Raw genomic sequence first — 144,179 nt, forward strand, 5'->3', positions numbered from 1 at the left:
TAATAAGAGTCGTCCTGAAGGTTCTATTGCTGAAGCATATTTAGTGGATGAGTGCTTGTTCTTCTGTTCGATGTATCTTCGAGATGTCGAGTCTCATCGCACCCGTAGAGGCCGAAATGAAGACGGTATGGGATGTGGAGTAACTAGTGGGTTATCAATTTTTGACTCCAATGGATGTTATATGGGTTCAGGAGAAAATGTGGTACTCGATCTAAATGTTCTTGATTAGTGCCATAGATACATTCTAAATAATTGTGATAAAGTTAACCCATTTAGAAGGCAATAACATTTAATCATACATCTTTTGGTTTTCTTAACTTTGAAAAATTAATTATCTAAATTTGGACAAAATTGCCCAGGCAACATGAGGAATTCTTGAAAACTAGATGTGGAGCCAAAAATAATCAAGAGGCAAAACGTGGATTTTGGGTGAAAATGACAAAATTACCCTCGAGGCACATCGGAATTCCTACACGCAAGCAGTGGACAATCATCCCATAATCAAGTAAAAATGCCCAAATAGGTATTTATTTTTAAACCTATTTCATCCATCCTCATCAAATCCTCTTCACAAGGTAACCCCAAAATCATTTCTTTTTAATTATATTAATTAGCTAATTAATTGATTTATTATTCAATTATTCCTAATTAGCTACAAATCATGAACCTCACCCAAAATACCAATCATGTGGCCGGTCCTCCTCATCCTAAAGGGGCCGACCACACCACACCCCAATAAATACTACCTTATTCTCTCTAAAACTCAATTTCCATTCATCAAGGGCACGTAAGGCTCTTGATCTTGACCTAAGGTGTTATTTGTTTTGTAGGTGCAATTTTGTCCAACAGCAAGGATGAAGAAATTTTCATCCACAAATTGGTGCTTTCATTGAGAGTTGAGTCCCACACTCGTAGAAGACTCTCGCATCTAAGGTTTTCTATTTTCTTGTCCATTTGTAGATTTTTCGTATGCTCTTATTTTTAGAATTTTTTATTTGTAAAATTCTTTGGTAAAAAGTAAAATAAAAGTACAATGACAAGAAATTTAGAAACTTCAACGAATGAAAATTCCAATGTTCAAGAGATGGGACCACAACAATCCACGAGGCTAAACATGACAATAAGTGGAGCGGCACCACCACCACAAGGCTCCACTATGGCAACTGAAGGGAAAACTATGAGATTCATGTGGGATTTCTAGTGACTAGCATGCATATACAATTCAAAATTTATATACGATAGCAGCGGAAGCATGTTATCAAATAATATCAAAGCAATAGTCATGTAAATCCCCTTCAAGATGCATAGGTTTATGTAAGATGCATCAAAAACAAATTTATATAAGAACAAAGTTTAGGAGTAGTTTTATACCTCTTGATCTAGATCTTAGACCAAGGATGGACCACCTCCAAGCCCTTTGCTCCTTGAACTCCTTGAGCTTAGCCTCCTTCCTTGCCTCCTCCACTTTGTTTAGTATGAGTGCTCCTAGGTTCTCTTCAAGTTTCCAAAATTGAAAACCTCTAAAGATCCTCACCCACTAGTGTAGTGAGAAGGATGAAGGAATAACCAAAGGGGTGAAAAGATGATTAGCTAAATCCCCCTATGGTGGCCTGCCCTTTGAGTGTTAGAGAGATATTTTTCTTTTTCTCTTTTGTTCTTTTAACACTTCAAAAACCCCTAATGAAACATTTGCTATAAAGTTCCTTTTATAGCCAAAAATAAACAAGTCAACATTTGACCTTTCTCTCCCTCCTTTGGCCGGCCCCTTTGTGTTGTTTGGGCTTTGGGCTTTTATTTATTTCAAGTCATCCAATGCTTGAATAAAAGCCCAATGGGTCTAGGCCCAATGGGCCCAATTAAACCCGAACGTTTCTTTAAGCCCAAAACGATCTTATATCGCTTTTATGATTTCTTTAGACTTTCTAATTAATCATAACACTTAATTAATCCAATTAATTATTTCCATCATCCATTAATTACTCACTATAAGAGTGTATTGGTGAACAATCGTTTTAGGTTCTAATTAGCAAGGCAGTGAGGTGATTGGCACCAATCCAATTGATTATATTTAATCCAATCACTTAGTGAATTAAAACTTACTTTTAATTCACCTTCTTCTTTGACGACTACATTTAATCATCTAGAAGAACTCACAAGCCATGAGTGACATCTAACCATATATCATGGCTACCCAAGCTAATGTAGAAGTTGTTCGGAGAACCTATTCAGTTGGAATTACAATGTAATTCGATCATTCTCTAAAACAATACTCTCAATCACATCACTAGGGTATGGATCTATTATGTCAAACCCCTAATGTGATTATTCCTTCTTATATGATTCAATTGAGTCGTATAGGAACGCTTTCCTTTATTACGCTCGATACTTGGGCCGAAGATTCCAGAATCATATCTTAGAGTATTCATCATCTCTTAACGAGGATTAGAGATTCCTTGTTGCGCATTCACTTGCCTTCATGACTAAGTGGCTTAACCCTGACTATGCCGTGGACACCCGCGGATGGAGTGACTTTGACATAATCAAAGATCAAGTACTTAACCATAAGACAACGATGATGCCTCAGGTCAAAGGACTACTTACATTATTCCAACCATTAGAGTTACTTGCTTGACATGTGAGTAGACCTCCATACAAGTACTCTCGTTCAATTGTGTTCAGTGAACTCATTCCCTTAATGAGCACCTACATACTTGTCTTAGTGTCACCACACGAATGGCATGAGACTTTCCATCCTTCTAATTGAAGCGGACATAGTATGTACCGGTCTATGCATTGTCAGTATCCCTCCGACAATCCTATGACCAGGAACCTTTTGGACATGATGGTTATGTGAAGAAGGTCTCTGTAGTCTAACTTCATTAGATTACTTCTTCAATCGATCCATTGTCCATGGATTCACTATTTAGGACATATATCGTTTATAGAGATAGTACTAAATAGTATCTTTGCCATTTGATGTATAAGAGTCATCTATACATCTATTTATTGTCCTGAAAGGTTTCTTCCAAAGATTGACTTTCAGGGCATATTTCCAACAGCAACCATCGCGGTGACCACCACTGTAGCCACCCACGGCGAGGTCTATGGCTCCACGACCACTGCTTAAGCCGTGCCATCCAAAGCCCACGGCCTAAGCAATGTCATTCCAAGCCTAAGGAAAACCGACCCTGGCCACCTAAACCTGACGCGAACCCAACTCGTTGCCAAGCCTAGCCCTAGCCTCGCACCTATGTGTGTCACACACTGAGCAGCTTACTTTCGTGGCCCAGTTTGTTCCCGCCGAGCAGCCCACTTTCGTGGCCCAACCTGCTCCTACCAAGCAGCCCACTCCCGTGGCCCAGCCTACTCCTGTGGCTTTCTAAGCATCCCAAATCGGTCCAAGATTAGTTCAACTGTCGTGGCTCTAAATTTATGAACCGATGATCAAACCGGAAGCATTTTCACCATATTTTTCTGTAGATTTGACATTTTCCAACTCAAATCTCGAGCCCGGAGTCCACCACACTTCTATTGCTCAAGGAGATACATTCCTTCCAAGCTCTTCTAACCCAAATGGAGAAGAACACTTGTCTCGAAAAGTCATAGAGTTGACGAGCGCTCTCGCACAACAGACGACCTTGGTGAACCAGCTCTTGCAGTGAACCGAGATGCAACGTGCCCCAAATGAAGTGTCCCGAAGTAAGACAAGGGCAGACAAAGAACCTCTTTAGCAGCGTCCCAGCAAGCAGCCAATCGATTAGCCATGAACTGAGAGTTCAGGCAGTGTATATTCCCGACTTGGCTATCAAGATCTCATATACTTCTGTCTTAGCCTACGAATGAGCGTGCACTCTCGATTAGGCCCACGGACGAACATACATTCACAATTGGGGTCACAGTCCGATAGTCAACATGAGCAACATTTCAGATGAAGTGTTCATTCGAGGCTAAGCCCGTAAAAAGCATCATCCACCTCACATCAGAGTAGGCAGCACGACGGATGGAGAGAATCAATCACTCAATCAGACTCAAGTTCAACCAGCAGTTTACGAATAACTCGCTCGCCTGCTAGGAATGCACCACATCCGTGACATCGACAAGCTAAACACATAGAAGAGCAGCCTAGACCAGCAAATCACAACTGAAGGTAGCAAAGTGCTCTGTTACCCTCAATAAAGGCAAATTCAGGAAGAAGTAGAGAGACTCTTGACTAAGCGATTGGTGGATTTCCAACGCAACGAAGTCACCGACGAGGCATTACGACGGAACATGACCAAGCAAGTTTAGCATGCCATATTTTCACATCTTTCAAAAGGGATCAAGACCCAGAGAGACACCTAAAGCATTACCAAAGTGCAATGATCCTCTATCGAAACAACGACGATCTCATGTGCAAGATATTTGCCACCATTCTACAAGGCGAGGCGAAAGATTAGTTCAACACCCTACCGCCACAATCCATCTAGAGTTTTGACGAACTTTCTTTGGTTTTGTTCAACATCAAGAAGAAACTAAATGAGTCGTTTCGAAACTATGTGAAGAGGTTCAAAGCAGAGAAGGCAATGATAGTCGGATGCAATGACTTAATAGTTAGAGCAGCCTTCCAAAAAGGACTTCCAGTAGATTACCCGCTGTTCGAAAAATTGATCATGAAAGAAGATCTAACTCTGGCAGACTCTTTGGGATGAGGTTCGCTGATGCACATTCAAGGACTTGAAGAAGTACCCGACATCACCTTTCTATTATCCAAACCGGAAGCAGTGGAGAACCTATTCACATGTTTGACGGTGTCTGAAGCAGCAATAAGCTCTACCATTACACGAGAAGAGCTGGGGGCTCGACTACTTGTATTCCACAGTTCAAAAGCTCTCATTGATGCTACCAGAAATTCAAAAGCTAACTTTGGCGATAGTTGTTGCAACCTGGAAACTCAAGTTTTACCTTTAGACATATGCAGTCATCCTCATGACGCACTATTCCGCCCAATCAAGACTCGCGACATTAAAGGCGTAGACACTGGCGGATGCAAAATTTTCTGACGAACGCAATAATTCTACCCAAATGAGCGCCAAGGGCAGACGAACACTAGAAGGACACACTCAGAAGTAAGTTTTGTCCTTGTCGCCCCAAAAGATTCTACATAGGAGCAACATGTATCGGCAGTCGAACACCACTTCCTGCTACGTGTCACACGACCCTAGCCAACCCTTGCTCTATAATTCAACTCTAAGGTGGTCCAATACAAGTAGTTAAGCATCTCTAGCTACGTGTAGAATGACCCCAGCTCCACGGCTCCTTACCATGCATTCACGATGCAACAGAATGGCCCAACAACATCCCGCAAGTAGCCAAGCATGCCCTAGCCACGACTGCTCCACCCGATGGAAACTTTTGGCATTTGCATGTCGACATCCAACTACAAAGGTTCAAGAGCAGACGTAGTCCTTGTCACCCTACACGGTTTGATGTTGGAGCAAGCGATCATTATAGGTTTCAAAGCATCTAACAATGAAGCAGAGTACGAGACCCTACTAGCAGACCTCCGAATGGCAAAAGACTTGGCGGTGAAAAAGCTCGCAATTCATTCTAATTCCCAGCTAATCACTGGCCAGACTACTTGAGGCGTTTCAGACTTACACCTTCACGCAAGTTCCATAGGCAGATAATGCTCACACAGACGCACGACTCTGCCTTCGACCACCAACTCAAACGCTATATTTTGGTAGAGTATCTAGACAAGCCAAGCATAGAGGCGGAGCCAGCAGCCGATGTGTCATAAGTTAGTACAACTCCAAATTGGCAAGATTCCACTATAGACTACCTAGTCCATGGCACACTCTCCATGGAAAGATTAGAGTCTAGAAAGCTCCAAATAAAGGTAGCACGCTACTACATGAGGAACGGCACTCTCGTCCGAAGATCCTACGCTAGACCACACTTCGTTGCCTAGTGTATCCCTGACAACCTAAGGGTTCTAAGCTTAATCCATGAAGGTGCTTATGGAAATCACTCAGAAGGCCGATCCTTAGCACAAAAGGCTTTTAACGCAAGCTACTACTGGCCTACCATGTATCAAGACGCTAAGGAGTTAGTGCAAAAATGCGACCACTGCCAACGCTACAAGCCGGTACCAGCACTATCTACCAACAAACTACACTCACAGACGAGTATTTGGCCGTTCATGCAGTGGGCAATCGACTTGGTAAGGCCAATGTCGCCCGTTACTGGGGGCAAAGGCATGATGATCATGGCAACCGATTACTTCACCAAATAGGTAGAAACATAGCATATGACAACCACGACTCAGACGGACATATAATTCTTCATATGGAGGAACATTATTTGCCGATTTGGCATCCCTCAATCCATCGTCATTGACAACGGCCCGTAATTTATGGGCAAAGATTTGGTGAAGTTCTTCAAAAAATATGGCATCAAACAGCACATGTCTACACCAAGATATCCTCAAGGAAATGGACGAGCTGAAGCATCCAACAAGATGATTCTTAACTGCCTCAAGAAATCCCTCACCAACAATAAGGAAAAATAGCTAAACGAACTCCCCGGATGTTTATGGGCATATCGCACCACCAAAAGATGAACAACCGATGAGACTCCTTTCTCTTTGGCATTTGTCTTAGAAGCAATCATTCATCCCAATGTCATTAAGCCAAGTATCATCACTCTACTGCTAAGCATTGAGCAGAATAATAAGGAGATGGCCACAAGTTTAGATCTGGCAGAGGAGAAGCGCAAGCAGACCATCACCCGCATCGCAGCCTACTAGCAGTAGCTCACCTTCAGCTACAACAAAAGGGCCAAGATCCATTAATTCCAGCCCGAAGATTTAGTCCTAAGAAAAGCCTTCATTACTGCCCACAAAGAAGGCTCCAAAAAGATAGATCCCATATAGGAAGGCCCGTACAAAATCAGTAAAGTAAGCGGTAAAAGTAATTACACCTTCGCCACCATGAAACGACAAAAATCGAAAAGCAATGGAACGCCTACAATCTGAGGACGTACCATGTGTGACCTCCCGCTACATCAAAGCCCGAAGACTCAAGTAGTTCGACAGACATCACCTCATAAGCTGATGACTATCCAGTTATTATACAGTTCCTACCTTACAGTTAAGTTCTCGTTCGTTTCACTTATTTTTCAATGAGAAATTCAGAAGTAATCTATAACTTTGCTTAGCTGCATACTGCCCTTCTTAGGGACTAATCGAAGGAATTGCGCCTTCTGAGGGAGGGACCAACCATGCTCTCCAATGCGATAGGGTAAACTAATTGCTCTCTAGTGCGAGAGGGTAAACCAATTCCCTGACACTCATATGGGTTAGCTCTCCAAGACGGAAAGATAAACTCTACACTCTAAATATCCAGATGTAGATGAGCTGAGCTACCCTAGTATAACTAGATGCATGATGGCTTGCACCAGGATTCCTAGAAGTAGCCACAATGATCTTTTTCAAGGCTTAGCTAATTGAAGGATTTTGGGTCTCTTAGGCTAATTCGTGGGGAACCGGGCCCTAGAGACGGATGGGGCACATTACGCAGTACATCCGATGGACGACTGCCCTAGAACCCTAAAGCTGCTACCGAGTGAACTAAGGTAGCCTACGGTTTCTAGAAGACAGCCTACGGTTTACCTTTCGAGCAGTAAAGCCACGCTAAACTTATACAACCGCACATTTTTGGGAAAGGTTAAACAAGCTAGCATGCATATACGAAGCTTTATCCACTGCCGACATGCTACGTAGTAAATAAGCTTCACCTCTGCCAAGCGCAGAGTGACCTACACCAAGTCCTAAAGTATTGTGGTACTTTCTACGTAACCTACAGAATTGGAGAAAGCCAAGGTTAGCAGCCTAGTGGTCACACAGACTTGTCTGCTTCCGTAAATAAGGCGTCCGGCTGCCGACCCTATAGCTAACAACTTTGCAAAGTTCTATACCAACACATACGGCTTCATAGGTTATGCGGCTTGTTTGCTTATAGAAAAGTAGCACATCTGCCATTGGTTTATAAAGTCTAAGGTTAAGGCATGAACTAAAAAAGCGAAGATGGAGAAAAACGGAGGAAGCAAGTTTATTAAATTTTCTAGCAAAATTGATAAATGATTAGCAAAGGCCAAAGGAGTTTAAGGAAAATAAAGAAAATCCTAAAGGCTACCTAGAAGACTACCCTTCAACAGCTTGGACATCCCACAACTATTTGGCCGTCACGCCTTCAGCAACCGCAACACTTCCAACAACAGCATCATCAAGCGATTTGCCTATCTGACTACTTCACCAATGGAAGCCTAAAAAATAAAGGCAAGCAAGCCTTCTGGAGAAATAGAAAAGGTTTCAAAGTCTTCAAAGCAAACTCGAAGTCAGAAGGCCTACCAAATAGATAATCTACATAACCCAACTTGTAGAAATTAGCCCGACTCTGAACAAACGAAGCCTCAAGCCTACCTTTCTCACATTTCAGCTGCTCGTTCTCCTCGAGTAAACCAACACGAACGTGCTACAACTCATCCACTTCTTTCTTCAAACTTTCGTTGATCTTCAACGCACCTTGGAGTTCCAACAGTTACGTTCAAGCCTATCAACGACTTTCTTGAAGTGGATCACTTGGTTATAAGCAGCAGTCAACTCTTCATCATTTTCATAAGCAGTGGAATGAAGCTCAGAAACGACATGTTCAAGATCTTGAATCTGAGGTATGTAAAATCCGATCTCATTCTTTGCACTTTTATACTTAACTTGGATCGCGTCAAGCCTAGTCTTCAAGTCAACGATCTCTTGGGGAGCGGTTTCAAGCTGCAGAGAAGTGAAATGAGAGATATTAGACCCCTTCAAAATGATGAGCTCAGATTCTAACCTCTTGATCTTCTCGGCTGAAGAATAAGCTTTAGCTGCCATAACCCTTGCCACCTATTTGGCAACCTTGGTATCCTTTTGGTCAAAGAGTATAGACTCGACTGCCAGAATAGTCGTCTTCTGCATCATGGAAAGTAGGGCAGTCTTTTTATACTCGGTTGTATGCTTCACAAAGGAACTTAGTAGATTTCTCACAGCTGCCCAAGCAAACAGTCTCCTCATTTCCAGCAAGAGAATCAATCTCAGCAGCAGAGGGAGTGGGCCTTGGCGCCACTTTAGCAGTAGAGTCCACCTTATCAATCTTCATAATAGCAAGCATCTCCAAAGGTGAACCGAACTTAGCTTCCAACGGACATCTTGGTACAGACTTTAGCATTGGGGGTATGACAGGACCTCTATGTTGAGCAATCCTATCAGCAGTTGTACTAGCCATTCTCGACATGGCAGGTGCCATAGGCTCAGTTCTAGCAGCCTCATTTTTCTTCCTATTAGAAGAACTCAAATCAATTACAGGCCTCTCGGCAGTAGGCGGACCCTCATGAGCAACGGATGAAGTCTTCAGTTTTTTCTCAACCGACATCTTTTGAGCAAGCAGGGAATATCTCTTCTTTCCACCTTCATTCATAGTAGGTTCCACTACAGCGATCATACAAGCTAATGCATCCGCCTTGATCCGCTTTACCTTCTCTCTCGAGAGTAACCCACATTTCTCCCGACGAAGAGAACTAAGCATCCAACATCATTCATGGTACTCAATAAGGAAGCTCAGCCCATACTGGTTTTTCCCTCATTTTTTCTCTCAGACCAACAAGCAGGAAGTCTGCATGCCCAGCATTCCAGCAGTTTATGAAGCCCACGACCTTTTCATCTCTTTCAATCGTCAGCCTGGACCCAATCAGGTCCAAAAGCCCAAATGACATGAGCCATGTGGCTCGCCTAGCACTACGCCCCTTCAATCCGCGGCCCCAACCGCGCAAGCTGCCCTTGGCTCTAACCAAGCCAAGCAGCCCAAGCAGTGGTCCCTGCCACAACACCTTATCTGCCCATGCCGAGTCGACTCCTAGCCCCTCCCAACCGACGTGTCACACCACCCCGACGGCTGCCCTACGACAGCATTATCCAAGAAGAAGACAAGGAAAATTAAATTTTTCTTACCTCGGTGTGGTGCGGAGAAGACGAAGAAAGCAACGAAATATAGTGCTTTGCACGGGCAAGATGTAGAAGATTGCTAGAGGAAGAGGGAACAAATATCCTCTAAGCTTTCTCTCTCTTGTAGGGTAGAATAAATTGCTTTCCAAAGTTGATTTAATAACCCACTTAAGGTGGACTTAAATAGGCTTTGAGAGAAATTTATTTCCCTTTCCTAGAATGATCTAATTTCCTATTAAAGAGGGAATCAACATCAAAATAGGAAACAATCCTACATTTCCTACAACAAGAAGATCTCTACACCTGCTACCCTTTCCTACAAGCAGCCCAACAGTTGTAGGGGTATTTGTGGAGCCAAAAATAATCAAGAGGCGACCCGTGGATTTTTGGGTGAAAAAGGATAAAATTACCCTTGAGGCATACCGGAATTCCTACGCGCGAGTAATGACAATCATCCTACAATCAAGTCAAAAATGCCCAAATAGGTATTTATTTTTAAACCTATTTCATCCATCCTCATCAAATCCTCTCCACAAGGTAACCCCCAAATCATTCCCTTTTAGTTATATTAATTAGCTAATTAATTGATTTATTATTTAATTAATCCTAATTAGTTACAAACCATGAACCTCACCCAAAATACCAACTAAGTGGCCGGTCCTCCTCCTCCTCCTAAATGGGCCGGCCACACCCCTATAAATACTAATTTATTCTCTCCAAAACTCAATTTCCAATTCTCTTGCTAAACTCTCTAAATTCTCCAAACATGTTTCCCTCAAAATTTTAACTTTGGCATCGGAGGTTCTTTAGCCAAAGCCCCTCCCAATTCATCATGGGAGCGTGAGACTCTTAGCCTTGACCTAAGGTGTTATTTGTTTTCTAGATACAATTTTGTCCAAAAGCAAAGAGAAAGAAATTTGCATCCACACTAAACATCGTCGAGAAAGGTTAACTATGTGACAAATCAATGAGCTAAGCAAGAAAGAATTTCCATAATGGTTCAAGCAACATGTGAGTTGATATAACAATCACATTATTTATTTATATTTTTACATTTTAATTATAACATGTTTATAGATATCATGTCAACTTTTATCTTCATTCTTATTACAGATGAATTCAAGATGTCATCCTAATGACACATTGATATCTCAAGACTTGCATTGGCTAGCTAGGGTTGTGAATAGATATAAAAGCCACATTGTTCATAGGTTCAAATTTCGTATAAAATCTGTGGATGATAAGCATAAGAATCAAAATTGTGGTTAAGACCGACAATATGTTTGATATTTTAATTGTTAAATTGTTACTTGATGTTGGTTAGGACTGCCATCATGTCAGAATTTAATGTCGCTTCTAACTGAAGTAAAGTTCAATGTCACTTTTAATCAACACTATTGCTTTTATTTTATTTTATATTACTTTACTTCTTGGTGGCGGATTAAAGGGACTAACCGACGTCAATACCCTTTTCGTGACACTAACAGTGATGTCGGTTCTTCTATCCGACATTGCATTATTTGATGTCTGATTTTTACCAAAAATCTAACAGTCATTGGTGTTTCTTGTTGGTTTTACACCGCCAATGATAGCCTTTTTTGTAGTAGTGTTAGTGGTACATTTTCACACAATAATACACACTTTACGGTAGTCATGTAATAAGTCATTTTTGTTTTTGATTTTCTGAACCTAGTGGGAGGCTGAGCGAACACATTTGTAATTTATGTAGGGCGTCCAATATATGAGCTAGGCAATATCTCTTTTTATCCCACATTATTGGCACCATTATCTCCCCTTGAAAGTGTATCATATATACTTTTATAAACTTCACTTCTCAATTTTTTTTTTTATCTTTTTTCTAATGTAATCCAATTGATCTTCTCAAAGTGTTGCTTAAGAATCTATCAAAAATTGTTGGAACAACCTTCCTCCTAGCAATGTGTCTAAGCTATGAAGGCTCTCATAAGTACTTTTCCTCCTATATTATATTCATAACATTTAGAATCATTGTTCCATTTTAAATCAGATTTGTAACCCCAAGACTTTCCAGCTCTATCATCCTCTTCGTAGAAGCAAGCAGCTCCATCTCTTTTCATGAATCCGACTTCGATTCTTCCATTTGGAATGGAGTCGAACGAATTCACCTTTGATTTCCAACCTTTGCTTTGAACCCAGATATGCCCAAGGCAAGCCTCGAGCACTCAGACTCAAAACTTCTTAGCCAATAGGGCATTGGCAATGCGATCTTGTTCAACAGTAAGGGAGGAATTCTTTTTCTCAAGCTTAGCGATAGTTTGTTTCAACTCACGAATCTTGCTCTATAGTTCCTCATTTTTTGCTTTAGTGAACAAATTTCCCTGCAAAATTAAGACAAGCCAAGGCACTCTGATTCTAGGAACTTTCACAAGAAAGTTGTCAGACACTCTTACCAAGTAACAGCCCATGTAGCCCAAGAAGGGTAGGTCCTCTAATCTCTTGCCAACACTAGATCTCCAGGAAGGTAGGCTACCTTAATCACCGTAGAGGCAATGCAAAGTTGTCCAGCCCACTCGCATCCTCTGCAAACAGGTTCTTTCCGAAAATGGGCTCCAAGACCAAATTTGGAGCCCTTCCAAGTGTAGCGTGACAATAATGAACTCCGTCGTCAAACACGTTGGTTGGGTGTGAAGCGGATACCTCCATAATACTCTATGATGCATTCACAAATTTGGGATTCTCTTGTTGGTTCCTCCAAAAGTTCGCCCTCTTCGACCACTTATATCCATTCATGCTCTGACAGAGTGGCATTATCCTTAACCATTCCACTGACGCCACCCTCAACATTATCCACAACATCCTTCTTAGCAACATCTACATCAACATTCTTAGCATCATTTAGAACATCTTTAATATTACCCTTGGTTGCATCTCTAGAAGTATCTTCGACAACTTCTGCGGAGTCCTCCACATCCAAAAATTCTTATGAAGGCGTATGGAACCACACTCGAGTCCCTTCGTCTCTGTTGTAGAGGGCTTCTTAGTCTCGGGCTCAACTTTCTAAGTCATCACTCAACTAGCCCTTCGAAGACAAATCCTCTTCTTTATGATGGGTCTTTCCTTCTCTATAGGCTCCTTCTGAGTCTTCATTTCATTAGCTGTAGAAACCATATGCTTAAGTCTTTCAACGTCCTTAATTGACTCTGACTCCATTGATATCTCAAAAACATTAGCAACTTTGAAAATTTCAACCATCTTCAATATGGCCTTCTTTATCTCTACCCTACATTTCACTGGCATAAACTCAGGGTTTTCCTTTTGCCTGTCTTGGGCTCATAAGGTTTTATTTTTTTTTCACTCGAAAGTAGTCCCTGATCATCTCCAGCATTCCTACCTCAAAATACTTCTTAGTCACCTCCACCAAATCGCCAAGCCTATCCTTATTAGGGTGGACCATACATTGCCAATCATTGTGCACTTTTGGATCACTAAATATGCCATATCAATAAGGTGTGGCCTAATTACTCTAACTTTATATACCGGATCTTCAGTGGTTACTGACTTAGTCAAGGTCAACTTGACTCGATGGCCTGGGATATCTTTTTCCCATGCCTTAAAAACCACCAAGATATTCAAATCATAATGCTTGTCCTTAGTGGGAAGATTCTTGATCCAATAACGATTCCATTTTCCCACAGTACGACTCTGGAAGAAATACCTAGAGCTCGCAAGGATTGGCTTAAAGAATTACAAAGCTCGAAATTATAAGAGACCTATGCTAATTTCGTAAAGTTGATTTGAGTCTCTTAAACCCATTCAGAACCCTAGCGGGGCAAGGTTGTAATGAATCAAAGCCTTATTCACAAACCCGCTTATTGGGAACTTCAACCCAAGGCTCAAGTACCATTGGTGAATCCTAATGTAAGTGTTTGGGTTAATATTTGAACATTGGACTTAGATGAAGGAAATCCCAAGGGTGCAAACTAAAAAGGGATTTTTTGAAGCCCAACACAAGCCCAAAGGCAAATTAAAGCCTTCTCAGCCAAATACAAGCCACGTGCTTACTATTGAACTGACAAGTGATGGAAACTAACCTACTACCAGCAAAAGAACACTTTTTAGTGGTATTCCAAGTAAAAAGCTGATGACTTACTACCCTCCAAGTGCTTTCGAGTAAGAACAAAGTTGTAGCAGTCGGGCTAATTTGCCTATAAAAAGAGGAAGAGGCCCCAAAGACAAAGACATTCAACCAATCAAACAAACAAACATACAAACTTTACTCTCAAGCCAAATTTGCACCTAAAAGCTGAAATCAACCCAGATTCAGTATTTTTTAACAACAAGTTATCCCTTGTCCAGTTTAAAGCTCTGGTATTTCCCTTAAGTGACGTAGTATCGAATCCCTTGTGTAAACTTGTTTTCCATTCATCCTTTTTTAGCATATAAACCCCTGTTAACACAAAGAGAAATGACTGTAAGAAGTTCAACCTTGATAGACAAGGTGAAATCTTGCCTGAAGCTATTTGTTTGTTTTCTGAATTTGTAGATCTATTACTTAATGCATTCTCTAGTATGTATTTAAGTTATATCCACCTGTTTTCCTACTTTAAGGGTCTTATTTGCATATGGATCTGGTTAGTTTAATGAATATGTCTTTATAAAAGCAATCTAGAACCAAACAAATGACTTAAGGGGATCTGAACTCCCTTCATTCGAATATATAAGACTATGAACTAAAAGTCATTGTCTACAAGGCAAGAAAAAGAACTTAATGTGGACTTAACCCATCCACGACAATCATTTGATAACATGAAGTCCGAGTAACTTGGGGCGTAAGTAATCGACTAAACATACTTGTTCTACATCTGCTATACTTAGATAGCAGTGGCATGCCTAGCACTAAGTTAGTTTTGATTGCAAGCCTCAAGGTTTATATCTAAGGCCCCACAAAGACACATTTCAGGATTAACTCCGTCCTCTTCTTGTAGCACATCAATAAGCAAGAGCTCGACTATACATCCAAAGTGTCAATCCCTTAGGGAGTTGTGCTGAGGTCTGATGACCCTTCTCCAGAGAAATCTTCACCCAAAAAGTAAGACTGCTCAGAAATTTCTGATTCTGGCAGTTCGTCGTGAATACTAGAGCCCCAAAGCTCTAATCGAAGGCGTCAACCACCCAGAACTTCCTTATGCGCCTCCACGAACCTTTGAAGTACCGCTTTATCCCCCATCATATGTGTCATGAAAGAGCTGCACTTAAAGTTACCTGAGACGACGACGACAGTTTTGGGTGGAGATTTGGAAATAGTCAAGGTTTTGGAGTTTGGAGATTTTAGGAAGAAAAATTGGATGAATAAAGAAAAATTCTAGGAATTTTAGGAAGACAATCGAGAAAGAAAAAATAGCAAAAGTTCTAGTTAGAGACTAAGAACAGAAAGAGAAAGATAAAGAAAGGAAAGGGTTTTTTATGTGATTTCAAAAAAGACCTGTTCATGAGCCAAGTGTTGTTTGAGGAACACGGATAGTGGGGCACATGTCGTTTTCCAAACCACGATCGATGGATTGGATTAGGCGCACGCTACACCACTTCGAGCTAGCGTGTTACCAAGACTAATCATGGCGAGCACATGAAACGAAGCGACCTAACATGCCTATTGGAAATGGCAGCTATCAAGTCCGTGCACACCTCAATATTGATGTCAGGAGTTAACTACTGACTCCACTTGTCTGGGTCGCTTAACAATTACCTCAACCATTCTTGTTTACAACACCAAGTGTTTTTCACTCTGAATTAACGCTTAGAGTTGTCACGACCTGTACTCTGCGCCAAGCACTTAATGTTAAAAAGAAAACTCTTCAACTATGACCAGGTCATCTAGGGTAGGAAAAATATCCGCTAAATGACCCAACCAACCTTAATAATGCTTATTTCGCTCAGGACGACATAATGTGGTCTTCTCTAACTACACATCTAAGGCATTCTGAAGGCATAGTTAGGGCAATTGTGAGATCATATTTTCTACTTCTCTGGAACATTGAATATGCCAACTCATTTTGTCGATCCGTTCTGGAGTAAGTAAGGTACTCTGTATGTCAAAACGATGACATATCCATACTTACAAGAAAGATCAGACACTCATCTAATCCTGATAATTTCGTGAAGCAAATTACCGAGGTGCCAAAAGATGGAGTTCTGGCTTCCATGTGTCGAAGTTTGATTCTGGCAGAGATAACCATAAGATTAGATCTAAAATAACTTGCTGAGCATAAGGAGATTTGCAGTGGTCTTAAGTTGTCTATGTGTTCATCCATGCAGAAGTTGTGGAGCCAAAAATAATCAAGAGACGACACATGGATTTTTGGGCAGAAATGACAAAATTACCCTTGAGGAGCACCGAAATTCCCACGCTCAAGCAGTGGGCAATCATCCCACAATCAAGTCAAAAGTGCCCAAAATAGGTATTTATTCAAAACCTATTTCATCCATCTTCTCCACAAGGTAACCCCCAAAACATTCCTTTTAAATTATGTTAATTAGCTAATTAATAGATTTATTTCCTAATTAATCTATTAATGGCTAATTAAATTACCAAATAAATACAAAATACACTAAAAAACACCACAAAGAGCTAGCCACCTTCTCCCTCAAGGAGGCCTGCCATGCCCTATATATACTACCCCATTTTCTCTAAAAACCTAGGTCTACACTCTTGCTAAATACTCAAAATTTTCCAAACTCTTTTCCCTCCCCAAACACTTTTCCCTCAAAATTCTAATTTTGGCATCGGCGGTTCTTCTGCCAAAGCCCTCATCAATCATTGTGGGCGTGTGAGGCTATTGGCCTTGACCTAAGGTGTTATTTGTTTTGTATGTGCAATTTTGTCTAAGAACAGGGAGGAAGAAATTTGTTGGAAGTATGCCCACAAAGCCACTCATTTGATGTAATAGCTTTTTGGAATACTTATTGTGTTAAACTATTATATGTTTAATGGAGGGCAATCCTATTGTTAATCACTATTTATTTGTATCATGTGTTTAAGCAATAAGGGAATCCAAGGAATGTATTTGTTCTAAGAGAAAAGTGATCTAATGAGTTAGATTATCGAGACATTTCTCTTATGTTCATTCCTAAAACGTTCCTAGCCATAGGATTGCTAATTGGGCATTGACAATCTGCTAAGGCTAGTATGTGTTATGTTGACTCAATCGTGAGTATAACTAGTCTCAAGTCATTTGGTGTTGGACACTAAGACAAACACATAGGTGCTCGAAAGAGTACTCGAGTACACTGAACTACGATCAAAAGAGAGTTCGAACATACATGTCATGTATGAACTCTAAGGTTGCAATATGCAAAGTAGTCCTTTGACCTGAGGCATCATCGATGTCTAATGGTTAGGTCCTTGATCTTTGATCCTGTCAACGGCATTCCTTTGGAGTGTCCACGGCATTGTTGGGGTCAAGCTATCTAGTCATGTAGGCATATGAATGTACAACAAGGGATCTCTAACCTTCCATGGTGGAGGGAGAATACTCTAAGATATGATTCTAAAGTCTTTGGCCAAAGCAAATGAATATGACTTAGGAAGTTTGTTCCAAATCATATTCAAGGGAATCATATAGGAAAGTATCACATTGGATAGTAGACATGAAACCAACTATCACTTAAACAATGTGATTAAGAGTATTGTATTAGAGAAGGACCGTATTGCATTGTAATTGTAACTGGATAGGTTCTCCAACAAATTCTACTTAGCTTGGGTAACCATGATATGCTGCTAGGCGTCACTCATGGTTTGTGGAAGCCCTAATGGTTAGCAAACACTAATCAACAAAAAGGGAGAATTGAAATGTGGTTTCAATTCACAATCGATCGTTAAGAGTAACATCGCCCACTGCCTCGCTAATTGGAACCTAATGGATCGTACACCGAGTAAGGATGTATGTGAAGAAATTATATGAAATGGATTAGCAATTAAATGGTTTAATTGAAGAATGGTCAAGATTAATTAATTAGTTAATTAATTATACGAAAGGTTCGTATTGGGCTTATATGTTGGTTTTGGGTTACGGGGCCCAAAAGCGTTTTGGTCCAAAAGGCCCATTATGTTTAAGTTGTATGACAACTAAAACAAAATGGGCAAATAGCCCAATAACAATAAGGAGGGCCGGCCATTAGGGTGAATTGCAAGTTTGCTTAATTGCAAGCTTGCCACTCACCAAAGAAATGAAGTATAAAAGGAATTTTATAGCTTTATTTTCATTAAGGTGTTTTCTAATTGAAATTGGGTGAAACGTTCTCTCCATTTTCTTCCAAGAGGGCAGCCACTAAAGGAAGGGACATCTAGCAATCTCTTCTTCCTTAAGTCATCCATATCATCTTCATAAAATACATCCTTGGTGTAGAGAATTAGAGACATCAAGCTTTTGGTGTTTTGGAGAACAAATCCTTATTTCTCAAATCTTCAAAGGAGCACCAAAGGGAGGATAACACAAGGAGGATTCAAGGAGCTTGGAGGTGACTTGAAGGCCCTCCACTTGGGTGAATCCCTTGTGTAAACAAGGATGATCTTCAAGGGTAAAGAAACTCTAAATCTTTACTTCTCTTTAATGTTGTTAAAGAGTTTATTTTGGTTCACCATATACTAGGCTTTGAAAGTCATGGGTTTTATGAATTGTTTTTTGGATGCATGCCTACTTTAAAGTGTTAATTGCTAGCATATGTATTCAAATGTTCATACTTGTTCTTAGCTAGGACAAAATTTTTCCTTCAAGTGGTATCAGAGCCTAGGCCTAGTTTATGGTGAATCCTTTTGGGTTTTGTGATGTTCATGTTTTGTGATTTAAATGTTGTAAATGTTACAAGCTTTGTTCTTGCTTTTGAATATATAAATTTTGCTAGAAAATTTAGCATCTCAAATGTTGTAGATGTATTTCATTTAAGCATGAATATTGGAACTAAAATTTGGTGCCATGTGTTTTGGGAAATTCGGCAAAATCCAAAGGGTGATTTTTAGGGTTCATGTTTGGCTTGTTAAAATGGTTTTAAAGTGACTTATGGAACCCCTAAGTACCCTAGGATATAAGCCCTCTTTTGAGTGGTGAAAAATTGAGTTTTGATGAGTGAAAACATTCATGGGGCTATTATGAGTTTTCATGAGTGTTCTTCAATGTTCTTGAAGTTCTTGCCAAGAACATAAAGTTTTGAAGTTTTGATTCAAAAGTTTTATGTTTTTCATAAAGTTTTGGTTTATATTTGATGGGTGATGATTATTGATGAAGGATAATAAATATATTAATTGTTAGACAAAATTTCATTATTGTTTGACAAAAATTTCTTACAAACTTATCCTTATCACATTTACATCACCTAATAAAATCAACTTGCAAAACTTTTAGAAAATTTTCATTTATCTTATCTCCTTGGCCGGCCACCCCATCAAGTGGGGTATTTTTGGGTCTTTTGTGCAATTACATAAAGTTTTGATACTTTTGTGTATTTGCATTTTGGCCCAAAAGTTTACGTTTTTACGTTAAGGCCCAAAAACTCTAAAGGACAAATTGTTTTGATCCTTTAATGATGGTTTTGCATTATTAAAATTTTGGGATCTAGTTGTAATTACATGAAGTTGTGGACTATTGTGTTTTTACAAAGTGACCCCAAAAGTTTTTGTATTTGCATTATGGCCCAATTGTTGTGGTCATAGTTTCCTATTGGCCCAAAAGGATGAGAACAAAATTGTTTTGTCTCTTTAATGAGAATTGGATTTTCATTTCATATTAGTTCCATTTAAATCAATTCAATGGATCCAAAAACCAATTGTTTAAAGTAGTTTTCTTAGTTAATATGATTGATTAAGAAAAGGGTGATTATGAACCAAAGGCCACGATAATTGAGCTATGTGATTGGCCGATAAACATTATGAATGTTTGGGTTTTAGTAGTGTAGATTTGAATGTAATTTGATTAATTCAAGTTGTTGTAAATGGACATAAGTCCATTATTTGATTTGTGTTGTAAAAGGGCATAAGCCCTTATTATTATTTCATGTATTCCTTTTGTTTATTTGTATGCAAAATGGAATAGTTGGGTCCAACGCCCAATAGGAAATAACGGTTTAATTGGATTAAACGCGTAACTAAAATCAACAACTATCTACCTTAAACCCAAGGTCCAACACAAGGCTCGTGTTGGATCAAATCGAACGGTTCATAATCATCCTAAAAACCTAATATGACTATATAGTCCATATGAGGATGCAATGCGTTCGTTAGTAGTTCCATATAGTCTCGCTTGTTTCAACGAAACAGTGGGAGTATTATATGCTACTAATTCATATTAACTTGGACCAATGGTTGTGATAGGCCCAAGTTCTTTTAATGTGATTAAAATGTTTTGATGTAGCCCAAAACTATTCCCTCAAAATGAAGATTTAAGTTGATAAGCGAGAGATGTTTAGAACATCTCTTCGTAGGCCTTCCACCGTGGTGGGCTCCAAGCGTTTGTGACTCATACACCGGCTTCACCCTATCATGGGGGAGTACAAAGTATGCGCTTACATCCAGGAGGAGTCCATAAACATACGATGAGGTGAGTGTAGGCAACGAGGATAGCCGATATCATATCATTGTGAGGCTATTCTTGAACCCCTTCACACACTAAGCATGGTGGGAATAACTTAAACTAAGTGCAATGGTGCCGATATCGTATCATCGTGAGGCAACATTCTCTAGAGGCCAAACGGATGGGTAATTACAAAAGTTGTAAATGAATAATGCGTTATTCTCTCATCATTATTTTTGCTAACCAATATCGTATCATCGTGAGGTGGGCTTGGTAATGGTGAGTCTCCCATAACCCGCTAAGAGTTCAATATAACTCTCGAATTCTATTGAGGGATGTGGAATTTGCCAAAAATAGTGGGTGGTACTATTTGATTTAAAGCCCCAATCAAATAGTTTTAAACAAACAATCTAATACGATTTCTGTTATGTTATGTAGTGAACGACATGCCTAAAATTATACCCACCATTATACTTGACAAAAGGGGCCTTAAGGGCCAACGTTTCCTTGCTTGGTATCGCCATATTGAGAATGTCTCAAAAGTGAAAGACATATTGTATGTGCTTAAGCAATCCCCTCCTCATGTACCTCCTACGAAACTAGCTTCAAAGGAGGAGTGTCAAAATTATATTAGACACTATGAGGATGACTTACAAGCCAAATGCTTAATCCTTACTTCACTTAGTGAGGAGCTTATGAAGCTACATAAGCACATGGACACTTCTTGTGCCATGGTTGAAAGTTTGCATAAGATGCATGACATTGAGACTAGTAATGTACGATTCTCAAATGTTTGTAGTCTAATGAATGCCAAGATGGCAAAGGGGGCATCGGTTCATAAACATGGACAAAAGATGGAAAAGATATTTAAAGATCTTAAAAGTTTAGGAACTTCCATCGATGGGAAAATGGCCCAAGACTTTTTCCTTGCATCTCTCTCGGATGATTTCACTAAGTTTATTGTAAACTATAAAGTGAATAGATTCGATCATTCTTTGAAAGAGATGATTGACATGTGCTGTAGATTTGAAAAAGGTTTCAAAATGGACAGTGGGAGTGAGAATGCAAACATAAGGAAAAGGTTGCATAAGAAGAAGGCAAAGAAATCCAAAGGAACATGCTTTCATTGTGGAAAGGATGAACGTTGGAAGAAGAAATACAGGGTGCGCATTGCGAGCCTTATGACACGAACTTTTGAAGAGACTATTTCTGTCATAGAGAGTTCTTTTACAGTGGGCTCCAATTCCTGGATATTTGATTCAGGCGCTAGTCAACATATCTGTAATACGATGCAGGGACTAGTAGGGAGCAAGTCACTGAGCAATGGGGAGATGATTGTGCGAGTTGGGAACGGCACTAAAATCTCAGTAAAAGCAATAGGCACCTATATGCTTAACCTACCCTCTGGGGAAGTCCTGGAACTTAAAAATTGTTTATATTTTCCTTCATGTATAAAGAATTTGATTTCCATCTCTAAGCTTTTACGAGATGGGCACTCAGTATTGTTTGACAAAATGAGTTGCACTTTATACTTGAATGGTCGTATTATCTCTCAAGGTAATATGATAGAGGGACTTTTTCACCTAGAGACGAATAGTGGGTTGCACTGTATTGAAAGCGGGAATACCTCAAAACCCAAAAGGGCTAGAGAAGGTGTTAACCAAGAAAAGATGTGGCATCTTAAACTTGGACATGTGAACCTTGATAAGATTCGCAAGATGTCGAAAGACGGATATTTCCGCCCATTAGGTAATGACCAGATGGGTACTTGTGAATGTTGCTTGAAAGGGAAAATGACCAAATCTCCATTTACTGGAAAAGGAGAGCGTGCCACTGAAATTCTAGGGTTAATCCACACTGACGTTTGTGGACCTATGTCTACTACGTCGAGAGGAGGCTTCTCCTACTATATCACATTCACCGACGATCACTCTCGGTTTGGCTATGTGTATCTTATGAAGTGCAAGTCAGAATCCTTTGAAAGGTTCAAAGAATTCAAGAATGAAGTTGAGAAGCAAACTGGGAAACAGATAAAGACCCTAAGATCAGATCGAGGGGGTGAATATCTGAGTAATGAGTTCCTAGATTATCTCAAAGAGTGTGGAATAATATCACAGTGGACTCCTCCAGGAACTCCTCAACTTAATGGAGTTTCTGAAAGGAGAAATCGAACCTTGATGAACATGGTTCGTTCTATGATGAGTTCCGCTGATCTACCAGTAACATTCTGGGGATATGCTCTATATACAGCAGCTTACTTGCTTAATAGAGTACCTTCCAAGTCAGTTCCACAAACGCCCTATGAGATATGGCATGGAAGAAAGCCAAGTCTTAAACATGTTAAGATTTGGGGTTGTGAAGCATATGTCAAGAAGCTTGAAGCTACTAAGCTTGAAGCGAGATCAGTAAGATGTTATTTTGTGGGATATCCTAAAGAAACTATGGGATACGAGTTCTACCATCCTGACGACCAGAAAGTCTTTGTCGCCAGAAATGCTATGTTTCTTGAAGAACAATTTGTTCTCAAAGGAACTATAAGCAAACAGATGGAAATTAATGAGATTAATAATGAACCACAAATGAGCACTCGACATATTGACAATCCTGTTCCTAAACCCCTAGCTCCACGTAGATCTGAACGGGTTAGTAAGCCACCTGAAAGGTATGGCTTAGACAATGACTTTGATGAATTGTGCCTTCTAGGTGACAATGAAACAAAGGAGGACCCTAGAGACTACACTGAAGCAATGTCCGACATTGATTCAAAGAGATGGCAAGAGGCCATGAAATCCGAGATGGATTCCATGTATCAAAATCAGGTCTGGACTCTTGTAGACCCTCCAGAAGGTATTGTACCTGTTGGAAACAAATGGGTCTTCAAGAGGAAGATAGGCGTTGATGGGAACGTGGAGACTTATAAGGCTAGACTAGTAGCCAAGGGTTATAGGCAAAGAGAAGGGATTGACTATGAAGAAACCTTCTCTCCTGTAGCCATGATTAAGTCCATTCGGATTTTGCTTGCGATAGCTGCGTACCATGATTATGAGATATGGCAAATGGACGTGAAGACGGCCTTTCTGAACGGCTACCTAGAGGAAGAGCTCTATATGACTCAACCCGAAGGTTTCGTGTCCAAGTCTGAAAAGACTAAGGTATGCAAGCTCCAAAGGTCCATTTATGGACTTAAGCAAGCTTCCAGGAGCTGGAACATTCGTTTCGACACTGAAATCAAAACGTTTGGTTTTACTCAAAACGAAGACGACAATTGTGTTTATCAAAAGGTCGTTGGGGATGCAGTAGTATTCCTAGTGTTATATGTAGATGACATATTACTATTCGGGAATGACACTGCAATACTTTCTTCTGTAAAAGTGTGGTTGTCCAAAACCTTCCACATGAAAGATTTGGGAGATGCATCTTATGTACTTGGGATAAAGCTCTATCGTGATAGATCCAGAAAATTAATTGGATTATCCCAATCTATGTACATTGATAAGGTGCTAAGTAGGTTCCAGATGGAACAATCTAAGAAAGGTTTTCTTCCTGTTGGACATGGAATTCACCTTTCTAAATCCATGGAACCTAAAACTCCTGAAGAGATACGGCAAATGAGTTGTGTTCCTTATGCTTCAGCCATAGGAAGTCTTATGTATGCCATGATATGCACAAGGCCAGATATTGCATATGCTGTGAGCATTACTAGTCGATATCAATCTAACCCAGGATCAGAACACTGGGGAGCTGTCAAGACGGTCCTTAAGTACTTAAGAAGAACTAAGGACATGTTCCTCGTGTATGGAGGAGCATCAGAGTTGCGAGTGGAAGGCTATACAGACGCAGATTTCCAATCTGACGTCGATGATAGAAGTTCCAACTCCGGATATGTATTCACTCTGAATGGTGGGGCTGTCAGTTGGAAAAGCAAGAAGCAAAGTGTAATTGCTGATTCCACGACAGAGGCTGAATATGTCGCTGCAGCTGAAGCCGGCAAAGAAGCGTTCTGGATGAAGAAGTTCATCGCTGAACTTGGGGTGGTTCCAACCATTACATCACAAGTAACTTTGTACTGTGATAATAGTGGGGGGATAGCTCAAGCCAAGGAACCCAGGGCACATCAAAAGAACAAGCATATTGACAGACGCTTTAATATCATTAGAAGATATGCTGCCGAGGGGAAAATCAATATCCTCAAAGTTGCTTCAGCCGATAACGTAGCAGATCCACTGACAAAGCCAATGTCTCAGATCCAGCTTGACCGTCATATGGAAAAGATGGGTATTAGATACATGGGAAGGTGGCTTTGAGTGCAAGTGGGAGATTGTTGGAAGTATGCCCACAAAGCCACTCATTTGATGTAATAGCTTTTTGGAATACTTATTGTGTTAAACTATTATATGTTTAATGGAGGGCAATCCTATTGTTAATCACTATTTATTTGTATCATGTGTTTAAGCAATAAGGGAATCCAAGGAATGTATTTGTTCTAAGAGAAAAGTGATCTAATGAGTTAGATTATCGAGACATTTCTCTTATGTTCATTCCTAAAACGTTCCTAGCCATAGGATTGCTAATTGGGCATTGACAATCTGCTAAGGCTAGTATGTGTTATGTTGACTCAATCGTGAGTATAACTAGTCTCAAGTCATTTGGTGTTGGACACTAAGACAAACACATAGGTGCTCGAAAGAGTACTCGAGTACACTGAACTACGATCAAAAGAGAGTTCGAACATACATGTCATGTATGAACTCTAAGGTTGCAATATGCAAAGTAGTCCTTTGACCTGAGGCATCATCGATGTCTAATGGTTAGGTCCTTGATCTTTGATCCTGTCAACGGCATTCCTTTGGAGTGTCCACGGCATTGTTGGGGTCAAGCTATCTAGTCATGTAGGCATATGAATGTACAACAAGGGATCTCTAACCTTCCATGGTGGAGGGAGAATACTCTAAGATATGATTCTAAAGTCTTTGGCCAAAGCAAATGAATATGACTTAGGAAGTTTGTTCCAAATCATATTCAAGGGAATCATATAGGAAAGTATCACATTGGATAGTAGACATGAAACCAACTATCACTTAAACAATGTGATTAAGAGTATTGTATTAGAGAAGGACCGTATTGCATTGTAATTGTAACTGGATAGGTTCTCCAACAAATTCTACTTAGCTTGGGTAACCATGATATGCTGCTAGGCGTCACTCATGGTTTGTGGAAGCCCTAATGGTTAGCAAACACTAATCAACAAAAAGGGAGAATTGAAATGTGGTTTCAATTCACAATCGATCGTTAAGAGTAACATCGCCCACTGCCTCGCTAATTGGAACCTAATGGATCGTACACCGAGTAAGGATGTATGTGAAGAAATTATATGAAATGGATTAGCAATTAAATGGTTTAATTGAAGAATGGTCAAGATTAATTAATTAGTTAATTAATTATACGAAAGGTTCGTATTGGGCTTATATGTTGGTTTTGGGTTACGGGGCCCAAAAGCGTTTTGGTCCAAAGGGCCCATTATGTTTAAGTTGTATGACAACTAAAACAAAATGGGCAAATAGCCCAATAACAATAAGGAGGGCCGGCCATTAGGGTGAATTGCAAGTTTGCTTAATTGCAAGCTTGCCACTCACCAAAGAAATGAAGTATAAAAGGAATTTTATAGCTTTATTTTCATTAAGGTGTTTTCTAATTGAAATTGGGTGAAACGTTCTCTCCATTTTCTTCCAAGAGGGCAGCCACTAAAGGAAGGGACATCTAGCAATCTCTTCTTCCTTAAGTCATCCATATCATCTTCATAAAATACATCCTTGGTGTAGAGAATTAGAGACATCAAGCTTTTGGTGTTTTGGAGAACAAATCCTTATTTCTCAAATCTTCAAAGGAGCACCAAAGGGAGGATAACACAAGGAGGATTCAAGGAGCTTGGAGGTGACTTGAAGGCCCTCCACTTGGGTGAATCCCTTGTGTAAACAAGGATGATCTTCAAGGGTAAAGAAACTCTAAATCTTTACTTCTCTTTAATGTTGTTAAAGAGTTTATTTTGGTTCACCATATACTAGGCTTTGAAAGTCATGGGTTTTATGAATTGTTTTTTGGATGCATGCCTACTTTAAAGTGTTAATTGCTAGCATATGTATTCAAATGTTCATACTTGTTCTTAGCTAGGACAAAATTTTTCCTTCAAGTGGTATCAGAGCCTAGGCCTAGTTTATGGTGAATCCTTTTGGGTTTTGTGATGTTCATGTTTTGTGATTTAAATGTTGTAAATGTTACAAGCTTTGTTCTTGCTTTTGAATATATAAATTTTGCTAGAAAATTTAGCATCTCAAATGTTGTAGATGTATTTCATTTAAGCATGAATATTGGAACTAAAATTTGGTGCCATGTGTTTTGGGAAATTCGGCAAAATCCAAAGGGTGATTTTTAGGGTTCATGTTTGGCTTGTTAAAATGGTTTTAAAGTGACTTATGGAACCCCTAAGTACCCTAGGATATAAGCCCTCTTTTGAGTGGTGAAAAATTGAGTTTTGATGAGTGAAAACATTCATGGGGCTATTATGAGTTTTCATGAGTGTTCTTCAATGTTCTTGAAGTTCTTGCCAAGAACATAAAGTTTTGAAGTTTTGATTCAAAAGTTTTATGTTTTTCATAAAGTTTTGGTTTATATTTGATGGGTGATGATTATTGATGAAGGATAATAAATATATTAATTGTTAGACAAAATTTCATTATTGTTTGACAAAAATTTCTTACAAACTTATCCTTATCACATTTACATCACCTAATAAAATCAACTTGCAAAACTTTTAGAAAATTTTCATTTATCTTATCTCCTTGGCCGGCCACCCCATCAAGTGGGGTATTTTTGGGTCTTTTGTGCAATTACATAAAGTTTTGATACTTTTGTGTATTTGCATTTTGGCCCAAAAGTTTACGTTTTTACGTTAAGGCCCAAAAACTCTAAAGGACAAATTGTTTTGATCCTTTAATGATGGTTTTGCATTATTAAAATTTTGGGATCTAGTTGTAATTACATGAAGTTGTGGACTATTGTGTTTTTACAAAGTGACCCCAAAAGTTTTTGTATTTGCATTATGGCCCAATTGTTGTGGTCATAGTTTCCTATTGGCCCAAAAGGATGAGAACAAAATTGTTTTGTCTCTTTAATGAGAATTGGATTTTCATTTCATATTAGTTCCATTTAAATCAATTCAATGGATCCAAAAACCAATTGTTTAAAGTAGTTTTCTTAGTTAATATGATTGATTAAGAAAAGGGTGATTATGAACCAAAGGCCACGATAATTGAGCTATGTGATTGGCCGATAAACATTATGAATGTTTGGGTTTTAGTAGTGTAGATTTGAATGTAATTTGATTAATTCAAGTTGTTGTAAATGGACATAAGTCCATTATTTGATTTGTGTTGTAAAAGGGCATAAGCCCTTATTATTATTTCATGTATTCCTTTTGTTTATTTGTATGCAAAATGGAATAGTTGGGTCCAACGCCCAATAGGAAATAACGGTTTAATTGGATTAAACGCGTAACTAAAATCAACAACTATCTACCTTAAACCCAAGGTCCAACACAAGGCTCGTGTTGGATCAAATCGAACGGTTCATAATCATCCTAAAAACCTAATATGACTATATAGTCCATATGAGGATGCAATGCGTTCGTTAGTAGTTCCATATAGTCTCGCTTGTTTCAACGAAACAGTGGGAGTATTATATGCTACTAATTCATATTAACTTGGACCAATGGTTGTGATAGGCCCAAGTTCTTTTAATGTGATTAAAATGTTTTGATGTAGCCCAAAACTATTCCCTCAAAATGAAGATTTAAGTTGATAAGCGAGAGATGTTTAGAACATCTCTTCGTAGGCCTTCCACCGTGGTGGGCTCCAAGCGTTTGTGACTCATACACCGGCTTCACCCTATCATGGGGGAGTACAAAGTATGCGCTTACATCCAGGAGGAGTCCATAAACATACGATGAGGTGAGTGTAGGCAACGAGGATAGCCGATATCATATCATTGTGAGGCTATTCTTGAACCCCTTCACACACTAAGCATGGTGGGAATAACTTAAACTAAGTGCAATGGTGCCGATATCGTATCATCGTGAGGCAACATTCTCTAGAGGCCAAACGGATGGGTAATTACAAAAGTTGTAAATGAATAATGCGTTATTCTCTCATCATTATTTTTGCTAACCAATATCGTATCATCGTGAGGTGGGCTTGGTAATGGTGAGTCTCCCATAACCCGCTAAGAGTTCAATATAACTCTCGAATTCTATTGAGGGATGTGGAATTTGCCAAAAATAGTGGGTGGTACTATTTGATTTAAAGACCCAATCAAATAGTTTTAAACAAACAATCTAATACGATTTCTGTTATGTTATGTAGTGAACGACATGCCTAAAATTATACCCACCATTATACTTGACAAAAGGGGCCTTAAGGGCCAACGTTTCCTTGCTTGGTATCGCCATATTGAGAATGTCTCAAAAGTGAAAGACATATTGTATGTGCTTAAGCAATCCCCTCCTCATGTACCTCCTACGAAACTAGCTTCAAAGGAGGAGTGTCAAAATTATATTAGACACTATGAGGATGACTTACAAGCCAAATGCTTAATCCTTACTTCACTTAGTGAGGAGCTTATGAAGCTACATAAGCACATGGACACTTCTTGTGCCATGGTTGAAAGTTTGCATAAGATGCATGACATTGAGACTAGTAATGTACGATTCTCAAATGTTTGTAGTCTAATGAATGCCAAGATGGCAAAGGGGGCATCGGTTCATAAACATGGACAAAAGATGGAAAAGATATTTAAAGATCTTAAAAGTTTAGGAACTTCCATCGATGGGAAAATGGCCCAAGACTTTTTCCTTGCATCTCTCTCGGATGATTTCACTAAGTTTATTGTAAACTATAAAGTGAATAGATTCGATCATTCTTTGAAAGAGATGATTGACATGTGCTGTAGATTTGAAAAAGGTTTCAAAATGGACAGTGGGAGTGAGAATGCAAACATAAGGAAAAGGTTGCATAAGAAGAAGGCAAAGAAATCCAAAGGAACATGCTTTCATTGTGGAAAGGATGAACGTTGGAAGAAGAAATACAGGGTGCGCATTGCGAGCCTTATGACACGAACTTTTGAAGAGACTATTTCTGTCATAGAGAGTTCTTTTACAGTGGGCTCCAATTCCTGGATATTTGATTCAGGCGCTAGTCAACATATCTGTAATACGATGCAGGGACTAGTAGGGAGCAAGTCACTGAGCAATGGGGAGATGATTGTGCGAGTTGGGAACGGCACTAAAATCTCAGTAAAAGCAATAGGCACCTATATGCTTAACCTACCCTCTGGGGAAGTCCTGGAACTTAAAAATTGTTTATATTTTCCTTCATGTATAAAGAATTTGATTTCCATCTCTAAGCTTTTACGAGATGGGCACTCAGTATTGTTTGACAAAATGAGTTGCACTTTATACTTGAATGGTCGTATTATCTCTCAAGGTAATATGATAGAGGGACTTTTTCACCTAGAGACGAATAGTGGGTTGCACTGTATTGAAAGCGGGAATACCTCAAAACCCAAAAGGGCTAGAGAAGGTGTTAACCAAGAAAAGATGTGGCATCTTAAACTTGGACATGTGAACCTTGATAAGATTCGCAAGATGTCGAAAGACGGATATTTCCGCCCATTAGGTAATGACCAGATGGGTACTTGTGAATGTTGCTTGAAAGGGAAAATGACCAAATCTCCATTTACTGGAAAAGGAGAGCGTGCCACTGAAATTCTAGGGTTAATCCACACTGACGTTTGTGGACCTATGTCTACTACGTCGAGAGGAGGCTTCTCCTACTATATCACATTCACCGACGATCACTCTCGGTTTGGCTATGTGTATCTTATGAAGTGCAAGTCAGAATCCTTTGAAAGGTTCAAAGAATTCAAGAATGAAGTTGAGAAGCAAACTGGGAAACAGATAAAGACCCTAAGATCAGATCGAGGGGGTGAATATCTGAGTAATGAGTTCCTAGATTATCTCAAAGAGTGTGGAATAATATCACAGTGGACTCCTCCAGGAACTCCTCAACTTAATGGAGTTTCTGAAAGGAGAAATCGAACCTTGATGAACATGGTTCGTTCTATGATGAGTTCTGCTGATCTACCAGTAACATTCTGGGGATATGCTCTATATACAGCAGCTTACTTGCTTAATAGAGTACCTTCCAAGTCAGTTCCACAAACGCCCTATGAGATATGGCATGGAAGAAAGCCAAGTCTTAAACATGTTAAGATTTGGGGTTGTGAAGCATATGTCAAGAAGCTTGAAGCTACTAAGCTTGAAGCGAGATCAGTAAGATGTTATTTTGTGGGATATCCTAAAGAAACTATGGGATACGAGTTCTACCATCCTAACGACCAGAAAGTCTTTGTCGCCAGAAATGCTATGTTTCTTGAAGAACAATTTGTTCTCAAAGGAACTATAAGCAAACAGATGGAAATTAATGAGATTAATAATGAACCACAAATGAGCACTCGACATATTGACAATCCTGTTCCTAAACCCCTAGCTCCACGTAGATCTGAACGGGTTAGTAAGCCACCTGAAAGGTATGGCTTAGACAATGACTTTGATGAATTGTGCCTTCTAGGTGACAATGAAACAAAGGAGGACCCTAGAGACTACACTGAAGCAATGTCCGACATTGATTCAAAGAGATGGCAAGAGGCCATGAAATCCGAGATGGATTCCATGTATCAAAATCAGGTCTGGACTCTTGTAGACCCTCCAGAAGGTATTGTACCTGTTGGAAACAAATGGGTCTTCAAGAGGAAGATAGGCGTTGATGGGAACGTGGAGACTTATAAGGCTAGACTAGTAGCCAAGGGTTATAGGCAAAGAGAAGGGATTGACTATGAAGAAACCTTCTCTCCTGTAGCCATGATTAAGTCCATTCGGATTTTGCTTGCGATAGCTGCGTACCATGATTATGAGATATGGCAAATGGACGTGAAGACGGCCTTTCTGAACGGCTACCTAGAGGAAGAGCTCTATATGACTCAACCCGAAGGTTTCGTGTCCAAGTCTGAAAAGACTAAGGTATGCAAGCTCCAAAGGTCCATTTATGGACTTAAGCAAGCCTCCAGGAGCTGGAACATTCGTTTCGACACTGAAATCAAAACGTTTGGTTTTACTCAAAACGAAGACGACAATTGTGTTTATCAAAAGGTCGTTGGGGATGCAGTAGTATTCCTAGTGTTATATGTAGATGACATATTACTATTCGGGAATGACACTGCAATACTTTCTTCTGTAAAAGTGTGGTTGTCCAAAACCTTCCACATGAAAGATTTGGGAGATGCATCTTATGTACTTGGGATAAAGCTCTATCGTGATAGATCCAGAAAATTAATTGGATTATCCCAATCTATGTACATTGATAAGGTGCTAAGTAGGTTCCAGATGGAACAATCTAAGAAAGGTTTTCTTCCTGTTGGACATGGAATTCACCTTTCTAAATCCATGGAACCTAAAACTCCTGAAGAGATACGGCAAATGAGTTGTGTTCCTTATGCTTCAGCCATAGGAAGTCTTATGTATGCCATGATATGCACAAGGCCAGATATTGCATATGCTGTGAGCATTACTAGTCGATATCAATCTAACCCAGGATCAGAACACTGGGGAGCTGTCAAGACGGTCCTTAAGTACTTAAGAAGAACTAAGGACATGTTCCTCGTGTATGGAGGAGCATCAGAGTTGCGAGTGGAAGGCTATACAGACGCAGATTTCCAATCTGACGTCGATGATAGAAGTTCCAACTCCGGATATGTATTCACTCTGAATGGTGGGGCTGTCAGTTGGAAAAGCAAGAAGCAAAGTGTAATTGCTGATTCCACGACAGAGGCTGAATATGTCGCTGCAGCTGAAGCCGGCAAAGAAGCGTTCTGGATGAAGAAGTTCATCGCTGAACTTGGGGTGGTTCCAACCATTACATCACCAGTAACTTTGTACTGTGATAATAGTGGGGCGATAGCTCAAGCTAAGGAACCCAGGGCACATCAAAAGAACAAGCATATTGACAGACGCTTTAATATCATTAGAAGATATGCTGCCGAGGGGAAAATCAATATCCTCAAAGTTGCTTCAGCCGATAACGTAGCAGATCCACTGACAAAGCCAATGTCTCAGATCCAGCTTGACCGTCATATGGAAAAGATGGGTATTAGATACATGGGAAGGTGGCTTTGAGTGCAAGTGGGAGATTGTTGGAAGTATGCCCACAAAGCCACTCATTTGATGTAATAGCTTTTTGGAATACTTATTGTGTTAAACTATTATATGTTTAATGGAGGGCAATCCTATTGTTAATCACTATTTATTTGTATCATGTGTTTAAGCAATAAGGGAATCCAAGGAATGTATTTGTTCTAAGAGAAAAGTGATCTAATGAGTTAGATTATCGAGACATTTCTCTTATGTTCATTCCTAAAACGTTCCTAGCCATAGGATTGTTAATTGGGCATTGACAATCTGCTAAGGCTAGTATGTGTTATGTTGACTCAATCGTGAGTATAACTAGTCTCAAGTCATTTGGTGTTGGACACTAAGACAAACACATAGGTGCTCGAAAGAGTACTCGAGTACACTGAACTACGATCAAAAGAGAGTTCGAACATACATGTCATGTATGAACTCTAAGGTTGCAATATGCAAAGTAGTCCTTTGACCTGAGGCATCATCGATGTCTAATGGTTAGGTCCTTGATCTTTGATCCTGTCAACGGCATTCCTTTGGAGTGTCCACGGCATTGTTGGGGTCAAGCTATCTAGTCATGTAGGCATATGAATGTACAACAAGGGATCTCTAACCTTCCATGGTGGAGGGAGAATACTCTAAGATATGATTCTAAAGTCTTTGGCCAAAGCAAATGAATATGACTTAGGAAGTTTGTTCCAAATCATATTCAAGGGAATCATATAGGAAAGTATCACATTGGATAGTAGACATGAAACCAACTATCACTTAAACAATGTGATTAAGAGTATTGTATTAGAGAAGGACCGTATTGCATTGTAATTGTAACTGGATAGGTTCTCCAACAAATTCTACTTAGCTTGGGTAACCATGATATGCTGCTAGGCGTCACTCATGGTTTGTGGAAGCCCTAATGGTTAGCAAACACTAATCAACAAAAAGGGAGAATTGAAATGTGGTTTCAATTCACAATCGATCGTTAAGAGTAACATCGCCCACTGCCTCGCTAATTGGAACCTAATGGATCGTACACCGAGTAAGGATGTATGTGAAGAAATTATATGAAATGGATTAGCAATTAAATGGTTTAATTGAAGAATGGTCAAGATTAATTAATTAGTTAATTAATTATACGAAAGGTTCGTATTGGGCTTATATGTTGGTTTTGGGTTACGGGGCCCAAAAGCGTTTTGGTCCAAAAGGCCCATTATGTTTAAGTTGTATGACAACTAAAACAAAATGGGCAAATAGCCCAATAACAATAAGGAGGGCCGGCCATTAGGGTGAATTGCAAGTTTGCTTAATTGCAAGCTTGCCACTCACCAAAGAAATGAAGTATAAAAGGAATTTTATAGCTTTATTTTCATTAAGGTGTTTTCTAATTGAAATTGGGTGAAACGTTCTCTCCATTTTCTTCCAAGAGGGCAGCCACTAAAGGAAGGGACATCTAGCAATCTCTTCTTCCTTAAGTCATCCATATCATCTTCATAAAATACATCCTTGGTGTAGAGAATTAGAGACATCAAGCTTTTGGTGTTTTGGAGAACAAATCCTTATTTCTCAAATCTTCAAAGGAGCACCAAAGGGAGGATAACACAAGGAGGATTCAAGGAGCTTGGAGGTGACTTGAAGGCCCTCCACTTGGGTGAATCCCTTGTGTAAACAAGGATGATCTTCAAGGGTAAAGAAACTCTAAATCTTTACTTCTCTTTAATGTTGTTAAAGAGTTTATTTTGGTTCACCATATACTAGGCTTTGAAAGTCATGGGTTTTATGAATTGTTTTTTGGATGCATGCCTACTTTAAAGTGTTAATTGCTAGCATATGTATTCAAATGTTCATACTTGTTCTTAGCTAGGACAAAATTTTTCCTTCAAAATTTACATCCATAAATTAGTGTTTTCATTGAGAGTTGAGTCCCACACTCATAGAAGATTCTCGCATCCAAGGTTTTTCTATTTTTCTTGTCCATTTGTAGATTTTTCATACGTTTTTATTATTAGAATTTTTTTATTTGCAAAAATTCTTTGATAAAACGTTAAAAATAAGTACAATGGCTAGAAATTTAGAAAATTCAAAAAGTGAAAATTCCAATATTCAAGAGATGGGATCGCGACGATCCACGAGGCTAAATGTGACAATAAGTGGAGCAGCACCACCACCACGAGTTTCCACCACATGAACCATCGCAGTGGCTACCACGGTAGCCACCTGCAACGAGGTCCATGGTGTCACCACCACGGCCCGAGCCGTGCCATCCAAGGCCCATGGCACTAAGGTCACGACCTAAGCCAAGTCACTCCACACCTAACGTGAGTCCAACACATTGCCAAGTCAAGCCCAAGCCTCCCACCTACGTGTACCACACACCGAGCAGCCCGTTCCTGCGGCCCAGCCTGCTCCCGTCGAGCAACCCATTCCCTTTGCCAAGCCTGCTCATGTGGCCCAGCCTACTCCCGCCGAGTAGCCCACTCTTACAACCCAGCCTGCTCCCGCCGAGCAACCCACTCCCGTTGCCCAGCCTGCTCCCATGGCTTTCCAAGCAACCTAAATCGGTCTAAGATTAGTTCAACCATCCTGACTTCAAATTTTCAGACCGACGATCGAACCGAGAGCATTTTCACCAAATTTTTCAGAGGATTTGACATTTCCCAACTCAAATCTCGCGCCCGGAGTCTACCACACTTCCATTACTCAATGAGATACATTTCTTCCAAGTTCTTCGAACCTAAATGGAGAACAATACTTATCTCGACAAGTTATAGAGTTGACGAGTGCCCTCGCATAACAGATGACCTAGGTGACTCAGCTCTTGCAGCGCACCGAGCTACAATGTGCCCCTGACGAAGTGTCCCGAAGTATGACAAGGGCAGATGAAGAATCTCTCTAGCAGTGTCCCAACAAGCAGCCACTTGGCCAATCATAAATCGAGCGTTCTAACGGAGTACACCCCCTACTGAGCCCCCGAGATAGCGTATACTCCCATTTTAGCTCATGGAGGAGTGTGCATTCTAAGTTAGGCCCATGGACAAACATACACTCACGGTTGGGGCCACACTACTATAATCAACATGAGCAACCTTCCAAGCGAAGTGTTCATTCGCGGCAAGGCCCGCAAAGACCATCATTCACCTCATATCAAATTAGGCAACACAGCAGACAAAGAGAAGTAGTCACTCAATCCGGCTTAAGTTCAACCAGCAGCCTACGAGTTACTTGCTCACCTACTAGGAATATACCACATGCACTGCAACCGCGCCGTAGACGAGCCAAACACATAGATGAGCAACCTAAACCAGTAGGTCACGATCGGGGGTAGCCAAGAGCTCTGCCACCCCCAACAAAGGAAAATTCAAGAAGAAGTATAAAGGCTTTTGACATAGTAATTGCACGATTTCCTGCACAACGAAGCTATTGACAAGATGTTCTGATGAGACATGACCAACATAAACGAGTCATCTTTTAATGACAAGATCGAGTAGACGAAACTACCCCACATAGATTGCTGGATATAAAGACAACTTCTGTTCTGACAAACGCAGTAGCTCAGCCTAATGGCGCGCCAGGGGCAGACGAGTATCAGAAGAACACACCAGCCCAACTACCAAGAACCGGGGGCATGCCTTGTTCTTAACACTCTAGACGATTCAATACTGAAATAGCACATCATCAGTAGCTAAGCATCATAAACCTAATGGTCCAATTCCTCTTATTGTGCACAACCTGGCCCAAAACCTACTTTCACAGCCGTGACTACCTACTCCACGACTCCTGGCAGCCATTGACTTATCACCATACCTCATAACTATGCCAATCTTGCACCACAGCTCCCAGCCATGCCGCTTTTTCCATGTTGCTCGCGCTCAAAAGGGCACACGACGAACAACCTAATAATGGCACAATAATTCTAGGAGTAGCTCACTGCGCTTACACCCTTACGTGGGTTCCACAAGCAGTTTGAAGTCTCAAGCAATTCATCAAACAATACCTCACAAGCTAATGATTATTTTAGTTGTCCAGCTTTCTTCAACTGCTGTCCATAACAACTGCTCAAAACCCTTTCTGGGTCTGCTTTCCAGTGTGAGATGATAAACTAATTGCTCTCTAGTGCGAGAAGGTAAACCAATTCCCCAACACCCATATGGGTCTGCTTTCTAGTGCAAGAGGATAAACTAATTGCTTTCCAATGCAATAAGGTAAACCAATTCCCCGACACCCATATGGGTTTGCTCTCCAGTTTGAGAGGATAAACTAATTGCTCTCTAGTGCGAGAGGGTAAACCAATTCCCCGACACCCATATGGGTTTGCTCTCCAGTGCGAAAAGATAAACTAATTGCTCTTCAATGCAAGAGGGTAAACCAATTCCCCAACACCTATATGGGTTTGCTCTCTAGTGCGAGATGATAAACTAATTGCTCTTTAGTGCAAGAGGGTAAACCAATTCCCCGACACCCATATCTGTCTGTTCTTCAGTTCGAAAGGATAAACTAATTACTCTCTAGTGCGATAGGGTAAACTAATTCCACGACACCCATATGGGTTTGCTCTTCAGTGCGAGAGGATAAACTAATTGTTATCCAATGGGAGAGGGTAAACTAATTCACCGACACCCATCTAGGTAAACTTTCTAGTGCGAGAAGGCCACATAGCTCAAAAGATCGAATGCTTGAAGATCAACTAGGCAGCAAATGGTTAGAGGTAGCAGCCACTTTTGCACTTAACAGTTCGCTCATTCGACACTTCATCTTTAGCAACTCCGATCTTGGCAGCTCCATCCTTAACTGCTCCATCTACGACAACTGAGATATCAAACTCAAGCAGTTTCCTCATTTTTGACAAGCAGCCTTGACATGGCAGCCCAAACTGTTGCCCATGCCACGCCACCTCCTCGGCCCATGCCGAGCCAATCCTGGCTCGTGCCAACCGACATGCCGCACCACCCCGACGGTTGCCCCGTGGCAGCACATTCCAAGAAGAATACAAAGAGATTCTTACATCGATGTGGCGCGAAGAAGACAAAAAAATCAATGGAAGACGATTCTTTGCACAGGCAAGCGAAGAAGAATGCTAGGGGAGGGGGAACAAATATCCTCCAGCTTTCTCTCTTTCTTGTAGGGATAAATAATTGCCCTCCGAAGTTGATTTAATCCCTTACTTAAGGTAGGCTTAAATAGGCTTTGGAGGAGATTTATTTCCCTTTCCTAGAAAAATAGAAATTCCAAGTCCAAGAGAGAATCTGCATTAAAGTTGGAGATCTCTACACTTACTGCCCTTTCCTGAGAGCAACCCAGCAAGTGTGAGGGCATTTGTGGAGCCAAAAATAATCAAGAGACGACACATGGATTTTTGTGTAGAAAGGACAAAATTACCTTTAAGGAGCACCGGAATTCCCACGCGCAAGCAGTGGACAATCATCCCACAATCAAGTCAAAAGTGCCCAAAATAGGTATTTATTCAAAACCTATTTCATCCATCTTCTCTACAAGGTAACCCCCAAAACATTTCTTTTAAATTATGTTAATTAGCTAATTAATAGATTTATTACCTAATTACTCGATTTATTACCTAATTAATCTATTAATGGCTAATTAAATTACCAATTAACTACAAAATACACTCAAAAACACCACAAAGGGCCGGCCACCTTCTCCCCCAAGGAGGCCTACCATGCCCTATATATACTACCCCATTTTCTCTAAAAACCTAGGTCTACACTCTTGCTAAATACTCAAAATTCTCCAAACACTTTCCTTCAAAATTCTAACTTTAGCATCGGAGGTTCTTTGGCCAAAGCCCCCCATTCATCGTGGGCGCGTAAGGCTGTTGGCCTTAACCTAAGGTGTTATTTGTTTTGTAGGTGCAATTTTGTCCAAGAACAGGAAGGAAGAAATTTACATCTATAGAAGTCCAAAGACAGCACGAGCTTGCACGCCTTATGTCTTCTCAAGAACGCATTCTCGATGCAGAAGAGTTCGATACCTTAGATAAAGAAAATATGGAGGCCTTTGTTAAGATTTCTCAACTGCAAGAGGCCTTGTGAGCTGGGCGGGCGTCCCATAAAGAAGACAAACTCACGCTAGCCGACTTGCTGAAGTTCAAAGAAGAAATGGACGCAGCTTCTGTGGCCATGGAGGGGGCGGCGGCCAATGACAAGAAAATGTTTGTCGAATTGCCCCGGGTGAATGAGCTTTTGATCGTCGAATTGAAAGACTTGAAGAATTCGGTAAAAAAATCCATGTCTTCCGCTCCTGGTGCCCCCACTACTGATCAGCTGAAGGCGTTGGAGGGACCTTTGCTTGTATAAAGTTGCTATTTCCTCCATGATTACTCAATTGTGCAAATAATTTTGAAATCTTTGTCATGATGTTGTGAACGAGCGTGTAGCAAATTTTTCCAGAGTGAGGGGACTTTGAATAGAACAAATTCTCTAGCGCATGGCTGGATTTGCAGAGGTTAGACTTGAAGGAAGCAAAGCCAATACTGTTCGTGGCAACAAATCTAGTGTTGCAAAAGATAGAGCACAACCCCCATCAACGTTCAATATCCGAATATGAAGAAATCAAGCAGCACGTGGTCCAAGAATTAAACAAACTTGTGAAATTGGGGTTTCAACAAAGTTCGCGAAGTCCCAATCAGACTACAATTCTCTAACTGAAGATCACAAAACAGTAGTCGAGCAACAAGATCAAAACACTCACCAGAGCAGAAATCCACATTCCAACATGGACGAAAAATCGACAACCCAAGTCGAACCAACAATTTACTGGTACTCTAAGCGATAGCAAAGAATATTTGATATTACAATAATAGTTTACATAAAATGGCAGGTGATTTGAACTACGCAACATAATAAGCCAGCATAACAAATTAATTTCAAGCTCGTCGTTTACATAAGTTAAATTTAAAATATCCTACTTACAAATAAAAAGTAATAATATTGCAGCGCAATACTAATCAACTACGTACAACTTAGTTCAGCTTAATTGAAAGTAGACATGCAAGGCAATTGGATGCTCTTCCTAAAACGCATTATGCAGCATGATGAACATGTTGGGTTGCTAACAAACATGTCACTTTTTAAGTCAAATTAATTAAATCAAAAGCAAATGGGGGGTCCAATCTTAAACCTGCTTCAATAATTGATTAGTTATGAGTTTTAAACACGAAGATTACTCATTTAGGGTAAGAGTTTTGGACTCTAACTTATAAATCTGTTTAAATAAGTACGCTTTACCCACTCTAATATTATTAAGAAATATCAAAATTAAATTCCTAACAATTAAAATGCAAACTAACCACTTATCATTATGGTCCAGTGATATTCATATTCACTTGTAACTTAGAGGTCTTAAGTTCGGTCTCACCAAAGGTGAATTTAAACCACATTATTGTTAGCCTATTGTGAGACGAAGCTCACACCCTCCCCATTAGTATAGATAATATCATTTGTTCATTAAAATAAAAAACAAACCAAACACAATTAACATTCTCGAATCTTAATTAGCGTTTGCTAATAACACATGAGACGTTCACCATGCAACCACAATTTGGTACGTACGTTAATCTTATTTCTTATTTTATATGTGACAACATAATGTGAAAGGTTAGCAATCATAACTAATGGAAACAAATTATAACTTAAATAAAAATTAAACGCATCCATTTGCATGTAACATGTTTAATTAAGTTTAAGTTCCTAAATCTTCTAACTTTACTAATTAGTTATACAAAATATTCTCCTTGCAAGAAAACTAGATAAGCAATGGTAATCTCGAGTCTATTGTAAAAATAGTTTAATGACATTCTATACGTATTATCCTATTAATCAAATCAAGAGGAGTAGTTTTCATTTTAATTTACTGTCGTGGGTCTAGAAAATCGTTCTCAATTTTGTCTATAATAGTGCATATTAACGTATTAGAGTTTTAATGTGCAAAATGTCAAAGAGGGAAAGAAACTGCTTTCTCTATGCTAACAGCTCGCCTATAAATCCTATCATACAAATATCGTTATTTATTTGAAGACTAGTCATCAAGGCATTTATGCAATTTATGTTTGATGTACTTTTTGCTTATTTTATCGTGAAAATTATGAAGTTAAAAAAAATTTTGAATTATGATCAGTTTTGTTATCTCACTCAATGTTATGCTTACATCCATAATAAGATTCGAAAACATATAACCTTAGCGGTAGAGCATTTATATACACAACGAAAGTTTGACTAATTTCCACCCAACATTCTTTTATGTTTTTATCATCAGCAGTTGACAATGATTTATATTTCTTTTTATTAATTTTCACCCGACATTCTTTTTTATCTTGAGTACTTGACAATGGTTTATATTTTTGTATAGACCATGACGTGGTAAATATTGTTTGTGAGAGAAGCGAGAGAACTAAACTGACGGTGACAGGGAGTCAAATTTACCTGCTGTAGGATCCTTAAACGTTACCGTCAGGGGAAAGAGATAATCTCCAGATCTATTTTATCAAATTCTTCCCATCGATTAATTTGGATTTTTTAAAAGATTCGGATTTTTCCCATCGATTAATCCGGATTTTTTTCAAATTCTTCCCATCGTTGGATCAAATTTCAAATATTCGGATTGGTTAATTGGAAGATTTGATGAAAGGGATGCGGAGATGATCCATTTCCCTGTCAAGCGATGTTACCGTGAGGGACGGACCAGGATCCTCTCCTGAGCAGATGGAGAGGATCCTCCTGATCAGGATCCAACGGCTACAAACAGGAGGCTCCTCTAAAAATTATAATAATTATAATCGTTGGATAAAAAATGAACGGTCCGATGGGCTTGGTCAGAGGATCCTCTCCATCTGCTCAGGAGAGGATCCTGATCCGTGAGGGACCAATCAATGAAAATGAAGTGTCGGAGGGTAGAGAATCTGGTCCATACACACGCCAAGATTAAAATCCATTTCTTAAATCCGTGGGCCCACATTGGCCAACCCGAGAAAAAAGGGACCCACACTAGCCGAACCCAGCTGGTCTTCCTCCTATCATATTCTTCTTCCCCATCCTTCAAATTTTCCTTGTCAAGATCTGATTTTTTTGCTTTTCTTTGCCCTTTACAAAGGGAAAGACAGAAGGGCAGGTGGAGGGCCTAGTGGCTGTTGCTCGTACCCTTCAAGCTCTTGCATTACTTTCGGTTTGGTTGGTGGGAAAATAGTGAGAGGGGAGAAAGAGGAGGGCCAATCTCTTTGAAGTTATCATTTGAGATCTGCCACTTTTGTTTACAGGGTAATGCTCTGATTTGGTCGTTAATTTGGAACAACACCCCATTGTATCTTTTTGTTATTTTGAATTCACTATGTGGTGTTGTTGAATGTTGCTTTTTCATTGTGATTTGTGTAGTGTTGGCATTTGGGTTTCTAATTTTGGATAAAGAAGCAATTTTTAACATCTGGGTGGTGTGCAAATTTGATTTGGAAGATAACCCAGTTACTAGTTGGACTTGATAATTGTGGTGAATTTTCTTTTTGGGTAAAAATAGGCAATTTTGGCATCTGGGTGTTCTTTTTTCTTTTGAAGCTACCCGGTTGCTAGTTGAACTGGATGATGGTAAAAAAATTTCGTCTATGATTGCTTAAATTTACTGGCATTTGGCAGAAAACTTGTAAGCTGCCATGGAAAGTTAATTATCTAGCTGATTTGTCTTTCCTTTTTTTGTTTCCCTATATTTCGTTCGATAATTTTTTCGGTCATTAAAATGCTGATTTGAAGGATGTGTCTTGTACATTTTATAATATGTAAAATTAGATGCAGTCATAATTCTATGCAGTGGAAATTTGGAAGTGAGGTTTGACTTGCTTCTCACAGGGATTAGTTCGAGGAATGTTAAGGAGATGGGGAAGAAAGGTTGGTTTTCTTCAGTAAAGAAAGCTCTGAGCCCTGATTCCAAGGAGAAGAAAGAACAGGTTTGATGATATTCGAATTCCTCTTAACATTGTATTTTATTGTATATTCCATTACCAGTCTCTGATGTTTTTTGTAACTTTATTTTTTTTTTCCAGAGATCAGATAAATCGAAGAAGAAATGGTTTGGGAAGCAAAAGTACCCGGAATTCGAGTCTACCTCTTATCAACCATCCACTATATTGCCACCTCTTCCGCCACGAGAAGAGGTGAAATTAACCAATGCGGAGAATGAGCAGAATAATGATGCTTACTCTGTTCCAGTCGCCACCACAGTGTCCACCACTGCAGTGGCTGAGCCTGTGGTTTCTCTGGCTCCTCCGACTCAAGCGGCTGTGGAGGTCGTCAGACTCCCTACAATTACTCAGTATGCTGGGAAATCAAGGGAGGAAGTGGCAGCTATCAAAATTCAAACCGCATTTCGAGGATACCTGGTATTGCTTATAGAACTTTATGTTTTGGTCTTTGACATCTTTGATGCCAGTGTTCATAAGTTTACAAATGGATGCTAAAATTTAACCTGATCAGGCAAGAAGGGCATTGAGGGCTTTAAGAGGGCTGGTTAGGCTGAAATCATTGATAGAGGGGCCTGTTGTGAAACGGCAAGCCACAAATACCCTCCGATGCATGCAGACTCTATCTCGTGTGCAATCTCAGATACGTTCCAGGAGGATTAGGATGTTAGAAGAGAATCAGGCTCTGCAAAGGCAACTCCTACTAAAACATGCAAAAGAGCTTGAAACTTTGCGGGTCTGTTTTATCACTCTTAGTTTGTTATAATCTTTACTACTAAATACAGTGTGCTACAAAGTCTAACCCGTTTTCCTTTGGATTTTTCAATTCATTTCCCTAGTATTTGTAAATCCTACGAGCTGTTTGGGAGACAAGTCCTATTGGCTAGATTTTTATTTGAACTCAATTTCCAAACCTTTCTTTTGTGAATAAACTAAACACTATGGGTTCAAAGTTTTTTCTCGAGCTGGTGCGAGAAATGCAAGTTAGAATTATTACGTTGTTGACTCATCCAAGTCAAATGGGACAGTTACAAAGGTTGAAATCAAAGCAAAGATTCCCAAACAGCTCTATATTTGGAGTTTTATTGAGATAACTTTTCATCTCGATGAATCTCAGTGGTTAACGCATTTTGAAAATTGATACAGCTCGGGGATGAATGGGATGATAGCATACAGTCGAAGGAGCAAGTTGAAGCTAACCTATTAAGCAAACACGAGGCAACGATGAGAAGGGAAAGAGCACTTGCTTATGCATTTTCTCATCAGGTATCCTAAATCTATTCTTTTACATAATATAAATGAATTGAAAATATGAGGGAGGAGTAGCCTATGTATTCAACTAATTTTGTTACTATGCTATTTGAATTGTTATGAGCCTTGCTATCCTTTAGGTTTTTTCATCCAAGCCTGAAACTTAGTACTGCACATATCATTCTAAACAATTCCCCGATATTCAGGAGGAGTTACTCTAGCTTCTGTGGCTTGCTTGTTTCTTTTCATTATTGTTAACTAGGTTGTCAATTTCACTTTATCACATGGTTTCTAGACTTGGAGTTAAAGGGTGTAAGCTTGGTCACCAGTGATATGGTGCATGTAAGATTAGGTGACATAGAGGGTTTATAAATGCAGTTACCCGAGCTACGTTAAGGTCTGTAAAATCAATGGTTAGGTTTTGGTTTGAAAAAAAAAATAACTTGGTTTCCCTTTGCATGGTTTCCTTATCTGCAGGTGGTTTTGATTGGTCGTGTCCTGTTTGTGTGTATGATATAAAACATGTAATAAATACGTGTAGCGAATATAAAGTACATGCTCTGTGTTTTCCTGAATCTTAAATGGGCCTCATTCTTGGTCTAACCTCTTGATCACTCTACAGAAAAACGGGAAGAATACTACGAAATCTGTAAACCCTATGTTCATGGATCCAAGCAATCCCACCTGGGGTTGGAGCTGGTTGGAAAGGTGGATGGCTGCCCGGCCTTGGGAGAGTCGTGGCATGACGGATAAAGACATGCAAGACGACCATGCATCTGTAAAGAGTGCAAGTCGCGGCATGTCTGCTGGAGAAATTAATAAGTCCTATGCTCGCTACCTCCTGAATTCTGACAAGCAATCCCCAACAGCCAGTGAAAAGCCAAGCCATCCTGGATTCCGGTCCCCTTCAACTCCTTCCAGGCCAGCTTCAAAAGTAGCTCGAAAGTTAAAGCCAGCAGCAAGCCCAAGGGGCAGTAGGGTGCTGGATGATGACACGAAAAGCATGGTGAGTGTCCAATCAACTCAGTTTAGGAGGCACAGCATTGCTGGCTCCTCAGTGAGGGATGACGAAAGCCTAGATAGTTCTCCAGCAGTTCCGAGTTACATGGTACCAACTAAATCTGCAAGAGCTAAGTCCAGGCTGCAGAGCCCAGCAGAGAAGAATGGGATCACTGAGAAGGACTCGCCGCCTGAGTCAGCTAAGAAACGGCTGTCTTTCCCAGCCTCCCCCGCTCGACCAAGGCGGCATTCTGGTCCACCAAGGGTTGACAGCAGTATAATTACAGAAAATAAAACGACCGATATTGGAGTCGAAAGCTAATTACTCCCAGCACAGAGAAGAAGAGTGGAAGAAAAAGCTGTTTCATGGACTAAAAGGGAAAGAAAGAAATAAAGGTTTATTGCATCTGTGAATTGTTTAATTTCTTTAATTTGTTATGCCTGAAAAGTTGGTGGTGTGGGGTAAAATTGAGTCCCAGGAGTTTGCTTGTGATGCAAGCAATGGGGCAATTTGTTGTTATTCATTCATATTTGTTTACTTGTATCTGATATAATTACATCTCTTATCCGGGTCCTTGCCATTGTCAGAACCCATTTCTTAGAAGACTGATATTGTTGTGTTGAATTTCTTGTTTCCTCGAATTGGTGATTAAAATTATAATTTATATATTATGTATTTAATTTATGGATTATTGTTAGACTTGTTCATGCCACTAATAAGTGACAACTGGGTGTGATGTGTTTGATCATATGTTTATGCTGATGGTTAGAGCTGGAAAAGAAAATTGACACGTCCCAACCCAAATATCCAAATGACATCTGAATGACACGTGCATATGACAATAAAATTGGGAGTGAAGAAATTGAAAAACTCTCAGATAGTAGTTAGGAACGGGAATCGGATCACCAGGCCCTAGTTGAATAGTTTCCTAATTTTTGGACAAATTTTAAAAGAAAGACTCGCCTTTTTTTTTTTTTTTCGTATATGTTAGGTAGCCTAAGGAGTGATACATGGTGAATTGAAAAAGAAAAGCATGTGTGCTTCCTGAAAAAGCTTTTTGAAGCAGCGTCTAATATGTGTTTCACCAAAAACGCTTCTATGAAACATAAACATTTCTAAAGTTTTCCAAGCAATCTCATGCATGCCTTATATAACCGTTCAATATTCGACAATTAATAGCATTATTAGAGATTCAAAATAACAAAATGATTTTGTAGCCCAAGTTATTATTTATAACCTTCGCATTTATATTAATAATAATAAAAACCTTCATGTTTATAAAATAAAAATGAGTTATTTTTACTTTATTACCCTCAAATATAGTGAAAATTTGCACTTCGTTGCCCTTAGTTTTTTTCGTCTCAGTAACTTTGATTTTTACGATGGTTTTATACATATGTTAGGTGTTCTGTCAAATTTTTCGCTAAGTGGTAACATGACATAACTTTGGCCCATCATATTTGCTAAGAAGTATCACCCAATGGCTTGGATTTACAAGATAATTTCACATTCATGTGGAAACTGTGGTGGCCAAAGTTATGCCACGTCATCACTTAACGACAAACATAATTAAAAACCTAACGAAAGTATGAAAGTGTCATAAAAATCAAACTTTAAGTAAGAAATTGAGACGAAATTTTTTTTAAGATAGCTAAATACTAATTTTATGATTCTTGAGGATACGAAAATAAAAATCACCCAATCAAAATATTAAAATACAAAAAAAAACACAAAAACAAAAACAAAACAAAAGTCCTTTCCTTTTGTTTTTTTGGGAAAACCGAAAGTCCTTTCCTTTTACGGCAAGTATTTTCCTTTGGCTTCTTCTACAAGTGCTCGGTTTGTGGTTGTCGGCGGCCTTCTCGTTTTGTAATTAGATATTTACGTTTATTTAACCGCCAAACAAACACGAAAACTTATATTTTTTATTTTTTATTTTTTTGCGAAGAAATACCTTCCGAAAGGAAAAGACCATAAACCCTAGCGCTGGGCTGAGCCCTAACGGAACTGTTTCCCCGACCTCGAAAGAGCTACACAAATGGTGAGTCGTCTTCCCAATATCCTCAATCTTTCTGTGTATATATTTGTTTCGATATGCGAAACTAAATTTCTTCATATCCGAAAGGGAAGTAATTTGTGGATTGGGATTATCTGGGTGATTCCAAACAAGGGTTTAGCGTCTATTCTAGATGTAATTAGGGCTCAATTAGCTAAACACACCTTCGGATTCAGATGAAAAAGCTTGGGAGCTGAAAAATTTCGAATCTTTTGTCTACATTTGAAAAATAAGTTGATTTTTTCAGATTATTTGCTTTTTTATTGCCTAATGAGCGAGAAGTTTAAAGAATTTTAATCTTTATGGATCGTTGGTGTTGATCATTGAACACTGTCTCTTGTTTTTATTTTTCGTTTTGATTCGTTAGAATTTAGGTGTGGTACTGTCCATATTTGAGTTGGGAATTTTATGCTTTGTGTAACTCGGAATATAACAACAGAAGATTGTATACAGTTGAGCCTTTATGTTTGATTTCACAGCTATGTACTCTGTTTTTCGAGGATGAGTTAACTGCCCCTAGTTGCAAAATAGTTTTTTTTTTCTTTTTTTTTTTTTTTTGGCTTGTGACATTGCTGCACTAGCTACCGGTGAAGCTTATGTATAAGATTTGCAACAGGTCACGCCGTTGGTAGGAGGAATTGCTGTAGCTGCTGCTGCATATGCTGGTAGGTATAGCATTCAGGCTTGGCAAGCGTTCAAAGCAAGACCACCTACAGCTAGACTGCGGAAATTCTATGAGGGTGGTTTTCAATCTACCATGACCAAAAGGGAAGCTGCTCTCATACTCGGAGTGAGGTACCACCAACTGGCCCCTTCTTGAAATATATATGAATCTATGTTGTATTTGAGTCATGGAAACTATATTGCGACAGGTTAATGTACATTATGGCGATGATTGCATAAAAATTTCTTTGAAATGTACCTGTTGCTAATGTTTCCTCAAATATGAGTCTATTATTCGGGTGTGGAGTTTTTCAAGCAATTGCAGCTTTACTGCCTTACATATATAGAATGGAATAAATGGATGAGGCTAGGTCTATTTGGTAGTTGGACTGGTTAATCCTTAAGCATGTCCGAAGGAGCTTATTGCTTACTTTAGAACCCACTATGTAATTAGCAGTTCCTCCCTTAGTTGTAGTTGTGGAAGCCTGGTCTTTTTATTTCGTATTGTACCTATTGGTATTCCTTGCTTCTTTCAGAACCTTGGCCCTGGCTTCTTTACATTGTTTGAATTGCTCCTGTTTACCAAACAATTGGGTAGCAAAGGACAGAGGCTCATCAATTTCTGCACCGGTTCCGGAAGAGCAAAGAAAAAGGGGCCCAAGAATTGCGGTAGTCTTTGGGAACTTGCAAAGAAAGAGGCTCAGGAAGAGGAACTTCTGACCCAGATCAAGAAGGGAACTCTATCCTTAAGCCTAGTCTTTCACCATTCAAAGTACTACCTCTGCCTTCCCTTTCTATAACATGCCCGGGGTGCCCTCCTTACCAATCTAATCAAAGCCCTACAGTAATGTTTCGTCTGTTATTTAGAATTACAAAATTAACCTTAGATCAGCAGCAAATATGTGCCAGCAGGCTGTGGTTCATTCCTTTCACCCTTCTTTGCAGCCAAAGTCGGGTTATTTAGAATTGCGAAATTTGTTACTTTTTTCTTTTCTTTAGGCATATATGTGTCAAAATGTTCATCCTGTCACTGATCTTTTAACCGTAGCGGTGGTTTTAACCCTATATATACCTGAGCCTTGAGGTTAGCTGAGTAGCATCCAATATTTTAGGTTCTGCTCAATTATAATTTTGGAGAGCTTGTGGGTGCCTAGCACAAAATTGGTTATCTGTTCTAGGTCCTTTGATTTTCACAAGAGATTTCTTCATTGGCGTAAACGACAGGAAGCTCAACTAGTGCTGGCATGTTTCCTATTATCGGTCTTCAGTAGCTTAAGCTGTGTTATTATTGAGTTATACAGTGAATTTTCCAAATCTTGATATTGTGTTCAGAAGTTCATTCTTTCGTCAAAATTTCAAACTTGAGTATCTTTACGCCTGACATGATCTCAACCCATGCACACTTGGTCCTGCTCAATTAGAGCAAGTCTTGAGCTGTAAGACCGAGAAAAAGTGCAAGCTGTGGGATACTGTTTTATTGTCCTTTTGCATGTATCCTCTATACGTGTTGTTCATGTATATATATTTTGTATTTTTCTCAGGGAGACTACTCCTAAAGACAAAATCCGGGAAGCACATCGGAGGGTGATGGTTGCTAACCATCCGGATGCAGGGGGTAGTCATTACCTTGCATCCAAAATTAACGAAGCTAAAGAAATGATGCTTGGAAGAACCAAGGGCACCGGCTCTGCATTTTGATTGTATTAACTTGTCCTTTCCGTTGCACCAATGCCATTCTTGCGAAGGTTTCACATAGCGAGTTTTACGAGTGTCGTCTTTGTTTCGGATCAATAATTTTCGGCGTATATGAACGATTCTGTAGCAGTGAAATTATAATTTGAGGATCCTGTAGTTGGTTCTAATTGGAATTCTTGTGCGTTTAATTTCGTGAAAATTCTGTAGTAGTGAAGTCATGTTTCTGGGATCTTTGCTAGTTTTCTTTGCTCCTCAAAACTCAGGAACTCCTCAATACGACACGTATTTTTTTGCTGTGACACCCTCTGTCAATTTAATTTTCTTTCCTAAACAATCTATTTAATACATAAAATAAGATGTGGAAAAGACTAAAAACCCTCGTCTTCACTAAAGGCCAAACAACCATAATGTTGGGATAGGGATACTTTCTACTCTTTAACTATTTTTTTTTTGTAATTTTGGGATACTTTCTTATCTTCTGGATCCGTCAATGCATATAAATCTCATATCTACTAGAGAGATGGTGTAAGTGATAATATAAATATGTGTGTTACTCTTTGATTTATAATCATTTTCCTTGTGTGTAGAATGAAAAATTGGGCATACAAATCATTTCCTGTTGATTACACACCTAGGAGTCAATTTTAAAGAGAGTGAGGTAGAATATTTGAGTGATTCGGGGATGGTGGATGATGTCGATGATGTGTTGGAAATTTGCGATTTGGGAATTAATAAACACATTTTTAGCTTGTCACACATCCTTGTTAATTAGTATGTTGTTTTAGTTTGTTTTATCCAATCCAAAGGTCAAAAATAAAGAAAAGAGTGTGAAAGCCAAATAAGGTTTGTGATAATCTCCTATGTTGCAATTTTTCTTCATTATCCGCAGGCATTGAAACTCGATGTTTTTGAGCCGTTAGACCAAATCTAATGGTCACTGTTCATTTGTTTTTTAGCCTTTGAATAAAATTCAACAGTGAATTGCGATCTGTGCTGGTAGGCACCGAAGAAAAATCAAAATCGATTAGGAGAACGAATGGAGAAGTGTTAGAAAAGACGAGAGCCACCCAAAAAGGCACAAAATTGGCAGCACCACATTGGAGACTAGATGATAGCTCAGACACCGAAAACAGAGCGCCCATGTGATGCCTTTAACTGACTTTATTTACTCTCATTTACTCTTGAAAATAACACATTGAGCATCAACCCATGTGTGAATATTTACTGCATGCCCATCTGCATTTAACTTAACTCGGTCAAAAAAAAATAAAAATATTGGATGGTTGTTCTTCATCCAAAATTTGTATAAATTTGGCTCCCTCCATTTCTCTGCACTCACACATTCTACTGCCGACTGCTATTGCCACTACCTTCCTTCTCCATCATCACTCATCTTCTTCTTCTAAACTCTCAACAACAACAACAAATTCGAATCCAGATTCTCGATCAATATGACGACGACCTCCATTCTGTTCCCAATCATGATCACCTTCATCTTCCTTTTCACCATCACTGCCTCCCAACCCATTACTTTCCCCATCTTTACCATCCACACTACCACTGTGTCCTCCAATGACACTGCCGTTGCAGTTACGCCGACACTCTCGGCCTATTACTTTGTGGAGGCCCAAATTGGGCTTCCACGGTTTCCCGTCAAACTGGCTTTGTCTACATCAATCCCAACAACTTGGGTGCAGTGGGTTGAATGCGTAGTCTGTTTGGACGTCCCCTCCAAATATATGAACTTCAACCCCTCCGATGGTTTCCAACTTGTTGCCGGGGACGATGCCAATTATTGCGTCCCCCCTGTTGCCAAAACAGCCACATCTTCAGCCAAGGGATCTTGGGGAATGACACCTTCTCATTGGTGTCGCCTGCATCCACACCCAGTCCACCGCCGTCCTTGAAGATAAACCACTTTATCTTCGGGCTGGGTAATCAAAACCTCGTCCGTTTCGGCGCACGCAGTCTCGTAGTCGGACAGATTGGCCTCGGAAAGGGCCACCCCTCTTCCACCCTCTCACAGCTCAACATCAGTCGCTTTTCCTACTGCCTTCCGCCCTCCAATTCCAACCACCAAAACACGACTGCAACCCTCGAGTTCGGCCCCAAAGCCGGACTAACTACTGCTTACTACTACAATACCCCGATTATTGAAGGACCCCCCGACCACCCCTTCGACTATTACCTTAACCTCACGGCAATTGCCGTCGACAACGCATCAGTTTACACACCTTCAGAACAGAGAGAAGGAGGGGAACCGGGATTTGTAATTGACGTGGGAGCCACGGTCACTGTCTTGTACAAGGAGGCTTACATCCCGATGAAAAACGCTGTGATGGAATATCTTTCCAGTCACTTCGGACTATACCCGGTTTACCCCTCCCCACCTGAGTACGATCCCCCAGCTTACGAGCTCTGTTATTACAACGAGGATCTTGAGTCCATCACCACCCTCACATACCCGAACATTTCCTTCCATTTCGAAGGAGGAGCGGTGTTGCAGCTGCCAGAATCCCAAGCCTTCCACAACTTTGTGGATGAGCTTCAAACGTGCTTGGTAATGATCCCCCAGACTAGGACAGAGCCAAGCCGGCTGGGTGCACCACAGCAAAGAGGGTGGAGATTCACGTACGATCTCCTCCATTCGGAGCTGTCTTTCTCTCCAAATGGGTGTTGATTGAATCATCTGCTTCTGGGGTTTGGAACTAATAGCGGATTTAGTCCTATTGCAAATTTCTTAAACAATTATCGGTTTATGTTGTAATCAAGTTACTAAAATATTGAGTGAAAATAACTTATTAGTCATTGCCAATATGTTTGTTGTAGTGTAAAGGATGGTTTTCAAGCATCCGTGCATTTGTTCCTATTCTTAAAAAACACGTGTGGAGATTAACATCCTCATTCGTCCAAAACTAAACTTTACAACAATTTTACATTAATATATATACCAATCAATACAATGCAATGAATCCTTCAAATCACACCCACATTACGAAAGTTATGTTGTTACACATTTAGGACAAGTTATTCTCGGATGATTCACTCATGGCTTGTTGGTAACTATCCATTTTCGAAGCGAAGCGCATTCACAGAAGCATAGTTACGGGCAATTGTAGAACTATGATTTTCTGGGACCATGGCATGTGCATCTCAGGTGGCATGACTGACCATAGCCCATGGAGCACGGTTCCGACAAGCTAGGCTTAAGCCCATTGAAGATATTACTTGTCTCCCAAGTAAGAAAACTCTACTTCAAGTCAAATTAGGATACTTTGAGAATTAGACAACGTAATCCTAGGAGGATTGGTCTTAGATAGTCTCCTTGTTTAATTGGAATTATTTTCTCTACAAAGACTCTCAAGATCCCTATGAATACTCTAACTTATTATTAATCAAGAGACCTACTTTAGATTCTTCATCTTCTCCGATATACATGAATTCTCTCTATGTCTAACTGATACTCATCTTTCTCACCATTTTATGCCCAAATCAAGGGTTTGTTCATTTGGAATTGGAATCCAATTTTGCCCCAAATGGGTTCTCTCTCTTAGCTACAAGGCCCACTCGAGGTTTTGGCAAGTCTCTAGAAAGTCTATTTTATGAAATTTCTAATGATAGACATGCGCTTTTATTGGTACAAACAAGGAACGTTGGACTGGCACCCCCCAAAACATGCAAATTAGTCGGTCATTTGCCCATTTTACCTTCAAGGTTAATGTAATTGTGCGATTACGGTCTAGTAATATTCTTCTTTACTTGTAAATGAGAGGTCTTAAGTTTGATTATTGCCAAAAGCGAATTTGAACCACATTATTGCTAGCCCATTGTAAGGCTAAGTCCACCCCTTCTTCGTTAGTGTAGATAATATCATTTGTTCAAAAACAACAAAATGTAATTAATCTAGGCTTATTATATTAGCACCTCATAAATTGTTGAATAAACCTCACGTACTTAATACACCTTACATTTGCTTTTTCAATGAAAAATTATCTTAATACACCCCACATATTTTCTCATAATACCCTCACACCTCACACCTCACATTCTCAATATACACCTTACATTTTCTACATGCACCCCATATTTTCTATACACTCCACATTTCTCAAATCTTATAAAGCTTTTAATTTGGACAAAAAATGCCAACTAGAATTTTGACAAAAGATGCCGCCTAGGATTTAAAGCATGTGTGGGTTGTTTTCAATTCCACCATTAAAACCTATGTCGTCTATTTTTAATATTTGGTGGTAATTTTAGGTGTTTAATTCTTCATGTAATCTCTATGATCCCTAAAAGATAAATACAAACATAGAAGTTTGAACAACACAGCAAAAGCAAGATTAAATAATTATTGATGTCGTCAAAATCACTAAAACAATAAAAAATATTAAGTCTTACCTCATGTGAAGCTTCTGAAACATTGATTTCGTGTTTCATTCATAAAAAATAATTGTTCTCAATCAACATGTTTGTAGTTTCATTGGTTAGGGTTTTGTTCAATAATGGATAGTCGGAGGGATTTTGATAGTTGAAGAAGATAAATAATACATTAAAAGTGATATGGGGTGTATTTAGAATTTTTTTGTTAAACCTAATAAGGTCAAAATTGTCATTGCATATTAGGATAAATAAATCATTTAATATTAAATTTTAATGTTGGGTATATTCAACATTTTGTGGGATGCTAATATAAAAAGCCTTAATCTACTAATTTTTAGTTCTGGTAATATGGTTTTTTAAAATTTGCTAATTTTGACCGTTGCAACTTGGAAGCCAAACTTGAAGTCTTGAACCGTCCTATGATTAGAAGGCTAGTATTAACGCGTCGGAAGAAGTTGGGCGATCTGTGTCCTATTGTATTGGGCTTATGGCATTAATATTTCGAAAAAGTAATGCTAAGTCGACTAAATTTGTAGATTAAAATTGTAAATTAAATGATGTATTACTAATAAAAAAATAAGTACGTTAATTAACATTTAAATAATAATCCAATCATCAACTTTCATGTCATTTAGTTTACAAAATTTAGTCTGCAAATTTAGTGTCTCTAGCATTACTCGTAAAAAGTTAGATCGAATAAGTTTCACAATTTTACTTATTTCCCCGACCAAGAAACATGAGAGACAATTTACTATGCTCAAAGCACCAATTGGTACATCATATTTTATCAAATACGTAGAAAGAGAAATATATTTTCTTCAGCGCTCCTCTACTTTAAATTAGTGATGTAGTAGCTCGTGTACAGGGAGTAAAAAAAACTTCTCCAACAACGTCTACCATTAGTGCTAGTTAATAAATTTATCTCATAACTAAAAAAATATTATTAAAAACCATTAATAAGTTACAACAAAACTGTCAAATAAATACTATCATGATACAATTAAATACTAATTTTACATTCGTGCAGCGTAACCATCAAATAAATAAAATAATCAATACATATTATTTTAAATTTCAAAACACCGAAGGAGTTGCAATAACCACTATATAAACACACGGTGTTTCCTCAAATATCAATAGACCTCAAAGGAAAAAGAACCAAAGTAATTTAGTTGAAGAAATATCAATAGTCACAATGCGTTCCGGGTGTGTCATGGCATTACTTGCTCTACTTCTTTCCCATGTTTATAGTCAGGGTCTTTACGGATTTGCGCCCATACCGAGCACCCACTATCCATATGTGATCGAATTTGCAAAATTTGCTGTATCCGAGTACAACAAAAAAACCACAGACAAGTTAGCTTTCGAGAGACTGGTTAAGGGCAAATACACCTCGGGAACTCCAATCTATTACGTGCTTGTCATTGCGGCCAAGAACGAGTCACTGCCGAATATCCCCTCTTCAAATTATGAGGCTACTCTCACGGTCGGACCTATTAAGACATTGGACAGCTTTCGTAAGATTTATGGCTTACATGCATACCCACCTATTAAAATCTAGCTCCAATAATTCTTGATATATTGTTGATTTCGCTTAGTGAGGACCATTTGTTTTTGCACGAGAAAAGACTTATAATTATGTAATAAGTTGGCAAGACCATACAAGAATGATTTATGTACTATATGCTGCCATGTTTGCTTCCCTGAAAATGGTTGTTACGAATTTTTCTTCATAAATGCCAAATATCTTGGATCATAGAATGGACTCGCCATGGGACTTGAGAGTTGAGACTTTTGCCGGAGGATTTGTATTAATATAGGGGTGAAGTGCCAATTTTGTCCATGAATTATCATCTCAGAAAAAATTAGATCCCTGAATTATTTTCTTTTCTATAAAATAAGTTCCTAAATTCATTAAAAATTACAATTTCATCCCTATTATTATATTCAAAATTATTTTATCTAATTTTTCGTCAATTTATGTCACTTGACAAACTTCAGAGTGTAACGCCGTCATTTTCTTGTCTATAAGCCCTTAAAATTTCATATAGGTATAGGATCTAACGTCTAGTTTACCCTCCAAAATTAACTCCTTACACTATTTCTTTATTAAAAATTTACCAATCTACCCTCTCATGTGTATCACATACAAATAACGTGACTTAAATCGATAGAAAACTGAATATAGTAGCTTCGAATATTAATTGGCAGATTTTTATAATTTAATGATTGATTTTACTGAAAAAATAATTTATGGACCAAATTTTCACTCAGGTGATAATTCAGGGACTAAATTGGCAGTTCCCTTTATTATATTGGAATCTCTTTCAACGATGACTTTTTTTTTATTGTAGACGAACTGCCAAAATAAGTGTCTGCTTTAATACCAACGCAACCTACAAAACATTTGATATACAGTTAAACCTCAATAAATTGATAGTTTTGGACCAAGAAAAACCTATTTAATTTAACGAACATTAAAAAAAAATTCTCTCTAGAGTTCCCTCTAGGAGAGAGTTTGTTGTAGGCCGAAAGCGGTGAGGATTTTTGGGTTTCGGGTGGCGTCAAGCTTCCCGGGAGTCCAGTGGATGTTTCTTAGCATAGTCTTGAGAATAACAAGAGTGTTTCTTTGGGAGTGGTCTGTATTGGTGGGGATAATTGTGGAGTAAATAGTGTCCCAGTTTTCCTAAAGGTTGGCGCTCATGAAGGAGGAACAACAACTGGTTGTGATTGACAAACATAAAGTTTTGCTGCTCCGTTCGTCAAAGGTATTCCTAGTGGGGAAGGTGCTAACAGGCAAATTCTTCAACAAGGAGCGATTCAAGAAGCAAATGCTGATGTTATGGAGGCCGAAAGCCTTGGTTACGATTGTTGAGTTGGAGCATGATTTGATCTCATTTGGGTTTGACAACGTTCGTGAAATAACTACGGTGTTGAGAGAAGGCCATTGGCTATTTGATGGAGCTCTTGTGGTGTTGGTGGAAGCCGATGATCTTTCTCATCCCTCTATGATTCCGTTGGGCACTCAAGAATTCTGGGTGCAAGTTAGGGGTCTGTGATAGAAGCATATTTATGCGACTTAATTAGCTTGTTTCTTGGCATTTATGTTGTTAGTTCGTAGTTATTGTAGTATTTTAAGCTATTTTCGTGTGTTTGAAGGTCCAAAGGGTTAATGTGGCAAATAAGTGCATTTTAGAGCATTTTGGAGCATTTTTGGGCATGGAATAGATAGCATATGCTTGGAGCAAAAGGAATGGACGAAATTTGAAGTTTGTGCATCATCCTCTCCCTATAAATAACCATTTTAGCACACTCGTTTCACCCAACACATTCACCTACCCTACATCCACTCATTTCACCCAACACATCCACTCATTACAACCACCCAACACATTCACCTACCACTACATCCACTCATTTCACCCAACACATCCATTCACCTACCACTACATCCACTCATTTCACCCAACACATCTACTCATTACAACCACCTAATACATTCACCTACCACTACATCCACTCATTTCAACCATCCAACACATTCACCTACCACTACATCCACTCATTACCACCACCCACTACATCCTCTCCCTAACCTATAAATACATCCACCCTTCACCATAACTAAAATTCCAATTCCCTAGCCGTGAGCACCTTACATTCATCCATATATTCGCACATCCCACAAACACATACAAATCCATTCCCTTGCCGTGGCACTCATCCAACCAAAAATCAAACACAAATCCATACATTCCCTTCAACCTTGCCGTGGCATCCATCCAACCTAAATACATTCATAACATTTCCATAAATCCATACACTTCCTTAGATACTTGTGCTGCAACAAGGTGGTGAAAACGAAGGTCCTTGGCGTTGCAAGCTTGAAACTTTGGAGCGTTTTAGGTGTACTTCGTTCTTGCTTTCAATATCTACTTTGTTATTTTCTGATTTTGTTGCAATTATGAGTAACTAAACCCCCCTTAGCTAGGGGAAAATTTAAAGCCATGAACATACTTGCAATATGAATTGATTACCTTCAGTTGTGATTTCATAAGTTGTGAATTCAATTTGTTTAGCTGCTTGATTGTTAACTTATTCGTGTATGTTTATTAAGAGTGCACACTTAGTTGCATGCATGAATATAATGCTAGAATATAAGAGAGTTTCACTTAATAGTTACAAACTTATATTCACAAGTAGTGGAGGTTACTTATAAACGATCGCGTTAAATGAATTCTTGGCAGGAGTTTCATGCTCATCATAGTAACGAATGCCTCGTCAATACTTATAGTTTTCATAATGCTTAATGATCTTTGATTGTTTCTTTATTGTACTGTTCACGTAAAGGACTTTTGAAGAATGCTTGAATTGTTGTATGCGCTTTCCCATCCAATTCAATAACTTAAGGAGAACTTGAAGGTTAATTTAAGTGGACTTAATTAACTTGGGGTGTTGAGTTTCATGATTCATCGAAAGAACAACTGAAAATTGGTTTATGTGCAAGTGTGTTATGTGTGGAGAAGAACCCTCTAGCTAGCCCATCATCCATAGTTTACCCAAATTCGTCCAAAATCTGTTTTAGCTTACAATCTGTTTGTTTTGTTTTCAAATTCGTCAAAATCCAATCCCCCTTTACTTTAAAGTGTTTTATTAGTCAAAATCTGTTTTGATTTGTGTTTTTAAGTGTCTTGAGTCAAGTTAGAACCTAATTTCGTCCAAACCCATCCCTAGAGTCAGTTTAGAGTCTAATTCATTGTTTTAAGATGTTTTGAGTCTTTTAAACTAGTTTTGAGTCTTTTTAGTTTGTATTGCATCTTAACAAACAAGTCCTAGGAAACTGACTCGGTCTATCCCACAAATACCAACTAAATTCGCCTACAGTTGATGTTTCCTTAATTTCCTCTACCACTGACTTAAGACGTTTTGGGCTCCAAGTTGCAAACCTATGAGTACACCACTAATTCCAAGTGACAATATGAGAAAAGAGGATGATAGTAGAACTACTGATGAAGCTCAATACATAAAGGTTGTTGAGAGCACGTTATACCTTACTGCAACTTGACCAGACATAATGTATTATGTCTGTTTGCTAGCAAGGCCCTGCATTGTCCGTCAAATAAGCACTATGGAATAGCAAAAAGAGTTCTCAATTATATTCAAGGAACTTTGGATTTTGGCTTTGAATACAAGAAAGGAAAAGGAGCAATTATGATAGGATTTTGTGACAGTGATTGGAGTGGTTCATAAGAGGTCTTGAAAAGCACTTCTGGCTATGCTTGTACCCTTTGTAGTGGTGTTTTCTTTTGGGTTTCAGTTAAGCAGCAATGTGTAGCCTTATTCATTGCCGAAGCCGAGTACATCAGTGCTTTAGAAGCTACTACACAAGCCACTTGGTTAAGATTTGTCCTAGAAGACTTTGGTGAAATTCAAACTGATGCTACACTGAATTGTGATAAAACTTCAATCATGCATCACTAAGAATCCCATTTTTCATTAGAAACCCAAGCATATAAATAGAAGGTATCATTTCATTAAGAAAGCACTGCAGCAACGAGTGATTGATTTAGTGCATTGTCTCACAAACGAGAAGTTGCTGATATCTTTACAAAGGCATGGGCAAAAGATCAGTTAATCATCTCAAAGATCTCCTTGGTGTGAAATCAGTTCACAATTTAAGGGGGTGTTGAAGCATAAATTGTAAACTAATTTGTTGAAGACTCGGTATTAATCCTAACTTACATTGTTGGATTAATTAGAATAGGTTTTAATCCTAGCTTACACAAAATCACAGATTCAAATTCCAAATTAGAGTGAGAGGGGAGAAGGGAGAGAAAAGAAAGGAATGAGTTTAAGTTTAAAAACTCTAAAAACTCACTTTTTATGTTTTTAGAGAATAGACTATATTTTTTAGTTAGTCTTAAGTTCAGTTTTTGAAAATAGTCCTACCAAACAAGTTTTTAAGGCCTAAAACTTGAAAATTATTTTTGAGTTTAAAATTTTGGATTCAAGTAGAGTACCAAACAGACCCATAGCTTTTGAAAGAATGGTTAGAGGCAAATACACCATGGGAGCCCCAAGCTATTACGTGCTTGTCCTTGCGGCCAAGAACGTGTCATTGCCGAATATCCCCTCTTCAAATTATGAAGCTGCTCTCATAAACGGACCTATTAAGGTACTGGACAGCTTCCGTAAGATTTTCGGCTTACATGCATACCCACCTATTAAAATCTAGCTCGAATAATTTTTCTTTTTTGCTTTGAGAATTGTTTATGTGGAACTTGTCCATTTATTTTGGCACAAGGAAAGACATATTTGTACTCCAAAATTCTTAATAAGGCAAATAATTTCTCTTGGTGATTGATTAGCTTCTTCTCCAAGTCCCAAACTTCTTCCCACACTTTATCCTCTGCTCACTAGTTCTAAAGGCATCTCCGGTTGGCTCTTATGGCTCGTTTGGAAAGCGTTTTTAGTTAAAATATTTTTGAAACAAATTCTTAATAAAAATTCAAGTGGATCCTAAAAAAAGTACTTTAAGTACTTTCTAAAAGAAGCATATATCTGATGCTTCTTCCAAAAAACTAATGTTTAAACCCAAAATCAGTTTCACTAAAAATACTTTCAGTCATTGAAAAACACTTCCAAACGAACTCTTAGTGCCTCACTAGCTCTTTATCATTTTTTACCACAATTTAAACATTTTTTTTTTAAAGATGAAACAAATAACAAAGAAGATCCTCTAGGGATCTTTAAATAATACTTATCAACTTTTGTTCTTGTATAATTATATTTTTTTTAAATTACTGCTGCCATGTTTGCTCTCTTGTAAGTGTGCTGAAAATGGATGTTGGGAATTTTTCATAAATGCCAAATATCTTGGATAATAGAATGAATTCGCCGTGGAACTTGAGACTTGTGCTGGAGGATTTGGATTAATATCTTGGAATCTCTTTCAATGATGATATTTTTTAAGAGTTTTTTTTATCACAAATGATCTTTGAGATTGATCAAATTCATCATTTTGGTCCTTCACTTTCAAATCCATCAATGTTGTCCCTAACATTCACTACCGCAAATCATCGTCGTCTTCATCAGGGTATGCTCAAAAGAAAGGCCTCCTAAACTCACTCCTCATTCTTTCTAGTTGGTTATAATACGAAATCCTATAAAATTCGAATTGAATTTGGATTCGATTTTATTGAATTTGGATTGATTTTTTTTTTCTTTTTCCAATTGGGGTTGTGGGATGCAAGAAAAATGCTAGCGCGGAATACTCTTCTTTTGGTTCACTCTTAAAAAAAAAATAGTTTCTTATAGTTAATCCACGTTGAGCCATATAATTGGATTAGTGGGACCACATTAACTGAGGGAATAAATTGATGCACGGTAGTGAAAGTCAAAGACCAAATTTATCGATTTTTGAAACCCAAGGACCAAAATGAGGAGTTGAATCAATGTCAGGGACCATTTGCGATAAAAATCCTTATTTTGTGTAATTCACGTGTCACCATTTCATTGGATTTATAGGTCTCACATGCAAACTAACAAAATAGTTGACAAAATATTAATGGAATGACCAAATTGATGTGAGGTAGTGAATACAGAGATGACATTGATTGATTTTGAAAGTGAAAGACCAAAATAATGAGTTTGATCAATCTCAAAGATAATTTGTGATAAAAAAAAATTAAATTATAGACGAAGTGCCTAAATAAGTGCATGCTTTAATACCAACGCTTCCGCTGCAAACATCTGATGTACTGTTAAACCTCTCCAAATTTATAATTTTGGGATCAAGAAAAATATATTAATTTAACGAATATTAAATAACCAATAAATTAATAATGTATCAATTAATTAATAACTTATTAATTTTCAAGGTATTTTGTATTAATTTATCGATTAATAATATATTAATTTGCCAAGGAAAATCTATTAATTTATCAAGGTATTTCTTGTTTTTTCTTAAATTTGACCAAACAAAAACACTATGTGTTAGACACATTGTTTTTGGACATTTTATTGAGATAAATTTAATTCAAAAAATTAAATCTACAGTTGTTGATCCAAAAAACCATCAAGCCTACGTGGCGCACAGACCGAGTAACTAATGAGCTAACTACGTCATTCGGTTATGTGCAGGGCATGCCAAAGAGTTGAGCGCGCTGCTGACTTCTTGATCTTACCAAACAAAAACATAAGGTAACACGAAAATCCCACTTTGAAAGAAGTCTATTTAACATTTCTCAAAATTCAATAGTGAATTGCAATCTGTGCTTGTACACACCGAAGAAAAATCGACTAGGAGAATCAAGAAGTATTGGAAGAGACGAGAGTAGACCCGGCAGTTTCTGACACGACACAAAAATAACAGGTTTCGGGTCAACACGATAACTTATCGGATCATTATCGGTGACCCGTTAATAATGGGTCCTTAACGGGTATACACGGGGGTAACACGTGGATAACCCGTTTCGAGCCGTTAAGAAAAAAATTATTTTGATAATTTTAAAATTTAATTACTAAAAGATTTATTATAAAATACAATAGCCACATTAATATATACAATATATTCTATATTAAATATATAGTTTTGTATTATTATTCTATATAAGTTTTAAAAAAAAGTTTTAGTCATTATTTATTTTTAATATGAGAGTTCATTATTATAATTACTAGGATAAATTTTACTTAACATGTTGTTGTCCAAAATTAAAATAAACTAATATAGTATTTGTATAGGTAAGAACTAAGAAGACATACATACAAGTATGAAAAATGTGAAAGAATATATAAACACTCGTGATTCATCATTATTCCTCCACGAGTAGATCATATAAACACTCGTGATTCATCATTATTCCTCCACGAGTAGATAATGATTACACTTACATTATCGTTTATATTTTTAAAATCCTCCAAACCTTCATGAATAATGTTTTTTATTAAAGGGAAAAATTAATAAATTAATAATAATTATTGTAGAAGTGTAAAAAATGTAAAAAAAAATATACAATCACTCATAGTGACAAACTTTACAACTTTCATGAAGGGGTCAGCTTTGAAATCCAACACTATAATTCATAAACCTTAAATTTATATTTAACCGTCGATTGTCATTTACGCTTTATTCTTCTTACTGAATTTCATTTTTAAAATTTTCTTTTTTGAAAACATGATCATCTGGTGGATGTAAGAAGATGAACGGTTCAGATCTTTGATATCACGTTTCGATATTTACGATTAATTGAAATATGAGTCGATGTCATATAGTTTATAGAAACTTTATAAACATCAAGCAATATTTTTACTAACCGTAAAACTCTGAATATAATATCAACGATTCAAATCGTTCATCTTCCTGCATCCTCTAATAGATCACGTTTTCAAAAAAGAAAATCTGAAATTTGATGAGAACAATGAAGCGTAAATGTAAACAACAATCAACGGTTAAATTTTGATCTATGATTTATATGATTATAGTGGCGAATTTCGAAGTTAAGCTCTTCATGAAAGTTGTAAAGCTTGTCATTACGAGCGTTTATATATTTTTTTACACTTCTACATTAATTAAAAAACTATTAAAGACTTTAGGTAAGTGAAAATATACTTAAAAGAAAATTGCATTTTTATGTTTTGGATGTGACAATATGGTATGTATATACTTATTTAGTATTATATTTTTCATTTGATTATTTATTGGTTTAAAATATATTTTCCTTAACCGGTAATGTCACAGCCTGTTCCGAATTAAAGTTATCGATAACGTGAATTGACAAAATTACCCTTGAACAGTTGGTCGTGGTGTGTGTAAATGGGCTAAGGTTTGGACTCAATCAAAATTTTAAAGTTTTAGCTGTTTGGTTGGTGACCCAATTTGGACCACACACACACAAAAGTACCTTTCTCTCTCTTCTCTCCCGTGCTCTCTCCCTCGGACTCACTCTCTCTCCTTTTCTCCCGTACGGATTAACAACAAACTAGTCGGAAGTTTGCAGATCGAGGGTTTAAAGGACACCATTGTGTTCCTGAGGTTCATACGAGTTGAATGGTACCATTTTTAGGTAAGAACTTCTTCGAAAACTCGTGAAAACCCTAACCCAATTTATGTCACTATTCATGCAATCGTAAAATCGTGTGTTTTTTGGGATTTCAAGCTTACATGTAGTTTAAAGAGGTCCTCACGAGGCTCGGAGTGGTTCGTTGGAAGAATTTGGACATCGGATTATCGAGAACAACGGGTCTTAAGATTTGCCGGAATATCGAGGCTTTTTTCAGCGGGTTTCTAGGTTTCAGGGCTCGACTTAGGTATGGTTTTGTTCTTCTTGGTGAGATCTTCAAATTGGTTCAAATTTCATGGAATTTGGTTAAGAAATAAAGAAGATAAAAGGTTTTGAAATAAATTCCAGAAACCGGCGAAGTCACTGGTGTCCGGCAACTCGTCGGAGAAGACAAGGGCATATTCCGTCAGTTTTGACGGAATATGCTAACGGTGTTAGATGACACCGTTAATAATTGACAGTATATGCTTGCTTTTGGACGAATATTCCTGACAGCATTAACTGTTGCCGTCAGTGTGCCTGGCACGTGCCTGCGAATGGGCGGCGCATCTGGCCGTGCCTTGGCCGGCGTGTGGGTGGTCGGAATTTTTTTCTAAAAATATGGGGATGTTTGTGAGGTTGTGTAGATCACGTTGGTATATTCAAACATCCCATTTGAGCAATGTATGAGAAGTTATTAGCTAGTATTGGTTATGTGCTTTAAATTAACGTTTTTATAGTTGTTTCGAATATAGGGGTGACTTATCCCGAGGACGAGAGCAGTCAAGGGCGACTCAGGGGCTACGACCCTTCGACATACCAGTGAGTGGGCTTTTGGTTTTAAGTATATATGTATATGGTTGGTATTTTCCCAGAAAATGCATTTAAATGAGTTATGATTTGAATTGCCATGCCAAACACTTTATATTTAGAATATGCATATGATGTTTGCATATATATAATTGTGGTGCTATGGACGCTCAGGTAAGCCCAAGTGAGTTATGAATTGTGAATGTGATTAACAGTCGTGATTAATTGAGAAGCATAGAGCTCATAAACCTACACCCCGGGTGATTGTGAATTACTAAAGATAGGGTACATGCTTGTTTATAATGTCACCTCCCGCACCATATGCTCATTTTGGATCCAATTTAGGTGCACAGTCTTGTCGTACAGACCATCATAGGTGGTTCCGACTCGTAGGTGACTAGCGATTTATCGCATAACTATCATGAGTGCGTAGTATTGAGCATAACTATATTCCAGTTGTATAGACCTTTTCAGTGGTTCCGACTTGTGTGCAGTGTAGTGCCGTATAGGTCATTTGTAGTGACTCCGGCTAGATTGACTAATGAACTATGAATTCAGCCGTACAGACTTCTGCAAGGGTTCCGACTAATGTGTTATTTTTAATGAATTTATTTTCACCTGAGTTACTTATCCTATTTATATCTTGGCATGACATACTTATGATTATGAATATGTGAAGCATGATTTGAGTGTGTATATATATATATATATATATATATATATATATATATATATATATATATATTCTATTTCTAGGAAAAGTATACATATTTTACGGCGAGGGGTTAGAGCTTTTGAAAGTTAATGTGTTCTCAAAACCTTTGTTTTTGCCCACTCACATTTTCTATTTTGCGCCCCTCTAGGTTTTAGGTAGACTTGTTGTTGGTGGCATTGAGGATCTCGGCGGTTCTGACAGAATAAAATATTTGTAGGACATCTTCTGGTACTGTATAACTAGTACTTGTCCTACTGGACTGCACCTAGACTTTCTATGCTCTGATTAGGAGTATTTACACTTGTATCTCACTCAAAGCACTTCCTATTTATAAGTGCACATTAGTAGCTTTCGGTTTTTATTTATTCGTATATTTCTTATCTTTATTGCTTCCGCACTGTGCACATGGCTACGTCACCCTCACGTGACGGCCAACATGCCTCGATCTTGGTCGGGGTGTGTCAGGTAATGGGTCGGGTCATATTACCTATTAATATTATCGGGTCGATTTTGGGTCAGGTCATTTTACTCGTTTATTTTAACAGGTGTTACACGACACGACCCGTTAAGATATCGGGTATAACGCGAATATGGAAAACACGACACGAATGCCAGGTCTAGACGAGAGCCACTAAAAAAGGCACAAAATTGGCTGCACCATATTGGAGACTATATCATAGCTCAGACACCAAAAACAAATTGCCCATGTGATCACTTTAACTGACTTTATTTACTGAGCAGCATCCCATGTGTCAGTATTTACTGCAAACCCAATCTGTATTCAACTTAACTCGGTTAAAAGGAAAAATATTGGACGGTTGTGATTTATCCAAAATTTGTATAAGTTTGGCTCCCTCCATTCTCTGCATTCACACATTCTACCGCCTACTGCCGACTGTTACCGCCTTCCTTCTCGATCATCATCACTCATCTTCTTCTAAATTCACAACAACAACAGCAATTTCGAATTCAAACTCTCGATCAATATGACGACCACCTCCATTCTCTTCCCAATCATGATCACCTTCATCTTCCTTTTCACCACCAATTTTCTACTCACTGTCACTGCCTCCCAACCTGTTAGTTTCCACAGCCTTACCATCCACACCACCACTGTGTCCTCCAATGACACCGCCATCGCCGTTATGCCGACACTCTCGGCCTATTACTTTTTTGAGGCCCGAATTGGGCTTCCACGGTTCCGCGTGAAATTAGCTATCTCTACATCAACCCCAACAACCTGGGTGCAGTCGGCCGACTGCGTAGTCTGTCTCGACGTCCCCTCCAAATCTATGAACTTCGACCCCGCCGATGGTTTTGAACCCGTTCTCGGGGACGATTCCAAATATTGCGTCCCTCCTGTCGCCAAAACAGCCACATTGGGAGACCCGTGTCGGTACGTCCTTGGCTTCAGCCAAGGGATATTGGGGAATGACACCTTCTCATTGGTGTCGCCGCCATCCACTTCCAGCCCACCGCCATCCTTGGAGATAAACGACTTTATCTTCGGCATGGGTAAGCAAAACATGGTCAATTTCGGCGCACACAGTCCGATAGTCGGACAGCTTGGCCTCGGAAAGGGCCACCCCTCTCCCACCCTCTCACAGCTCAATATCAGCCGCTTTTCCTACTGCCTTCCGCCCTCCAACTCCAACCACCAAAACACGACTGCAACCCTCGAGTTCGGCCCCAAAGCCTGACTAACTACTGCTTACTACTACAATACCCCGATTGTTGAAGGACCCCCAGACCACCCCTTCAACTACTACATTAACCTCACTGAAATCGCCGTCAACAACGCATCCGTTTACACACCTTCAAAACAGAGAGAAGGAGGGGAACCGGGATTTGTCATTGACGTGGGAGCCACGGTCACCCTCTTGTACAAGGAAGCTTACATCCGGGTGAAGGATGCTGTGATGGAATATCTTTCCAGTAACTTCGGACTGTATCCGGTTTACCCCTCCCGCCCCGTGTCCAAACCCCCAACTTATGAGCTCTGTTATTACAACCAGGATCTCGAGTCCATCACCACGCTGGCATACCCGAACATTTCGTTCCATTTCGAAGGAGGAGCTGTGTTGCAGCTGCCAGAATCCCAAGCCTTCCACAACTTTGTGGATGAGCTTCAAACGTGCTTGGTAATGATCCCCAAGACTGGGACAGAGCCAAGCCGGCTGGGTGCATCGCAGCAAAGAGGGTGGAGATTCACTTACGATCTCCTCCAATCGGAGCTGTCTTCCGCTCCAATTGGGTGTTGAATCATCCGCCTCTGGGACAAGGTTGACAATGTTAGTGTTATGGTAACAGCAGTGTTATTGGAGACGAGTTTGGAGGAGTAGACGTGGGCGTTAAGACAGCTGTGATGGTGAAGATGTGTGTGTTAATTTGCATGTGAACCGTGTAGCTTTTATGTGGATCTCCACAAAACAAAGAATTTAAATCACCTCACAATCTCCATTGCATTCAAATGAAAAACTGAAAGCTTCCACTTTTTATTACTGTCAAGAATATGCAAGTCCCGACGACATTCGTGGCCTTTGATGTTTAACGGTTAGATACAGACGTAAGTATGAGGTATGAATCCAAAAGAAAGAAAACTACCATTTGTGAATCACATGTAATACATTGAGTCGTGGACGGTGAGAAAAAAACCATACCACCGGAGGAGACACAAACTTCATATAAACTGCGGCACCATTGCTTCACAGCATCTTGTCATCAAACGCGTTAACCCTCCAAAACTTTTCGAACTCAACTTCACACTTCGCTGAGCAGAGGAGCATCCTGTGGTTATTCTATGGTATTTACAGCAGAATTCTACGTAAAAGGAACCAATTATCAGAAACGATGTGCAAGTCGTGAGAGAATCAAGCATTTGTTGATTTATGTTCCCCAATTGATTTCTGACAGAGTATCAAGCATTTGTTGATATCTCTTCTGAGTTGCCTTCCAATGACGTTGTATCTATATCCAATTTTTCGACTACTGGACCTTGAGGACTTCCAAAAGGAGTCATGAAGATCTGTCTATGGCATTCATCGCAGAAGTATAAGTACGAGAAGTGGCCTTCATTTGGCAGCTTATGCACGTAAGATCCAGGTAAAATCCGTGCTATATAATCAGTCACTGATGATGGTGGGACTACCATATCATCCATTCCCTGCACATTTTTCATTAGGCATAATGTCATTAACAAAATTCTCAAGCCAAGTTGCACCGATGTTAATGCATGCATTATGAATGAGAGTAGTTCTAAGTCCTCAGTTACGAATTTCAGCATATGATAGAACTGACCCCCGCAAAACCAGCCGCATACAAAAGTAAAATGTCGCAAGATTCATAGTAGAAACACCAGAGCAGCAAACGTTGGATAGGCAATTAAGAAATACGAGGTAAAAATAATAAAATACATGCACCAACCTGCTCTATATGTATTTCATAAGGATTCGACGTAACCGAGGAGTGCCGGCTGTCGACTACCTGACGCCCTCCCCCTCCTCCTTTATCCGGGCTTGGGACCGGCAATGTAAGATAAACTTACACAGGCGGAGTTAAGCAATCCAGTCAGCATGCATTCTGCCTCACTGTTCCAGAGCCAAGCAAGAAATCCTCTTCGCTGACACTGTTTCTGCGCCTGAAGATCTGCCAGACTAAAACCCCACCGTGATACTTGTAGGACAGCTTCCTCCATGAAGGGTTTGATACTCCCTTGGCGGATCGACTCCTCTATATCCCTTTGCAAGTGTTCCTCAACTTTTGGATCTTCAATCAGAATTTCATCCTGCACGTATCAAGAATATGAAAGTTGACACCTTGTGCAATGAATACACCTGAATATGTGTGAAGCGGTCTGGAGTGCAGGTTTTAAAGAGTGACTATAAATACGAAATTGTTAATCTACCAAAGGCAGAAAAAAGCAGTCTTATTATAAACACAAAAATATACTGGCATGCATGATCATGCCTTGCTTTAAGAGAAATGAGAAACATAGAAATCTGTTTAAAGCTGGCACTGACTGCGGGGAAGAAAAAGGTTTTCAACCTTGCAGGATATTTCATGGATTAGATGACAGTGAGCTCACCTTCTTCCCCAGTGAGAGAGACAACCATTTATCAATTCTGTCGTGTTTCCCTGATAGGAAGCTTCGGCGATAAAAAGAGGAGAGAAATTTTGGAAATCTACGAGCTAAAAAATACATTAATCTCCTTCGTAGAACCCATGGTTCCCAAGTCCTTTTCTTCTCCTCTTTAGTCATACCCGGCTCATAGGGATTAATCATTGGGCCACCATGGCTGCACCTGCAAGTTCACTCAAGATTCATAACACAGCAAGTTATTCCTGATAAATCTTTAGAGAAGTGGTAGAACATAAGGGTGCACATAAATAAGGTTCGGATTTTGGGTGTTGAATACTATTATGCTAAGCATCCACAGAACCCAAATAGAAATTAAATCATGGTCGTAAATTTTCAGAAAACGAGTAATATACCTGCAACTCTATCAAGAATGTATCTGAGAGAAGCCCAAGCATGCATCGCTCCACTTGAGTGGCCCAGCACCCAGAATTTGTCATCAACACCAATAGCATTTGCTAAGTATAGCATATCCAATGCCGATGAGTTAAGATTCCTGCTGGGATGAGGATCACTCTCCCCAAAACCAGGAAGATCATATGTGACCAAGCGGATACCAAACTCTTCAAGCAACGATATCTTTATTCCGGGTATACCTTTTGAGAACAAAGAATAATAAATTGGAGAAGGAGGAAAAAACCGGTGTATGATATCTTTATTCCAAATACTCTTCAGCAAGAGCATAGATTATGGTTTCCAAGATTCTAACCACCAAAAATAATTTAGCAGTACCAGTGATTTATTTACCTGCAAGTCGAGATGTAAGAAAAGAATGTGGAGCAATCAGTAAAAATCGAGTGCCCTTTGCTGGGACACCTTGTTCATGATAGGCCAATCGTCTCCCGTCTGGAAGTAGTACATGACTAGCACTAGGAGGATGTATTTGCACTTTCTTCACTGATCGGACCAAGCTGTCATGGTTGGTATTGACATTTATAGCTGCACATGTTTAGAAACGTAGACACATCAGATCATGCTTATACCACGAAAGAACACAAATGTATACTGCAGTCAAAATCAAGTTTTGGAGCTCCTACTGAAAAAGCTTTCTTTGTTCAAAAGAAAATGACCAATCTAGAAAAGCTTTTCTTGGACAGTTGAAAGTTAAAGAAATAATAATTCCACTACATACAAAAAGGCCGAATAAGAATACCAAAACCACTTCATCGAGGACGGATTCAAGTAATTTCGTTCTTATATTTATTCATTGCACCAAAACTATCAACATTCAGAAGACTAGTATAGCCTTATCCAGAGGAATACAATCCTTGCCAGCATGGCTCCAGGAATCATAGAGCATTTTTCTCGTTAACTCTTCACAAGACTTAATCAAATGAAACAGAGTAAAGTTGCATCACCTAGAAACTATTTAGGGAATGCACAGAGGCGAAAATGGAAACCCCAACATAGCATCGCAGATTGAAAAAAAGGAAAAGAGACTGCTCAGTTTTGAAACCACATTTCCCTTAACAGTATGCTTACAATTGGAAGGTTCCATGCAAAAATTAATTATGCAATTTTAAGCATCAACTTTCTGCTAACTGAATGACAACCAGTCCATATATTATCAAATGTCGCCACTCATGATCCATTGGTCAAGCGGGGAAAGACTCGAGCTCAAGAACACGTTGTTCAACCGTTGAATAAGGTACATCAAAAGAACAAAACCCGAACACTAACTGAAAAGCATTAGGAGCAAAAATAGAACATGAAAAATGCGAAAGCCCTATCCAAAAAAAGTACGTAGATCCGTAGTAGCTCCTCTCAAAACATTTCGAAACAGATCAAAAACCTTAATCACAAAAACACACACAGTAAATTAATAGCCTTATGAATAACAAAAAAAAATATTTATGCCATTATCACAATCAAATTAATGCAACAACTGTATAATCAACAAACTTTGAACATTTAACAAATGCAAAACTATATACCTGAAAGTGCAAGAATGAACACCAAGAGTATAACCGGCCAAGCGTGAGCCGGATCGCGCTCCTCACGCAAAAACTCATTCAAGGAATTGCTGTAGCTGCCGCTGCATATGCTGGTAGATATAGCATTCAGGCTTGGCAAGCGTTCAAAGCAAGACCACCTACAGCTAGACTACGGAAATTCCATAAGGGTGGTTTTCAATCTACCATGACCAAAAGGGAAGCCGCTCTCATACTTGGAGTGAGGTACCAACTTGCCCCTTTTTGAAATATATATGAATCTGTGTTGTGTTTGAGTCATGGAAACTATTTTGCGCAAGGTTAATCTTACATTATGGCAGTGATGGCATAAAAATTTCTTTGAAACGTTTCCGTTGCTAAAGTTTCCCCAAATATGGGTCTATTATTCGGGTGTGGAGTTTTTCAAGCAATTGCAGCTCAACTGCCTTACATATCTAGAATGGAATAGATGGATTTAGGTCTATTTGATCGTTGGATTGGTTGAGCCTTAAGCAAGTCTGAAGGAGCTTATTTTTGTTTAGAACTCACCATGTAATTAGCAGTTCCTCCCTTAGTTGTAGTCGGAAGCCGGATCCTTCTATTTCGTGTTGTACCTATTAGTATTCCTTGCTTCCTTCACAACCTTGGGCCTAGCCTCTTTCAATTGTTCGAATTACTCCTGTTTACCAAACGATTGGGTAGCAAGGACAGACCCATGAGTTTCTGTATCTGTTCCGGAAGGGCCCATGAATTTCGCTATTTTGGTTTTTCTAGTCTTTGGGAACGTGCAAAGAAAGAGGCTCAGGAGTAGGAATTTCTAACCCAGAACAAGAAGAGAACGATATCCTTAATCCTGGCCTTTCACCATTCGAAGTACTACCTCTAATCAAAACCCTACAGTAAAGCTACCTCTGTTAATAAAAATCAATACCAATCTAATCCAAACCCTACAGTAAAGCTACGTCTGTTATTTGGAATTAGGAGATTAACCTTAGATCAGCAGCAAATATGTTCCAGCGGGCTGTGGTTCATTCCTTTCACCCTTCTTTGCAGCCAAAATCAGGTTATTTAGAATTGCGAAGTTTGTGTTCGGGCGGGATTTCTGGGTCCGATCCCTCGCACAGCTCCCAGAGGAGGTGTCACGTTCTTGCTTGTCGGGCAAGTTCTTGCTATTTGGTGTGCTGTAAGATAAGTTTGTAGTTAGTTTGAAAGGTGCCTTTGTGGGACTTTTGGTGTAGGCCTGAAGGCTCACAATCAAAACTAACAAGGATCTGAGCATGCCACTGTTATCTTAGTATAATAGATTGTTCAATAGGTGTGGGTTAAGTTGATTACTTGAGCCCCAAGTTACTCCAACTTCTGGTTTATCAAAGACTTTTGCGGGGCCTTTGGGTTAAGTCTGCCTTAAGTTCTTTTTCTTGCCTTGTAAACAAAGACTTTTAGTTCATAATCTTGTATGTCCAAAATGAAGCGAGTTCAAGGCCCTTCCAACCATTCCCACAATCGCAGTTTACTTTTATTGAAAACAGGTTTATTGACTTAACTAGACTCGAATACAAATGAAACTCTTAAGTGGAAAATAGTTGAAAATAACTTGAATACATGATGGAAAGTACGTTAAACGACAGATCTACTGCATATAAGTATAACCAAAGGAGACTTGGGCAAGATTTAACCTTGTCGGGCAAGGTTCAACTACTTGTAGCAACTTTTCTTTTGTGTTTACAGAGGTTTGTGTGCTAAGAGGGATGGAAAGTAAAGAGATTTTACTAGAGGGAATCGATACTACAACACTAAGGGAAGGTGGCAAAGCTTTTACACTATATGAAAGATGGCTTTTCCCAAGGGAACTATAGCTAAAAAGGACTGGATATGGACAAGATTCAGTTTTATCGGCATGAATTGGCTTGAGAGCAGAGTTTGTATGTTTTTTTATTGGTTGGTTAAGTGTTCGTCTCTTGTGTCCATTTCTCCTTTAATAAACAATTTGGCCTAACCCTTCTTGCCTTGCCTTTAACTGATATCTTTTTTTTTGGGAGGGGCTGAGTCATCATCCATTTACTTCTTCATGCCGTTGGAAAGTGCTTTTTGGCTGGTCGTGAGTTGTTTTCTTTCACCCATCACTTCAATCATAGGCATGTGGCCTATGCCTTGGCTAAAATGGCTTCCAATTTGCTTCGGGCCTATCGACTAGGCTCAGGCAAGTCCTCATTTGCTTTGGCGTCCTTGGGCCTTCATTACTACAAAGCCCAATTTTAAATATTAATCCAAACAGTGCCCCCTTTAATCACTATTAAGTCTGTTACCGAGACATTAATAATGATTAAACATTAACTGCATGCTTTAACTCGGGACTTGCGCCATTTACTCAGCCGTTTATGAATAAACATTTGCACTAACCCACGATCTCCAACGTTAACTAACTGCCCGTTAAATAACTTCCATTTAAATTTCTTTAGCCATCACTTCTAGCAATCCCATCTATCTTAATTTCTAGAATTCCCAGAACCTTTTGCATTCTCAGCCTTCTCTTGCTTTTTGCCCTTAATCTTCTTCACTTTTTCTCCAAAAATCAACCATGGCACCTAAACTTCGCCATGCGTGCGAGTCCAGATAGGGGATCATCAATTTACGCCGCCAACTCAACAGCCTTCATCACCCTCGGGCTGGCCTGAACCTGTCGATTTTCTTTGAAGAATGAGGAGTGAGTGCATTCTCTAGGGCCTGCTTGGACTACTAGAGTCCCTGGTGCAGTGGAGAACAACATGCCCATTGCCAATTGGTTCACCCCAAACCTTGACTCCGTCGAGGCTGGAATCTCAGCCTCCAAATGGTCGAACTTCAGAAGAGGCTTCCTACTGATGAAGGATGAAGCCTAGACATAATAGGTGGACAAGCTCGAGCCCATCTAGAAGCAGAAGTGGATGGCAAATGGCATCAACAAGCTTATAATGCTTTCCAAGGTCACTGTAATAGCCAAGCCCGAGATCCTAACCACTGCTCTCCTCTTATGGAGCAATGGGACCAACACATTCAATTTTAGAATGGGTCTCATGACTCCCACAGTCCTGGACATGGCTCAAGTCTTTGGCCTAAGGCCCTTGGGCAGATGTGTGGACATTACACACGATTGGTCATCTATCTCTTGCCCAACTACTGAAGGTTCATGGGCTTTGGAATCCATCGCTCATTTGGAATATAACTCATCCACTTTCAAAAGCTATGGAACCTCCTTCGCGAGCTTCATTCCATTTGCCAATAAGATGTTCAGCTCGCCATCTCCCACTGCAGATAAGGCTCAGAAACATATGTACTTCCTCCTCTATTGGTTGAACAAACATATGTTCCCAAACAAGTCAAAGTGAGTAAAGCTGGAATTGATTCCCTTGGTAGAGGCACTGCATTCTTTTGATGACGTTGTTACGAGGCCCTTCATCCTAGCACACATTTACCATCTCTTCCATGAAATGACAAAGGGCGAGCCATTCGACACCAACCTCAACGGGCCTACCTAGATGTTCAACTTTGGTTGCAATGGTACTTCCCGGAATTTCGGGCGGCCAACTTGGAGTTCCCCGAGGAAGCAGCTCCAGCCCGCATCCTAGTAGATGCTTCTATCACGAACCACTCCACCCTCGCCTGCCTCTACTTCTTTTGAATCTATCGTACTCGGGCAGATTTGGAATAAGGTGCCACTGTTCTTAGAAGGTACCCTTGGTTCTCAGACCAAATATTTCAAAATGCTTTTGGAGAGGATGTCAGCGACCTTTGCAAGGATAAATTCATAAGATGTATCCAACAGAGGAATCTGGCCTCAAGAGTTTGAAGCAACCGAACGGGCTACGAATAAAGGCTAGAAGTCTAGTATCCCAACTTCTGTGGTAGACAACTGGGATTCAGGCAGGTAATCCCAGTGCTCTTTTTCAACTCCATGCACTGTAGGACCTCCTACCGCATTTGCTCTCCCCCTGAGGTGACATTTCGGATAACTCGGCATAGCTTAGAGGTGATGAGTATGATCGCCTACAAGCCCGTGGCCTTGAATTTTAAGTGAACTCCCTCTTTTGCCACTTGGTGGGAGGCCAGGTGGTCAAAGAAGTATGACAATGACATCAAGGTGACGCACGATCGGCTCTTCAGGCAGGTTTTCTTTAAGTATCCCCCCAAGAATGATGAATTTAAGAGTTGGAAGGAGGCCATCAACCAAAAGAACAAGCTTCTACTTATAGGTAAATCATATTACTTCTGTTTTGCTTTCTTTTATGAGGCTTTTGAAATCTGTGGTTTGCTAACTCTTGTTTTGGTCTTACAACCCAAGGCAACACGGAATAAGTGGATGTCGGGCCAAAGAATAAGGCTGCAGACGTCTGGGTTCTCTAAAAAGCTGCTACAGAAGTAGTAAGGCATTGAGTGGGGTCCAGCCAATCTATTGGGGATGCTAAAGACATCTCTGAGCTCTTCAGTGATTCAAAGGCCGAGGTTGAACCTGAGGTGGAGACAAGGGCTCATCGTCGGGCGAGGGCTACCGTGGTGGAGTCTTCAGACTCTAAGCCTGAAAAGAGGCATCAAGCTCAACTAGCCTTGCCTAGCCCAAGAGCTACTCCTACTCAGAAGAGAACTAGAGCTCAAACTTCTCAGAGCTCCAAACCTTCCTCTGTCCATTCAGTCGAAGCGGGCAGGAAGAAGCAGAAAGTTGCTAGTAAGTATTCTAGACTTGGTTTCTCCTCTTCGACCTTGATTCCCTTGAATTTTGAATTTTGAATCCTCCTTTCTTTTGTAATCAAAGCCTCCAACTACTAAGAAACTTTCCCTCACTCCCAAAGAATGACAGTCGGACGCAGAAGTGCAACAAGAAAATAAGGAAGTCCTCGCCAAGATCCTCGAGGAGTTGAAAGTATAGCTCTTTCAAACTTTGAGTACTAAGTTAATTTTGAACTTCTCTTTCCTTAACACTTGTGCGAATTCTTTGTTGTTTGCTTGAAATAGGATACCAAAGTCTTCTTCTCCTCCAGCCTAATCGGTGCATCTTTCCCCTCCACAGGTCAAGCCCTCAAAGGTATACTTTTCTCTCAATCTTGGTCAAGTTTGTGATTTTCCAAGTTTCAAAACTAACAACCACTTTTATTATTTTCTAGGCAAGGGTTGGTGCATCTGCACCTAAAGTCGAGCAAACCTCAACCCCTACCTCTTTTACTTCCCATCCGGCCATAGTGGTGACTTCCACTTCCTAGTTCAATTCGACAAGGTGGTCCTCCCTAGCCTTCCATGCGCAAGGTGGTCCTCCCTCAACCTTGCAAGGCCTCTGGAGTCACAGGGATCCTCATCCCTAGGCCGAGAAAGGTTGCTACTACCACTTCCACTTCTGAGTCTCTTCCTTCCATTTCCACTGAAGCTGATTCCACCGTTGCTGCCTCTGGAAGAGCTGGAGTAATACTTCCCCCTTTGGCATCCATTCCAGCCATGGCCTCTTTGGTCAGAGAATTTGGGCAAATCAAGACAAGGCTGAGGTCTCCAAGGAGCCTCTTTGAGCCCCAAAACCTTCAAGATCAATGCCGGGTTTTCAATGAGTGGATGCAAAGAGACTTCACGGCCTTCTTCAGCCTCAAGGCACTCTAAGAAGCTGAGAATGCTCTGACTAAGTTGTACAAAGCTCAGCAGATGTCAAAGTGGCAATATGAGTCATTTATCTCATTTTTTGAGCTCTGAGGGATCAGCATTAACGAACTGAAAGGCAATCTAACAGAATAAAGTGCTACAAGGGGAAGCATTCCATAACTTCAACTTCCCTGCAGCATCTGGTGGATGAGGGCTCAACCATGGAAGATAGGATTATGGTGGTGACTTCTGAAATCCAAAAGTTGGAGAAGCAGCTCACTACATTGAAGGTCGAGCAAATGACTTTCTCGAGCAAGCTCTACCAAAAAATTGAAGAAATGAAGAAGGACAATCTAGAAGTAGATGATGCTAAAGCCTAACTAGCAAACAGCAACACTGCTTTAGAAGAGCCAGGCTAAATTTTCACCATCATGCAGACGTATCACTCTAGGATAGTTGCATTAGCTAAGGATGTAAAAATGTTAGGCTATGGCTTTTGTAACCTTCCTTTATGAAATGAAATGAAAAGTCAATTCCTTCTTCATTTTCTACTTGTCTATTTATACTTCAAGGCTTAATTGTGTTAAATGCATAAAAGGGTTTCACCATTCCTCACAGTGTTTAAACTTCCTCAATATAACAATTTCTAACATCCCACATAGTTGGGTGATACTTCTTTAAAAACTTAGCATTAACTGGATGTCTCTGCAAACTTCATTCTAAATGTGCCAAGTAATACCCTCATCTATCTAACACTTTGTTGATGATAAAAGGGCCTTCCCAAGTGGGACTCCATTTCCCAAAACCTCTAACTTGAGCTCCTAAGGGTAGAACTGTCTTCCATACCAACTCTCCTTCCTTGAAGGTTTTCAATTTCATTTTCTTGTTGTAGGCTCGGGCAACATCTTTGTTTCCTTCTTGGATCTTGTTCAAGGCTTCAATACGAGCTACATCTAAATCTTCAATCCTTTGACACATAGCTGGATATATTCCTCACTATATAGTCCAAACTAGTTCTTAAGTCTCACAAAACTTATATTGATCTCCATGGGGAGCACAACATCTTGCCCGAAGGTTAATATATAAGGGGTGGTTCCCGTTCCTGCTCTCTTTGAGGTTCTGTAAGCCCAAAGAGTATCTCCCAACTTCTTATGCCATCTTTATTGGCTATCTACTACCATAATCTTAATAATATTCACCAAGATCTTATTGCTAGCTTCTGCTTAACCATTTGATTGGGGATAATACGGCTAGATTGGGTTATCTTTATCTTGAATTTTTTTGCAAATTCCTCCACTTCTTTGAGATAAAAGATGGCTTTCTGTCTATGACAATTGTCTGGGCACCCCATATCTATGTAGGATTCTAGTCTCAATAAACTTCTTCACAGCAGATGAATTAATGGTCTTCACAGCTAAAGTTTCCACCCATTTGGTAAAGTAGTCAATTGCCACAATTATGAAGGTGTGCCCCTTGCTGGAAGCTGGGTAAATTTTCCCCATCTGGAGTTTTCCTTACCAAAGTTTTATCCCATATGACAAACCTGGTTGCTTGCTGCCTAATTTTCTTGCTTGTGGGAGAAGAATGATCTTTTAAGTACTAAATGATTGGTGTTCTCTAGTCTTTTATCTCAGTCTCTTTGGTCATTATATCCAAGCTGAACCCTCTCTCGAAGATAGAATGGAGGTTCCTTCTTTAAACTTCTACATTCCCCTAAATCTTCTCTTTTAAATATATGCCCCAAAAGCCAATTGTGCCATCTCATTGGCAATTAAATTTACCTCTCTGGGGACATGGTTGACTGATACTTCAGTGCCCCAATAGCTTAACAACTGAGTAGCTGCCAAATAATAACCTGCCATACTTGTAGTCTCCATTTAACTAATTAATCACTAACTCAGAGTCACCATATATCTCAACCTCAGTTGCCCCCAACTCTATCAGGATTTCCAAACCAATTATCAATGCCTTGTACTCTGCCCTATTGTTTACACCGCCAGAATCCACTTCCCAATTCTTCCAGTTAGCATTGGCTTAGATAGCATGTATTTGATCACATCAGTCTTGACAATGATATGGATGTGGCAAGGCAACATGTAATGCCTTAACTTACAGGTAATGAAGTATAAAGCTAAACATAGCTTCTTAACTGGGGTATATCTTGTTTCTACCTCAGTCAGGATCCTACTGAGGTAGTATATTGCTTGCTCCTTCCTCCTTCATTATTTTGGGCCAGTAAGCTTCATATTGACTTTTCGAAGGCAAAGATATAGAGCTTCAAAGGTTTCCCCCTCTATGGGGGCATGAGCACTGGTGGAGATGCTAGACAGACTTTTATTTTGTCAAAAGCTTCTTGGTGTTGAGGGGCCCACTCAAACTCATCTTAATTCTTCAACCTTAATAATGGAGTCAATTGTAGATTTTGCCCGCCAAATTAACAATAAATCTTCTTAAAAAGTTGATCTTCCCTAATAGTCTTTGCAATTGCACATTGTTGGTAGGAGAAGATGACTCCATTATAGCCCGAGCTTTGTTCTTGTCTATCTCCACTCGCCTTTGATGCACAAGGAATCCCAAAAAGTTGCCTGATATAACCCCAAAAGCACATTTCTTAGGATTCATTTTAACTTGTGGGTCCTCATTCTCAATAAAGGTTGTCTGAGATCTTCTAAGTGTTGCTCTTCAGTTTTTTATTTTACCCCAATATCATCAATGTATAACTCCATGCTATGCCCGATTAAATCATGAAAGATGGCATTCATTGTCCTCTGATAGGTAGCATCAGCATTTTTCAGTCCAAATGGCAGGACCACATATTCATATGCTCCTATATGTCCCGGGCACCTAAATGTTGTCTTATTATATCTTTTTTAGCCATTTTTATCTGATTATATCCAGCATTTCCATCCATGAAAGATAGAACTTTATGTTTTGCAACTGCATCAATAGACATGTCAACCATGGGCAGAAGGTATTCATATTTAGGTGAGGCTTCATTAATGTTTCTATAGTCAACATAACACTAGATGGCATTAGTTACAGCTTTTAATACAGGTATAATGTTGGCTAACCACTCAACATACTTTACAGGCCTAATAAATCCTGCCTTTACCAGCCTCTCAATCTCTTCTTTGACTTTCTCTTCTATTTCCTTCGACATTCTTCTTGGTGCTTGCTTCACAGGTTTGTACCCCTCTTTAATAGGTATTCTATGCTCTACTAATCTGGGGTCCAATCCAGGCATTTCTGTGTAATGTCATGCAAAGCAATCTTTGAATTCATGCAAAAGGTCTACTATCTTTGCCTGATTTCCAATTTCCAACAGAGTTGTATTGGCCTTGGATCTTCCTCAGTCCCTAAATTAATGGTTTCCAATGGGTCTTGTACTTCTGGTGCTAGTTTATCAGGCTCTGTACATAAAAATTCAACTGACTTTGGACCCTCGGCCACATCATTTGCCTAGTCCAAGTCATATATACATTCAGTCATGTGAATGGCTGCTTTTACTTCCTCTCCCAAAAACTCTTTTTCTTCTCTGTCCTTGGTGCTTGAAGTCTCTTCTCCCCACTATGCCACCTCATTGGCTGAGCTTTTTCTAATATCTTTTCTCTCTCTCCCATATACCAATAGTCTTTTTATTAAAGACCTGACTGCAATCACTTAGTCATTCCTCTTCTGCTTTGACATCATTGGTGTTGGTGCGCTAGGACAATGTGAGGCCTATCCCATTCCTCCTTAGTGAGAGAAAACCCTTGTTCTAGGAGCTTCTATGACATGCCCTAACGCCAATATCCCCAAATATCAAGGTAGGCACGTGATGGCCGACACCCTAAGGTGACGAAGCCATTAAAAACATGCGTATAGATAAAATATGTAAATAGAAAGCGAATACACAAACGCATAATCGTGTTCAGAGCATACAACTAATCAAGAATAATGTGAAAGAGTTATGATATAAAGGGTACGAACCGAGGAATGGGACCTACGCATAAAAGGCTCGAAGATGCCTAAGCGGAAAAGTCCTAACGCCGGGATTATATGCCTCGATTCTAACTCCTGAGGGGATGCAAAAATAGAAAAAGTGAGTGGACCAAAATTTATAATAATACTAATAATATGAAAACCATTTTATTTATGAACATACTAACCCTCTGTTTTGAAAACACATATAATACTACATATAGTAAGTTTTTTGAAAACTCTAGCATGCACTCAAAAACATTTGTAAAACATGTATGCGTAAAACAATGCTCGGAGATAGTAGTAAAACCACCCGAAGGCAAATCCGTAAATCTCATCCATACTATACTCTCTACGGGTATCATAGTCGCTCGAAGGCAGGACTTGTCCATCACCCGAAGGTGAAGCTATACGACACTGGATTACGCCAATAAAGAAACATGGTAGGCCCCATCACTCGAAGGTGAAGTTGTACTACTCCAGGTTACGCCGAAGAAGAAACGTATACATCACATATCCTCAACTATGTCATATGGCCATAGACATCTACATACCCGTGTTGTGTGAATGTGTTATATGTTAACCCACTAGATAAGCACCGAAAACATATCTCAAAAACTCATATCAAATCCAGAGCTCACAAGCTCAAAGCCTTATTTCATAAATCCATGATAAATCATAACCGTAGATCCACTTAAATCACAATCGTAAATCCATGGATAAATCCGTAAAATAAGGTATATTCAAAAGTCATAGAATTCCATATATGAGAATCCAATGATTCATAACCTTTTGTAATTTTGATGAATCATAATTATTTCATAAACTATAAATGTAGTTCGTAAAGCATAATATAAAACATACTCAAATCATGAAATGTGAAATGCATGCTAGGCTAATATTTTATAAAAATATGTAAGTTTAGAAAGGGTCCACTCATAGATATTTTCTTGCTCGGGAACTGCTCAAGCTAGTGAGGATGACGTTGTTTCCCGCCACCGCGCCTGGGCCGAAGCCCAATGTGAAATGAGGATTACGTTGTTTCCCGCCAACGCACCTGGAATTGCTCGGGAACTGCTCGATCCATCAAAAACTCTTGAAATGGTGTTCTTTGATTCATCAAATCCGCAGCTCCGCCGCCCCTAAACTTGTTTGGGCTTTATTCCTCGTCTCAAAAAGATGCTATAAGTGGTGGTGATCGAAGGAAATAGTTTCAGAAATAGTGGATTAACAGCAAGATACCATTGCACCCACCGGTGCGAGGCCAATCTTCATGGATTTTTGGGTGTACAAAGGAGAGGGAAGGTCAGGGATTTGTTTCCAAGTGATAATTTGGTGTAATTCACTTGAATTTGGATGGAGAAAAGATTGGAAACCCTTGTTTCCGTCGAGTCAGGTCAAAAAAGGAAAAACGGGTCGAGGGGAAACCCAGGTTGTCTCTCTCTGAATTTACAAAAATGCCCTTCGAGGAAAAAAATTTTACTTTTGTTGACCGCCTTGTCGTGTCATGTAAGATTCATTTCCATGGCGTATTATGGTAGTACTCAACGTTACGGACATGTGAGCGGAAGCAGGATCAAATTTTAAGTTATAACGAAGATGTTATAAATGAACAAAGTTGAAGGCATAAAGGTTATTTGATCATTATCTGGAAGGCTCCAGCTGGAGCAGAGATTTGTGAAACCACGTGTGTGGTTGTGATGGAAAGGAAATGATAGAAAATGAGGGGTACGGACCAATCAAAGGATGAGGTGGAGGAGTGAACTAATGGGAGAGGAGAGAAATGAGGGAGAGAGTATTAAAATTATAAAAGCCGTGATAATTGGGGACGGGTCGCTACATTATGGGCCATCACCTTGGTAGGGCAGCTGTTCTTATCAACACCTAAACACTGGAAGATCCCAACATTGGGATTGTAGAAATTTGCTTCTGCAACATTGGTTGTGGGGAGAAATGGTCGAGATCAGCTTCCACAATCTCCCAAAATCCTGACTCATCAGCTCTAGCCTCATGGTTTATGGCAACTTGTTAATGTAAAGTGGATGACACAGACAGACTTTGGTAAATCCAGTCTCTCTCAAGCAATGCCCCATAGATGGAGCTACTGTCTACCACAAAGAATGCCAACATGATTTGTTTGGACTCCAATTCTACTTCCAAAGGCAATATCCCATATATTCTGGTGATGGCCTCAGAGAAACTAAAAACTATTAGATCAGTGGGAATAAGATCTTCCTCACTTCTACATAGCCTCCTCATTTGTTTGAGTGGGAGAACATTGACTTCTGCCTCACCATCTATCAATACCTTCTTGAATGGAACTCCCTCTAGGTGAACTATCCAATATATTGGCTTTCAGATGGTTTGCCAAGGCCAGACTTGGGTTGCTGAAGACCATTTTGTCAGAATAAACCCTCTCGGGCTCTTTTGGTGCAAAGTCAAGCAAGTTTGTTGAACTCAACTCATCTTTTCTAGTCTCCTCAATGTTCACTAGTGCTGTCATAGGCTCTGGTGCTAAATAATCACATTTCATTGCTACTGGTTGATCTAGTTCTACACAAAACATGGTTGATAAGACATAAGTCATATTTATATGGAAGTTTCTTGGTCCAAGCACCTCTTCTTTCTTTCCCCCAATCTGATACACAAATTGATCCATCTATGCTTGGGTATCTTTAAGTAGCATCAACTCGGGTACTTCCTCTTCTCTTGTTATGCCAAAGCCATGCTACTGCCTTGGGATTTCACAAGGAGTTTCTATCGGCAGAGGTGAAGGTATCCCTCTTTCAGGTGAGATGGTTCCAAAACAAATGGGTTCTGGATCCCACCCTAATACAGGTATCATCACCACATTCTCTTTGGCTTTCCTCAAGATCCTGTACTTTCCTCGGTGAAGGTTTTGAGGTACATGATCTCCTTCACCCTCAGCTTTACTGTCGGCTCTTTCTATTTCTTTCTTACTTTTCCATTGAAGTTGTTTCCTCCCTAACAGGTTTTCCATCATTCCCTACTATATACCACTTTCGGCCGAGTCAAGCTGAATCCTTCTTAGTAATTGGGGAAATTGGTTTCCTGTATCTCTCTCACCACCCTTGTTTCACACTACTATGATAACTTGGCTGGAGAGGCTTCACATCCACCCATCTTGGCAACTTTGCTTCTTTATCCTTAGCTTCTTCAAAGGCTTCATAGTTCTTAAATACCTCAAATAAGTCTTTTGGTTCTAAATCTCCTCATAACCTTTGGAATACATTCTTGGAGGTTTCTTTCTCAGCTACCCGAATAACACTTCTGCGGGCATCTTGTTCTTCTATTTCTTTTCTTATATCTAACTCTCGGTCAATAATGGCACCCGATGCTGGTATCTCTAGCTCACATTCACAGTGGCACTTGCTGCATAAAACTACTCATTTGATCACAATTGTTTGGGGTCTGTCAGGTAACCTTCTAACACCTTCAAATGGTCTAACAGTTTGTCTTATTTCTCCTCTTTCTTCCCAGATAGCCTTTGTTTTTCCTTTTTTAACCTAGCTAAGTTTAACCATGTTGATAGGGGCCTCTGGGAATGGATTTGTATCAATCATCATATTAGCTTGGGGTTTCTCTAACAACATTTTCCTTTAACTATGAGGTCCTGGATCCTATCCCTAAACTACACACAATTAGCTATGGAATGTTTAAAAGTGTAGTAAAGCTTGCAATACTTTTTCCCCCTCATCTCTTTTGGTTTGGGCATCTTCTTGGTGTTGTCGAGAAAGATCACCCTAGCCCTTACTAACTCCTCATAAATGTATGTTGCCTTGGTTAGATCAAAAGAATACGCCTAGTACTTTGGGGGTTTCATAGGCACAAAACATCCATCATTCATCACAATCTTCTGGTCCTTGACGGGTTGGACCAATCTTTTCACCGTTAAAGGTTTGAAGGGAGTGGTCATCTCTGCTGCACATAATTCAATTCCTTTTCCTAAACTACCATCACCATCTCCTAGCTCTAAACCTTCAAACTCTAATTGGTGTATCGGGGCTTTGTTCTTGTAAAAAAAATGGCACTTTGGACGAGTACTTCACTTGTTGTTCCTTGATCAACAACCTTTCATACTTAGTAGCTATAATCACCAACTTCTGAAGCTCATTAAATTGCACATCATAGAACTTTTTCCTCAAAGGTAACCTTAGAGCCTTCTGGGCAATAGCTATAAGCTGAGCATGATTGATTGGAAACTGGCACCTCATCCTCGTCCTCTTAAACCTCATCATGAAGCCCTTTGTAGACTCATGTTCATACTATTTCACCTCCATTAAATCATTAATAGTCATCTCTGGCTCCACCCTTTAGAACTGCTCGTGGAAAGCCATCTCTATTTGCCCCCAGTTAGCAATGAAATTAGGGGATAATAGAGAGTACCACTGAGATGCCAAACGAATTCCCAAATAGTCTCAACTTGTAGTTAGGGTTGTCTTCAAATGCAACATAGTAGTTGGAAAACTTGAAAATGTGGTCTCTAGATGACATATTACAGTCATCTTCACTGAAGGTTGGGAATGCGAGCATCTTGAAGTAAAGAGGAAAGTGGTTCTGCTCATCAATGTATTCAATGTAGGGCTTCTGGTATGTTATCCTGAACATCGGGCGAGTCTGTGGCTGAGCATTTTGGACCACCATCATTCTTAACTCTGCCAACTCATTTCTGAGCTGATGGTTAGCCATGTTGTGGTGTGGGGTGTAAGAAATTCCCCACTTCAGGCTATAGTCGATGCCTGAAAATGCTTCCCTCTGTGGTTCCAGCAGCCTTCACCTAGCTTCTTCTCCCTTATTAGCCAATGGTAGTGGCATGTAAAGGAAGGGTTTGCCCGCAGCTATGGGTAAACCTCTTCCACTTGTCTCTCCTACTAGATTAGTTACTTCAGACTTCTGTCATTCTCGCCCGATCTGCTTTTCTTCATTTAGTGGAAGCAACAAAGGGTCGGGCAAACTGGTCTCATGGAATTCTTCCTCTTCGGGTCGACTGGTTTCTGCCTCTTCCTTCATTTTCCCTCTGTCCTTCTTTTCCTCAAGTAAAGGGAACAAAGGAATCATTGGTCCCTTTTCAGGGCTTGCTTCCCTGATCTTTTCCCTAGCATAACCATCATTTGGTGTAAAGTACTTTAACTCCAACTTTCTCTGCAGATTTCCTGTTAAGAAACAGAGTCTACTAACTTCTTCTCTGGTCTCCAGAAAGATCTTATCCATACTTCTTAGTACCTGTGCCATCGTGGCCTGTAAGTCTTCAATAGTGACTTTCCCACCTGCCTTCTTAGAAGAAGTCGGGCTCTTTAGAATCGCAGGGTTGCGCAGTGAAGGAAATTATTCCGGGTGATCTGTCATGTTTGCTTCTGTCGGACAATAGGGTTGTCCAAACTTTGTTTTCCACCTGAAATTTTGTTCCTTCTTTCTTCTTGGCATACAAGATTATTAGGGTCCCACCGAGCATGACAAAACTATGTTTAGGCAGGATTTCTAGGTCCAGTCCCTCACACAGCTCCCTGATGAGGTGGCACGTTCATGCATGTCGGGCAAGTTCTTGCTATTTGGTGTGTTGCAAGATACATTTGTAGTTAGTTTGAAAGGTGCCTTTGTGGGGCCTTTGGTGTAAGCCTTAAGGCTCACAATCAAGACTAACAAGGATTTGAGTGTGCCACTATTATCTTAATATAACAGATTTTTTAATAGGTGTGTGTTAAGTTAATTATTTGCTCCCTAAGTTACTCCAACTTCTGGTTTATCAAAGGATTGTCACATATGGGTTAAGTCTGCATTAAGTTCTTTTTCTTGCCTTGTAAATAAAGACTTTTAGTTCATAATCTTGTATGTCCAAAATGAAGGGAGTTCAATGCCCTTCTAACCATTCCCACGATCACAGTTTACTTTTAATAAAAATAGCCTTATTGACTTAACCAAATTCGAATACAAATGAAACTCTTAAGTGGAAAACAATTGAAAATAACTTGAATACGTAACAGAAAGTACGTTAAACAACAGATCTACTACATATAAGTATAACCAAATGAGACTCGGGCAAGGTTAAACTTCTTGCAGCCACTTCTCTTTTGTGTTTAGAAAGGTTTGTGTGCTACGAGGGATGGAAAGTAAATAGAGTTTACTAGAGGGAATCAATACTACAACACTAAGGGAAGGTAGCATAGCTTTTACACTAGACGAAATATGGCTTTTCCTAAGGGAACTATAGCTAAAAAGACTGGATCTGGACAAGATTCAGCTTTCTGGGTACGAACTAGCTTGAGAGCAGAGTTTGTATGTCTTTTGATTGGTTGGTTGAGTGTTCTTGTCTCTTGTGTCCCTTTCTCCTTTTATAGACAATTTGGCCCAACCCTTTTTGCCTTGCCTTTAACTGATATCTTTTTGTAGGGAGCAGTGAATCATCATCTATTTACTTCTTCCTGCCATTGGAAAGTGCTTTTTGGCTAGTAGTGAGTTGTTTTCTGTCATCCATCACTTCAATCATAGGCATGTGACCTATGCCTTGGCTGAAATGGCTTCCAATTTGCTTCGGGCCTATCGACTGGGCTCGGGCAGGTCCTCATTTGTTTTGACGTCCTTGGGCCTTCATTACTACAAAGCCCAGTGTTAAATATTAACCCAAACAATTGGTTATTATTTTTTACCCTTAGACATATATGTGTTAAAATGTTCTTCCTGACACCAATCTTTTAACTATAATGGTGGTATTAACGCAAGATATACTTGAGGTTAGCTGAGTAGCATCCAATAGATTTTAAGTTTTGCTCAAATAGAATTTTGGGAAGCTTATGAGTGCCTAGCACAAAATTGGTTATCTGTTCTAGGTCCTTTGATTTTCACAAGAAATTTCTTCATCAGCGTAAATGACAGGAAGCTCAACTTGCGCCATGTTTCTGACTTCCCTCAGAGCGTTTTATCTATAATACTAGCATGTTTCCCATTATCGGTTTTCAGTAACTTAAGCTATGTTAATTTTGAGTTCAACATTAGTGAATTTTCCAAGTCTTGACATTGAGCTCAGAAGTTCATTCTTTTGTCAAAATTTCGAACTTAAGTATCTTTACGCCTGACTTGAGTTGAACCCATGGACACTTGGTCTTATTCAATTAGAGCAAGTCTTGAAATGTAAGACCAAGACAAAGTGCAAGCTGTGGGGCGCTGTTTTATAGTTTTTGTGCATATATCCTCTATACCTGATGTACATATATCTATATTATCTTTCTCAGGGAGACTACTCCTAAAGACAAGATCCAAGAAGCACATCGGAGGGTGATGGTTGCTAACCATCCAGATGCAGAGGGTAGCCATTACCTTGCATCCAAAATTAACGAAGCTAAGGAAATGATGCTTGGAAGAACCAAGGGCACCGGTTCTGCATTTTGATTGTATTAACTTGTCCTTTCCGTTGCACCAATGCCATTCTTGCGAAGGTTTCACATAGTGAGTTTTAGGAGTGTCATCTCTGTTTCAGATCAATAATTTTCGGCGTATATGAACGGGCAACGAGGCGATTCTGTAGCAGTGAAATTATAACTTGAGGATCCTGTAGTTGGAACCCTAATGGGAACTCTTGTACGTTTAATTTAATGAAATTTCTTTAGGCGTGAAGTCATATGTCTGGGATCTTTGCTAGTTTGCTTTTGTAGAAAAATAATATATGGCTGAATAATATATATTGATACGTGAAAGGGTATATATACAAATACATTCCTTGAGTAGCAAGGATTCCTCCTACAAGTTAGGAGTACAATTACAATTTAAGTCTAACTACTTTCCTATTTGTCTAACACTCCCCCTCAAGTTGGAGAGTGGATGTCAAGAACGCCCAACTTGCGTAACATGGTTGAAAATTTCTCCTTCCCAAGAGGCTTCGTAAATAGGTCTGCCAGCTGATTTGCCGTCCCAATATACTTGGTAGTTATAATGCCATCAACAATCTTATCACATATAAAAGGACAATCCATCTCAATATGGCGAGTACGCTCATGAAAAACAGGGTTGGCAGCTATATGCAATGCTGCTTGATTGTCACAAAATAGATCAAATGGACCGGTTAAGGGAATGTTCAAATCCTTCAATAGAAAGCGTAGCTAAATTATCTCACAACAAGCACCAGACATAGCTCTATATTCAGCCTCAGCAGAAGAAAGTGACACAATTTTCTGTCGCTTTGTTCGCCATGAAATTAAAGAATTTCCCAAGAAAACATAGTAGCCAGTAGTCGACTGATGAGTAATAGGACAACCTGCCCAGTTAGTATCAGAAAAAGCAGTCAACTTGACTTGATAGTCAGAACGGAATAATAAGCCTTAACCCGAGGTAGACTTTAAATAACGAACAACTCGAAGTGCAGCATCCATATGAGGAGTACGCGGCTCATGCATAAACTGACTTAGAACATGTACAGGGTAGGTGATATCTGGCCGAGTTATTGTAAGATAAATTAGTCACCCTACTAGACGCCGATACTTTTCAAGATCCTTCAGAAGTTCCCTTTTGTCAGATAGTTTTGTATCGTCCATAGGAAAAGCAATGGGTCGTGCTCCCAGGAAGCCATAATCTTTGAAAATTTCTAATGCATATTTACACTGAGAAACATAAATACCACGTTTGGACCGAGAAACCTCGATACCCAGAAAGTACTTTAAATCACCAAGATCCTTAATCCGAAAGTGATTATGGAGAAAACATTTCAGAGAATCAATGGCACCCATATCATTGCCTGTTATCATAATATCATCCACATAAATGAGCAAGGTTGTAAAAGAAGTACCTGACTTTTTCGTAAATAATGAATAGTCAGCTTTAGATTGTTGAAACCCAGCAGAAAGATTGGCACTAGTGAACTTGGCAAACCATTGACGAGAAGCCTACTTGAGACTATAAAGGGACTTGTGGAGGCGACACACAAGATTCTACCCATGTCGCCGAAGACCAGGAGAAGGAGACATATAGATTTCCTCATCTAAATCACCATGCAGGAAAGCATTATTGACATTAAGTTGGTGAAGAGACCAAGATTGACTAGCAGCAAGGGCAAGAAGACAGCGCACCGTGACCATTTTAGCAGTAGGAGAAAATGTGTCATGATAATCTATACCTTCCGACTGTGTGAAACCTTTGGCAACCAAACGAGCTTTATAATGCTCAATAGAACCATCGAAATGGTGCTTAAGTGTGTACACCCATTTACAATCAATGGGAACCTTGCCAGAAGACAGGGTAGTCATGGTCCAAGTACGGTTGGCATGGAGGGCATCCAATTCCTCGTTCATAGCACGACGCCAGTTAGGATCACGGGTAGCCTCTACAAAAGAAGAGGGTTCGACACCCCAACTCACAGAGTATATGTATGAAATATGATGTGGAGATAAACGATGGTAAGAAATGTAATTACATAGGGGATATCGCGTACCGTAGGTAGAACCTGGTGGCGAAAACGAGGACAGGTGTGGGGGCAGAATCACCTGCGAGTAAAAGTAGTCCTTTAAATAAGGTGGGGTGCATGGGAGCCGGAAGACACGCGGGGAGGTGGAGAGGGTGCAGGAGAGGGCACGGGGGATAGGTGGGGTATGGGTGGAGGAGCTAGTGGGGCCGGGGTGGGGGAATAGGATTAGGCAGTGTGGTTCTAGGAATGTTGTCAGAAGGCGGGGAAATAATAGGGAAAGAGGGAGGGGGCGGTGGTGTAGGGCCCGGGGAGGTGGGAAAATGGACATCCATTAAGGGGGGATGGGTAGGGATATGTGTGGTGATGGGGGGTCCGTGACAGGTGTGGTGTGAGGGGAGGCAAAAGGAAAAAGGTTCTCATGGAAGATGACATCCCGACTAATGAATGTGCGATATGTGTCAAGGTCATAGAGTTTATAAGCCTTTTGACCAACAGGGTAACCAATAAAGATACAACGGTGAGCCCAATGAGAGAACTTAGGGGTCGGAAGAATGGAGGTGGCATAGGCTAAACAATCGAAAACACGGAAGTGATCATAGAGCGAAGGTTTATGGTGAAGGACTTCAAAAGGTGTTTTGTTGTGAAGAAGACGAGTGGGAAGACGGTTGATGGTATAGGCGGCAGTGAGTACATATTCACCCCAAAACTTGAGGGGAAAGTGTGATTGAAACCGAAGGGCCCGAGCAGTTTCAAGGAGGTGCCTATGTTTGCATTCAACAACGCCATTTTGCTGGGGCGCGTAAACGCAAGAAGTTTGAAAAACAACCCCATGTTCTGAGAAAAAATGACGAAGAGAATAAAATTCCCCGCCATTGTCGGTACGTATGCTTTTAATGGTGGTGTTAAATTGGGTGAGAACATAGGCAAAAAAATGTTTGATAATTTGTTGAGTATCAGATTTATGCTTCAGCAGGAAGACCCAGGTAAAACGAGAGAAATCATCCACAATAGTCAAAAAATAATGAGCACCAGTAAGAGAAGACTAACGATTTGGACCCCAAAACAATGAATTAAGGAAAAAGGAAAAGTTTTTGAAATTGAACTTAAACCAAAAGGTTGACAAGTTTGTTTCGCCAAAGGACAAACATCACAAACATGACTAGAATCGAAAGAACATTTGAGAAAACTAGAGGCTAAAACTTGTAAACGAGCAAAAGAAGGATGGCCGAGGAGCCGATACCAGAGGGATGGAGGTATGGTGATGATGTTGCATAGAGGTTGTTGGGTGGGAAGAGAGGCAAGGGCCACGAGGTAGTAAAGGTCGCCACGTCGTTTACCCACACCAATCGTCACTTTCGAAACCAAGTCCTGCAAAATACACCAAGATGGGAAAAAGTCACAGAACAAGATAAACCATCTGTAAGCTTACCAACTGATAAAAGGTCCACTTTAAAATTTGGAACACATAAAACATCCTTCAAAATAATCGACGAATTTAAGCGAAGATTTCTAGTTAAAGTAATGGGAGTCGTGGCACCACTAGGCAAGGAGACATGCGGCAAAAGTGAAGCAAAAGGATGAACCAAATTGGAAGAGGAGGAAGTAATATGGTCAGTGGTGCCACTGTCAAGGATCCAGTGACCATGACATGGTTCAACAGGCAACAAACCTTTGGCGAAGTCATCACTAGAGACGGCATGGACTTGAGGAGAAGACGACGGGGCTACGGAATCGTCAAGGGCAGCAAGGAGACGAGTGTATTGATCAGCTAACAGATTAGGCATGGCTAACTGCAGGTTGTGAAGGTTGGGAGAGTTGTGCACCTGATGGGCAGATGGTGAAGAGCGCGGTGTGAAGGCGCTGAAGTTGCTGCCAAAGGAGAGCCAGGGGTTGCTGGAAGGGCGGGAATACGCGGACGTGCTGCGAGCAGAAGAAGCAGCAGGATGGTTGCGAGAAGAGCTGCCAAAGGTGGACGCGCAGTGTGGTGGTCACCAGGGTTGCCCATGAAGAGGGTGGCTAACGGGATAGCCATGCAGCTTATGATAGGTCTCACGAGTATGGAAATCGTAGTCGCAGTAGGTACAATGGAGCAGGGGCCTATCTAAGGAGGTGCGGGAAAAACTGCGGACAGCCATGGCAGAGGATTCATCAAGAGGATTTGGTCATGAATAGCAGAGAAAGAGTCATGAAGACCTATGAGGAACTGCATAAAGAGTTATCGTTCAGACTTGGTGCCACAAGAGCACGTGCAGCATCGCTATAAAAGGCAAGCTCATCCCAAATAACTTTGAGGCGAATGAAATAAGCAGAGACAGAAGAGGATCCTTGAGAAATCGTAGCAAGCTGACGGTTGAGTTGGAAGATACGAGGCGCGTTGCTCTGAGAAAACCGTTCGTGAAGGTCGTCCCACACATCCTTAGCAGTTGTGGTAAAGAGAACAGATTCTTGAAGATCAGGTTCCAAGGAATGGAGAAGCCAAGAAAGAATCATGTCATTGCAACGACGCCAAGCCGTGTGAGCATTAGGTTCATCAGAGGAAGAAGGTTCCTGAACATCGCCAGTGATGAAACCAAGCTTGTTCTTGGCACTCAAGGAAATCTGCAAGCCACAGGTCCAAGAGGTGTAATTATCACCATTTAATTTTTTGGAGACAAGAACAAGGTTGGGGTGGTCTGAATGATGAATGTAAAAGGGGCCATCGGAGGAAGAAGAGTCGGCCATAAGGAACAGCAGGAATGGCTGCCGAGAAAAAAAGGAAAAAAAATAGAGCTAGGGTTTTGAACCTGCTCTGATACAATATAGAAAAATAATATATGGCTGAATAATATATATTGATACGTGAAAGGGTATATATACAAATACATTCCTTGAGTAGCAAGGATTCCTCCTACAAGTTAGGAGTACAATTACAATTTAAGTCTAACTACTTTCCTATTTGTCTAACAGCTTTGCCCCTAAAAACTCAGCAGAAATTCCTCGATAGGAACGTATTTTTGTTGTTGTACACCTCTGTCAATTTAATTCTCTCCTAAACAAACTATTTATTATAAAAATAAGTTGTGTAAAAAGACTAAAAACCCTTCTCTTCACTAAAGACTAAATAACCAAGTGTCTATTATAAATAGCCAAAAGTACGAGAGAGAACATTTGCTAGAGATAGAAGCGGAATGGGTGCAATGTATTACACTGTTTATTTTCATAATTGTTTCACAAAAGGGATGCAGGTAAAGAGGGAGGAAGGGATATTCGTATTATTACTTTTACTTTTGATCTGGTGTGTTGTTTGATCATACATTGCATGCTCTTTATACAGTCATTTACGTACATAAGTCTACAAGGCACGTTAAGGCATGTTGAAAATCAAGCCATACAAGTTGAAAATCATGTCATCCAACAATAACAAATCTGACAATACCACCATTTTAGTTATCCTTACATTTTAACTTTTGACTAAACTATGTGGGCATTCAAACCAACAACTTTTACAACATTTTCTTTTTTGTAATATGGGACAAAGCCACCGCTTTTACAGCATTTTCTTTAAAGATAGCGTGAGAGAATATTTACAGTGATTTGGAGATGGGGGATGATATAGGTGATGTGTGGGAGATTTACTATTTGGAAAATAATAAGACACATCGCATATCCTTGTTTAATCAACATGTTATTTTAGGTTGATTTATTCAATTTAAAAGTCAAAAATAAAGAGGCATGTTATAAAAATCCCTTAGCTTGTTTTTTTTGTTACCGACTTTCAAGTTACTAGATCAAATTCAATGGTCACTGTTCATTTATTTTAAACCATTGAATAAAATCAACAGTGAATTGCAATCTGTGCTACGCACCGAAGGTAAATGGATTGGGAGAATGGAGAAGTGTTGGAACTTGAAAGAGACGAGACCCACAAGAAAACTCACAAAATTGGCTGCACCAATATTGGAGAGTAGATGATAGCTCGGACACCAAAAAGAGTCCCCATTCGATGCTTGTAACTGACTTTATTTACCGTTGAAAATCACACATTCAGCAGCATCCCATGCGTCAATATTTACTGCACGCCCATCTTCATTTAAATTTACTCGGTTAATAAATATTAAAAATAAATACATTGGACGGTTGTGATTTATCCAAGATTTGTATAAATTTGGCTCCCTCCATTTCTCTGCGTTCCCACATTCGATTGCCTACAGTCTCGATCCTCACTCATATCCCTCTTCTTAATTCACAACAACAACAATTTCGATTTCGAATTCACCTTCATCTTCCTCTTTGCTACCAATCGTCTTCTCAGTGTCACTGCTTCTGCTGCCTCCCAACCTCTTACTTTCCCAGCCTTACTAACCCCACCACCACCGTGTCCTCTAATGACACTGCCGGCACCGCAATGCCGACACTCTCAACCTTTTACTTTGTGGAGGTCAGTATTGGGCTTCCACGGTTCACCGTGACACTGGCTTTCTTTACGTCATCCCCGACAACCTGGGTGCAGTAGGGTGGTGTAGTCTGTTTGGACGTCCCCTCCAATTATATGAACTTCAAAACCTCAGATGGTTTCAAATCGATTCCTGGGGAGATGATGCCAAATATTGCAGTCCCCATGTCGCCAAAACAGCCACAGCGGCAGATCCGTGTCGGTACGACCTTGGCTTCAACCAAGGGATCTTGGGGATTGACACCTTGTCATTGGTGTCGCCTTCATCCACTTCTAGTCCACCGCCGTCCTTGAAGATAAAACACTTTATCTTCGGCCTGGTAAACAAAACATCGCCATTTCGGCGGGCACAGTCCGATAGTCGGACAGCCCCGGTCACCCTCTTGTACAAGGAGGCTTATTTCTCCCACTTTGATTACGAGACCCCGACTTACGATGTCTGCTATTACAACCAGGATCTTGAGTCCATCACCACCCTCACTTACCCGAATATTTCCTACCATTTTGAAGGAGGAGCGGTGTTGCAGCTACTGGAATCTCAAGCCTTCCTCACCTTTGGGGATGAGCTTCAAACGTGCATGGTAATGATCCCGAAGACTGGGACAGAGCCAAATCGGCTGGGTGCGTTGCAGCAAAGAGGGTGGATATTCACGTACAATCTCCACCAATCGGACCTCTTTTTCGCTCTGAATGGGTCTGCCGCTGTCCAACTATCGGACTGTGCGCGCCAAAATTGGCGATGTTTTGTTTACCCAGGCCGAAGATAAAGTCGTTTATCTTCAAGGACGGCGGTGGACTGGAAGTTGATGACGGCGACACCAATGAGGAGGTGTCAATCCCCAAGATCCCTTGCCTGAAGCCAAGGTCGTACCGACACAGGTCTGCCGATGTGGCTGTTTTGGCGACAGGGGATGCAATATCTGGCATCGTCCCGGGGAATGGGTGCAAAACCATGTGTTGAAGTTCATATATTTTGAGAGACGTCCAAACAGACTACGAATTGCATTTGGCCTACTGCACCCTGGTTGTCGGGGTTGACGTAGAGAGAGCCAGTTTCACGGTGAACCATGGAAGCCCAATTCGGACCTCAACAAAGTAATAGGCCGAGAGTGTCAGCGTAACGGTGACAGCAGTGTCATTGGAAGACATGGTGGTGGTGGGGATAGTAAGGCTGCGGAAAGTAAGAGGTTGGGAGGCAGAGGCAGTGACAGTGAGAAGAAGATTGGTGGCGAAGGGGAAGATGAAGGTGAATTTGAATTCGAAATTGTTGTTGCTGTGAATTTAGAAGAGAGAGATGAATGATGATCGAGACAGTAGGCAGTAGAATGTGTGAATGCAGATAAATGGAGGGAGCCAAATTTTGTACAAATCTTGGATAAATCACAACCGTCCAATATTTTTGTTTTAAAATGTACCATTTGTTTTGCAACTCCATGGAAAACTCTATTTACTGTCAAGAATTCAAAAGAACGAACGAAAACAACTTCCCAAGATCTGCCAAACACCGTGATACTTGTACGGCAAAAGAATTTAAATCTGGGTGTGAGCAAAAGAATTTAAATCACCTCACAATCTACATTGCATTCAAATGGAAAACTGAAAGCTTCTACTTTTTATTACTGTCAAGAATATGCAAATCCGAACGACATTCAGGACACACGTCCTCACAAAACATTACGTTGTTTACCCTTTCGTGGCCTTCGATGTTTAACAGTTAGATACAAACATTCGTATGAGTTATGAATCCAAAAGAGAGAAAACAACTTCCATTTGTTGAATCACATGTGATACAGTGAGTCGTGGACGGTGAGAAAAAACCATACCACCAGAGGAGACGCAAACTTCACGTAAACTGCGGCACCATTGCTTCACAGCATCTCGTCATCAAACGCGCTAATCCTCCAAAACTTTTCGAACTCAACTTCACGCTCTGCTGAGCAGAGGAGCATCCTGCGGTTGTTCTATGGTATTTACATATCAGAATTCTACGTAAAAGGAACCAATTATCAGAAACGATTCGCAAGTCGCAAGAGAATCAAGCATTTGTTGATCTACATTTGTTGATCTATCTTCCCGAGTTGATCTCTGACAGAGTATCAAGCATTTGTTGATATCTCTTCTGAGTTACCTTCCAATGACGTTGTATCTATATCCAATTTTTCGACTACTGGACCTTGAGGGCTTCCAAAAAGAGTAGTGAAGATCTGTCTATGGCATTCATCGCAGAAGTACAAGTACGAGAAGTGACCTTCATTTGGCAGCTTATGCACGTAAGATCCAGGTAAAACCCGTGCTATATAATCAGTCACTGATGGCGGGACTACCATATCATCCATTCCCTGCACATTTTTCATTAGGCATAATGTCATTAACAAAATTCTCAAGCCAAGTTGCACCGACGTTAATGCATGCATTTTGAATGCGAGTAGTTCTAAGTCCTCGGTTAGGAATTTCAGCCATATGATATAACTGACCCCCGCAAAACCAGCCACATACAAAAGTAAAATGTCGCAAGATTCATAGTAGAAACACCAGAGCAGCAAACGTTGGATAGGCAATTAAGAAATACGAGGGAAAAATAATAAAATACATTAACCAACCTGCCATATGTGTATCTGGCCTAGAAATCCAGTCAGCATGCATTCTGCCTCACTGTTCCAGAGCCAAGCAAGAAATCCTCTTCGTTGACACTGTTTCTGTGCCTGAAGATCTGCCAGACTAAAACCCCACCGTGATACTTGTAGGACAGCTTCCTCTATGAAGGGTTTGATACTCCCTTGGCGGATCGACTCCTCTATATCCCTTTGCAAATGTTCCTCAACTTTTGGATCTTCAATCAGAATTTCATCCTGCACGTATCAAGAATATGAAAGTTGACACCTTGTGCAATGAATACACCTGAATATGTGTGAAGCGGTCCAGACTGCAGGTTTTAAAAAGTGACTAAAAATACGAAGTTGTTAATCTTCCAAAGGCAGAAAAAAAGAGTCTTATTATAAACACAAAAATATACTGGCATGCATGATCATGCCTTGCTTTAAGAGAAATGAGAAACATAGAAATCTGTTTAAAGCTGGCACTGACTGCGGGGAAGAAAAAGGTTTTCAACCTTGCAGGATATTTCATGGATTAGATGACAATGAGCTCACCTTCTTCCCCAGTGAGAGAGACAACCATTTATCAACTCTGTCGTGTTTCCCCGATAGGAAGCTTCGGCGATAAAAAAAGGAGAGAAATTTTGGAAATCTACGAGCTAAAAAAAACATTAATCTCCTTCGTAGAACCCATGGTTCCCAAGTCTTTTTCTTCTCCTCTTTAGTCATACCCGTTTCATAGGGATTAATCATTGGGCCCACCATTGCTGCACCTGCAAGTTTACTCAAGATTCATAACACAGCAAGTTATTCCTGATAAATCTTTAGAGAAGTGGTAGAATATAAGGGTTCACATGAATAAGGTTCAGAGTTTGGGTGTTAAATATTATTATGCTAAGCATCCACAGAACCCAAATAGAAATTAAACCATGGTCATAAATTTTCAGAAAACGAGTAATATACCTGCAACTCTGTCAGGAATGTATCTGAGAGAAGCCCAAGCATGCATCGTTCCACTTGAGTAGCCCAGCACCCAGAACTTGTCATCAACACCAATAGCATTTGCTAAGTATAGCATATCCAATGCCGACGAGTTAAGATTCCTGCTGGGATGAGGATCACTCTCCCCAAAACCAGGAAGATCATATGTGACCAAACGGATACCAAACTCTTCAAGCAATGATATCTTTATTCCTGGTATACCTTTTGAGAAAAAAGAATCATAAATTGGAGGAGGAAAAAACCGGTGTATGATATCTTTATTCCATAGACTCTTCAGCAAGAGCATAGATTATGGTTTCCAAGATTCTAACCACCTAAAATAATATAGTGGTACCAGTGATTTATATACCTGCAAGTCGAGATGAAAGAAAAGAATGTGGAGCAATCAGTAAAAATCGAGTGCTTTTTGCTGGGACACCTTGTTCATGATAGGCCAATCGTCTCCCGTCTGGAAGTAGTACATGACTAGCACTAGGAGGATGTATTTGCACTTTCCTCACTGATCGGACCAAGCTGTCATGGTTGGTATTGACATTTATAGCTGCACATGTTTAGAAATGTAGACATATCAGATCATTCTTACACCATGAAAGAACACAAATGTATACTGCGGTCAAAATCAAGTTTTGGAGCTCCTACTGAAAAAGCTTTCTTAGTTCAAACGAAAAACAATGACTAATCTAGAAAAACTTTACTAGGACAGTTGAAAGTTAAAGAAATAATAATTCCACTACATACAAAAAGGCCGAATAAGAATACCAAAACCACTCCATCGAGGACTGATTCAAGTAATTTTTTTTTCTTATATTTATTCATTGCACCAATACTATCAACATTCAGAAGACTAGTATAGCCTTATCCAGAGGATTACAATCCTTTCCAGCATGGCTCCAGGAATCGTAGAGCACTTCTCTCGTTAACTCCTCGTAAGATTTAATGAAATGCAACAGAGTAAAGTTGCATCACCTAGAAACTATTTAGAGAATGCACAGAGGCGAAAATGGAAACCCCAACATAGCATCGTGGATTGAAAAAATGGAAAAGAGACTGCTCTGTTTTGAAATCACATTTCCCTTAACAGTCTGCTTACATTTGGAAGGTTCCATGCAAAAATTAATTATGCAATTTTAAGCATCAACTTTCTGCTAACTGAATCAGAACCAGTCCAAATATTATCAAATGTCGCCACTCATGATCCATTGATCAAGCGGGGAAAGACTCGAGCTCAAGAACACATTGTTCAACCGTTGAATAAGGTATATCAAAAGAACAAAACCCGAACACTAACCGAAAAACATTAGGAACAAAAATAGAACACGAAAAATGCGAAAGCATCCAAAAAAAGTAGGTAGATCCGTAGTAGCTCCTCCCAAAACATTTCGAAACAGATCGAAAACCTTAATCACAAAAAAAACACTTGAACAGTAAATTAATAGTCTTATGAATAACAAATACAAATATTTATGCAATTATCACAATCAAATTAATGCAACAAGTGCATAATCAACAAACATTGAACATTTAACAAATGCAAAACAATATACCTGAAAGTGCAAGAATGAACACCAAGAGTATAACCGGCCAAGCGTGAGCCGGATCGCGATCCTCCGGCAAAAACTCATTCAAGTATCTCAATTTCGCAGACGCCTTGGCGCAGGGATTCCGAAGCTTTTGGACAATGTACGAGTCCTCGGTCAGAATGTTCTGCTCCACAATGTCCTTACATCCTCTTGCCAAATCCACAAGTATCTCGCCCCAAGCGATTGCGAATCCCTTAATCTGATCCTTGAAGTTCTCCGATTGCTCCAATTCTTCGCGGGAGGCGAAACCAGCATCAAACGAAGCCGTAGAGACTTCCATAGGATCGGCCGCCGCGTATCGTATCCCCGAGTCACTCACCAGACTAGCCAGCTCGTCCCTCCACGAGCTCGATCCTCTCACCTCCGACATTTCTCTGAAATTCGAATAACACAGTCGACAGAGAGTGAGAGTGAGAGCTCAGAATCATCGAGAAGCTTACACATACATACATACATACATACATACATAAATATACATAGAGAGAGGAGAGTTGCACAGGCAATGATGTCAAAACTGTAACTTTCCAAGCGTGAAATTGAAGCTTGGTTTTCTTTAAACCTAATTTTGCTAAAAATAAAGAAGAAAACCGAACCGACCACCGTTCAAAAACGAATCGGAACCAGCACAGAAAAGTGAAAAATAAAATTATAAATATTCAATGCATCAAAAAGCAAAAGCCAAAAGCACCTCTGCATTGCTCACCTTAGCTCAGCGGCGTTTTAGCTTTTGCTTTCCCCAACACTGAAACCGTTGCTTCTCTGATCTGAATCATTCAGCTTTTTACTGGAATTGACTTATGCACTTCTCGTCGGCCCTTCGCCAAAGCTGGTTTTCTGCAAGCACTTCATACGGAAAAGCGTTTTTCGGTGCTTGAGGTTGAAGATGCACAGTCGAAGACGAGAGCCGAGTCACTTTTGGTGTGAAGTGGAATTGGACGGTCTGGATGTGTCCACGTCATCAGCTGCTACGCCGTGATTTAAACGGCTGGAGACCGGCTCGGGCGGTGCGTGTCGGGCGGTTCTGCGCACGCTGTCTGTCGACCTGGAATTGCCGGTTTTCAGTGTACGTCGCTTTGCCCATGTGACACGGGAATGTTCTTTTTAATTTATTATTCTCTACCGCCAGATAGGTTATATTAATTTATGCCTGGTTCGATCTTAACCGTTAGTTCTTGTCAATGTATGGTGTTGTCCAAACCGTCTCATCCAACGGTGTTGATTTGATTAGGTTTGTGAAAGGACGTGTGTGATGACGAGGAGCTGATAGTTTTTCTAAAACCATCTTTAAAGGAGATGTTAAATTTTAAACACAAAATTTAAAGGGTTAAACTATGTTTACTACCCTGAAGTTTTGTGGTTTTCAATATTTAGTACATCAAGTTTTTTTCGTCCCAGAGTCATACCTAAAGTGTAAATTTTGGAACAGTCTCATACATTCGTTACTCAAACTGTTAAGTCTCCTGTTAACTGTGACGTGGCGCTCATATGAACAATGACTGGGTGCCACGTTGATTTTTTTTTTTTTTAGAGAAGGGATTTCAATGGAAAAAAAAATTCAAAAAAAATTTTTCCCACCCAAATTTTTTTTCCCCACAACCGTGTACTTACAATTTGTTTCCCGCCAAAATTTTTTGAAAAAAAAATTCCTTGTTCTTCTTCTTCCTCAGGGGACGAACTGAGTTACCTTTTCTTTTTTTTTTCTTTTTCCTCCTCCTCCTCCTCCTTCTTCTTCTGGGTTGCAAGGGGTTGGGTTTTGGGGGGTGGACAAACTACGTTTGGTTTTTTTTTTTTTTTTTTTTTTTTTTTCTTCTTCCTTCTTCTTCTTCTTCTTCTTCTTCTTCTGGGTTGCAGGGGGTTGGGTTTTGGGGGGTGGACAAACTGGGTTCGGTTTTCTTTTTTTTTTCTTCTTCTTCCTCCTCCTCCTCCTTCTTCTTCTTCTTCTTCTTCTTCTTCTGGATTGCAGGGTGTTGGGTTTTGGGGGGTGGACAAACTGGGTTCAGTTTTCTTTTTTTTTTTTCTTTTTTTTTCCTTCTTCCTCCTCCTCCTCCTCCTCCTCCTCCTCCTCCTTCTTCTTCTTCTTCTGGGTTGCAAGGGGTTGGGTTTTGGGGGGTGGATGCAAGGGGTTGGGTTGGGGGGGGTGGACGAATTGGGTTCGGTTTTTTTTTTTTTCATTCTTCTTCCTCTTCTTCTTCCTCCTCGGGGAATGAACTGAGTTCCCTTTTTTTATTTTTTTTTCTTCTTCATTCTTCTTCTTCTTCTTCCGGGTTTTTTTTTCTTCTTCTTCTTCTTCTGGGTTTTCTTTTTGTTTTTTTTGTTCTTCCTTCTTCTTCTTCTTCCTGAGTGTGGAGTCAAAGATGGTGATGGGAGGGTGGGATTTGTTGAAAACGAAGAGGTCTTCTTCTTCTTCTTCCTCGGGGAATGAACTGGGTTCCCTTTTTTTTATTTTTTTTTCTTCTTCATTCTTCTTCTTCTTCTTCCGGGTTTTTTTTTCTTATTCTTCTTCTGGGTTTTCTTTTTGTTTTTTCTGTTCTTCCTTCTTCTTCTTCTTCCTGAGTGTGGAGTCAAAGATGGTGATGGGAGGGTGGGATTTGTTGCAGACGAAGAGGTGGGTGATGGGAGGGTGGGCACGGGTGGGATTTGGGGAAGGTGAAGGTTTTTTTTAAATTAATATATATTTATTTTTAATTTCCACGTGGATAACATGTGGTGCCTAGTCATTGTCCACATGGGCGCCACGTCATAGTTAACGGGAGACTTAACAGTTTGACTAACGGATGTATGAGACTGTCCCAAAATTTACACTTTAGGTATAACTCTGAGACAAAAAAAACTTGATGTACTAAATGTTGAAAACCACAAAACATGAGGGTAGTAAACAGTCTTTTGCCCAAATTTAAATTTGAAGGCTTATGTGGCAAATTGATTTTTTTATAAATTTTATCCTCCAACCGATATATCAAATTTAAACTATTATTTATCACATTATTTACTTTTTATAGTTTTAATTAATATTTTAAAACAAAAAATAACTATTAAAATTATAAAAAGTATTCATTAATTACTAAAAACAGATTTGAAGTTGCTATCAAATTTGACAACTTCCTCTACTATCTTTTCATGTTATGCCACATAGAGATGACAAAAGATAAATGTGAAATGTTAATTTAATAATTGATGTGACTACGAGTTCGAATGATAGTTTGCTTATGCTTAAAAAGAAAAACCTTAGGGTTAAGTATAAAACGTTGTTATTTTGCTTGTTTTGGTTCAATTTGGATTCTAAACAGCTGAAAATCAAAACTACTAATAAATTTCGGTTCAGTTCAGTTTTTTTTTTAAATTTGATTCGGTTTCTTTCTGTTTGTTTTTTTTTCTTCTTAAATTTTCGGACAGACCTTTTTGCGAAATTCCCTGTTAGTAATTTCAGTCAAAATCAATGGCAGTCTCTAAAAGCCCAAATTTTATCTCCACTTTAACCAGACAGTGCGTTTAAAATCTCAATGTCTTCGCGCGCTGCTAAGTCGACCTCTTTCTTTCGCAGAAATCCTAACGCCCCAGATAATATCAACCGATCAGCTCGCCCAAACACCATTCACTACGACGTACTCCGGTTCTAAGAGCAAGTCCATCGGAGCAAACATTGCCCAGCACCCAGTCCAAATATCAAGCTGAGGGTCAGTTCATTTACTCCAACCTACAAAGTTGCCTGGCACCCAGCCCAAGCCAGGCAACAGACCAGTCCATTTTTGACAAACCCAAGAGCTGGCCTATTTGGCTAGCGCGTAACCGCGAGTAATGGATAAGGGGGCAAGTGCTGTCAGCCCACTTGTGCTTAAGATGCAGTCAATGACGTGGCATGCTTAGAGCCGTTGGATTTCCAATTTTTCTAGACCGTTGGATTTCCAACGGTAAAAAAAATTCAAATTTTACTTTTAAACTGGAGCGTCCGATCATAGATCAACGGTCCACGTTTCCCCTCCCCCCCCCCAAAAAAAGGCCCAACGGTCAGATTTATGACCATTGGCCACATGGCAAATCCTTGGTTCTTGGATTTGAATTTTTTTCAAATCCAACGGTCCAGATTAATTAATTACATTAAAATTAATTAAAAATTATAAAAAAATACAGTAAAATTTTAAAAAAGTTTTTTTTTTTCTATAAATACCTAACCCATATCTTTCACCTTACACCATATTTCAATATTTTCTACACTTTCTATACTATATTAGTTTTTTTATTCTTTTAGAAAAAATTTAAAAATATTTTAAATGGGTTGGGTGCCAGTGTAATTTGTAGGGATGGAGATCGTTTGTGCCAGCGCATTTTTTCACTGGGTGCCATCGCATTTTTTTAGGGGTGGAGATGCATTGGCCTATTATTGTTCATTGAAGTCTATTATTGTTCACTAGAGTGGATAAATAGGCTAAGTGCTGGCACAAAGTCCTTAGAGATGGACTTGCTCTAAGAAGCTTCAAAATTTGACGCAACCAAGGTACGTTACACTCTTCATCCCCCCTCCCCTCAAGTAAATTTGATTATCTATTAATTTCCCCAAATTTTTTTTTTCAAATTTGTATGGGTTATTCTTAGATTAGGGTTTTGGAAGGGTATATGTGTTTATGTAATTTTCATATTATTATGTTTTTGGATTTCTAGCCAAAGTTATTGCCTCCCCAATAAAAACCCAAAATTGGATTTTGCTGAAATCCGATTGTCCAGAAATCTTTTTGAATGGTTTTAGGAAGGATTTAATGGTTCGTTTACTAATCCGTAATCAAAATAAGAGGAATTGAATTGATGGGGAATTGTATTGAGGGGGAATTGAAATAGAGAGCAGTCAAAATCGAATTCCTGTCAAAGTTGTTTATTATAATTTTCTAGAATCGGAATTGAAATGATATAAGTTATTTATCAGTTCACCTGAATCGAAATGAAAATTAATATGATTACTAAAATACCGTTAATCTTAATAATAAAAAAATCATAACTTTTTAATACAATTTCACACTCACACACATATAGTTTTATTAAAATCTTAACAATTCTCATATATTTATTTTTAATAAAACTTGAACATTTTTTTATTTCTTAAAGAGCAAAACCCTAATTCAACAAGGAAACGAAGTAAAAAAATTCAAAAAAAGAAAGGTTCGGGAACCTCTACGGTTCCACCACAACTCTCTCTACTCTCCCCGTCTGCATCCGCATATTGTTTTTGCGATCATCCCCTAGCGCCAACTCTTACCCATCCTGACCTTGTCGGGTTCTATCGACCTGAAGATCTCCTTTTGGCGGTAAATCATGAACTCCTTGCCTGCGGCCATTCTCGGATTTCTCAACCATTTGCCAGCCGCTCAATGCTCTATGTTATGCTCTCTGTAAAAACGTCTGCAACCGAAATTCGATCCGCAGTGGGTAAGTCACAAGGTTTTTCTTTTTTCTATACTCATCTGCATCTCTCTTTCCCCATCCGAATTTGGATATGGGGTGTCCGGAGTTTGTTCGTAGAACTGTTGGGGTGGGTTGGTGATAGGTCAGTCTGGGAGGTGGTGCGGTGGTCTGCGTCGGTTAAGGGTGGGGATGGGTGTGCTTTGGGTGGTTGAATGGTGGGAGGCAGATGGGAGGGGCAGGGTAATTTCGGTGTTGAAGTTTGATACGTGATGTTGGCTTTCTTCCGGAATTCAATTACCACTTAGAGTCAGTATTTGTATTGAGGAGGTGTGTAATTGTATTAGAGGCATTAGTACTCTGACTGCCTAATTGTAACATTTTCAATTGCTTTATCAATGGTGGTAGGAAGTAGGTTTTTACTGTTTAGAGTACATGATCTTGCCGAGATTTCGTCTCGTCTTCTTTGGATTTAGATAACGAGTTAAGTTCTTGTGACAAATAGTAATGCATTTTTCTCCTTTCATACTTTTGCATTCTAAATTATATTTGGGTTTTGCTGAACATTTAATCCGCTCTTATAATTAGATTCAAATTTTGATAGGATTCTGCAAATGGTTAGGTTTTCACTGAATTGTAGTTCGGTTGAGGGTTCGGAGGAGATTGCCCAAGAAAGAAGGACAGTTTACTAATCGGTTTCATTGGTCCTGGGATAGCTCTTGTGGGTTTTGTTTTTGGATTCCTAGTCTTAGTTTTGGCTGATTTCACTCTCATTGATGAGTATGCTTCATTCTCTTTCTTGGAAATCCTATGTTGTAATGTGTTCTTTTTGCTGCTCTTTGCAATTCAGTTACTTAGTAGATATTTGACGTTAATTTGTTGGAAATTGAGTTTTTGAGACTTTATCTTTTTCGGTTTGCTAATAAAGTTATCATCTTTGTTTCTGAATTCTCATTTCTGCGGTGGTCTTGTTGTTCATCTGATCTGTTAATGTTCTCTATTGTTTGTTTTTATGTTATTTTTAAACCTCATATTATTGTCAGGGCACATTTGTAAGATTCTTTGTATGCAGTGGTTTTTTTGGTATTTGGTATGCTTTTCTTGTTATTTGAATTATGCCTTTTTGGTTTTTCTATCATTCATTAACTGGGTCATGATCTGAAGGTGATCTAATTTCTCAACTAGAATTTTTTGAGTTTCAGTCATCCATTACTTCATGTCTAAGTGTTTCTTCTTCAGCATAGAGGTCTTTTCATTTCAAGTAGCACTCTCACAAAATGAACTACATAATGAATGATTAGAGAGTTTACTGGGATTGACCTTTGGTATATATCTTCATGATTTATTTTCTTTTAGTTATGCTTGTCTTTCTGCATAAGGTGTTTGTTGACCAGTTGGTGTTTGATCAAATGTCTGGATATTTATAAACAAATTAGTTATTGCATATGGAACATTCAGCCAAAGGCTGTATTAGTTTTGTGTAGTTAAATGGATATCATATTCTGTAGTTTTGTTCATTGCATGCTAGTTCTTGCCTGATTTTATTTTTTTTGTTATGTTTTGTCTCTTTGTCCAATTACTAGCAAGAGATTCCATTTTGGGTTTTGGGTGTAGGGCTGTTTTCGGTTGACGGGTTTGTAAAAGGGATGCTAAACCAATTTTCCTTAATCTTTTCAAGCAGCCATGGCCGGTGAAACAATTGTTGACGATCAACGCCAACGCACTTTGAAGGCATTGGAACGAAGGTTTGAGGCTGCCCAAGTCGAGCTCGATTTACATCAAAAGAAGACTGTCAAGAGATCAAAAACCGAGGAAGCTGGAAAGAAATCGCAGATTGCAAGTTCTTCAGCTGTTGATTCTTCACCAAATTTAGCAAATCCATCAGCCTCAAGTTCAACTCCATTTAAGAAAGGTTTGTGAAAATCTTAGTTTCAGATATTTAATTTATATTTTTTTTCTGTTATGATTTTGTATATTTATGATTTATTTGATTTTTCTCGTCTTTATTCTTAATAGGAGCTTTCACTTTTTCGGGGTATATTAATTCACAAGGTACTGTTTCAGTTTTAGTGAATCGAGGCAAAATTTTTTGGTAGTTTAATTTAAGAGATTAGGATTGAGGTTATGTGTTTATTTTGCTTGTATTTGTTATTCAGAGATCGACGAAAGTGGTCCAACATATGCAAAACTAGTTCAATCTGTTGATGAGAATCTGCTGGCAACTAGTGTTGAGGTACTTTTTCGTGAAGTTGAAGCAAAATTTTTGGTTTAAGTCGTTGGTTTAAGATCTAGTTTGTGAAATGCAGGTCTCTGGCGGTAGAAAGGAGAGTAAAGTTGATAAGGTTTTGCACGAGCTTCTTCAGAATGGAGACTCAGCTCAGAAGTACATGCAAGGATCCAGAAGTAAGAGAATTGACAATTGGATTCTCCTCGATAACTATGTGCAAGGACGTGGCGTTTCAACTGGCTCTCATGCCAGGGCGCTGCAGATTCATTCCAAGCGTTCTAAAAAGCACATGTCAATGAAACAGCAAAAAAGGAAGGGATTGTTTGATTTTCCTAAAGATTTTCATAGGTGAATTGTGTTTCTCAGCATATGTTGCCATTTGTGAATCTGTGATAGTTATTTTCTTCTTCCAACAAATGAATAATAATAATGATACGCTAGGCAAATCTTTTTTTCTGATCCTGAAGTTACAAGCTTACGATTCAGAATGGCTTGTTTTTACTGGTTATCATCAATATATTTATCTTTCAATAACTGGAGAGATGTTTTCCGTGATTGATGATAAGATCTTAACAATTTTGTTTTTACTTGTTATATTTTGCCATCTATGGTTCACTCTCTAATACTTTCTTTTGTTTGGATCACAGCTTTGATAAATTTAAGCCAATGCATGAGATGTGGAAAGGCTATATTGTGCAACTCTTAAAAACTACTGGGTGAGTATATCTCATTGCAGATATCAGAGTTATGTATATTTTTTAATGGTTAATCGTTTCTTTCTTAAGCATCTTAGTTTTGGGGGGCAATATGCTTTGCATTTTGTTAGTCTTCGATGTTGAAAACTAACCACAAGTTCGTTCAATCCCGCAGAAAAAATCAGCTGGCTCAGTGTATTCTTAGTGCAGATCTACACGGTGCTATTATTTCAGGTTTATTTCTTACTTTTTTCATAACTTTCATTAATAACTGCCCATTCTTGTCCTGAATGTAAACATTATGCATACTGTTTGTTCATTATTCACCTCTAATCATCCTCCAAGCCATATTACGAATTCTTATCACACCAGATAGATCACATGTACTATGGCTTCTTGTAATTCCAACATGTTCAAACATCCTAAAATTGGGAACTTTTTTTCTCTTTTGTCGATCAAAATTGGGAATTATTTAGGCCTTTAATTCTGCTCCTTTAAGTTATTTTGTTCTTTTTCTCTTATGTGAATGGCTCAAGGATACATTATTCTATATCAAGTTATGAACTTATGTTCAAATGCATGTACTTTGAACTATCTGGACTGATTCCTGCACAGTGCTTGGCAGTGTCAAACACGCCCTCACCTTCCCTTTTCTCTCTGTCAGTATTTACTGTAATTCCCTGTCTATTTACTGGCAGTTGCCGAGTGTAAAGTAACTTCATACACTGGAGTGAGTGGTATCATGATTCGTGAAACAGCAGAAACATTTGGGATAATTACACAGGATGATAAATTCAGAGGTAATTGAGCTGCTGATTCAAACCTTTAATTTATTTAGATGTTCTTGGTACAACTCGTGTTGTTAGAACTTTGAACTGTGAACACGTATGTGTTCATGCTACGATTTCTTCTTCTCTCGTCTGTGAAATGATAATGGAATGCTGATGGTTTGATTATCTGTATGGGGCATATTTGCAGTGGTGCCCAAAAAGTTTTCTGTGTTTATATTTCAAGTTGATTGCTGGAAGATTACCTTGCACGGGGACAAACTCACTTCAAGAAACTTGGGCTTGTAATTGTTTCAGGTGATCTTCTCCACTATTTATATGGGATATAAGAATTTGGCAAGCTATATGATAACTAATCAATCAACTTTACTACTATCGACGTTGTTTTCATATTCAGTTTACTTGTTAACTTATTCCAGATTTCCAATTGTGGTAAATTGCAGAACAGTTAAGAGTTGAACAATATAATTGACATTCGTTTAACAATGGTGGTTGGTGGATGAGCGGCTGAGACAGTGTTGGCATTGAACAATCGAGAAGAACTATGATCACAAAAGGAAGGCGAGTGGACTCTTGCAGGTACCTGCTGGTCTTCAGTGTGCCGCTTTACAATTCATTGCTAGGCGTCAAATTCAAAATGAATAGATGTACGAAGCTGTGCAATCCTATAGTTATCTCTTCCATATTTCACTCTGGCAGCCCATCTCTTACATATTTCCTAGTCATGGAAGATATTTTCTTTTTGACATTATATATGATTGCAAAGAATGGAAGCACTGCCTCCAAAATGGATCACATGAACCAGCACGCTAAACATTACAAAAACAGGCCTTTCATATGCCTAAATGGATCACATGGGTGGTCTGCCTTTCTCATCACCCCACTAGTAATTAACACCGTCTCAAAACAAACTTATGAGACTCACCAACTGTAGGATTCTAACATGCTGCAACCTTCTGGATTATAATTAACACCGTCTCTAAACACACTTATAAGAGCACACATTTTAAGGGGCTTATAGATTTTAGAGCTTAAATAAGATTTTTTTTAGTTTTTAACCTGAATAGTTTTATAAATCTAATTGAAGTTTCTATTATTAAAACTTCCCATATTTTGTTATAAATATGTAAAAGTTAGAGAGATAACCTTTACTAGTGACAGGAACGAAGCAGGTGTAAAATATCACATTAAAGCTATAGCACAAGAGGATGACAAATAAAAGAGGGAGGAATAGATACTGAAGTTATTAATCTTTCCTTTTTTCTCAATAACTGTAGTTGGAGCGCACTATTTATACAGCGGCTCTATATAAACAGGTTCTTACAATTTGAAATTTACACGCATGTTTTGAAAAACAATCATTTTGTTTCCAAAGTCTATTTCAAGGATATTGACAATGTGTGTGTGGGCATTCATAACAATGCCAATTTTTTCAACACTTTTCTTTGGATGCCCACATATCAACATGAGTTGCCTCGTTAAAACCTTGCTTGGAAAAAACCATAGTGAAGGAAAAAGAGTACAACTTTTCCTGGATTGTTGATATAGTGTTAAATATGCTTATGTTGCCTCATTAAAACCTTGATAGGAAAAACCCAGTGGGAAGAATCCTAATCGAAGGAAAAAGAGTACAACATGCATGTATCATAGATGCTCCCCTTGATTCCGCATTCTTCAAATATAGCTATTTGGTAAGTCGACGTAATTTGATACTTTGCACTAACTTCTGAAACGTGCATTTTGGTAGAGATTTGGTCAACAAATGTGCCAGATTTTCATTAGAACGGATTTGTCTGGCTTCAATAACTTTAGCATTCTAAAGCTCATGTACATTGAAATTTTTTGGAGATGTGTTTAGTTTTATCGCCCTTAATGAATCATTCCTTCATTTGGGCAACACAGACTACATTATCTTCGTGGATGACAGTTGGATTGTCTGTCTTCGGAGTTAGACCACATGAATTCCGGATATGATGAATCATTGATCTTAATCAAGAACATTCACGGCTTGCTTCATGTAAAGCAAGTATTTCTGAGTGATTGGAAGATGTAGCAATTAGTGTTTGCTTTGTTGAGTGTCATGAGATTGTTGTATCTCCATTCTTGAACACATATCCAGTTTGTGAGCGGGTTTTATGCGGATCAGAGAGAAAACCAACATCTGCATATCCAACAAGGACCTGGTCATTTGTGGAGTTCTTTGAGTATAAGAGACTCATGTCTATTGTCCTACGAAGATATCGCAATACATCTTTGACACCCTTCCAATGACGAATTGTTGGAGCAGAGCTATACCTTGCTAACAAGTTGACTAAAAAAGCTATATATGGTCTAGTACATTGTGCTAAATATAACAAAGCACTTATTGCACTCAGATATGGTACTTCTGGACCAATGACCAGTTCATCATCTTCTTTTGGACGGAATGGATTTTTCTTAATGTCCAGAGAACGAACGACCATTGGCGTGCTGAGTGGATAAGCCTTGTCCATACCAAATCGCTTTAGGATTTTCTCAATGTAAGCTGATTGGTGGACCAAAATTCCACTAGTACAATGCTTGATCTGCCACAATGCTCGATCTGCAAGCCGAGACAAAATTTCGTTTTTCCAAGGTCTTTCATTTCAAATTCGCTTTTCAGATATTCAACAGTTTTATTGAGCTCTTCAGGGGTTCTAACTAGGTTCATATCATCTACATATACTGCCACTATAGCAAATCCAGAGTTGGATTTCTTAATGAACACACAAAGGCAAATGACATTGTTGGTATACCCTTCTTTGATCAAATACTCATTGAAACGATTATTCGTCCAGATTGATTCAGCTCATACAATGATCGCCTTAATTTGATTGAGAGCATACCTCATGATTTGTTAGTTGTTTCAGGCGACTTAAGTCTTTCTGGGACTTTCATATATATGTCAGTAACTAATTCTCCATATAGATACGCGGTGATGACATCCATAAGTCGCATGTCCAGTTTTTCTGAAACCACTAAACTTATTAAGTAACGGAACGTAATTGTGTCCATTATAGGAGAGTATGTCTCCTCATAATCAATTCCAGGTCTTTGCGAAAAACCTTGTGCAACGAGTTGTGCTTTATATCTTGCAATCTTGTTTTTCTCATTGCGTTTCCTTGTGAATACCCATTTGTAACCCACGAGGTTTACACCAGGCGAGGTTTAGACTACTGGTCCAAAAATATTTCGCCTTTCCAAGGAATTTAATTATGCTTGGATTGCATTTTTCCACTTCGGCCAATCTTGTCTTTATTTACATTTATTAACAGAGCGGGGCTCAATATCATCACTTAATATGATTTCAGTGGCTACTGCGAATGTGAATATATCGTCGATGATTATTTCATTCCGATATCACAATTCATTAGTACATGCATAATTTATGGAGATTTCTTTGCTCTCATGTACTGCTGTCTCTTCAGAGACATGTGTCTCATCAAGGACATTTTCTTTTTTTTTAGAAGTCTAGAATCATGAATTGTAGATTTGTCGTTCATTCTCTCTTCCTGAATTATTTCATTTGGATTCAGATGTGCCCTTGTCTTTCTCTTTCGAGGGGCTGAATCTTTTGAACCTAGGGGCCTACCACGTTTCAGCCGTGCACCAGATGAATCATTCGTTGCCACTTTATTTTGTCCAACAGGGACATCAATTCTTGCAGGTGTATTTGCAACTGGTATATATGATATGTCACTTTCATAGCATCATTAAATGCATCTGGCATTTGATTGGCAATGCTTTGAAGATGAACAATTTTTTTCACTTGATTTTCACATTAAGTGTTACGTGGATTAAAATGAGACAAGGTGGGGAACAACCCATGTCAGCTTTTTCCATTCTTCTGGAACGGTCTTTTCTCCCCCTAACGACGAGAAGACTGTCTCATCAAAATGACAATCGATAAAATGAGCTGTAAACATATCATCTGTCAAGGGTTCCAAATATCTAATGATAGATGGTGAATCAAAAGCCATATAAATTCCCAGTCTACGCTGAGGTCCCATTTTAGTGCATTGCGGGGGTGCAATAGGCACATAAACAGCACAACCAAAAACTTGTAAATGTGAAATGTTTAGCTGATGCCCAAACATAAGTTGTGTTGAAGAGTATTGGTGGTTGGCTATATGTCTCAATTGAACCAATAATGCAGCATGTAAGATGACATGTCCCTATGCAGAAACTGGCAATTTTGTTTTCATGAGCAGAGTGCGAGATATTAACTGAAGCAGCTTGATCAATGCTTCTGCTAAACCATTTTGAGTATGGACATGAGGAACAGGGTGTTCAACATCAATACCCAATGTCATGTAGTAATCATCAAAGGTTTAAGACGTAAATTCACCAGCATTATCAAGTCAGATTGACTTAATGGGGTAATCTGGGAACTGTGCTCTTAACTTAATTATCTGAGCAAAAAGTCTTGCAAAAACTACATTTCGAGTAGACAAGAGACAAATATGTGACCATCTGGAAAATGCATTAACCAAAATAATAAAATATCGAAATGGTCCATAGGATGGTTGAATATGTCCACAAATATCCCCTTGAATTCTTTGCAGAAATGATGGAGATTCAGCATTAACCTTTAGTTATGATGATCTAATTACCAACTTCCCTTGAGAACAAGTCTTGCAAGTGTTATCATTTGAGATAACAATGTTTCTGCTCAATAATGGATGTCCATTAGAGTTGGTAATGATTCTACGCATCATGGTAGATTCTGGATGACCCAGACGGTCATACCAAAGCATGTAAACTTTTGAATCAATGAACTTTTGGTTCATGACAGTATGTGATTCAACTGTTTTTATGTATGTATAATACAATCCACTCGACAAACCATGCGACTTCTCCAATATACGCTTCTGGTTATCATTGGAGCTAATGCATATATACTCCACATTTTCTGCCCTTTTCGTTTCAATGTGGTATCCATTTAAACGTATGTCTTTGAAACTCAACAAATTTCGAGTAGATCGATTAGCGTACAACACATTCTGTATGGACAATATTGTTCCATTTGGTAACATAATCTGGGCTTTCCTTGAGCCTTCAATTACATTTTAAGGTCCTGATATTGTTGTTACCCTTACTTTTGTAAACATCAATCTTGAGAATTACTTTCAATCTCGAAGTATTGTATGTGTAGTTGCGCAGTTTGCAAGACAAATATCTTTGTCATTTATCATGTTTTGAGAATGACCATAGTTTTTATCCATGCTCTCTGAGTAAGGGAATCAAAGTTAGAAGCAAGTTATAACAGGAAATTTACATGCCACTTTTATTGAATCTGAAATGCTAGTTTTAAACTAAAAGTTCAGCATAATAAAAGTACATCAAACATAAATGATTCAGTCAGACCGATACACTTCATTCCCTTTTTTCACAATGAAGTCTGAAACATCTAGGTGAGTTGTGTTCAACTGCCCTGATAAGTCGCACACTGGATCAGGTATATCCATTGGTTTAGCATGGTTGAGAAATTTAGTCTTGGCATCTTTCTCCTTGAAGGAGGCTTGATATAGATCCACTAGATGTTTTGGGGTACGACAAGTACGCGTCCAATGCCCATTGCCACCACACCTATGGCAGACTCCTTTAGAGTTGCTGGGAGCATTGTTCATGTGAGCTTTACCTTTGTGGCGATTCACATTTTTAAAACTCTGGCCTGAATTATGCCTTGGAACCTGGTTGTGAAATTGACCACCATGGTTCTTGCCTTTCATGTTCCACCGACATCGCTTGTGGCCACATCTTCGTTTATGATTATCGCCACCAGAGGATGTGGCGTTCACTTCGAAGGAAGCAGCATTCACTTTTGGGAATAATGTAGATCCAGTAGGTCAGGACTGATGATTTTTCATCAAGAGCTTATTGTTTTGTTTAGCTACCAAATGCATAGATATTTGCTGGTTGTATTCAGTGAAGCCTCGCACTCTATACTACTGATGCAGGAGCACGTTAAAGGCATGAAATGTGCTAAAAGTCTTTTCCAGCAAATCTTCCTCACTAATAGTATCCCCACAGAGTTTCATCTGAGAGGTAATTCTGAACAACGCAAAATTGTACTCTGCCACTGACTTGAAAACCTGGATCCTTAGGTGAGTCCACTCATAGCGAGCCCTTGGAAGGATCACCGTTGTCTGGTGATTGTATTTGTTTCTCAATGCCTTCCAAATGGTTAACGGATCTTCAACCGTTAAGTACTCGTTTTTTAGTCCTTCGTCAAAATGACGATGAATAAAGATCATGGCATTCGCCCGATCTTGAGAGGATGAGCTATTTTCTTCCCTGATGGTATCTCCAATATTCCCTGCTTTCAGATGGATCTTGGTATCCAGTACCCAGGTAAGGTAATTCTTCATTGTAATGTCTAGGGTAGCAAAATCAAGATTTGCCAAGTTTGCCATTTTCTTTTCTGAAAGAAAAATGAGATGTGTAAGAACTTGCAATAATATGTATTCCTAGATGAATATAGTATTAGAACTTCTGGTTCTTACAAATTTTTCATTTTGATCTTTAGGCCAAAATGATAAGCAATCGAAACTTCAGACTTAAGATTTTCAAGATGGATGAGGAGGGTGATTGTACCGCTCCATTATCATTAAAATAAAATAACATAGGATGAGCGATTATTCAGCACCACTCCAGTAGCAGGAAAAATTTAAATATGCATAGCAGGGTGGGCGATTATACCGCACCACCTAAAATTGCAATGAAATTAAATAGCAGGCAAATTTAAATATGCAGGGTAGGGTGGGCGATTATACCGCACCACCTAAAATTGCAGTAAAGTTAGATCTGCAATCCAAGATAGGCGATGATACCGCACCATCTTGCAATTCAAGATGGGCGATTGTACCGCACCATCTTGGATTGCCGTAAAATCAACATATATAAATACTGGGTTAGTAATTAAGATCTACACCAAACAAGAAATCAAAGATATATGTAACTGTTAGGTTGAGAACTAGAAGCAGGAATGGAGCAAACAGTTTGTCGCGAAGGTATATCGCGCAGTTGAGGCTGATGAAGAAGATGAACAATAAAAACCTTAGAGGAAACATTTTTTCCTTTCTTTCGTTCGGCGAAGAGAAATGAGAAAATGGTTAGGTTTTAGAGACTAGTGCTGATAACATGTTATAAATATGTAAAAGTTAGAGAGATAATCTTTACTAGTGACAAACGAAACAGGTGAAAAATATCACACTGAAGCTATAGCACAAGAGGATGACAAATAAAAGAGAGGAATAGATACTGAAGTTATTAATCTTTCCTTTTTTCTTAGTATTCTCTCTTCTCATTTAACTGCAGTCAGAGCGCTCTATTTATAGAGTGGCTCCATGCAAACAGGTTCTTACAGTTTGAAATTTACATCGCATGTTTTGAAAAACAATCTTTTTGTTTCCAAAGTCTATTTCAATTTGCAAGGGTGTTGACAATGTGTGTGGGCATTCATAACAATGTCAATGTTTTCAACATATTTAAATATTTATAGCACATTTGTTATTTATAACTTACCATCCGAAATTGTCCATCGTTCCATAATTAATGTATTTTCTTATGCTTCAATCATATAAATAAATAAAACTTATTAAAATTCAATTTCTTATAGTTAAAAGAAGTCAACAATAATACAAAAACAATTTATATTAAAAAAAAAAAAACCCTCATAGGTACGGAAGGAAGTATCAACACGTAATTTCAGTACAATTGCATTGGTATATAAGTTTTGGTATAATGTATTGGTACAAAGTTTATGTACGATGCATGAGTACATAAGTTTTGGTACGAATGTATCGATACATAAGTTTTGGTACGAATGTATCATTACAATTGCATCGGTACATAAGGTTCAGTACAAATGCATTGGTACATAAGATTCGGTACGGATGTATTAGTACATATGTTTTAGTATAAATGCATTGGTACATAAGTTTCGGTATAATTGCATCAGTACATAAGTTTTGATACGAATGTATCAGTACATAAGTTTCGGTGAAAAATATTTCGACACATAACTATAGTACATACATAGGTACGTAATATGCATATACAAATATATAGAGAAATTTACACACGATGAAGAATATATGATATATATGGCTTTTTTATTGTGGGACTAAATAATAATTGTCAAATAATTTTTTTATTGTTTAGGAGGATCAATAAATAACCTATATACAAGCTCAATAATTATTACAACCTAAATAATATTTGATCGTTACAACTAATCCCAAAGATTAAAGTTAGTTTTTAATCTTATACATGGTATTATTGTAAAAGTAATCTTCTTCAAGGATTGAAATAGAGAATTCTCTATTTTATTAACTAGATTATATACATAAATCAACACTGGTACGGTTGCTATTACGTTTGGAGACCGAACAGAGAACACATTATGCTAGCTTTGGTTTGGAGCAAAGGCCATGACAAAGTTGTTGAGATCAAACAAAAACCTGTCTGTCGTTTGCGGTATAATCTTCTAGTGAGGGACCATTTCACCTTATAAATTGGAATGCCTTCACTAGTTGAGCTTTCTAGCTATAGTTAATTTTGCCAAACAGAGGACGAATCTTGATTTATCAGCGTGAGTTTGTCTTGCATAATTTATGTATTGGTATCGATATCACAGTTTTCACAATGTGTGCATGTAACATATGTTAGTGTTGTAGAACATTATAATATATAGTTACATCTTTAGTGTAAATGTGTGATCATGTAATTCATGGTATCCTCTTTTCTTTAAACAAAACTAGCCTCCATGCACGCACTTACGTTTGTGTATAAGGCATTTTTTGAATCACGGCATGCTACTTACATGTTTTAAATGTATTTATTAATGTAGATGGAAATGAATAATAAATACATTTAATAAAAGCGATCAAAGGAGCTGAATCCATATTAATAAAAGCGGTCTTTCAATTTCTATTTACATTTTATTGAATTTACATTAAGATTAGAAAACAAAATATTTAATAAACAACTGATTGCTAGCCCATTGTGAGGCTAAGCCCACTCCCTCACCTTAGTGTAGATAACATCGTTTGTTAAAAAAATGATCATTTGACAACTAATTGAATCACATTATTATGCGCGTGCGAGAGACTTTTTTCATAACTGGCACTACGCACCTCTTAAGTGTTTAAAAATTGAGAAATAATATTTAATAAACAACCGAGTGCAAAAGGTATTTTTTGAGTCACAGCGCGCTATGCGCGACTTAGACATTTTAAATGTATTTATATGCGTGAATTGCTTCAATAATTTTTTTTCGTTATTTTCTTTTTTTATCACCGGCGCTACGTGCCTCTTAAGATGTTTTGAACACAACATTCATGATTTTTCTTCATCATCACGTGGGCATCATCAACTTTGTCATTTGTTTATTCTTTTCTCTCTTCCCTTTCATTTTTTTATTTTTTTCTCTTTCCCCATTTATATTTATATTATATTTTATGATGACCAAATTACCAACTTACCCTTGCATGATTTGATATATTATTTTGGGTAGGTTTTGAATATTTTTGGCTGAGGGGCAGTTTGGTCCAATTATTTTTGTCGAAGTCGGTGACACCAAAACGAGCCTCCGACTTTATATATACTAGTCGATGAGCACACACTCTGTGTGTGTGAACAATTTCATTTTATTTTTTGTTTTTTTTATTAAGGAGTGTGATTAGTTTTTAAAATTTTAAAAAGAGTATGAAAAAATAATGGTGGGATAATTTCTCTTAATAAGTGCATATTTTATCTTAATATTACATAATTAATGTTTTGTCCTCCTTATGTAAATATTGTGTATTAAAAGTGAGGGTAAAATAGGAAAAATAAGGATATGATTGCCATTTTATCAAAAGATACAAAATTACTATTTTACCCTCCTTATGTAAGTATTGTATATCAAAAATCAAAATAAGAAAAAAAAATGACATGGAGGATTCTCTTAATAATAGTATAGATAATTGAAGACTGTTTGTAAGGGGGCCTCCTCATTTATACACTAACTTTAGAAAGGATATATAGCTTGCTAACAACAAATAATTCGGAGGAATTTTCAAAATTGAAATTATCTCGAAAATTTTCGAACATAGCCTTTCTCCTCCCACCAGCCTCCCATTCTCTCTGTTGCCCTTCTGCCTCAAATTGGCAAAACCCACCCTTCACATGGTGGTCAATCGGACAGTCCTAAACAATCATCACGTGGCACTTCCCAACCACTCTAAAAAATACAAACCACAAATATCTAATCTAGTAAATATCTGGTCTCAGTCAACGCACCTTCATTTAATGGTAGTCTAGCTGTGGGGCTCCTCAAGATGCATTCGTTTGTAGAGCATCATGCTTGCTAAGCAGTCCATATGCTGAGCATTCTTCTGGTGATCTGCCTAGCATTGCTCTGAGAGCCGAGCGACTTGCTCGAGCTCAAAGATCCAATTTTGCCTTGTGTCCCGTCATAGACTCTAATTGATTGGCAGTCATCACATGTCCTGAGTCAATGGTTGAGTAAGCTTGTTTCGTGAGCGTGCTCATGCCGTTCAACATCGAAACTCAACTTGGCAGTTCAAACTTAATGCATAATCTGTCGGTTGACTGTAACGGTCAACCTAGATCACTCGAGAATTCTTTCTTTTAGAGCTTCATTATGGGCTTCTTGGTCTTTTGGGCTTGCATGGCTTTACGTTGGGCTACTTCCCAATTTTTGTAGTCATCTGTCAGGCCTAAAAGTACCCAGCGTTAATAATAGTATTAGAGTGAGAATTTGCTCATCATCCTTGCTTGGTGGTGAGCATGACCACTCTTCATAAAACGTTTCATGTGTCTTTACTTAACCATAGTTAAGTAGCTTTATTTTTAAATACAAAAGAAAATAACTTAAATAGCAGTGCCTTCACCTAATTGGTTCCCTTAAAATCTTGAGATTATTTTCTATACTCAGCAATATATCGTTCTTTCCTACTAGAACAACTTATGTTAATGACACTTTTGTTTACTACTGGTACAAACGTATCATTGAAACTCTGCAATATAGTGTTTATTCCATGATTCTTTTACTCTTTGAAACATTTAACGTTTAGCTTGAAAAATACATTTGATTGCTCTACCACATAGAACGACACGAATTGCTTCTGTAAATTACCGAATCCACTTTTTGCTACTAGCATCTTTTCTTGCCCATCATTTTGTGGGCAAATATTTTTTCAATGGCTTTGTTGGAGCCTCCGCCCCAAATCAAAATTTGTACTCCTCTCAAGGTTTTTACCCTTGATTTGGGGCCAGATTTGTGGGTTGGTTGGTTTTTTATTTTTGGTGGATCAGATCCACCTCCTATGGCTTGGTCTCCACGGTGGAGTTACTCTTCTTGACCAATTAGCGGGGACACCGCCTTACCTAGCCAGATTTGTGGTGGCTTCGCGGTGCTTTTCTCTCGGTGGTTGCGGATCTCTCTAGAACCGGTTAATTAAGTTGCAGGTGGTCCTAGCTGGGTGTTCTTATTTCGCTGTGAAGATAAGCCAATCAGTGGCTCCTGTTTTCGCAGTAGTGTAGGTTTAGTGTACTTGTGTTTGTATCGCATCTAGCAGGTGATGTCCCGACTAACAAGCAATGTGGCATCGTTTGTCAGCAATGACTTTGTGTGGTCTCGCTTGACATTGCATGTTCCACAATATAGGTCTCTTGAGGCTGCCGTCTTTGTGGCAGATGTGTGATGGCTATACTTGAGCTGGTACCAGTAGTTCTTGTGCTTATGGTAGCCATTTAGAGGACTATCATGTCTGCATGCTTGTTTGTGCAAATTATCCCCATAGCAATATATTGGTTACTTTAGGAATATACCTACGGGGCAACCCTTGTAGGCTTGTAGCTATTCTTGTTTATCAATGGAATATCTCTATATTCTTCTAAAAAAACAAAAATATACAAATGAGCCTAATTTGTTTTTCTATATACTTAGATGATAGTCTAATCTGTATTCAACCACACCCCCAATCAATCACATCTACCCTCATCGCAGATCATGAGCAATTGTGATTGGATCTCGTCTCTGTTCGCAAATGTGCACAATTTTAGCTCCAACATTGGTGATTTTATTGAGAGTTGAACTCAAGTTTAGGGCCAACGACCTCTGCCATAAGCGATGATGAAAACTAAAAGACCTTGAAGACAAAGCTTTGATTGATGCTCCAGAGAAAATATCTTCCGCAGTTCGTAATGACCACAAATTATGGTGACTCACATGAAGAATGTTTTTTGAATGGATTTCTTGTTGGAGTTTTGAGCTCCCTTAAGTCCTACATCAGGGAACTCAAGGGAACTTGAGGTCCTTATATTATTTTAGTCTCCTTTATTAGTGATTAGGTGTTGGACCTTTTGGAATGAGGATTGAGGTTTGGGCCACTAATTGTGTGGATTAGGCTTGATGATTATACCATAATATTAATATTACTTAATATTGATTAATCAAGACAAGGGCCTTGGGCTTTAGGGCCTAAGAATTAAAATTAATCTGATCAATTAGTTTTAGTTTCGAATTAAGTTTTTAATTAAAATTAATTAAAAATGTTTTGATTAATAGACACAACTCTTTGGAAAGAGTTGTATAGTTTCAGATACATCCAAAAGGTATTTGAAGATGTATGAAATAACCTATATAACTGGAGTCCTCAGTTTCATCGTAGATCATCTTTTCTTCTTCCTTCTCTTCCGTACAAACATTCAAGAGAGTAAACACACAAAGCAATTCACTAGAATTCTATAATCCAATACGCGTTGTAGAATTAGGTAGTTGTATCCTGGTCGAGCAGATGTTGTAGAACCACAAGCACAAGAGTGAGACAGAAATACTGTTCGAGGAACATAACTTTTGCGCTAGCCTCTACCTGTTGTAATCAAGTTAGTACCATTTTAATTCTTGTATTTGTTTCTGTAATTTCATTCTGTATAGCAAGTATTTTTAGTTAATAAAGTATTAGAATTTCAAGTTCTATTATTTCTGTTATATTTATTTATTTCTGCATTGTTCTCTAACATTTCTTGTTGCTCTTGTCCATGATCAAGGACTAGTTTTTCCCAGAAAAACACCAAATGAATGGGTTTCTAATACCTTTAATTGTTTCTTTAAATATCTTTTGGTTCTATTACTTATGGGTAATTGGTGTATGACATCCACCCGTCAAAGCACACCAAGCCCATAATCCTAAAAGGTAAACCGCCAAAGCATTGTTTGGTGGAATGAAAGACACGTGTATTGCTGGCCATGCAAACGTAGCCTTAGTTCCTGCGGTTTTCCACAACTAATTTTGCATGTTCTTCTCATCAGCTCTCTGATTACAAGGCTTCTCCCACAAACGAATTAGCAATAAAAATTCAGTTAATTAATAAGATGAGGACATGCATAGAAGTCGTGTGTGCCATAATTCTTCCACCAGTTGGCGTCATCATTCGCTATGGCTGTGCGGTAAGTCACATTGTCACCATTTGTATTGAATGAGAGTTCTTTTACATTTACCATTTCAACTGGCGATCTAGTAATCTGTCTACGCAAAGTTGGAATCTAATGGGTATGCGTTGAAATACTTGTTTTCTTAATATTGATTGAATAGAACTATATGTTTATCTTCAAGTGTATGCAAATCATGCATTTATACATCTTCGTTTGGCGATCATAAGAAGCTAGTTTAACAAGTTATGAAGAAAAAACAATTTGTTTATACAATTACATGATTATCTTACCCGTTAAGTGGATGTCTTTCAAGTCACATGGCTAGTCCGTTGAGATGGTACTAAAAAGTATTATCGTCGCTTTTGTGTGGTGTTAGGGTTTTTTTTTTGTTTTTGTTTTTGTTTTATATATTGGTTTGTTTGTGAAATTGCAGGTGGAGTTTTGGATTGCCTTATTGCTGACGCTATTTGGGTATATACCAGGAATTATATATGCACTTTATGTCATATTACGAGAAACTTCCTAATTATTTAAGTTTATATTACATCTTTAATTGGTGATCAATTTGTGTAATGTGTGATCTGATGGACATATTTTAAGATATAAATCTTCATTTTTGTTAAATTTTCATCTTGTTTTGTATAATTAGTTCACCTTTATATTTGGACTTTCTAGATTTCTTCTGTTTCATTGTCTTGTATAAATATTGGACTTTGCCCAATTGTTCCTTTTAGAGCATGTTTGGAAGTGTGTATCAAATGCTTTTGGTTCAAGTGCTTTTAGGGTTGAAAAGCACTTTAAGTGCATTTTTAAGAAGTACTAGTTATATGCTTCTTTTAATTAGGAAGCACTTTAAGTGTTTTTTTAAGATTCATTTGTATTTTTACTAAGATAGATACCATAAACAATTTTACAAAATGGTTTTTAATCATTTTAAAAGTATTTCTAAACAGCTCATAATTAACGCAAGAACGTTTGGGGGAATGAAGCTTTGTGAATTGATGAGGAGGGAACCCAATCCCAAAATGACTACATATCATCCTACATTGCACTAAGATTTTGATTTGATCAACTCCAAAAAAGTGACATTATATATGTTTAATACTAAATGAATATCAAGTTTCTAATCATTCGAGATTCGAATTTGATTTTTTTTTATATGGTGAAAACAAATACCAATGAGCTTCAATTAGTAATAGTGATTTGATATTTGTATATTGACAGATCTTAAGATTCTTATTTTGAAGATTTGTGATGTTCTTTTTATATGAGCTTTTGGATTAATCATATGGTAAATTAAACCATCAACTTAAATAATTTATGATACATAAAAAAAAAAATTCTGCGAAGTGATTAAATTAAAAAAAAATATTCTCGCGTGAAGTCTTCCTTCTTCTTCCCTTACTGTCTCTTCAATCCACATATCCTTCCTCCCTCATCTCTCTCTTGATGATTCATTCTCCTTTACTCCACCTAAGTTGTTTGTTGTTTACTTTTCGCGTATGAAGAAAGAAGAGGGACCTATTTTAAAATTTTCACCGTCGTCGAAAAAATTCATATGGAAAAGAGGTTCATGGGTTCAAGAAGAAGAGGATCCCAATTTTCGAAACCGCACAATCTCAATTTTTTGTGCTTTGTAACTAACTAGATTTGAATATTATTGATAAAAGATCCGATGAAATTGGATATCTAAAGTTATTAGGGTTTTATGCAATTAGATTTGCTAGGTTTTTATATTCAATGAGGAGACTAGGTTCTGCAGATGGAAAAAATTCGACCTGACGTGAAACCTTCTTCTTTCTTCTTATTTATTTATTTTTTGTTTTGTCAATTAGTGTTTTGTTTCAGTGTAACATAGATTATTTAAGTTGATGACTTAATCTACCATAAGATTAATCTGACGACTCATATAAAAGGGGTCTCATAGGTATTCAAAATGAGAATCTTAGAAATATTGAATATTGATAATAACAATATAAAACAATTATAATGCAAAATGCATGTTTGTTAGTTAAGCAAAGGCATTATTTTTTTCCATAGCAGTTTGAGAAATGATGTAATTTACAGACAAACAAGCAACAGACTAATTTACTTATTAAAAAAAAGGGAGATTATATTCACACACCCCAAATTACTTCTTCCACACCCTTTTAATTTTTTAATATTTTTCTATCAAATGTTAGTGGTGTGTAGAAAATATTAAAAAAGTAAAAATGTGTGGGAGAAGTAATTTGGCGTGTGTGAATATAATCTCTTTAAAAAAAACCCTAATCGGATGGCTAGCCTATGATACATCAAGTTGTTGTGGACTAGTATGTATTAAAATACCCCATCCCTCTCAGAGAAGTCTTAAAACAACAACCAAAGCCTTATTTTCCAATCCACTTTTGAGCAATGAGTGTGACTTTCCCTTTGCTTTCCAAATGGATATTTTGTTTTTGTTAGTCCTCTTTTAGTTCAAAGAAATGAACAAAATTATACCTTATTTTATATGATACCAACTTGCTTTCTTTGCAGACAAAGCAACGGGCTTTGTGCAAATAAACATATGGATTGCCCATTTGCCCTACAATATAGGACAAGTATATATCAATAGGTGACCTTTATTTCCACTTACATTTGATTTGACATGACACAATCAAAGAAATTCGCCAAAAAAAAAAAAAAAAAAAAAAAAAAATCAAAGAAATAAATAATGATGCCATTCCTTAATTATATCTACTCATGCCTTGCACTGCACACTACAAGGACACTTAACAATACTTTGGCATATATGTGAAGGCTATCTTCCATTGCTTTTTGCATTTTTTAAGTTTTTATTGTAGGCTAAGTTGGGTGCCCATGTGTGCGTTGGACGAATCCAAACTTTGGATATAGTGTGGGTCTTGTTTGCTTCAATGAGAAGGAATCGCATACTCGCGCATGGATGACTAGCTGTAGTATTAGCACAAAATAATTTTTGTGTGTGGTTATCCGTACAAGGCACTAGACACAAGGAGGATGAGACACTTTGTGTGTGCAGTCAGACGATTACGTGATTTAAGCATCCACACTTAAAAATTTCTCTCATATGTTGCTGTTTACTCTAAAGAAATTAGAGTGCTCAAAGCAAACTTATACTCCATCTTGACACGAGAATGTAGTGACAATAAATAACAACACTAGACTCTTTGAATCTCATAATTGGAACGATTGATTGTAACAGTAACAAGATAAAATTTTATTTTATCAGACAAAAAGAGGTAGGTGCACAAAAGATGGGGATTGAGCATTTTAAGTGTGTAATTAGGCATTAACGTGATCTGGACGTCCACGCCCAAGAATTTCTCCAAGAACACAACTCGTCTGCTTAATATGATTGATCATGCAGAAATTAAGCGGTTTGCCCATATTTGTTCTTTGTTAGTATCCTAGTTTTGGGGGCCCATTAGTGCAATTTCAGGGGGACCCCATGGAAGAAGGGACCTAATTAGCTAATTACCAGCCATTTGTGCCCTGTAACCCGAAGCAGAAGACTTGGCACATGTAATGGTTGAAAATGCATCCAAAGCCTAATCAATCTGTCTTATCAGTTACTAAATATCAGTTGCATTAGTTTCCAAAAAAAAAAAAAAATATCAGTTGCATTGACCAAGCAGGAGTCCTAGGTCAATGGAAAGACAAAAAAAGTTCCAAGTAAAAATTGGGGATCCACAAATTGGGATCTACACATTGATGAGTTTATAGCCAATGGGGTCTAAAATCATTGATGAAAACTTTGAAAAATTGAAGCTTTGACAAATCCAAGTGTATCCCAATTGCCTGTGCAAACCAGCTGTTTAGAGGTGGGTATGCGAAGGATGATATGCTCTAATTCAATGAATCAAATTGAAAACATGGGAATTGAGAAGAACCAACAACTCTCGATTATTTTTGAGTAATTATAACTCGAAAGCCTTATTCACACTATTGAAAATCGGGGTCATGAATAATCTCCTAACCTAATTAACTATGAAATCTTTATTAGGTAATATTATAAGACCTTCCGCAATAAGCAGGAAAATGAAGTTTGATTTGAATTGTATAAGAATCAAACTCTTGCACATGCGGAAAATAAGTTTATGGGACTGATTTCAATTCTTGAGTTCTATGGGAGTAAAGCTTGGAGATTATAAAAGGCTTTTATCCAAAATGTTCTTTGAAATTTGCATAGCTCTTCACTTTGGTTTCTGAAATTTGAAATCAATAGAAGTGGTCACTAAGATTGTCCACTATCAATCATTTTGGTCATTCTGTGAAAAATTTTCATTAAATAAGGATAAAAGACAAAAATACCCTCAAAAATTTTAAATCATTTTGGTACATTGTTTATTAAATTAACAATATTTTTGTCATTTTAGTCCTTATTTAACAAAGTTTTTAAACAGAATTTTAACAGAATAATCAAAATGATTGTTGATGGGTAATATACTAATATATATATATATATATATATATATATATGTGTGAATCAAACTCACCTAAAATAATTGTAAAATGCCTACGTACAACACACACCAATAAACAACTCACGCTAATGCATGCATACCTGAATGATTGTCATTATCTTTTTTCTTAATCAAGATTAGTTACGTATATCATGAAGGGTACCTAAGATTCGTTGTACAACCAAATAAATGAGTTTTATAAGGGAATTGAGAGACCAATAAATTATGCATAGATGGCCTAATGGAAACATATTATTGGGGATTAGCTTAAGATGGGATGGGAGAGCACACTATCTATAATCACTAAATAACCCCATTTGTTCTTGGATGTTGGAACCTGAATTAAGCCTTGCTCTTCACCCCAAAAACTATTTTCTTTAAAAAAAAAAAAAAAAAACTAGTTAATGGTTTCGTTACGGTAATCCATCATTCTAAGGATTGGGAACATTCACAGAAGCATTTCAATCTCATCCGATTAATCATCGCATGATTCACTAGTATTTAGAATCAAACTCAAAATAAACCGTGTAGAATACGGATCTGAAAGCTGGGCGGCTGAGCCATCCCATGATAATTACTCAAAAACTATTCGGGTAGCTGTAGCAATCTCAGAAGGTAAGACTAAGACCTACTATCACTCTATCAGCAAACCCATGTGAGTGGGAGCGTGTGGATTAATAGGCGCGTGAGGGTAAAAGCATTTATAAGTTTCTATTAGCCAATTTAGGCATTTGCTTTTGTCTGTTGCTCACTTCCCTCCCTCCACTGACAAATACAAAGAAATGGAGAGAAGCAGTCTCACTCACTTGGGAAGTGGGCACACAGAAGCAGCTACAGCAGAAGCTACCAAACCCTCCCAATGCTACTGCTGCAACTCTAAACCGAGCAAGCTCTAGGGTTTTCTGCCATTTCCAAAGCCTATTTTGTTCTTTTTTCTTTTTCCCTTTTCCTTTTTCTTGTCTTTTGCCAAACATCTGCTAATTAGTACTATCCAACGTGAGGAATATTGGCTAGCCACCCTAGTCAGAGGCAGAGATCTTTGTGGTAAGGCCAAATGTCAAGGTTTTTTCTTTTTATTCGAACGATATTCTAATCTAATCTAAAGGGATTCCAACGGTATTTTGATGTCATGTTTTTCGTTGCAAAACCTTTCCCATTTTATACTATCCTTGCAACTTGAGTCTACTCTTATTTTTTACCTTCTGGTGAAAATGTGTTGTCTTTTCTGGGTTTTAAGAGCTTGTTTTAGTCTATGAATTTCTGGGTTCTGTTGCTTTTTTATGGAAAATGTGTTAACTTTTCTGGGGTTTTTTTTTGGGTTAATAGCTTTTTCTGGGTTTAAAGAGCTTGTTTTATACAGTTAATATATGGGTTTTGTCGCTTTTAGTTTGTTCTTATGTTATTTTAATTTTTGGTTTAATTTAAATGTTGGGGAACTTGTGCTTTTAAATGAAAATGTGGGTTGGTGGTATTTAAACTGAAAGTCTCTTCCTTTGCAAGCTCCGGTTTTCAAAGCAATTTCTGAAGAGTTGCTGGAGAAGAAGAGCTAGAGTTTCTTCCCCTTCATGTTTTTTCTTTCAGATTTTTTGGTCCACCACAAAAGATTTTATTTTTCCCTATTTTGCTAAGCATGAAGCTGTATTCCCAGGGTCTCTCTTTTAAGTTTTCCTGTTTCAATTTTTTCTGTAGATCTGTTGTTCTAATCTGGGGTTCATAGATCTATGGGTTTCCTTAATATATTGGTTCTGTAATTTACTATAATTTAAGAACACTTCTGATTGCATTTTCTTGCATTGCTGCGTTTCCAATAATATTATGTCATAGTTTTTAATTTGCAGCTAAATTTTAAGAGAGTGGATTTTCATCAAAGAACAGAGATGGGGTTCATTTGTGCTCTGCTGGGTTCAGTATGCCCACAATTAATCAGTTATTACAGAAAGATCCTCCTTTTGTCATTAGCACTGATGCAAATTAAAAATTAAGCCACGGCAATCGCACGTGGTTATTGTTGTCATTTTCTAACTCCTGCTGGTCCCTTGTGTCTTAAATCATTTTTTGGAATGTAGTTTAAAGGTGGGAAAAGGAGAAAAGGAAATTTAAAAAGTTAGCTTGTTTAATGAGACTCAATGAATCTTGCAGCTGCAGCGTTCTTTCTTATATATATATATATATATATATATATATATTGAATATTAGTGGGATTGGTTGGTAGTAGTGGTGTTAGTTTTCTGTGGGATTTCTTTGAAGGCAGGTGTTGTTTGTTTGTTTGTTTGTTAATTTTTGTACTTTATATGGATCTAAGGTGGCCATCTTTAGTGAGCCATTTTTCTTGTGTTTTTTGTGTGCATATATATTGTATTCTCTTTGAAGTTTCTTTATCTCAGCCAAAGATCGTTTCTCCGAACTGCTTTCAGGGATTTGAAAGGTAGATCGAATTAGGACAACACAATCAGCACGTGTAGATGTTGAAGATGCAGACACCAAAAGCAAAGTAAGATCAACATTTATTTGCTTCTTTTATAAGAATATTAATTTTGTTTGCTTAATTTTATAGTGTGCTAATAATCACTCTTAGACTTCAAATTTTCTGTCTTCGTTATGGGAAAATTTTGACATATTGGGTAAGTAATGGTGATATAATTAGCTGAGAAAGCAAAATAGGATGGTGTTCTAAATTATATATAAAGTAGTAAAAGGAAAGCAATAAAAAGCTTGAGAAATATTTTGCTCTGAGTTTTTAACAAAGTTTATAAACCTCATCTAAACTTAACCGAGTATGAATTCGGATTCGAATTTATATCTATCCATGCGGAATTCGTGTTATATGCCAGTATCATCAGAATTGAAATGCTGATTTGTAAGTTATAATTTTGTAAAATACTTCTCTCTTTTCTGCCTAAATTTTTATCGCTCTGTATCTGAAAGTAAGTTAGACAAATCAAAGAAGGTATTGCTTTGGTAAATGGTTGTTATGCAGTATATCCTCCAGATATGGGTGAATCCATTTGTAGCAAAGTTGTATCCGCATCTAGCTTTTTTTCTATGTTTTGTGTTCTTGATGCAACAATTTGTGAAACTTATCTTTACTTTGAGTACTTTGATGCAATCTTCTAATATTTAACTTCCCTTTCGTATTGATAGCAGAATTGGCTCTTTGGAAGTGCCTCAAAGGAGATCTCCAGCAAGGCCTCGAACTAACAAGACGCCTGGATCAGAGCCGGATTCTGTATCCTCTCCAAATATGGCTACTAAGACCCTGAAAAACAGAAGTCCAAAAGTGAATGAGCGCATGTCACCACGAAGCCCTGTACCTGAGGTATTCCATGATAACTTATGTCTTGCGGCTAGAAGGTTATCTGGTGTGGTTCTAATGTGGTTTCTTATCATTCAATTCAAAACGATCGTAGTTTCTCATTTACTTCCCCTTTCCCTGGTTTTGAGCTTCAGAAGAAGCAACCGAAAAGAGTGTCAGAAATGGAAACACAACTTGCTCAACTCCAAGAGGATCTGAAGAAGACAAAGGACCAGTTAAACACAACTGAGTCGCTGAAGAGACGATCCCAGCAGGAGGCTGAAGAAGCGAAGAACCAGATATTAGCCATGTCTGCAAAGCTTGAAGAATCCCAACAGCAACTGATGGAACTTTCTACTTCTGAAGATGCTCGTCTTCAAGAGCTTCGTGAACTGTCTCAGGATCGGGATAGAGCATGGGAGTCTGAACTTGAGGCTGTCCAAAATCAGCGGTCAATGGATTCTGCTGCCCTGGCTTCTGCTATGAATGAAATTCAGAAGCTAAAGGGTCAGCTCGAAAGGGTAGCCGAGTCTGAGGACGCTCAAAACAGGCATGCAGAGTCGGCATATGCTGAGATCCAGACCTTGAGAAAGGAACTTTCAGAAACTTTTTCCCTGGTTGAGAAATTGAAAGCTGAGCTCAATGAATGCAAAGAATCTGAATCCCGGGCACTAGAAGTTATACAAAGCACTCATATGCAATTGGAAGCGGCAAATGCAACCATAGAAATGCTCAAATTGGATGGGATCAAAGCCACAGAGTCTTGCAACTCCTTATCATTGGAGTTGGAGCAATCCAATGCTCGTGTTAAATCACTGGAGGGTCTTGTGAGCAAACTTCAAGTAGAACTGATTAATAGGAAAGGCAATCATTCGGTAAACTCTACAGACAATGTAAAACTTGTTAAGGAAGATGAAAATGAAGAAAGAAAACAGTTACAAGCAGAGCTGAATTCTTTGAAATCCGAAGTGGGTCAGTTGAGATCTGCATTGGATGCAGCTGAGGTCAGGTACCAGGAAGAATACATTCAGAGCACATTGCAGATTCGGAATGCGTACGAGGAAGTTGACGGTGCAAAATCTGAAGCATCCAAGAGGGAAGCTGAACTGCTAGCAGAACTGAAAAAAGCAAAGGATCATATTGAAGACTTGAAAGCACAGCTAATGGATAAGGAAACTGAAATTCAGATTGTATCAAAGAAAAATGATGGGGTGGCCTTGAAAGTTGAGAAAAATTTATCAACTGAAGATGAATCTGAACTTGAATTGGAGCTAAAGAAGTCAGAGACTGTAATGGTAGAGTTGAAGGCAAGTTTGTTGGATAAGGAAACGGAATTGCAGAACATAGCTGAGGAGAATGAAATGCTCAAGATGGAACTAAAAAACAAGGAAATCGAGAGGAATAAAGTTAATGATGAGGCTGTTGTTTTGGAGGAAGCTGCAAGGGCTGCAGAGGGAGAGGCTTTGGTGAAACTGGGCTATGTGACTGAGGAAGCAGATAAAAGTACCAGGAGAGCCGCACAGGTGACTGAGCAGCTGGATGCAGCACAGGCTGCAAATTCTGAACTGGAGGCTGAGTTAAGGAAGTTAAAGGTGCAGGCGGATCAGTGGAGGAAGGCCGCTGAGGCAGCTGCTGCCATGCTTTCAACTGGAAACAATGGGAACCTTGTTGAGAGAACAGGTTCTCTTGACAGCAACAACTACAATCCTATGAATTCACCTTATTCAGAAGACATGGATGATGACTCGCCGAAGAAGAAAAATGGGAATATGTTAAAGAAGATCGGCGTGTTATGGAAGAAAGGCCAAAAGTAGTCAGAATTATGTGACAAGTTGCTTATCGTCGCTAGCTATTATTTTGTTGGATTCAGTATGTTCTGTTGTAATCTTGACAGGTATTTTGGAGGGTGCTAGGCTGCTAGCACCCGAGTTTCGTGTGGAGTTAAAGACCGACATTTGCAGACTGTATAGGTATGTGGAAACTGGTGAACTTTGAAGAGTCCTTTCTCACATGATGTATCGCTATGAAAGACTTGGAATAATGTTGTATTTTACTTTGAGCCTTTCCATTTTATGTTAATTAAAGCACAATTCAGTTTCAGTATTGGATCAATGCAGTTTGCATTATGTTAATGTTGTGCTAAATGCATCCAGTCTTTTGTGCTGAACTGACCTTCCGGATTCAAGCCCGGGCACTGTCCATTTTCCAGACGAAAGAGTTCAAAATGCTCATGCATCTGCTTGCCCTTGCGCAAAGTTTTCGCCTTTTCAAGTTAGAAAGACAAAAGAAAGCAGGTGGTGGATTGTCCTGACGAATGTCATTTTTCTTTAACTCACTTCATTCCGGGTTCAAATCATTTTCTCTTATCTTAGTGTAATTTAAAGTTAGAGTAGTAATATAACTTGTAATAAAAAATTTGAAAAGAAAATTATGAAAGGGAAAACAATAGTAGCATTGTGGGTTAGCTGGTAGCATTGTGGGTTAGCTGAAAGGGAAAACAATAGTAGCATTGTGGGTTAGCTCAAATATAAAAAGCCAGTGCTTCTCTCAGCAATCATGGATGCCAAAAGATAAAACTATGAAAAGTATTTGTTTAACATGAAGTATTGTTCTCTCACTAATCATGGATATCAAAGGGCCCTAGCATGCATAAATGATTATTATGTGTACTAAAAGCAAACTAAACACAAAATATTTGGATGTGTTTTGAGTCTTGGATTGAAAGTGAAGTTATGCTAAAGATATGATTCAACTGAGAAATGATAAGCACACGCTATTTTTCTATTTTTATACGGCTTTTTTTATTTCTCGATATCATATTGAATGAATTAGATTGAATGACGGAGAAAAAATAGTGTGTTCATATTCCATTCATATACTTTTTGTAATTCTCTTTTCTTCTCAATGTAAGAAATTTTGTCCCAAAAGTATCATACTTTATCAAATGTTAACCAAAGCAATTTTGGGGCCTATACTGATAGAGAATGAACTTTAGTAACTGCTGGTTTTCAATAGGGTAGAGAGTGAGTATCACTGTCAGTTAACAGTAATGAGCAACAATATTTTCAATTTATTTACAGAGTATTTTTTGGGCGAATAAAAAAAACAACACACCAAGTGAAAGAAAACCTGGTTACTATTTAAGCATCAGTGTCAGATCATGACCGTCAAAAAACCGAGTACAGTAGAATCTCAATAATTTAATACCTGTTAAATTAATAACCTGAGTTAAATAATATTTTGGCTAGTTCCAACTTGAAAAATAACGTGCTAAATTAATAGTTCGCTAAATTTATAAGATAATATATTATAAAATAAAAACTCATAAAATCCCATATAATATATAAACTAATAATATGTATCATAATTCTTATGATTTGACTACGAGGCTTTTCTAAAATATGAGTCAATCATCCCTTTGTCTATCGAGTCATTGAGCATATTCTTGGAATAACTCCCCGGTCATCCATGCTCGGTTGTTGGCTTTATACTCATAAAATTCATACTATACAGGTTTAACATTCTTGAAACACCGCGGTTTAGCATACTTCCCAATAATCCATAAAGGAGTTACAACAAATAACAACTGTAAGTTTACATTCATGAAAATCACTTTACCGGAGTGCTAGACCTGACAATATTTATGTTCCTTGTATACTTCTTTTCTCACTGATGCCCAACGTGTGACTCAGAGTTGTTGTCTGGACAGACATGTCCTTAAAGTGTCATCTTTTCTTGTCGGTATACAATTCAGGGCTAGGAGTGGTCATTGATGGTGGTAGTCTTTCATTTTCGTTTGGTGATCTGTCATCTAGATTTCTTAGGCTAACTTATAAGCCCAATGTCTAGATCTTCTCGTCTTTTAGTGGGCTTTTTGAAGGCCCATCTGTTAAGCCAAAAAACAATTGTATTTTATTTAAGGGAAAACTAGATATAAGTCCAATTTTTTGAGCCAATAGTAGGAATAGTCCAGTTTATTAAAATAAGTCCAATTTGTTATATTTAATTATTTAATTATCAATAGTTATCTATTCAATGATAAGATTTATTATAAAAATCAAATTTCTTCCCAATTATCTCTTTGCTTATTTCTTTTTATTTATCTTTTTGTTATTTCTCGTTCTTCCTCTTGCTTTAAACCCTATTTATAGATTTTATTTTTAATTTTTATAATCAACCTATATCACAGGTTAATTATATTTATCTACCTATATGATAGATTCTTTTTTTATAATCAACATGTCACAGATTAATGTGTCTTGCTTGTAGGTATGTTATGTTTTTTCTACCTTTTAATTAGGTTTCATATCTCACGTATAGGTATTATATACATTCATATATTTGTTACTTGAGTTAGGGTAGAATGTTTTACAGATAAATTTATGTTAGTATAATAGTTTTTTTGTTATAAGATATTAAATATATTTTTTGGAGTTGGAAAATGCATAATATTAGAAGATTTTGATTGATTTTTAATATTTTTAGAAAATATAAAATGAGTATAAATATATATATATATATATATATATATATATATATATATAATTAGATAACTAAACTCACTCCTAAAAACACTATGTTTTTGGACCTGGATCTAAAAGCCCCTTTATTTAATGAGTCTAAGGGACCCCTGCAGGCTGTATATGGCATATAATTCAAACAATCAAATTAGGGTGTGAAATATTCTAACGGTCGAATTTTATGAGAGAGGAGAGAGAGAAGGCAGGGGAAATGCAGTATATGACTTAATGTAATATAGAATAAGAGTACACAATAAACCGTTTAATTGGCAACTCAAATGCGTTCTTCTTGTTGATATATGCACCAAATAAACAATTTCAATGCAAAGACCTACAGAACAATCCTATGTAACAAGACCAGCTTCAACGCTTCTGCCCTAATCTCGGCATGTTCTCCCTTCAGCACAGTTGATCCTCTTGAATTATCGACAAACCCACACGCGTTGCAAAGGTTTGTTACAAGAAAATGCTACCCTTTTAAATAACACCATCTCTGTGTCCATGTTCATGGCTCCAACTTGTTTGCTCAAGCCACTAACCTGATCTTCGAGATGGGATTTTTCTGACTGCTTGAAATCACTTGGTTCCTATGTTGCGTCACCCAATTTATCAGAAAGGGGTATGTTGTCAGCATTACAAGTGGAACTTGAATCAAAGATAGTAGGAGACCCGCCATTAATTGGAGTGACTTTCGCTGCCTTCCCATGAGAATGAACCTTCAATTGTGGGCTCACTTTATTTTTTGAGAAAGTAGGGCTACCCCTCAACTCTACAACACAGTTTTCTTGCTCATTAATGTCAGTACTATGTTCTTCAGCTCCAACTTTCTCATCCTTCAAGTGATTTTCACTGCCAGATTTACGAGGCCCTTGACTTGGAACTTTAGGAGATATGCTGTTCCTGGAAGGACGAAGGACCTTTGCAGCACTGGATGCTTGCTGGAGTGGTACTGGAGACTTAGGTTTCGTGTTAAAGGATGTTTTTTGAGCATCAGGGGTCTTATTCCCCAATTTAGATACATTTCTAACAGGTAGAAGTTTTCCCACCTTTCCCTTGTTTTGTCCCGCACTCAGGATAACACTGCGCACCCCACTTTTAGGCAAGCCACTACGTACAACAGAATGAGGCTGCATACTTCCTTTCGGGGAGGACACTGCGGTTTTCGCCTGCATAAAGTAAAACACCAGGTGGTTATTTTTTGAGGGGACCAGGTGGTTATTTAAAAGAGAAACAAAAGAAAAATAACAACGTGATTTTGCTAACATTAGTTTCGTCACATTCACAAAAATGCTACTTTGAAGTTATTTAGCCTAGGCCTTTCGGTAACAGCATAGTTTATCTTATTCAACTTAGAAGACTAGAGATAATAATTTCCCATATAGAACACAAGAATCAAGAGGCAAGGAAAAACGAACCCCATCAAAGAAGCCAATTTTGGGTGATGGCAATCGTAGTCCAGAAGGTTTTGAAGCTGGAGGAAGTCCACTATTTTCGGTTGAAGCTTTCACATCACACTGACGAAGCAACCCAGTCACCTGAGTCTCATTTCCAATTGAGCTTTGATCATAAATATGGTTCTTCAAATCTAGAATATCTGGTGCATCACCACCTACAGAGCCGCTTTTGGACGATCTTGTGTCAAGGCTAGCTCTTGGACTGTATGACATTTTTTCTAAAGTTGAAAATGACGACGATGACTCTGAGGACCATGAGTGAGCAGGGGATGTGCTAGTAACCAGCTTTGTCCCAGGCACCTTGTTAGTTGACAGAAGAGATTTTCCAGATTGACATTTATTTCTTGGCTCAATTCGTGATGGTGTTTTGCTGGTAGAACCGGAGGAAGGGGGGTTGGCACTTCTGGAATCAGTTTTTCTCTTGGAGTTGCAGGGACCAATGTTGTTAGAAGTACTGCCAGAACTATCAAATGAGGAAGGAGCTCCTTCTCTCTTGGTTCTGGGTGAAGTATCCAAAAAGGAAGATCTAGCTAATGGTCCTGGCCTAGGTAGAACTCTTGAACTTGAGGGTATTTTTGGCAATGGAGCCCCTCTACCTGCAATGGTCAAACTAGGATTAGAGAATGATAACTTTATACCACAAGCATAAACACTTCAGCCTTCAAGGGGAAAAAATGAAGAAATCTAATCAAACAGAAGTTCTTGTTACCAGTTGCATTTTTGACAGTATCCTTTTCCATATGGATAAGTTTGCTACCCAGAGAAGCCCTCTTGGTTAAAGGTGTTGGGCTAGGAATAGGCTTCCCTATTACCTTTGTTCGCTTCAAAAGAGATGTAGATGTGTCTCCACGTGCAGAATCAGACTTCATTTAGAGAACATAAATGATGTGTCAATTAAAGATATCAAGACCAGATCTCTTTTTAATACTGTTTAAATGACTAAATCAGCATAGAGAAGAAATATGATCTCTGTAATGTTGAATTCAAATAGCATTAATAGCTTCATAGTTGGTTGAATCGCCGTTATACTATGACAAACAGATTCATTTCCCAGTAGTATTTGTTCCAGATCTAACTGCTTGTATTATAAACAGTGAGTAATTTTGATGGTATAGCATAATTGGCATTGATATCTATGTTTGTTTTACATGCCTGTGATACTTCGGGACATGTAGATGCCTTTTTTACTTTCCCTGGTTTTTGCACACTGACAGTTGGCTTCTTAGAAGCAAGTCTAGGCATCACCTGAAATTCACAACATTATCTCATATATTCTTGTGATCGTATCAGTGAAACTGAAGCTTTCATGCATTAACTTGGCATACCTTATTTTGAGAAACAACATCGATCCCCTTCAAAGCTGAAAAATGACTAGACCTGGTTAGTTTGGAAAATAAGTTGCTAAGAAAATAGGCTGGTATGAGAAGTGTGAAGGCAGTGGTACCACAAAGGTTTTTAAATAGTTTCTAAGTTCCCTCAACAAGGGTATTTATATATATATATATAACACCAACATTACTTCTCTAGAGAGGGAGAGTATAGTAAAGAATCAGTTAAATTCCCTCTGTCCCGTCAACTTCCAATTTATGTCTACGTGCTTCAAAATAGGGACAAAAAGGAAGAAACAAGTAATTCTATGGCCCTAATTCCATTTCTGCTTCCAATCCTTGTCATCAAGCACAAATTTGCGAGCACCTAAACCAGGCTAATCCACACACTTTTTTGTTTCGTACAAAATACAAGGTATAGAAGTATACTTACAGCCGCTATTATTGGTTTCTGTTACTCCCGAACCATCTTTCATACTTTCATTCACTGCTTTGGATGCTTTACTGGATTTCTGGATTGAAGCTCTCACATCTTCAAACAAATTGGCCTCACTACTTTCTAGTGTCAAAGTATCACTTCCTAATGTGGATATGGAATCGGTGGATCTGTGAATTTCCTCTTGAATTCTGGGTAACATCTTTTTTCCAGTCTTATCTCCTTCAATCATGCAAGACAGCTCCTCAGGATCCAGAACACCTGAATCCACAAATTTTGTATCACCCGCTATGAATTGGAATGCGCAAGATGGAAATAACCTGAATTGCATTGACTGAAAACCTTCTGACAATCAAATCTACACACAAGTGTACCTGCACTGGTGAAAAACGCTCTATCCCAAGCTAAACTCTTGCGAAGATTGCACTTTCCACTTTTCTTTGTCATTTCAGGTTCCAGTGATTCAGAAGGTTCAGTTACTTGCTTGGTTAGCTCATAGTTTTCAGGCACATCCTCTAATTTGTTAGCAGTCATACCCTCAAACAATTGAAAACTTCTGTTTTCCTGGTCTTCTGCATACCACATTGCGAAAGATTAGATAAAATGTGGCACCAACCACAGAGATAATTGAAACTCATTCACTAGCGAAGGCAGAAATATAGAAATTATAAAATTACACGAGTAATTTTTCTCTCATTCCTCCAGACTCAGCCCGTGCATAACATATGGTGTCGCCGTGCTACGAAATCGAATTCCTTGCTTCCCTCACACAAAATTAAGATTTCATTTTCTAATTTAACACCTAATATTGTGCTCGAGAACAATTTCCCACCTTCCCCCTTTAGATAACAATGAAATATGCCTTGGTGATACGCTAACCTAATCAACTATCCAAAAGCCTTCAATTTGCATATCGAATGAACGAAAAGTGTCAAAAAATTCATGTACTTTCAAACAACAAGGGAATCAATTCAACCATTCCGAGCATTGCACGAACAAGATCATTCAGCTTCGAAGAAAAGCTCAAATTCCTATAAAAATCGAAAATAAATCTAAAAAATTCCTTAAAAAATGGTGAAATTGAAAGGGACCTGAAATTGAAAACATGTTGTCTCCAGGAAACGAATTGAGGAGCGAATCGTCCTCGGCCGAGACGTCGATGAGGCTGAGCCGCCTCGATTGGGTGGCATCGGCCCTCTTGTTCGCCGACTCGGACTCGTACATTTCGGATCTCGGGCGAAATCGAATAGGATTGAATCGGGGTTGCTGCAGTGATGGAAAAAGCGCAGGTCGTTCTGTGGAGAAGGTGAATTGAAATATTTTGAACAGCAAAGAAGCGGCGGTTCAAAATTGTAACAATTTAATTAGATAAAAAATTGGGGAGCGTCTTGTGTGGACTTTGCTCTGACCGGATTAACGGTGTATTACTAATTGCATGGGCACACCAGAACATGGGCCCCCATATTTGATAAAAAAGTACGTGATAGGCCTAGATAAGGCCCATCTCATCTGAGACTTTCTATTGTATTTCAGAGCATAAGATATTCTGAATGTTGAATATTTGTTTACAAAGACAGAGTCAAGATCTAACAGTTAAAAATCGAAATACATTGCCGTTTAATATTATGGTCTAGAGATATTTCTCTTTATTTTTAAGAGATATTAAGTTTGATTATCGCTAAAGACGAATCAAAACCACATTATTGCTAACTTATTGTAAGACTAAGCCAACCCCCTCCCTCCTACCGTAAATAACATCATTTGTTAAAAATAAAAAAAATGATCATTTACTTCTCATCCAGAGCAGCTTAGAATATTTGCTTCCATCCTATCCTCTCTGCGTATTTTATCGACATTAAAATTTGAAAAAATAAAAATCGGAAAAACAAACAATATTCTTTTTTTTTTTTTATCACCAACAAAATTATACGTAAAAAATTTAAAAGGTATCAAGCTAGTGTGCATACAAGAAGCACATCTACTTCACCCAATGTTTTTCTCAATTATACCCGTGTTGACCAAATTTGAAAGAAGATATATAGTCTAAAGAATGTAAAGAAGAGTTTCTCTCAAGCGTCGATCAAATATCCACACCCACATTTCGAGCAATTTTTTAGTGTGACCGTTATTACACTGTCTCGGGTCTTTTACTAATTCACATACTAGAACATGGATATTCGGATGTTTTCTTCAATTTGTTCTTTATAAACTATTTTACTCTTGCATCGGAAAAATAATTAAAAAGTGGAAGACAAATGGATGACATGCTTGCTTGGATTGGAAAGAGCTTAAGAATAAGGGGAAGCTGGAATGAGATCAACTAACCTCAATCAATCAATCTAGCACTTGGTTTTTCAGATCCAGAATTACAAATTGTAATGTGTGAGCCCCATATATTTTGGGGTCTGCCTTCAATGGTTCGTGAATAAACGGTAAAGATTGACAAAAAAATCCATAAAGTCAATCTTCACCGTTCATTTCCCGGCCTATTGAAGAAAAATTGTATATTTTGATTCCTATGCGTTAGTAAGAGAAAAAAAATCAAACTTCAGAATTATAGTAAATCCCGTAATTACACATTCCAAGCATGTAAACATGACACGAACAAGTAGTTTGAAATTTGAAGAGTGGACGCATACCCAAACCTTGAAAAAATAGAATCGACAGAAAAACAAGGGAGATGAAATTTGCTCAGGACAAGGGTTTAGCTTCACTTGTGTTATATAAAAGGTTCAAATCTACTCTGATGGTGGAAATGAGAATCCGAGACACTGCTAAAAAATATGTCAGACACGGCAAGAGAACTATCCTAATTGTACCAGATAGTTACATTATGAAATTCTGTAAGCCGATTACGAAATACGCTACATGGATATACACATATTTATTTAGCCTTCGTCCTATCAATTTCGACAAAAATGCCGAGTCAACTACAAATTCATATGGTTTCTTGCTTGAAAGTTTCATTAAAGAAAAAACAAAACAGTAACTTCATTCTTGAGCTTTTACCTGAACAGAATGTATCACTTGGTTGCATTGCCTTCAGGTGCTGTTGCACATTTTCTGCCGCGCTTTTTCGCATTGGTTGAAGAAGCAGCTTTACTTGGTTTAGAAGGCAGGTACTTGAGGCTGTAACCGACAAGTGAAGGTCCAAAAGTACTGTATTTCCCTGTGCTGCTGAAAGCTGTTTCAGCATCAGTACGTTTCTCGAAAACCAGTGTGGCCCGGCGGTTATTCCTCATCACTTCAGTCAAGGGCCCATAGCGGCTAAATATTTTCTTCAGGTTTTTTTCTGAAGGGACAGACTCCAAATCTGAAAATTTCAAGATCAGAGCTGTCCGAGAGAGATATTCATCACAACTCTCACTTGAGCCAAGAGCTGGCTTCACTGTTTCTGACTCAAGATCTCCACCAGCAATTTTTCGTTCAGAATCCAAATTGGGATCCGACTCGAGACTTGCTTGCTGTTCATCAGTAGAGGTATCCATATCACTTGGAGCTCCAGGCACCAACCCTTCATTTTCATTTCGACTCTTGGGTAATGCTTGCTCAGGAGGAATTTCTTGTGACTTGGATTTTTCAGTAATGCCGGAGCTCATTGATTTCTTCCCACTCCTGATTGATTTCTTAACCAGCTTACCACCAAACATTTGTTCCAGAGACATTTGGTCCTCCGCAGGATTGGAATGGTCCAAGCATATAGTATTCCTAAATTCCCGGAAGCAAGTAATCATGGAACTCAAGAAGCTGTATCCGTTCATGGGATCTATAGCAGCCAAGCAGACCTGAGACAGCATCTTATCAGGAGATGGGTACTCATTTCTTTTGCCTTTATCCTCAACTTCAACTTCTCCAGATGTTGCATTGTAACTCTTCAGTATTGGGCTCAATCCACTTAGTTGGCTTGCAACCCTGCGTATCCTATCTCCAACTTTAAAAGTCGGTTTATTTTGTATAGAATTACTATCAGCCCTTGTCGACAACTCACTTTTCCGTTGCTTTACTGCCGAGTCATCAGATGTAGCATCACCTGCCTTTCGTTTCTTACTGGAAGATTGTGAAATCAGTTTACTGCCAGCTTTCCCTTCCGATCCTTTCTCACTCACTGGAGTAGAAAAATACTTCTCAGCCACTACATCTGGTATGCTTTTCTCTTTTTTACTCGGGCGCGTACTATCTCCAGACATGTTCTTGCGCTTCTGCGGTAAGTTATCTTTACTTTTTGATTTCGGCCCCAAATCCTCATCCTTAATTACTGGAAGTGCATTTTCACTTGCTTCAGCACACTGCTTCTCTCCCAATAGTAATATGTCAGCATCGGTCAGCAACCCACCAAGCATATTGAACTCTGGCAGTGGAGGACAACCTTTCCAGCGATTGAAGGCTGATAATTGGGCCCTTGATGTTACAAGTTCTAGTCTGTCAACTTTTCTATACGGAAACTGAGCCAACTTCTTTACAAACCTAATGAGTTTCACAGGTTCAAAAGAAGCAGCACTTAAAGACTTGTCACCACCATCTCTTCTACTTGCTTCTTCACTGATTCCAGCATTTTCAATTATCTGAGTTTTGAGTTTTTCATATACTTCTTTGGATATGCAAGAACAGCTCAGCCCTAATTCTACCCGCCTTGAGACTTCATCCAAAGCACAACCAATTGCATTTTGGAATTCTTCCATGTCGCTTTGTTTCTCCATTTGTGAAAAGTTCTCAAAGAAGGGCTTAATCCGCATTGCTTCATTCCAAGCAAATGTATTATCCCAATAATACATTATTAGATAAGTGCCTCTTTTAAAATACTTCTTTGCCTTCACTGATGCAGCTGAAGGATCACAGATCTGCCCGGGCCACCAGGGATGACTCCTTACCTTTCCCCATACTAGATCAGAATCACGGAATTCTAGTTCTGTGGAAGCAGACTTTCCATTTTCATCACTTGACACATTCCCATCTGAGGAAGTAGATTTTCCATTTTCAGTATTCTGCCGAACCCCATTCTCTGAAACATCATGGGTCAATTTGTTCTCATTTGTCTGTGCTTCCACATTAACTTCCATGGGCTGATTTTCTAGTCCATCACAGGTTTCCATCTTAGACTGAGTGCTTACATTCAGGTCTTTTTTATCCAAAGACTCACTATGATCAACAACTTTCACTTCCACAGCCCGGGTGCCTTCTGTTATTTGTCCAACAGTTTCCAAATACTCAACGTCACCATTGCCATGCATAGAACTGGAAGCATCAAGACTCTGGTCTTCAACTTGGCCCTGCTCCACCTTTTGATCCATTTCTATTTCAGCAGGAGCTATATCAGCTACTCGAACAACGTTCTCTTCTTTCTCATCTATCGTCATGTCATCCCTTCCATGAACTGCCACATTCCGCTTCGCCTTAACACTCACCAAATCTCCATCCTCAGAACCCACAACTTCATCTTTTGTGCATTCCCCTAAAGTCGCATCCTCCCCTCTACCCCTTCCAATTTCAAGGTTCCTCAAACTGTCCTCAGATTTCAAAACCAACCCATTAACATTTTCTCCAACCACACCCCCAGCACCAAATTGCGGACCCTCCAAGCCCTCTCTACCTTCCCCGCCATTAACCGCTACCTCTGACAAAACAACGCTCCCTTTCCCCTCAACATCCCCATCTAAAAGTCCTAATTTCACTTCAGAATCATCACCTCCATCCACCACTTCACCTTTCTCCTCTACACCCCCATTCACTCCACCTCCCACAGAAGCCATTTCATTCACTTCGCCCACCACTCCCAGCGCCGGCTCAGAGTGGTGAACCCCGTCACTCGGGTCAGCCAAAACGACGTCGGCGTTCAGGTCCATACAGTCAGGTATAGTCAAACGTATGCAACCCTAGAAAGCAGAATAGAAATTATGCTACAACGTTAATGAAACCCTAACTGCAGAATATAGAAACCCTATAGATGCAGAGAGGACGATGGAAGTAGCAGGGCGTACCTTCCGGGTTGGCTCGGCCGGTTCGATAGCTTCGGCTGTCTGCTCCTTCAATGTGTAAAATATTTTGAGGGCTCCCTTTCAGAACTACAGGGAAAAACAGAGG

At 38.8% G+C, this 144,179-nt stretch overlaps 9 protein-coding genes and 2 pseudogenes across 17 annotated transcripts in view; 6 read left to right on the forward strand and 5 right to left on the reverse strand.

Moving 5' to 3' along the window:
• Positions 1-41,883: 41,883 nt before the first annotated feature.
• Positions 41,884-45,726, forward strand: LOC126593777 (protein IQ-DOMAIN 2-like). The gene is made up of 6 exons (XM_050259889.1): positions 41,884-42,102; positions 42,682-42,779; positions 42,876-43,211; positions 43,306-43,527; positions 43,938-44,057; positions 44,665-45,726. The coding sequence occupies exons 2-6, from the start codon at positions 42,708-42,710 to the stop codon at positions 45,361-45,363; spliced, it is 1,449 nt and encodes a 482-aa protein (XP_050115846.1). The 5' UTR covers positions 41,884-42,102; positions 42,682-42,707; the 3' UTR covers positions 45,364-45,726.
• Positions 45,727-46,920: 1,194 nt separating this feature from the next.
• On the forward strand, positions 46,921-49,685 carry LOC126593266 (mitochondrial import inner membrane translocase subunit TIM14-1-like). Its single transcript, XM_050259280.1, has 3 exons — positions 46,921-47,083; positions 47,715-47,893; positions 49,303-49,685. Exons 1-3 carry the CDS (start codon positions 47,081-47,083, stop codon positions 49,457-49,459), a joined length of 339 nt encoding a protein of 112 aa, XP_050115237.1. The 5' UTR covers positions 46,921-47,080; the 3' UTR covers positions 49,460-49,685.
• A 1,222-nt stretch (positions 49,686-50,907) lies between these two features.
• Positions 50,908-67,889, forward strand: LOC126592210 (aspartic proteinase nepenthesin-1-like). Its single transcript, XM_050257937.1, has 3 exons — positions 50,908-51,101; positions 51,278-51,650; positions 67,180-67,889. Exons 1-3 carry the CDS (start codon positions 50,908-50,910, stop codon positions 67,663-67,665), a joined length of 1,053 nt encoding a protein of 350 aa, XP_050113894.1. The 3' UTR covers positions 67,666-67,889.
• Positions 67,890-67,984: 95 nt separating this feature from the next.
• Positions 67,985-101,089, reverse strand: LOC126593265 (uncharacterized). The gene is made up of 8 exons (XM_050259279.1): positions 100,746-101,089; positions 100,007-100,416; positions 98,812-99,003; positions 98,424-98,663; positions 98,016-98,233; positions 97,467-97,715; positions 96,995-97,205; positions 67,985-68,353 (listed from the first exon to the last, which is right to left on the reverse strand). Exons 2-8 carry the CDS (start codon positions 100,410-100,412, stop codon positions 68,322-68,324), a joined length of 1,548 nt encoding a protein of 515 aa, XP_050115236.1. The 5' UTR covers positions 100,413-100,416; positions 100,746-101,089; the 3' UTR covers positions 67,985-68,321.
• Positions 68,744-76,932, reverse strand: LOC126593553 (uncharacterized; annotated as a pseudogene).
• A 4,060-nt stretch (positions 101,090-105,149) lies between the features above and the next one.
• Positions 105,150-109,941, forward strand: LOC126593959 (ribonuclease MRP protein subunit POP4-like). 4 transcript variants are annotated; one of them, XM_050260136.1, is made up of 10 exons: positions 105,150-105,457; positions 107,112-107,342; positions 107,447-107,482; positions 107,587-107,663; positions 107,737-108,005; positions 108,305-108,373; positions 108,528-108,586; positions 109,051-109,152; positions 109,331-109,437; positions 109,584-109,941. In XM_050260136.1, the coding sequence occupies exons 1-9, from the start codon at positions 105,400-105,402 to the stop codon at positions 109,426-109,428; spliced, it is 999 nt and encodes a 332-aa protein (XP_050116093.1). In that variant the 5' UTR covers positions 105,150-105,399; the 3' UTR covers positions 109,429-109,437; positions 109,584-109,941. The 4 variants fall into 4 exon arrangements, with proteins under 4 accessions (XP_050116093.1, XP_050116094.1, XP_050116096.1 ...); XM_050260137.1 differs by having other exon boundaries at positions 109,589-109,941; XM_050260139.1 differs by having other exon boundaries at positions 105,150-105,454; positions 107,111-107,342.
• Positions 109,942-115,106: 5,165 nt separating this feature from the next.
• Positions 115,107-115,574, reverse strand: LOC126592211 (uncharacterized). The gene has a single exon (XM_050257938.1). The coding sequence runs from the start codon at positions 115,572-115,574 to the stop codon at positions 115,107-115,109; it is 468 nt and encodes a 155-aa protein (XP_050113895.1).
• A 6,878-nt stretch (positions 115,575-122,452) lies between these two features.
• On the forward strand, positions 122,453-123,229 carry LOC126593970 (low temperature-induced protein lt101.2-like). Its single transcript, XM_050260151.1, has 2 exons — positions 122,453-122,620; positions 123,039-123,229. The coding sequence occupies exons 1-2, from the start codon at positions 122,546-122,548 to the stop codon at positions 123,129-123,131; spliced, it is 168 nt and encodes a 55-aa protein (XP_050116108.1). The 5' UTR covers positions 122,453-122,545; the 3' UTR covers positions 123,132-123,229.
• Positions 123,230-127,807: 4,578 nt separating this feature from the next.
• Positions 127,808-132,463, forward strand: LOC126594239 (interactor of constitutive active ROPs 2, chloroplastic-like). 6 transcript variants are annotated; one of them, XM_050260453.1, is made up of 4 exons: positions 127,808-128,115; positions 129,486-129,562; positions 130,213-130,387; positions 130,513-132,463. In XM_050260453.1, exons 2-4 carry the CDS (start codon positions 129,534-129,536, stop codon positions 132,175-132,177), a joined length of 1,869 nt encoding a protein of 622 aa, XP_050116410.1. In that variant the 5' UTR covers positions 127,808-128,115; positions 129,486-129,533; the 3' UTR covers positions 132,178-132,463. The 6 variants fall into 6 exon arrangements, with proteins under 6 accessions (XP_050116410.1, XP_050116413.1, XP_050116415.1 ...); XM_050260456.1 differs by having other exon boundaries at positions 130,216-130,387; XM_050260458.1 differs by having other exon boundaries at positions 127,809-128,115; positions 130,519-132,463.
• A 2,842-nt stretch (positions 132,464-135,305) lies between these two features.
• On the reverse strand, positions 135,306-139,466 carry LOC126592212 (uncharacterized; annotated as a pseudogene).
• A 1,321-nt stretch (positions 139,467-140,787) lies between these two features.
• LOC126593741 (PWWP domain-containing protein 5-like) overlaps positions 140,788-144,179 on the reverse strand; it is a 3,427-nt gene continuing 35 nt past the window's right edge. The window contains exons 1-2 of the mRNA XM_050259857.1: positions 144,077-144,179; positions 140,788-143,971 (exon numbers count right to left, since the gene is read on the reverse strand). The exon at positions 144,077-144,179 is cut by the window's right edge and continues 35 nt beyond it. Coding sequence (XP_050115814.1) covers positions 141,125-143,941 — 2,817 coding nt within the window. The 5' untranslated portion in view covers positions 143,942-143,971; positions 144,077-144,179 and the 3' untranslated portion in view covers positions 140,788-141,124. The remainder of the gene's footprint in view (positions 143,972-144,076) is intronic.

This window comes from Malus sylvestris, chromosome 12, assembly GCF_916048215.2.
Source record: "Malus sylvestris chromosome 12, drMalSylv7.2, whole genome shotgun sequence".
Lineage (NCBI taxonomy): Eukaryota > Viridiplantae > Streptophyta > Magnoliopsida > Rosales > Rosaceae > Malus > Malus sylvestris.

Excerpts from the sequence above, each read along its gene's own strand:
- LOC126593777 (XM_050259889.1), top strand. The coding sequence starts at position 42,708 with ATGGGGAAGAAAGGTTGGTTTTCTTCAGTAAAGAAAGCTCTGAGCCCT. Across the intron at positions 43,212-43,305 it reads CCGCATTTCGAGGATACCTG|GCAAGAAGGGCATTGAGGGC; the intron begins GTATTGCTTATA and ends TAACCTGATCAG. Across the intron at positions 44,058-44,664 it reads CTTATGCATTTTCTCATCAG|AAAAACGGGAAGAATACTAC; the intron begins GTATCCTAAATC and ends ATCACTCTACAG.
- LOC126593266 (XM_050259280.1), top strand. Across the intron at positions 47,894-49,302 it reads GCTCTCATACTCGGAGTGAG|GGAGACTACTCCTAAAGACA; the intron begins GTACCACCAACT and ends TATTTTTCTCAG.
- LOC126592210 (XM_050257937.1), top strand. The coding sequence starts at position 50,908 with ATGACGACGACCTCCATTCTGTTCCCAATCATGATCACCTTCATCTTC. Across the intron at positions 51,102-51,277 it reads GCCCAAATTGGGCTTCCACG|CCACATCTTCAGCCAAGGGA; the intron begins GTTTCCCGTCAA and ends TTGCCAAAACAG. Across the intron at positions 51,651-67,179 it reads CCTTCGACTATTACCTTAAC|CTCACTGAAATCGCCGTCAA; the intron begins CTCACGGCAATT and ends TACTACATTAAC.
- LOC126593265 (XM_050259279.1), bottom strand. The coding sequence starts at position 100,412 with ATGTCGGAGGTGAGAGGATCGAGCTCGTGGAGGGACGAGCTGGCTAGT. Across the intron at positions 98,664-98,811 it reads TCTTTCATCTCGACTTGCAG|GTATACCAGGAATAAAGATA; the intron begins GTATATAAATCA and ends TTTTCTCAAAAG. Across the intron at positions 97,716-98,015 it reads CTCTCTCACTGGGGAAGAAG|GATGAAATTCTGATTGAAGA; the intron begins GTGAGCTCATTG and ends TGATACGTGCAG.
- LOC126593959 (XM_050260136.1), top strand. The coding sequence starts at position 105,400 with ATGCTCTATGTTATGCTCTCTGTAAAAACGTCTGCAACCGAAATTCGA. Across the intron at positions 107,343-107,446 it reads TTCAACTCCATTTAAGAAAG|GAGCTTTCACTTTTTCGGGG; the intron begins GTTTGTGAAAAT and ends TATTCTTAATAG. Across the intron at positions 107,483-107,586 it reads GGGGTATATTAATTCACAAG|AGATCGACGAAAGTGGTCCA; the intron begins GTACTGTTTCAG and ends TTTGTTATTCAG.
- LOC126592211 (XM_050257938.1), bottom strand. The coding sequence starts at position 115,574 with ATGGCAAACTTGGCAAATCTTGATTTTGCTACCCTAGACATTACAATG.
- LOC126593970 (XM_050260151.1), top strand. The coding sequence starts at position 122,546 with ATGAGGACATGCATAGAAGTCGTGTGTGCCATAATTCTTCCACCAGTT. Across the intron at positions 122,621-123,038 it reads TCATTCGCTATGGCTGTGCG|GTGGAGTTTTGGATTGCCTT; the intron begins GTAAGTCACATT and ends GTGAAATTGCAG.
- LOC126594239 (XM_050260453.1), top strand. The coding sequence starts at position 129,534 with ATGTTGAAGATGCAGACACCAAAAGCAAA. Across the intron at positions 129,563-130,212 it reads ATGCAGACACCAAAAGCAAA|CAGAATTGGCTCTTTGGAAG; the intron begins GTAAGATCAACA and ends TCGTATTGATAG. Across the intron at positions 130,388-130,512 it reads CACGAAGCCCTGTACCTGAG|CTTCAGAAGAAGCAACCGAA; the intron begins GTATTCCATGAT and ends CCTGGTTTTGAG.